Source organism: Erpetoichthys calabaricus, chromosome 13, assembly GCF_900747795.2.
Source record: "Erpetoichthys calabaricus chromosome 13, fErpCal1.3, whole genome shotgun sequence".
In the NCBI taxonomy this organism is placed as follows: Eukaryota; Metazoa; Chordata; class Cladistia; order Polypteriformes; family Polypteridae; genus Erpetoichthys; species Erpetoichthys calabaricus.
In genome coordinates, this window is record NC_041406.2 from 88,446,544 (window position 1) to 88,590,722 (window position 144,179).

Here is a 144,179-nt window from a genome sequence, read left to right on the forward strand (position 1 = left end):
CAGGTCCCAGAATCCCTTTCAGGAATTTCATACAGGGAAACTGGTGTCACTGCATCCTTGAACCTTCAGGTGCACCTTTTAACAGCTCACTCCCCGAAACTGGCCAAGTAACCCCAGTGTCCCCAACTAATTGCTACCACCCGTCAGCTACGTCTAGTGGGCTCACACCCCACCTACCTCTCTAGTCTCAATCCTTCTAAGAAAGGATCAGGCAGCTCTCCCAGCCACTGGTTCTGTTACCCTTTAGTGTCATAAGGGCACATTAGATACCTCTGCCCAGGACGCCTCTCCATCTCTCCTAACTGGTGTACCCTAGATGCCCCCAGCCTACATTTACTGGGATAATGCCCTCTAGCTCCCATGCATTCTCACACTGGCATACAAAGGACCCATGTTGCTACCAGTTTCTCTCAGCCCTGGAGGTAATGGGGGATTTTCCCCCTGTTCTATGCCATCCTTGCCAGCCAAGTGCCTAATTAAATACATGTTGAACATTGTATTTGGTATTGTATTATACAGAATTACATTATAATATAGAAATATTGTGCTGCATGTGTGAGGGTCCATTTACACAGGTAAGGTTTTGTTCTTGATAACAACCGACCGACCTTTCTCTCTCTTATGTGACTATCCCTGGATTGGGGCACCCAATTTGCTGATTTCTCTGCACACCAGGCAGAATCCCACCCCCCCCCCCTTTTTTCGCAACAGCTAGAAATGAGATCTTGACATCGATTGCCGGCTAATATTGCGGCGGTACCTTCTATTTGATGTCAGGAGTTTGACAGAGGATTAATCATATGGAAGTTTTCCAACATACTGTATACTTTGTAGGTGCTGCTGGCCTCATGCTGGAATAAATCAGGCCTTGCTGAGAATGTGGAGCATCATGTGGTGTGGGCCTAAGTGTGGTCCACAACTAGGGTGCTCAGCATGGCATGCACTTTTTTTTTTTCGTGCAGGAAATCTTTAAGATTTTTGAAAGCAAATCATTGGTACTGGAGGCAGAAGGAGAAATTAAGAATGTGACGGATTAGCATCCAGTCCCAGGCCATGTCGGTGCAGGCTGTGGCCCTTTGAGACCCAAGTTTTGATCAGATATTTTGGATATTTGAAGTGCACGTGAGAATCAAATATAATTTAATTCAATTCAATTTAGTTTATTTTTCTATAGCGCTCTTCACAGAGTGTTTGGTATTCTTGGCCTTGGTAGTTTGTTCTCAGATTCCCACAACTCTTTGTATGGATTCCCCTTAATTTCCACTGGTGTCCGTGAGAATGTGATTCACCCTTAAGTGGGAAGAACTCTGGTGTATCTACTGTGGCCACCAGGGGGTGCACCAGCTCCCCAAACACCCGACACAACAGACACAAAGCACAAGTCCAGCACCACACACGTTTATATTGAATGTGGGAAACGCTTCCCAAGTCTCCCACCTGCACAGCACAGTATAAAACACAACAACAGTCCGTAAAACAGCACTTTCTTTCTTCTCTCTCCTCCTTCTCTTCCTCCCGACTCTGGCTCCCCTAGTGAAGTGAGGCAGTCCTTTTTGTGCTGCACCAGGGACCACTTCAGGTGGACCATCAGGTGTGGTGGAAACCCAAAGTAGGGCTCTGCAGCTCCCTCTGGTGGACCCCACAGAACCCAGCAGGGCTGTGTCAAACTCCCGTGGAGTCCTGTGGGATTCTGAGGCGCCACTGCAACCCAGGGGGGCACTGCCATCTAGCGCTTTTGGGTGAGGCAGTGCCCTGTGCACATCTGCTTCCCCCGGTCTTTCCAGCATATCGGCCTCCCAGCCATCCATCACACTGCCACAATACCTTGGAGGATTTTGAAGAACTGGATGAGGTCCCCATGCCAATTTCCTCTACTCGAGACTAGACAGGCTGAATTCTCTGAGTCGGTCACAGTACTAAATGTCCTCAAGTCCTGGGATGTCCTCGGTTGCCTTCCTCTGCACAGCTTCAAGTGCTGCTATGTCTTTTTTGGAGCGTGTTATCCAGAGCTACTCCAGACGCGGCCTCACTAGTTCATGATAGAGTCTGACTATGACGTCGTTTGATTTATATTCGACATTTTATGTGACTTTATGATTGCTTCTGCGCATTCCTTACATGATAAAAATGTTGCATTAGCAGCCCTTCTACCTGAAGCCTTCCCATCTTGTATTAATAATTGACATTCCGTTTGCCTAGGAGTAGCACTTTACAACATTAAACTGCATTTTCAAAGTCTTTGCCAAGCTCTTTCTGAATTGCTGTCTCCTCAGTGTCTGCCATTTTAGTGTTATCTTCAGATTTCGCTAACTATAACTATACTATATAACTATACTTTATACTTTTCTCACACACATACAATTGGGAGGCAGCTAGAGGGCCTGAATAACAGTAGTACCACACCAGACCAGAGGGTGGCGAGCTGCACTAACTTTCTCTCTCTCTCTCTCTCTCTCTCTCTCTCAATCCCAGGCAGACCATTCACTGGAAATCCCGCTAGGTTCTGGCACCACTGATGACGTCACCTCTAGTAGTGGTGCCATCATGACATCCCTTCCGGTAACGGCACCATCGATGATGTCACTTCCGGGTCAAGCGCTATTAACGATGTTGATTCTGGCCCTGATGACATCACTTCCTGTACTGGCCTTTAAACCTGCCATCTTACCTCCACACCATCAGTTCTGTTCTGGACTCTAACCTATGAACAACTCACAACAATTTACCCATTTTGCAGACCAAGGCATATAGATAGATAGATAGATAGATAGATAGATAGATAGATAGATAGATAGATAGATAGATAGATAGATAGATAGATAGATAGATAGATAGATAGATAGATAGATAGATAGATAGATAGATGATACTTTATTAATCCCAAGGGGAAATTCACATACTCCAGCAGCAGCATACTGATAAAGAAAATATTAAATTAAAGAGTGATAACAATGCCAATAACAATGTAGGTATACAGACAGACAATAACTTTGTATAATTTTAACGTTTACCCCACCGGGTAGAATTGAAGATTCACATTCTGTGGGGGAGGAACGATCTCCTCAGTCTGTCAGTGGAGCAGGACGGTGACAGCAGTCTGTCGCTGAAGCTGCTCCTCTGTCTGGAGATGATCCTGTTTAGTGGATGCAGTGGATTCTCCATGATTGACAGGAGCCTGCTCAGCACCCGTCACTCTGCCACAGATGTCAGTCTGTCCAGCTCCATGCCTACAATAGAGCCTGCCTTCCTCACCAGTTTGTCCAGGAGCGAGGCGTCTCTCTTTATGCTGCCTCCCCAGCACACCACCGCGTAGAAGAGGGCGCTTGCCACAACCGTTTGGTAGAACATCTGCAGCATCTTATTGCAGATGTTGAAGGACGCCAGCCTTCTAAGGAAGTATAGTTGGCTCTGTCCTTTCTTACATAGAGCATCAGTATTGGCAGTCCAGTCCAATTTATTATCCAGCTGCACTCCCAGGTATTTATAGGTCTGCACCATCTGCACACAGTCACCTCTGATGATCACGGGGTCCATGAGGGGCCTGGTCCTCCTAAAATCCACCACCAACTCCTTGGTTTTGCTGGTGTTCAGTTGTAGGTGGTTGGAGCCGCACCATTTAACAAAGTCCTTGATTAAGTTCCTATACTCCTCCTCCTGCCCACTCCTGATGCAGCCCACGATAGCAGTGTCGTCAGCGACCTTTTACACATGGCAGGACTCCGAGATGTATTGGAAGTCCGATGTATACAGGCTGAACAGGACTGGAGAAAGTACAGTCCCCTGCGGTGCTCCTGTGTTGCTGACCACAATGTCAGACCTGCAGTTCCCGAGACGCACATACTGAGGTCTGTCTTTAAGATAGTCCACGATCCATGCCACCAGGTATGAATCTACTCCCATCTCTGTCAGCTTGTCCCTAAGGAGCATAGGTTGGATGTTATATGGGTGGCTGCCCCAAACCTTTATGATTTCTCTTGGTTGTTTTTGTGACACTATATACTATATCCACTGGTTTAAACGTAATAGGGGATACCCATGTAACACCTGGCTGTAAATGGGATGGCGTACAGTTTTCTGAACGTTTAGCAATGGTTCGACTGTTTGACCAAACTGGAGTAGTCCATGTCATTAATATAAAAAACAACGGTCCCAGGACGGACCCCTGAGGGACTCCACTGGTGACCCCATTTTCCTCTTATCTTTAAACATAAGCCAGGGAATTAGTCACAGGCTAAAACATAATGGTGGGGTAGGACCCCAGTACTTCCCAACTTGACTATACCCCAACCTTCTAGAAATAACCATAAGGTGTGCCATTTCCAGGCTTACAGCATTCAACCCGGAGCCTGCACAGTTTCACAAATACAATGAAATGTTTAAAAATCTACAGATGAAAAATGCCCATTTCTACGAGCCTCCCTTTCAAGCTCTCATTGCTCCGCGCTGGCTTAATTCATTTAGCTGCTTTATTAGCAGCCTGCAATGCCAGCTGTCAGGCTGCCATTCCGATGACTGGCACATGGCTTTGAATCATTTCCTACAGAGCTGTCACATTCCTTCATTTTTAAATCCCAGACATCCTGTATTAACTGTTAATGCCCTCCTTTCCACATGGACCCGCTCTACAGAATGGAGGGGCACGGAGCGGCCCGCTGGAGGGGAGTCATTGAGATACAAGACCAAGCAACACGATTGTTTTATTGGCAGGCTGAGGGGTCAGGCCGCTCTACATGTGTGTGTGTGTGTGTGAGTGTGCGCACGTGCGTGTTTTCTTCTTGCTTTAATTTATGTGTTAAGAAATAAACATATTTTAGGAACAAGAAAAATAGAAAGGCTCAATAGATTTTCTCTTTATTTGCATGTTTACTATGTTAATCTCTGCTTCCTTTGTCTGATATGGTATAAGAGGATAAGCCAAAAGATTCTTTGTGCTGTCTAAGCAAATGTAAGCCTTTTATTTTAAAATATAACAAAAAAAACCTTACTCTATTGAAATCTCTTTTATAGCAACCATTACAAATACACTGCTTATTTCCTCCTTGTCATTTTGATGCATTCCTCAAATGTTTTTATTTTTTATTTTTTTACATTATTTCAGGAATTGGGCCCTGTGAAAGACACTATATAATAATAAAAGCATGAGCGTTTTTTGTTTGAATGCTTTGAAGCCCTGACTCGTGTGAAAGGCGGAATATGCACATGAAAATGGTTGATGACTTTGTAGAGAAACTTTGAGGAAATCTACCGAAGGCTGATCGGTGGGATGTTTGGCATAACGTCACCTCAGAAATTAATGATTATAATAACGGTGGGGAGTAGAGACCTGTGTTACTCTCAGTTGATTTTGGGATCCGTCAGCGGTGTGTTCTGCTCCTGCTCTGTTTAACCAGCAAACCCGCGATTCTTGAAAGAATCACAAATCCAAGAATGGTAATCACTTTCTGTTCCCTCCGATATTTGGAGGGAGGGAAGAAAAATCATGGAGGGTGGGTGCATCCTGGGAAAGTTTTCATTTAATTAAATAAATATATTTGTACTAAAGCGGCTTCTTTTTGGAGCCGTGACTCATCTGGTTCTGGTGTTTCAGAAACGCGTTGTAGGTGCCTGCGTTCATTGTTTTTATCCATGCGGTCTCGTTTTTGTTTTTCTACGGCTGTGTCGTTAGCTAGAAGTTGTTTGGTGACGGTGGCGGATTCTCGTGCTGAAGTGACCCGGGCTTGGAGTGCAGTGGTGTGCGCGGTCGTGTTTGGGCAGCGGTTGTAATGTGTACGGCTTGCTTGTAGCCTCTGACATCTGTGCATATATACAACCTGGCGTGCACACTTTACCTCAAGTTTAGTTTACAGGTCGTGTTGTGTTGTTTGGGCGCCACCTATTGACTCTGGGAAGCCTCTGGGTTTGACTCTGGGGCGCTGAGGCGCAGTGCGCGTGTGCTTTCGGTGCGTCTTCCTTGCATATATACAAACATCACTAAATGAAGGTTTTATATGCGGTGGTGTGCACGTTTGCGTTCAGGCGACGGTTATATTGTGACGTGAAGTTTAGTTTACAGGTTGTGTTGTGTTGTTTGGGCGCCACCTACTGACTCTGGGAAGCCGCTGGGTTTGACTCTGGGGCACTGAGGCGTAGTGCGCGTGCGCTTTCAGTGCTTCTTCCTTGCATATATACAAGCATCACTAAATGAAGGTTATATATGCGGTGTAGTGCGCGTTTGCGTTCGGGCGGTGGTTGTATTGTGACGTGAAGTTTAGTTTACAGGTTGTGTTGTGTTGTTTGGGCGCCACCTACGGACTCTGGGAAGCCGCTGGGTTTGACTCTAGGGCGCTGAGGCGCAGTGCGCGTGCGCTTTCGGTGCGTCTGGCATCTGTGCATATATACAACCTGGCGTGCACGCTTTACCTCAAGTTTAGTTTACAAGTCGTGTTGTGTTGTTTGGGCGCCACCTATTGACTCTGGGAAACCGCTGAGTTTGACTCTGGGGCGCTGAGGCGCAGTTCGCGTGTGCTTTCAGTGCTTCTTCCTTGCATATATACAAACATCACTAAATGAAGGTTATATATGCGGTGGTGTGCGCGTTTGCGTTCGGGCGGTGGTTGTATTGTGACGTGAAGTTTAGTTTACAGGTTGTGTTGTGTTGTTTGGGCGCCACCTACTGACTCTGGGAAGCCGCTGGATTTGACTCTGGGGCGCTGAGGTGCAGTGCGCGTGCGCTTTCAGTGCTTCTTCCTTGCATATATACTGTGCAAACTTCACTAAATGAAGGTTATATATGCGGTGGTGTGCGCGTTTGCGTTCGGGCGGTGGTTGTATTGTGACGGGAAGTTTAGTTTACAGGTTGTGTTGTGTTGTTTGGGCGCCACCTACTGACTCTGGGAAGCCGCTGGATTTGACTCTGGGGTGCTGAGGTGCAGTGCGCGTGCGCTTTCAGTGCTTCTTCCTTGCATATATACTGTGCAAACTTCACTAAATGAAGGTTATATATGCGGTGGTGTGCGCGTTTGCGTTCGAGCGGTGGTTGTATTGTGACGGGAAGTTTAGTTTACAGGTTGTGTTGTGTTGTTTGGGCGCCACCTACTGACTCTGGGAAGCCGCTGGATTTGACTCTGGGGCGCTGAGGTGCAGTGCGCGTGCGCTTTCAGTGCTTCTTCCTTGCATATATACTGTGCAAACTTCACTAAATGAAGGTTATATATGCGGTGGTGTGCGCGTTTGCGTTTGGGCGGTGGTTGTATTGTGACGTGAAGTTTAGTTTACAGGTTGTGTTGTGTTGTTTGGGCGCCACCTACTGACTCTGGGAAGCCGCTGGATTTGACTCTGGGGCGCTGAGGTGCAGTGCGCGTGCGCTTTCAGTGCTTCTTCCTTGCATATATACTGTGCAAACTTCACTAAATGAAGGTTATATATGCGGTGGTGTGCGCGTTTGCGTTCGGGCGGTGGTTGTATTGTGACGTGAAGTTTAGTTTACAGGTTGTGTTGTGTTGTTTGGGCGCCACCTACTGACTCTGGGAAGCCGCTGGATTTGACTCTGGGGCGCTGAGGTGCAGTGCGCGTGCGCTTTCAGTGCTTCTTCCTTGCATATATACTGTGCAAACTTCACTAAATGAAGGTTATATATGCGGTGGTGTGCGCGTTTGCGTTTCGGGCGGTGGTTGTATTGTGACGTGAAGTTTAGTTTACAGGTTGTGTTGTGTTGTTTGGGCGCCACCTACTGACTCTGGGAAGCCGCTGGATTTGACTCTGGGGCGCTGAGGTGCAGTGCGCGTGCGCTTTCAGTGCTTCTTCCTTGCATATATACTGTGCAAACTTCACTAAATGAAGGTTATATATGCGGTGGTGTGCGCATTTGCGTTCGGGCGGTGGTTGTATTGTGACGTGAAGTTTAGTTTACAGGTTGTGTTGTGTTGTTTGGGCGCCACCTACTGACTCTGGGAAGCCGCTGAGTTTGACTCTGGGGCGCTGAGGCGCAGTGCGCGTACGCTTTCGGTGCGTCTGGTATCCGTGCATATATACAACGTTCGTTTAGTAATATAGATGCTTGCATGGACTCGGTGTTTGGGCAGGGGCAAGGGGTCCAGAGGCTGTGGGGTGTCTGTTAGTGAAGAGAGGTTCATTGATCTTGGCTTTGTTGGCGATGCTGTGAACTTCACGGAGTCAATGGAGGCTCTGATTGGGGCTCTCTCGAGAGACTGAGTGAGGAGTCTGAGTGTCCTGATAAAAACCCACATCCAGGCCTTAATCACCTCTTGGGCACGTCCATCAGCAGCGTGTCTGTGTGTGGAGAGAGTGACGACTACGTCGAGAGGTTTACTTACCTCGACAGTGACATTCGTATCTCTGGTGACTCTTCCTATGAGGTCAGTAGACGGATTGAGAGAGTATGGGGGGGTCATGAGGTCGCTGGAAAGGGGTGTGTGGCGCTCCCGATATCTCTACAAAAGGATGAAGGTCCAAGTCTTTAGAGTCCTGGTGTTTCCTGTCTTGCTATATGGTTGTGAGACATGGACGCTATCCAGTGACCTGAGACGAAGACTGGACTCGTTCAGTACTGTGTCTCTCCGGAGAATCCTTGGGTACCGCTGGTTTGACTTTGTGTTGCTCACGGAGTCCTGGTTGAGGCACATTACCTGCATTGTGAAGGAGCGTCAGTTACGGCACTGTGGACATGTGGTGCAATTCCCCGAGGGTGATCTGACTCACAGGACCCTCACTGTTGAGGACCCGAGTGGCTGGACCAGACCAAGGGGTCACCCATGTAACACCTGGCTGTGACAGACAGAGGGCCATGGCAAAGTCAAAACAAAAACAGAGCAAAAAGTTCAAAATTCCAAAAATCACAGAAAAAGTCGCAAAGAAGCACTCAGCAACTCCCAAGTGTATTCAAATGAACCGCAAGGGACTGTGGGTTGACGCCGCCCTTATTGGACTGAGGGCAGTCCCTCACGGTGATAGGCAGGTGGCTCCACCTCTTGGGGAACCACCCACAAAACACAAGGAATGTAACAGAGGCAGACATGCATAGAAAAATCCTTTACAAAGAATAATAAGTACATATTTTTTATTCTATTTACTTACTTACTTATTTCTTCTACTATTAAAGTTTCACTATGTTGGCCAAGCTCTCTTTCTCATGGGTGGGGGTAGACTTGACTTGAACCTAGTCTTGTAAAATTTGACTTGCTTGTATGGAATGTTGTTTGATTTTAATAAATTCAATAAAATGTAAAAATAAATAAATAACTCTTCCTGTCTTGCTATATGGTTGCGAGACATGGATGCTATCCAGTGACCTGAGACGAAGACTGGACTACTTTGGTACTGTGTCTCTTCGGAGAATCCTTGGGTACCGCTAGTTTGACTTTGCGTTGCTCATGGAGTCCTGAGTGAGGCACATAACCTGCATTGTGAGGGAGCGTCAGTTATGGCACTACGGCCATGTGGTGCGATTTCCTGAGGGTGATCCAGCTCACGGGGGCTGAACCAGGCCAAGGGGTCGCCCATGTAACACTTGACTGTGACAGACAGAAGGTTATTTCCAGGGCATGTGACTGGACCGCATGTCTGCCTAGGGTGGTTGGCAACTGGGATCCCGAGCCATTTCGTTGTGTGGTGGGCGCGGCAGCGTGCCGTACCAGTGCATGCTCCTCAACCTGACCTAACCTGACCTGCAGACACTGGGATCCTGTCCTGGTTTGTTTCCCTTCTCGTGTTTGGAGCCACATTGATAGGCTGTGGCTCTGCGATGCTAAGATTCATTAAAGGTGTGTAGAAAAGAATGGGTGGATGCTTCAGTTTGGTTACCCACTGCATTATACAAACAGATGTGCGTCTCAGGAACTGCAGGTCTGACATTGCGGTCAGCAACAGGAGCGCCGCAGGGGACTGTACTTTATGTGGTCCTGTTCAGCCTATATACATCGGACTTCCAATACAACCTGCCTGCCACGTGCAAAAGTTTGCTGACGACACTGCTATCGTGGGCAACATCAGGAGTGGGCAGGAGGAGGAGGAGTATAGGGACCTAATCAAGGACTTTGTTAAATGGTGCGACTCAAACCACCTACAACTGAACGCCAGCAATACCAAGGAGCTGGTGGTGGATTTTAGGAGGCCCAGGCCCCTCATGGACCCCGTGATCATCAGAGGTGACTGTGTGCAGAGGGTGCAGACCTATAAATACCTGGGAGTGCAGCTGGATGATAAATTGAACTGGACTGTCAATACTGATGGTCTGTGCAAGAAAGGAATATACTTCCTCAGAAGGCTGGCGTCCTTCATCATCTGCAATAAGATGATACAGATATTCTATCAGATGGTCATGGCTAGCGCCCTCTTCTACACGGTGGTGTGCTGGGGAGGCAGCATAAAGAAGAGGGACGCCTCACACCTGGACAAACTGGTGAGGAAGGCAGGCTCTATTGTAGGCACAGAGCTGGACAGTTTGACATCTGTGGCAGAGCGATGGGCGCTGAGCAGGTTCCTGTCAATCATGGAGAATCCACTGCATCCACTAAACAGGATCATCACCGTCCTGCTCTACTGACAGACTGAGGAGATCGTTCCTCCCCCAAACTATGCGACTCTTCAGTTCCACCCGGGGGGGTAAACTCTAACATTATACAAAGTTATTGTCTGTTATACCTGCCTCACACTCTCCACCTTGCACTTTTTAACTTGCACTGTGTTTTTATCACTCTTTAATTAATATTGTTTTTATTAGTATGCTGCTGCTGGAGTAGGTGAATTTCCCCTTGGGGATTAATAAAGTATCTATCTATCTAACTATCCTAAAATTAGGATCTATCTATCTATCTATCTATCTATCTATCTATCTATCTATCTATCTATCTATCTATCTATCTATCTATCTATCTATCTATCTATCTATCTATCTATCTATCTATCTATCTATCTATCTATCTATCTATCTATCTATCTATCTAATATCATGGATTCATCCTTTTTGAGAAGGTGTTCTTTGTGAAAAGCAATATACGTGTAGGAGCTGAACTTAGAAAGTTAATATTTTAAGTTAAAGTATTTAGTTAATTTGAATAGAATATACTTTTCTCTCATAGCTACAGATCATTCCCTGTGTAGTTAACGTGAAATAGAACCTTCTTGGCTCTACCTGTAACACAGCGTGTTCATTAAGCCAGTCAGTAATTAGTTGCATTGCCAGCATGGACCGTTAGACTCATTTGCAGTTTGTGAATGGGATGGCATACAGTTTTCTGACCATTTACAAACGGTTCGACTATATGACCAAACTTGGAGAAATGAAACAAGTTAAAAGTCTTAAACAGATATTTCTTTGAACAAGGACTTGTCTTTACTTTGCAATACCTGACTTTTACTCTATTTTTGTGCAAACTTGAACTTTCACTCAATTTTTAAAAATAAAGATATTTGGTCTGTGGAATTATTTCAACACGTGTCAGACTTTTGCTGTCTATCTATCTATCTATCTATCTATCTATCTATCTATCTATCTATCTATCTATCTATCTATCTATCTATCTATCTATCTATCTATCTATCTATCTATCTATCTATCTATCTATCTATCTATCTATCTATCTATCTATCTATCTATCTATATGTCTAATGTGGTGCAGTAACTTACTGTTGCATTCGATTTTTCTATGTTTAAATAAAAACACAGTGATGTGGACTTAGCCTAAGTCACAAGCGGTCGACTTTGAGACAAAGACTGTGAATTTGGTTGAAAGGGTTTGCTAATTTTATGTTTATGAAAAATCCACCCAAGGACCACTTCTCCAATATACCACACTCCACAAAATACTACAAGTAATAAACTATATTATTAAAATAAATATACACTGCCAGCAGTCATCATATAGTTACCTTCATAATGGATGGGTGTTCAATGTTGTTATACATCATCACATATCTGCTGTGCTGTCAAGCTTAATGGAGGTCAATTTGTTCTAAAAACACTGTGAGCCCATTGTTATTTACATGTAAGAAACACAGAATGAAGTGCTTAAGGAGTTTGTGCCAAACAATAACAACAATAATAATAATAACAATAATAATAATAATAATCATGCGGATTGCATTAGGACTCATATTTTCACTCTCTCAAGGTGCTCCACTTCACTAATAAGAAAAAACAATTGTTTGTCCAATTATCACTTGAGCAGTGTTACCTCCACCTGGTAATTAGTGTAAAATTCTTCTGAATTACACGTTGACTATGTTTTCCTGCACCTGTTTTACTCAGTGTTCAAATGTGCTTAAGGATTAGGAATACAAGTCAGCCATTGAATCAATCCAGTCATTATAGTTTTTGGTTAGATATACAGCTTATTACGTCAACGACCCTCACAGTGTACTCACAAGGCCAGGGACCCTCTGGGTGACTTCATTTCAGTTATTTTTTTATATAATGTATATAAAAGAGCCCAATTTTAAAAAAAAAAATGAAGAAAAAGATTTTTTTTGTTACAGTGTATTGAATTAAAAAAAGAATTTCAGCTTAAAAACTGCAATTAGCTTCATTAATAATAAATTAAAAAACATAATCCGTTGGGGGCGCTCCATGAGACTTTTTCTTCTGTCCACCTTTCCTCTTTTTTCTCCCTTACCTCACCTTATGCTCCTGCTTGGTGTGTGTGTGCGCGTGTGTGTGTGTCAGTTTACCCAACGACTCTTTTTTTTTTTTTTTTTTTTTTTTTTTATTCTTATTGTGTTTCTGTTGAAATAGCCGTCTCAGGTGGGGTGTGGTGGGAGGGTGTTTTGGTTTTTTTTTTGTTCTTGTACAGGGCTGGTTTAACCATTAAGTAAAATAAGCACCTGCTTAAGGCATTAAGGGAAGGGTGGGGGGGGCACCACAGAAATTTTCCATTGCTGGATTTACCATGGACCATATGGCGCAAAACTGCCAACGCTGCAGCTGAACCAGGTTACAAAAAATGAAGCTCCCACATTAAATGAAAAAAATACATTTCAAAATCAGAATCTTAGGACCTCACAGTAGACAATATTTGAACAATGCAATTGCAAAAAAAAATAAACTATTCCTTCACAGAAAAGCGTTATGGGAGTTTGTAACCAGTTCTCGTTGTCTCGTTTTTTTTTTTAAATCTTGTGAGAAAATGGAGCATCTAAAACTATTAATGAACCAAAGAGGCAGACTTGATTTACTTAAGATATATGAAATGACACAAATCAGGCACATAATTACATCATTAGAGATTTCAAGCACATAGAAATAAAACATACAAAGACAACAGGTCATTAAAAACATGCAAATTATAATAACACCTCTATCTATCTATCTATCTATCTATCTATCTATCTATCTATCTATCTATCTATCTATCTATCTATCTATCTATCTATCTATCTATCTATCTATCTATCTATCTATCTATCTATCTATCCTGCCTACTACACTAAAAATAGTATCTATCTATCTATCTATCTATCTATCTATCTATCTATCTATCTATCTATCTATCTATCTATCTATCTACTCTATCTATCTATCTATCTATCTATCTATCTATCTATCTATCTATCCTGCCTACTACACTAAAAATAGTATCTATCTATCTATCTATCTATCTATCTATCTATCTATCTATCTATCTATCTATCTATCTATCTATCTATCTATCTAATCTATCTATCTATCTATCTATCCATCCTGCCTACTACACTAAAAATAGTATCTATCTATCTATCTATCTATCTATCTATCTATCTATCTATCTATCTATCTATCTATCTATCTATCTATCTATCTATCTATCTATCTATCTATCTATCTATCTATCTATCCTGTCTACTACACTAAAATTTCTATCTATCTGTCTATCTATCTATCTATTTTCTCCTTTTACGCTCAATTTCATAGCTTCATTTTAATGTAACCCTGATATTCTGCATATGTATTTATGATGCCTCTCTGCCCATAGGACCTTACTGTTTATTCTATGTTAATTAGTATTGCCTAATTTTATTTTTATGTTTTGTCTTTTTTTCTTTTTCTTCATCCTGTAAAGCACTTTCAGAGACATTATTTGTATGAAAATGTGCTATATAAATAAATATTGTTGTTGTTGTTGTTATTTTCCAGTGAGACTTCTCTTCACATTATGTGGCCAAAATATTAAAGCTTTAGTTTCAGGATGAGTCCTTCCAAGGAATGATCTGGGTGTATTTCTTTAAGTATTGCAGTCCAGGGAACTCTCAATAATTTTCTTCAACACCACAATTCAAATAGTCAGTCAGTCATTCTCCAACCTGCAATATCCTAACACAGGGTCACGGGGGTCTACTAGAGCCAATCCCAGGGCACAAGGCAAGAACAAACTGGGCACCACCGCAGGGCACACACCCACACACCAGGGACAATTCAGGATCGCCAATGCACCTAACCTGCATGTCTTTGGACTGTGGGAGGAAACCGGAGCACCCGGAGGAAACCCACGCAGACACGGGGAGAACACGCAAACTCCAGGCAGGGAGGACCCGGGAAGTGAACCAGGGTCTCTTAACTGCGAGACAGCAGCTCTACCACTGCGCCACCGTGCTGCCCGCAATTCAAATAATCACATTAATTATAATTAATTAATAATTAACACAATTAATTAATAATAAACACAATACTTTTCTCCAACACCAAAATTCCCAATTGCATCATTATTAGGTAAATTTACCTCCAACCAGATGGTGATTGTCTTCTGCTCACTCCCACACATGCGTTTGCTTTCCACCCACAGCTCTGAGTGGATGCCTAGTGAGGTCAACAGACTCCGCCCCTTCCAGTTCACTGGCTATAAAAGCTGGGTGTGCCCGGTAGGAGGAGATTAGCAACCCAGAAGGCGGAGCTCCAATCCTAAAGTCTGACTGCTGTACACAGCATCCTTAGTTCTATTTGTGTTTGTCCCTGCGTCATTGAGCCCCTGTTATTTTTGTTTCAAATATTTCTGAGTAATTTCGTTTGAGCTCCTGTCTTATTACCAGTCGACGACACCACAAAAGCCAACCTTAAAAATGCCATACAGTTGAAAACGGATTATACCAAATAGTATAAATAACACATCATATAGCTTCCCCAATTTATATGGAGATAGTCATGGATGTAGGGTGTGTAACTGGCTTGGTAAATATTTGAAGACGTAGAAACTTAAACCCAACTTCATAACAGTACAAATATTTAAAAGCGAAAACACCATTTTGATCTTTATTTGACATTGAACAAGTGAGTGGAGATCCTCAAAACTCTTTGGACTATCTTTACAAAATAGGTGGTCTCCATGCAAATTTACCCAGGGTATTTTTGACAAGGAAAATAACTGAAAAGCTGCACAAATATTCCAGAAATTTCCCCCATTAAAAAAAATGCATTTTGTCAAAGCTCCACTTTTATCAATTGAGGAAAAAAAAAACACACGTAATTGGGGGAGCCTGTCCCCTTGGTGAGACGATTTCATGTGAATTTGCCTAAGACATTTGTTTGCTTTCTTTAAACATGCTGTAAATGAACAAAGTTTTTATGAAATCCAACAAAATTACATCAAATGTATTAGAAACAGACTTGTAGAGCCTGCTGATGCACTCATTTTCACTGGAATCAACTTGAAGGTGAGTTTAATGGCACGTTTTTTCCCATTAATAGTAAAAAAAAAATGGCAATTTTAGGTAAAGTCAACATAAGGCAACCGGGTAATGGCAGTACACCCAAGACCGGGGTCTCCTGGAGTGCTACTGTGGCTGGAGGTTTCCATTCTAACCCTCTTCTTAATTAGTAACCCGTTTGTACTGCCAATTAACTCCTTTTCCATTCATTTTAAGTCAAGTCAAGTTGGGGAGCATGCACTGGTACAGACACGTGGTCCAGTCCCACTCTCTGGAAATGACCATCTGCTGCAGCTAGGTGTTACATGGGCGACCCCTTGGCCTGGTCCAGCCACTTGGGTCCCCGACAATGAGGATCTTACGAGCCGGATCAGCCTCGGGTAATCGCGCCACATGGCCGTAGTGCCGTAACTGACGCTCCCTCACAATGCAGGTAATGTGCCTCATTCGGGACTCCATGAGGAACACAAAGTCAAACCAGCGGTACCCAAGGATTTTCCGGAGAGACACAGTACCAAAGGAGTCCAGTCTTCGTCTCTGGTCACTGGATAGCGTCCATGTCTCGCAACCATATAGCAAGACAGGAAGCACCAGGACAATAAAGACTTGGACCTTCGTCCTTTTGCATAGATATCGGGAGCACCACACACCCCTTTCCAGAGACCTCATTACCCCCCATGCTCTCCCAATCCGTCTACTGACTTCATAGGAAGAGTCACCAGAGACATGACTGTCACTGCCGAGGTAAGTAAACCTCTTGACAAGGTCAACACTCTCTCTGCAAACAGACACACTGCTGATGGCCGTGCACAAGAGGTCATTAAAGGCCTGGCTCTTTGTTTTTTATCAGGACACTCACAAGCCCAGACACTCAGACTCCTCACTCAAGTCTCTCGAGTGCCCCAATCAGAGCCTTCATTGACTACACGAAGATCACAGCATCGTCAGCAAAGTCAAGATCCATGAATCTTTCTTCACCAACAGATGCCCCACAGCCGCTGGACCCCATGACCTTGCCCAACACCCAGTCCATGCCAGCACTGAACAGAGTAGGAGCAGAACACACCACTGACGAACACCAGAATCAACTGGGAAAAATGCAGAGGTTCTGCCTCCACTCTGCACAGCACTCCCAGTACCAGTGTACAGGCTGACCATGATATCCAGCAACCTCGAGGGGATCCAGTTAACCCTCAGGATGTCCCACAGGGCAGCTCGATCAACTGAGTCAAACGCTCTACGAAAATCGACAAAGGCTGATTTGCTTTTTTTTTAAGATTCAGTCCCACTTTCTGTCCCCTTGGCAACATTACTGTGTGACGTTTGTGACATTGTAATGTGAATGACCATCATTTGAGACCCTATGAGATTTGTTTACTTTCTTTAAAAATAAATGAACCGAGTTATTATGAAATCCAACAAAATTAACTCAATTATATTAGAGATACCTGCTGACACACTCATGGAGTTCCCTGTGTTCATATAGACACCAGGGACAGAGACAACATTGGAAAACCTTTACGTGGGTCATCTTCAGTGTGAAAAATTAGCAGACTTCTCCACTTTCTGTATTACAATCTGCCTAAAGATGGGGCCTGAGCTGCCCCGAAAGAAATCGGTAATCGGTTCACTTAGCCAATAAAAGCTGTCATTGTGCTTGACTTCTCATTGCATCCATAATGGCTAACATGGTACAGTAACCTACTACTGCAAATTCTTATGAAAAGAATGAAGGAAACGGTACTTGGTTAAGCAATGGCTCAATGAGGAACCACATAACCCAGTAAAGAACCATAAAGTGCCATTAAAGAACCAGAGTGTAGCTAATATTTATTAAAGATGATGTAGATGTCCTGCTTCTTCCACCTAAAATTATATATATATATATATATATATATATATATATATATATATATATATATATATATATATATATATTACAGTGCATTCGGAAAGTATTGACAGCGCATCACTTTTTCCACATTTTCTTATGTTACAGCCTTATTCCAAAATGGATTAAATTCATTTCTTTCTCAGAATTCTACACACAACACCCCATAATGACAACGTGAAAAAAGTTTACTTGAGGTTTTTGCAAATTTATTAAAAATAAAAAAACTGAGAAGTCCCATGTCCATAAGTATTCACAGCCTTTGCTCAATACTTTGTCGATGCACCTTTGGCAGCAATTCCAGCCTCAAGTCTTTTTGAATATGATGCCACAAGCTTGGCACACCTATTCTTGGCCAGTTTCACCCATTCCTCTTTGCAGCACCTCTCAAGCTCCATCAGGTTGGATGGGAAGCGTCGGTGCACAGCCATTTTAAGATCTCTCCAGAGATGTTCAATCGGATTCAAGTCTGGGCTCTGGCTGGGCCACTCAAGGACATTCACAGAGTTGTCCTGAAGCCACTCCTTTGATATCTTGGCTGTGTGCTTAGGGTCGTTGTCCTGCTGAAAGATGAACCGTCGCCCCAGTCTGAGGTCAAGAGCGCTCTGGAGCAGGTTTTCATCCAGGATGTCTCTGTACATTGCTGCAGTCATCTTTCCCTTTATCCTGACTAGTCTCCCAGTTCCTGCCGCTGAAAAACATCCCCACAGCATGATGCTGCCACCACCATGCTTCACTGTAGGGATGGTATTGGCCTGGTGATGAGCGGTGCCTGGTTTCCTCCAAACGTGACGCCTGGCATTCACACCAAAGAGTTCAATCTTTGTCTCATCAGACCAGAGAACTTTCTTTCTCATGGTCTGAGAGTCCTTCAGGTGCCTTTTGGCAAACTCCAGGCAGGCTGCCATGTGCCTTTTACTAAGGAGTGGCTTCCGTCTGGCCACTCTACCATACAGGCCTGATTGGTGGATTGCTGCAGAGATGGTTGTCCTTCTGGAAGGTTCTCCTCTCTCCACAGAGGACCTCTGGAGCTCTGACAGAGTGAACATCGGGTTCTTGGTCATCTCCCTGACTAAGGCCCTTCTCCCCCGATCTCTCAGTTTAGATGGCCGGCCAGCTCTAGGAAGAGTCCTGGTGGTTTCGAACTTCTTCCACTTACGGATGATGGAGGCCACTGTGCTCATTGGGACCTTCAAAGCAGCAGACATTTTTCTGTAACCTTCCCCAGATTTGTGCCTCGAGACAATCCTGTCTCGAAGGTCTACAGACAATTCCTTGGACTTCATGCTTGGTTTGTGCTCTGACATGAACTGTCAACTGTGGGACCTTATATAGACAGGTGTGTGCCTTTCCAAATCAGGTCCAGTCAACTGAATTTACCACAGGTGGACTCCAATGAAGCTGCAGAAACATCTCAAGGATGATCAGGGGAAACAGGATGCACCGGAGCTCAATTTTGAGCTTCATGGCAAAGGCTGAGAATACTTATGTACATGTGCTTTCTCAGTTTTTTTATTTTTAATAAATTTGCAAAAACCTCAAGTAAACTTTTTCCATGTTGTCATTATGGGGTGTTGTGTGTAGAATTCTGAGGAAAAAAATGAATTTAATCCATTTTGGAATAAGGCTGTAAAATAACAAAATGTGGAAAAAGTGATGCGCTGTGAATACTTTCCGGATGCACTGTATGTATATATATAATATATAATGTAATTTCAGATTATGTGATCCATCTTAATTGCTTGTGTTTTAATTCATGTATAGCGATAGCAGCAATAATACTTTAATGGAGAAAAGATGAAGGGTCACGCACCTTGCAGCTGGCATCTTAAAGGAAGCGTGTACGGTATATAAGAGATAGAATATAATCCCTCCTCCGATTCAGTTAAAAAAAAAGAAAAAAATGTCAGATATAGAAAAAAAAATATTGCAAAATGGCTTTGCAAGTAGTTTTCAGCATTCTGCAGGTCTCAGATTGCAGCATATAATCAAGGATTAAAATCCATTTTTTATCAAAGCTGTTGCCTCTGGCAAGCTGGAGAGCCGTGGAACCCGAAATGTTTTCTTTTATCAGAGTTCCATTTCTGGCACCTGAAATTGTTTCTTTCATGTCTGATAGTAAAGTACGAGGCGCCCGGGCTCCCAGGAGACGCGCGATTGTTACTGAAGTCTCCGAACATATTGGCAGCTGATGTGCCATCTATGTACACCTGTCACTCAAAGCAAGTGGAAGGCAGAGGTGGCGCGCGAGCCGGTCTTTGGAAGCGCGTGCCCCATCGCGCGCGCGCGTGCGTGCGTGCGTGTGTGTGTACGCGTGTCATCCCGATGTAATCAGTTTCCATTTGTAAAATACAATGAACTTCACATTAGCATATCTGCGGGGCAAAAGGGAGAAAAAAAAAATAGTCATGGCAAACATATCACATAAATCCCCGTTTTATATTCCGACACAAAGACAACAAATCTGCGTTCAGTTGTCTGAAAGATTGTTTGCTCTTTCAGACATTAGCGGATAGATTTTCTAGTTACGTGCATTTTCCCATCATTGAAGCCTGATATGGGAATCTCAATAAAAATGAGCCTTGATGCCTCCCTGAGGATCAATATTATTTGAGAAGAAATGGGAAAAAACAGTTTGTCACTCTTATTATCAATTTTAAGAGGAACAAATGCATAAACAGGTGACAGGCTTAATAGAAAAAGATGGAGAAGCTTGGGAGTAAGCAGGTGACTACTAGTATAACGGGACTAGAAGGGGAAGAGGGGCATTTTAAACTTATTATTCTTATTATTATTATCCTTGAAAGTTTTCATATTTTATTAGTATACAATATTGAATCACAGTGGATGTAATTTTTTTTTTTTGTTTTTTTTTTACACTAATTAACGGAAAATGACTCTTTAGTGGGGCGGCACGGTGGCGCAGTGGTAGCGCTGCTGCCTCACAGTAAGGAGTCCTGAGTTTGCTCCCTGCATGGAGTTTGCATGTTCTCCCGTGTCTGCATGGGTTTCCTCCCACAGTCCAAAGACATGCAGGTTAGGAGTATTGGCGATCCTAAATTGTCCTTGGTGTGTGTGTGTGTGTGTGTGCCCTGCAGTGGGCTGGCGCCCTGCCCGGGGTTTGTTTCCTGCCTTGCGCCCATTGTTGGCTGGGATTGGTTCTAGCAGACCCTTGTGACCCTGTGTTAGGATATAGCAGGTTGGATAATGGATGGATGGATGGACTCTTTAGCGTCAAAGTGAAAACAGAGTGGTCTAAATGAAATACAAATTTAAAACACAAAATAATTCACCTCCCTTGATTTGATACCTCCAAATCATCACTGGTGTTGCCAACTGGTTTTAGGAGGCCCAGAATTAGTTCAATGGATGCCACCTGTCTGGGGTTTGAAATATGTGGAAGGGCCTACTTGTGGTGGAGTTAGCGTGGTGGGCTAATCTCTGCAAAGTGGTCTATGCTAATTACATTTATAAAACCCTAAATAATTGATCTCATAAGTATTCACCATCTTTAATTTGACACCTCTAAATTATCACTGGTGATGCCATCTGGTTTTAGAAGGATGGAGGCCATCTGTCTAGGGTTTCAATTAATATATAAAAAGAGACTCGGAAAAGACCTGGTATCACAAACAGAAGCCATATCGGTGTTTTCAAGGTTTTATACGGTCTGGAGACCAAAAGAGGTGTAGCAGGACCAGGAGACTACCCGGCTCATTTGGAATCTGTTCTTTGAAATATAACTGAGAAATATGGCAGAGACAGCACAATAAAACTAATTCTATAACACACACAGCTTGAGAAAATCGTAACAGTAATCTGAAAAGGGTAAGAAAAAATCGGGAGTGCTTTCCCTTCGACTTTCTCATATACTCTGATATAGGGATGGATATTTGAGGAGTAAACCGCAAGACAATGATTATATTTTTACTAAGGGGGCCAAGCCCCCTGGTGCCTTTGGTGACCAAACCCCAGTTGAGGCTAGAAAATTAGTAAAATCTGTAAATGTACAAAAGGAAAATGATTATTTATTGGAGTCAAAATCACAGAATTCTATACATATGTAAAAGAAAAATTAATTATTATTTAACAGAGTAAAAATCGTGAAATGAGAATAAAATATTTACTCTCTTACCGATTGGAGTATTCCTGTTAAACTGAGGTCCACTATGCTCAATGAGTATTTATAAGAGACTAAATAAACGATCCATTCATTTTAACTGTCAATTCTTATAGATAAATATATAGATAAAGTAGGCGGTGGTGGCTCTGAGGCTGGGGATCTGCACTGGCAATTGGAAGGTTGCTGGTTCAAATCCCGTAAATGCCAATAGGGACTCTGCTCTGTTGGGCCCTTGAGCAAGGCCCTTAACCTGCAATTGCTGAGCACTGTGAGTAGTGAGAAAAGTGCTATATAAATGCAAAGAATTATTATAAATAAACTTTTTTTAAAAAATGACTCATTTAAATAACAGGAAAAAATCACATGAAAACTAAAGTGGTATCTTCAGCTAACTAAATCACCTAAATACAAACATTGGTGATATGAATAGATAATTTCTTTTAATAGTTTGTTCCAGTGAAAGAAAGTTTACTCGATCAAAAATAAAAACCACGACTTCCTTGATATTAAAAACCACAACTTTCTTGATTTTTAGTTTATAATTTAAAAACGGAATAAGAATCTGAAAATCTAACAACATCACATTAACATTCTGTAAATTCTGAAAAGAATGGTACAAGACATACATACAGTGCATCCGGAAAGTATTCACAGCGCATCACTTTTTCCACATTTTGTTATGTTACAGCCTTACTCCAAAATGGATTAAATTCATTTTTTTCCTCAGAATTCTACACACAACACCCCATAATGACAACATGGAAAAAGTTTACTTGAGGTTTTTGCAAATTTATTAAAAATAAAAAAATTAAGAAAGCACATGTACATAAGTATTCACAGCCTTTGCCATGAAGCTCAAAATTGAGCTCCGGTGCATCCTGTTTCCCCTGATCATCCTTGAGATGTTTCTGCAGCTTCATTGGAGTCCACCTGTGGTAAATTCAGTTGACTGGACCTGATTTGGAAAGGCACACACCTGTCTATATAAGGTCCCACAGTTGACAGTTCATGTCAGAGCACAAACCAAGCATGAAGTCCAAGGAATTGTCTGTAGACCTCCGAGACAGGATTGTCTCGAGGCACAAATCTGGGGAAGGTTACAGAAAAATTTCTGCTGCTTTGAAGGTCCCAATGAGCACAGTGGCCTCCATCATCCGTAAGTGGAAGAAGTTCGAAACCACCAGGACTCTTCCTAGAGCTGGCCGGCCACCGCTCATCACCAGGCTAATACCATCCCTACAGTGAAGCATGGAGGTGGCAGCATCATGCTGTGGGGATGTTTTTCAGCAGCAGGGACTGGGAGACTAGTCAGGATAAAGGGAAAGATGACTGCAGCAATGTACAGAGACATCCTGGATGAAAACCTGCTCCAGAGCGCTCTTGACCTCGGACTGGGGCGACGGCTCATCTTTCAGCAGGACAACGACCCTAAGCACACAGCCAAGATATCAAAGGAGTGGCTTCAGGACAACTCTGTGAATGTCCTTGAGTGGCCCAGCCAGAGCCCAGACTTGAATCCGATTGAACATCTCTGGAGAGATCTTAAAATGGCTGTGCACCGACGCTTCCCATCCAACCTGATGGAGCTTGAGAGGTACTGCAAAGAGGAATGGGCGAAACTGGCCAAGGATAGGTGTGCCAAGCTTGTGGCATCATATTCAAAAAGACTTGAGGCTGTAATTGCTGCCAAAGGTGCATCGACAAAGTATTGAGCAAAGGCTGTGAATACTTATGGACGTGGGATTTCTCAGTTTTTTTATTTTTAATAAATTTGCAAAAACCTCAAGTAAACTTTTTTTCACGTTGTCATTATGGGGTGTTGTGTGTAGAATTCTGAGGGAAAAAAAATGAATTTTTTCCATTTTTGGAATAAGACTGTAACATAACAAAATGTGGAAAAAGTGATGCGCTGTGAATACTTTCTGGATGCACTGTATGTAGGTTTTAAAATAAGCCCAATTTAAAGCGTGACAAAAAACGTGACATAAAATCGTTGCGGAAAATCGTTGCACTTTTAGGCTTAGGATTTTATATATAGAGAGTAAATATCATGTACATTAAAGAACCATCAACAACAAATTAAATCAAATTAATAATATATTGAACAATTATTATCAAAGTAAAGTTGAATAAATCGGACTCTACAGGTGTATGAATAAATGGTAACGTACCACTTCCGGTTAAGGGAAATGGGCCAAAGTTGATAGAAATCTACATTTTGTACCTAAGACTTGTATACAAAATCTGGTTGACCGAAGTGAAAGTGTACTCAGGTTATCATGTTCACACGCACTCACACAGACACACAGACAATTCCAAAAATGGTATTTTCAGAACCAGGAAAGTCTAAAACGTCGAGATTCATCAAAATCTCGAAATGGAATTTTTGGATGATTCCCAATACTTTGTATACGAGAAAGTAAAAATGCTAAACACAATATGGATCCATGAACCACCAGAGTCATGAAATTGCTTTTGCCTCATTTGATACAACTATGAAGTCCAACCAGAGTGAAGTCGGATACAGTAATCCCTCACCTATCGCGGGGGTTACGTTCCAGAGCCCCCCCGCGATAGGTGAAATCCGCGAAGTAGCGACCTATATTTATTTTATTATTTATACATATTTTAAGGCTTTATAAACCCTTCCCACACTCTTATAAACCTTTCTCACTCTCTTGTTAACCTTTCCCACACTCTTATAAACACTTCCTATGCTCTTAAACACTTTCTACATTCTTAAACACCGCAGACCAACACTGCACACTGCACGCAGCGATCAGACGTCAATGTGTCTGCACTCGCTTTGTGAAGGAGGGCAGCTGAACTCACGCTGAGCAGAAATGGACTTTGTGCTGCTTCTGCCAAAATGCCTGCTTGTCGCTCTGCTCGAGGAGTGTGTGTGTGTGTGTGTGGGTGTGTGAGAGCTGAACGCACCTTCGCTCAAACCCCCCCTCCCCGGAAGCGCAGTTCGCATTGTCAAGGGGGTGGGGAGCTGAATGAACGCTAAGGAGAAGTGGACTTTGTGCTGGGTTTGTGCTGCTTGTCGCTCTGCGTGTCAATAATTTAAAAGCCTGTACATCACCAATTTTCCTGTCTCACTGTCTTGTCTTGCGTGAAGTTAAAATGTTTTATAATAGTGAGATGTTATTCATATCCTTAGCCCGACATCCACATATCATATGTGTTAACAAAGTGTGTTTTATAAGTTTACATGTGTTTAAAGCATGTGGGATGGGTATTTTAAGGCTTAAACTAAAAAAATGTTTATTTATATGGTCTTTCTATATCACGGATTTTCTCCTGTTGCTGATGGGTCTGGAACATAACTTCCGCGATAGGCGGGCAGTCACTTGTATTTAAAAATCCGCGAAGTCGTGAATCCGCGAAAAGTGAACCGCGAAGTAGCGAGGGATTACTGTATACAAATTTCCCAGTTCTGTATGTCTTGAGCCACCTTCATGTCTCTTCTCAGTCAGTGCTTCTTGAATAAGGTCATGAACGTGCCCTGGCCAACCATTACGTAAGTAGTAATGGCAGACTGCGGCTTTATAAGCCCTCTGTTTCTGTTTTGTATATGGAGAAGAACGCAGACTCAGGACATGCTGGAGAGATTACCGTATATAACCGTGGATGAGTCGGGTCTTGATTTTACCGTATAATTTCTGGTATTTTATTATGTCGGTCGTATAACTGACGCTATTGGTCTCAGAGATTATGATCTGTTAACGTCCCCCTGAGAGAGTAATCACGGAGCACACGGCCTTTTTTTATCTATGTATTGTGCCTACGTGACCACACGGTAATACCCGAACTATTCCAAAGTGACATTTGTCCTGATTTGTATCTCACACCCTCATACACCTTTTATCGTAAGAGCATCCCTTATCTACGATGGAGCGTTCGATCAGAAGAAATTATGAAGCTGGTTTTAAATTAAACATCGTTGAAGTAGCGAAAGAAATTGGTAACTACGCTGCTGCAACAAAATTCGATGCACCTGAGAAACTGATATGAGACTGCAGGAGGCAAGAAGATGTAAAAAAAGAAATAAATTAATTGTCGTATTTTCGAACGGGCGGATAAGTCTGGGTCTGAGCTACATATAAATGTAAAGAATTATTATTATTATTATGATGTAGGTGTCTATATGTTCGCTGTACTTTTCATGGGTGTTTTTATTCTCCTAAATATTAGTCTCATGGAGCTAGATGGGATTCTCAAATGAGAATATACAATCTGGGAACCACCTGTTAAAAAGTGTGTAGTGAATAGCGGTGAAATCCTGCACTGCAAAGGCTCCGCCCATGGGACTTCTTCCTAAAACACCCACCCCCAATTCCCCCGGTCCGTGCATTTTAAACCACCACCAGGGGGTGTTAAAGAAAGCGAGTAAAAGATACTGAAGGAAAGACTTGAGGCTGATGGAAAATAAAAAGCTCAAGTAGCTGTTATCCATTCAGGAGCTCAGTAGCACAAAGTAACTGAAGCTTAATAATTAATTTGCATGTTGTAATGAGCTCTGCAACAGATGAGACATGACAGACACACACACATAAACCACCACAGCTACTGGGCTCCACACGTTTGAGAAGTGCCTCTGTGTGTTCCGATTTCTTTTCTTTCATTTTAACTATTGCATCACTATATGACATAACAGTAGCTAAGAGAGTTTAGATAAGCATTGTGGTCTACAGATATACGACGTGTTAAAGCACTACGGATATTTTGTCAATGCAAATCTTACCTGCTTTGGTGGTCATGGACCCCAAACAGCCATAGAAGTTTGGATCTAATGGTCAGGCCCATCACTCAGTGGTTTCACGTGCAGATAATATGTAAGCATGATGAACTTGTTAAAACTGTACGTCCATTTCATACACTGGCAAAGCTTACCTGCTTTGCTGGTCAGGGACCCCCAAACAGACATAGAAGGTTGGACCCAATGTTCAGGCCCATCATTTGGTGGTTTCATACACTGTATAATATTTAGGCATTATGAACTTGTTAATACCGTACATCCATTTCACACACTGGCAAAGCTTACCTGCTCTGGTGGTCATGGACCTCAAAACAGCTGTAGAAGGTTGGACCCAATGGTCAGGCCCATCACTTGGTGGTTTTATATGCTGTATAATATGTACGCATTATGAACTGATTAATATCGTACGTCCATTTCATACACTGGCAAAGCTTACCTGCTTTGGTCAGGGACCCCCAAACAGCTGTATAAGTTTGGATCCAATAGTCAGGCCCATTAATCGGTGGTTTCATATGCTGTATAATATGTACACATGATGAACTTGTTAATATTGTATGTCCATTTCATAAACTGGCAAAGCATACCTGCTCTGGTAGTTATGGACCCCAAAACAGCCGTAGAAGTTTGGATCCAGTGGACAGGCCCATCACTCGGTGGTTTCATACTCTGTATAATATGTACGCATGATGAACTTGTTAATATCGTACGTCCATTTCATACACTGGCAAATCATACCTGATCTGGTGGTCATGGACCCCAAAACAGCTGTAGAAGTTTGGATCCAGTGGTCAGGCCCATCACTCGGTGGTTTCATACGCTGTATAATATGTACGCATGATGAACTTGTTAATATCGTACGTCCATGTCATACACTGGCAAATCTTACCTGCTTTGGTGGTCAGGGTCCCCCAAACAGACATAGAAGTTTGGATCCAGTGGTCAGGCCCATCACTCGGTGGTGTAGCCATTGCAGTGCCCACACTTGGGCCGGTGCTACTTTTACAACAGTAGACAAGAGGGATCGTAGCTCATTTTTTTAACCCAAATCATGAACGCTGTTCTTTTTATCCTGTGTAATGACTGATCCAATATGAATTCCATTTTCTGCTTTATAACCATTTTTATTTTTTAATTTAATATCTCTATAGGAATGGGTAGTGGGTCTCACTTTAGTCTGGCCCCTTCCCCTCAGCCTTAGCAGCCTGGGTAGCCTTACCAGAAGCATAAAAGTTCCCACTGCCATTGCTTTAAGGATCATAAGGACTTGATAGCCTTCCTGACATGACAAAGTCGTAGACCTTAGGGGTATTATTATTATTATTATTATTATTATTATTATTATTATTATTATTATTATTATTATTATTATTGCTGCCATTGTGGCTGTTGCAGATATTTCAGTAGTCAGAGAATAACAAATCCCATCTTTGCAGCAGTCTACAAATGAGCACAATAGGCTTTACAATTACCAGCACTTAATCAAAGTTAGTCAGTGCTTGTTAAGTTTGTCCTTTTTGCATTAAAATTGCAATTTAAATAGGAAAGGAAATAACTCATTTGCAAGGTAAATGTGATGCAACACGCAAGATGTTGATTAATACCTAGTGGTGTGATTAATACCCACACCGAGCTCGCTTGCCTCTCGGGGTGTTAACATGGTGCTGTGGAATGTATTTCACTATTGTTTAAAAGGTGCCAACTCTGTGTCCTGTTGGATGAAGATGTGGCCACCGGGCAAAACGGTGGTCTGCTAGAACTTCAGACGATTCATTGTTGAAGTTAAAATTTTGCCATCATTTATTCACAATGAAGAGATAAAATGATTTGCGTTTTATAATGAATGACTAAATTAGCGTGTGTCGGTGTTAAAAAAATTAATAAAAATAGACAACACTCATCACCCTTTATATCAAATTATAACATTTTCCTCACTTCCCTATACAGTAGATCATCAAGTTGAAATTATCACAGCAGCTCTAGAAGAAATAAACATAATTGCAATTAATTAAAGAATGAAATCAATAAACTAATTGCATTATTCATGGTTTCGAATTTCCTGTGCTTACTCATACCACAATTATCACATATTGCAAGACGTTTACTGTATACGTGTTTTTATGTAACAAACAAATGGGATAAAATGATTGCTGGGTAAATGTGCATAACTAGATTATGGTTGACTTTTTTTTTCTCCTACGATAAGGGCTGCACCTTTTCATTCATATCTTAAGAGCGAGAATATTTTTTTAAGCATTTAAAGTAGTTTTAATATTAGAAAAAGGAAATTTTTTTGGATCACGGGACATATCGATTCCTATTCACTTTGTATTTCCAAAACGATATTGCAGCAGCATTTAAGAGTTCCTAATATACTGTTCTTAACCAAACTATGAGGTTAGAATTTTTATACATTTACAATTTTCTAACAATTCTGTTCAATTTTGTTATGAGGCGGAGCGGTGGCTCTGAGGTTAGGGATCTGTGCCAGCAATCAGAAGGCTGCCAGTTTGAATCCCGTAAATGCCAGAAGTGACTCTCCTCCATTGGGCCCTTAACCAGCGATTGCTCCGTCTTGGGTGTGACGTTAATCTGCCTTCATCCCTGTAAGCAGGTCCTCCAATTTACAATGAAAACTTGAAGGTTGGCGGGAGGATTGGCAGTCCAGCCACCATAATAAACCTGTTCCAGTGTGGTGCTGAGGTGTCACCCGTTGCACTCGGGTCCCAATCTGGGTGGGTTTGTCCTGAGGTGGGTGCAGCAATACACTGTATTAGCGCATGCTCCCAACCTCCTCCTTGTAATTACTGCTCACTCTATCACATCTCATGACCTTCAGGAGTGTCATTATGTCCGTCCTACCTCATACTGTTCCAGTGTGGTGCTGAGGTGTCACCCGTTGCACTCGGTTCCCTATCCAGGTGGCTCTGCGTGTGTGGCACTGTGCTATCAGCACATGCACCCGACCTCCTGTCTCTCTCTCGGCTGAATTCACTCTTTTTCAGCTTACAGTTGTGACTGCCCACCTTCTTTAATGAACAATAGTTTACGTAACACCTGGCGTTGTTATCATTTTTAACGCTGCCAGCTGGTCTGCCCCTAGTGTCGGTGAGCCCCTTAAGCCAGTGGTTCTTAACCTGTGGGACGGGCCCCCCTAGGGGGGCGCGATGTAACAAAAAGGGGGGCGCGAAGATGTGAAAAAAAGAAAACAAGAATCGAAAATATGAACAATACATCTATTGAAATCAAAACAAATTAACTTAAACTACATTCTGATACTAGAAAAATAACTATAGAGTTAGATAAAGGTCGATAAAAGTTAAGTAGGTATAATAAAATATGCATCTATGATATATCATTAATTAAAAAAGAACAAATTGGTATTAGTGGGCTCCTTTCAAAAAAACGTTAGGGGGTGGGGCGCGATTAAAACTGTTATGAAAACTCGGGTCGCAAATACTTAAAGGTTGAGAAATGCTGTCTTAAGCAGATCTTCTGTCTTTCAGTCTTTTCTTATGGCACAGTGGTGGCTCTGAGGTTAGGGATCTGTGCCAGCACTCGGAAGGCTGCCAGTTTGAATCCCATAAATGCCAGAAGTGACTCTCCTCCATTGGGCCCTTAACCAGCGATTGCTCCGTCTTGGGTGTGACGTTAATCTGCCTTCATCCCTGTAAGCAGGTCCTCCAATTTACAATGAAAATGTGAGGGTTGGTGGGAGGATTGGCAGTCCAGCCACCATAAAAAAACCTCATACTGTTCCAGTGTGGTGCTGTGGTGTCACCCGTTGCACTCGGGTCCTCATCCAGGTGGCACGGCGTGTGTGGCACTGTGCTATCAGCGCATGCTCCTGATCCCCTGTCTCTCTCTCTGTTGAATTCACTCTTTTTCAGCTTGCAGTTGTGACTGCCCACCTTCTTTAATGAACAATAGTTCAGGTAACACCTGGCATTGTTATCATTTTTAACGCTGCCAGCTGGTCTGCCCCTAGTGTCGGTGAGCCGCTTAAGCAGATCTTCTGCCTTTCAGTCTTTTCTTATGGCACAGTGGTGGCTCTGAGATTAGGGATCTGTGCCAGCAATCGGAAGGCTGCCAGTTTGAATCCCGTAAATGCCAGAAGTGACTCTACTCCATTGGGCCCTTAACCAGCGATTGCTCCGTCTTGGGTGTGACGTTAATCTGCCTTCATCCCTGTAAGCAGGTCCTCCAATTTACAATGAAAACGTGAGGGCTGGTGGGAGGATTGGCAGTCCAGCCACCATAATAAACCTCGCGCTGTTCCAGTGTGGTGCTGAGGTGTCACCCGTTGCACTCGGGTCTCAATCTGGGTGGGTTTGTCCTGAGGTGGGTGCAGCAACACACTGTATTAGCGCATGCTCCCAACCTCCTCCTTGTAATTACTGCCCACTCTATCACATCTCATGACCTTCAGGAGTGTCATTATGTCCGTCCTACCTCATACTGTTCCAGTGTGGTGCTGAGGTGTCACCCGTTGCACTCGGTTCCCCATTCAGGTGGCTCTGTGTGTGTGGCACTGTGCTATCAACGCATGCTCCTGACCCCCCGTCTCTCTCTCTGGGTTGAATTTATTCTCTTTCAGCTTACAGTTGTGACTGCCCACCTTCTTTAATGAACAATAGTTTACGTAACACCTGGAATTGTTATCATTTTTAACGCTGCCAGCTGGTCTGACCCTAGTGTCGGTGAGTCCCTTAAGCAGATCTTCTGTCTTTCAGTGTTTCCTTATGGCACAGTGGTGGCTCTGAGGTTAGGGATCTGTGCCAGCAATCGGAAGGTTGCCAGTTTGAATCCTGCAAACGCCAGAAGTGACTCCACTCCATTGGGCCCTTGAGCAAGACCCCTCAACCTGTGATTGCTCCGTCTTGGGTGTGATGTTAATCTGCATCCAGCCCTGCAAGCAGGTCCTCCAACTTACAGGGAAAACTTGGGGGTTTGTGGCAGGATTGGCAGTCCAGCCACCACAAAAAAAAACCTCACACTGTTCCAGTGTGGTGCTGAGGTGTTACTTGTTGCACTCAGGGTCCCAATCTGGGTGGGTTTGTCCTGAGGTGGGTGTAGCAACACATTGTAGTAGCGCATGCTCCCAACCTCCTCCTTGTAACTACTGCCCACTCTCTATCACATATCTGGACCTTCAGGAGTGTCATTATGTCCATCCTACCTGTGACATAGAGGTGAAATTTGAATTTCGGTTTCACTTATCCTGGATAGAAACATGGAGGCCATATGCTGGGCCAGAAGGTGAATGTCACATTTTACCCATCAAATACCTCCAGCTCTTCCAGAGGAATTCTCAAATGAGCTCAGTTGTGAGATATTACCCCTTCAATGTGTGGTGGGTCTGCCCTGGCATCTTATCTCATTGGGCAGCACTAAATGGTACAACTCCTGTGTGTCATTCCTTGGCCGGAGTTCAAATGCTATTTTTATGTAAGTTTTGTTCCTTTTTGATTCCTTAGTTTATGTTAATATTTTTGATTGTTTAGATTCTATGTGATTTAGTGATTTTTAATCCTTTATTTGCCACATACAATTTCTTGTATTAGGAATTTGACGCCCAAAAGATGGAAGGACACTGCCTCCCCCAAAACGCTAGATGGCAGCTCCCCTGGAGTGTAGCGGTGCCCCGGATTCCCACAGGTCATCCTGGGACTTGGAGTCCGGTTTCTCTGCCCCATTGTGTGCCACCAGGGGGGACCGTGTGCTTCTATGACCTGCTTCTCACAACTGAGAGGGCATGGCGGATGTTTGCTGACTTGCAGACCAACCACATGCGTTACCTGGTAGGTAACCACCCATACAATCAGATTGTGTTCCAGACTATGAATGCTATGAATGTATATCAGACTGCAGTTCTCTATATGATATGATATGAATCCTTGTATTGAAGACGTTTCACATGCCCTACATAGACTACTTATTTGCCCCTCTTTACTGTCCGTTTAAAAGGGTTTGCCGGCTATAAACATCAATGAGGAAGCAGGCCTAACAGGGGACTTTAAAATCAAATCTCAGATCTTCCTCACTCTTCTCTCCAAGCTGCTTACACAGCCTCAATGGGTTTATAATGCTAACAGTGCCAACATCCTTTCCAACACGGATATCGATGCCAAAAGGCTAACTGGTGGTATCCATGGCAATTTGAGTTGTGATCCATTGGAGTAAGTACCTCCTTTAGAGTAGGTGGGAAGCACTCGTCACAAGTCCCCACAAATTTCACCTCCATCTTTTGATTCTGTCAGGCAGGAGATTTGTTGTTACTTGTTAAAATGCATTCATTACTCGCCCACATATCCCCCCTATTCTTCATCTCATTTACCTACTCAACTGCTGACTGTGTGTGCTTTCTGAAGTTGGGCCTTGAACCTGCTCCAAGTCTGCCTCTCAAAGGTTGACAGAGCACTTTATTCTCCACGCTCTTCAAATTCTTGGACCCCGTTTTATGAGAAGTGCCTGCAGATATGCTGAGTGACTCTAACGCTGAACTGTGTGACAGATTTTGTCTTACTGGTTATAAGCGAGGAGAAGGCAAACTTATTCAAGTCAAGATTCGTTCAGTGACTAAGTCTGCTTTAAATAACAATCAGCATCTGCTCTGCTGTTCGAATATTTATGTACAGCACATTACACTGCAATGAAAAGATTGCTTTAATGGAAGTAGCAATAGTTTCAAGTGAGTCAAACCTAGGGAATCAAGTTGTTCAACATGCCAGTATATGTATACTGTATATAAAGTGATGGTGTTCCTTAAGACCCTTGTAGGGCGGAAGTCAACTTTTGTCGACACAAGTAGTTGAGGGTGGATGCAGGGGCAAAAGGCGATAAAAGCTGTAAATATCGATAAAACTCACTGTTACGTTGTAGGTAGACCCACTGTGCTAGGAGGACCATTAGACTCGTTGACTTGACGTCGAATCCCTGCGTGTGCCTGAGTAGCGTAGAGAAAACAATGTCTACAGAGGCAAGAGAGCAAAGCGAATGCGCAAAGCAAAATACTCCACGTGTTTTATATATTTAACTAGCAAAATACCCGCGCTTCACAGCGGAGAAGTAGAGTGTTAAAGAGGTTATGAAAAAGAAAAGGAAACATTTTAAAAATAACACAACATGATTGTCAATGTAATTGTGTTGTCATTGTTATGAGTTTTTCTGTCATATATATATATATATATATATATATTTATATACATACACAGATACACATAAACATATATATACATATACATATATATACATATCTATACTAATAAAAGGCAAAGCCCTCACTGACTGACTCATCACTAATTCTCCAACCTCCCGTGTAGGTAGAAGGCTGAAATTTGGCAGGCTCATTCCTTACAGCTTACTTACAAAAGTTAGGCAGGTTTCATTTCGAAATTCAACACGTAATGGTCATAACTGGAACCTCTTTTTTGACAATATACTGTAATGGACGGCAGCTCGATGGCCATGGGAGGCGGAGTTGAGTGTCACGTCATCACGCCTCCCACGTAATCACGTGAAAAGACTGTGAACTCAGTAGGGAGAAATGAAGGAAGAGCCGCAAACAGCGAAAAACAAAAAATTCATTAAACAATTGAGAAGAGAGCGAAACAATAAGAAGCGAGCGAGTGAAGCATACAAGCATCTTCATAAGGGAAACAAAGCACGGTGTAAAACGTAAGTTTAAATTAAGTTTATAGAAACGCTCCCGCTGCGGATTGCAATAACATATTCGCGAGATAAAAGTTTAATGAGAAGACACGAGGTATAAATGAACCACACGCCGTAGCGCAATGTTAGGGGCTTCACCTCTGGCGCTGACGTTCGAGATTCGATTCCGGAGAGGGGATGCAGTGAGTGTGTATGCATGAAGAGCACAGAATTAGGGCGAAACACGTGTCGCGTACTCTTTGCATAATTTGAAAGTAAACAATTTCAACCATTCTATGATCTGCTTCTGGGAAAAGAAAGAGGGCACGTGGTGGACGTAAGGCGACTTGCTGACCAACCACAAGCGTAACCTGGCAGGTAACCACCCATACAGTCAGATTGTGATTCAGAAAACGAATGCCATGAATGTAATTACCACGATCTACATACTGTCAAATAAACGAAACACACGCCGTAGCGCGACAGCTGTGAAAAGGGAGCTTCACAAAAAAACAGATCCTTAACAAATTGTTATTGGTATATTTTCGATCCGTTTAAAAAGGTTTTCTTTTCTTCTTAATAAAAAATTAAAAGCAGTACTTCGCCACAACGAAGCGCGAGAATTTGGCTATATATATCTGCTTCTCGCAATTAAAAGAGGGCACGTGCCGGATGTTAGACGACTTGATGACCAAGCATAAGCGTTACCTGCCAGGTAACCACCCATACAATCAGACTGTGATTCAGACTAGGAATGTAATGAATGTAATTACCCCGATCTACATACAAGGCGAAAGTCTTGCAACATTCAAAGATGATGGTTTGGGATAAGTACACCATGGCACATAAAAGAGCTTATGAAGCCTTGAACCGAAAAAAGCAAGATCTCAGAGATCGTAAAAAAAAAATTAGGAGGTAATGTCGTTTTACTCACTGTAGATTTTAGTCAAACATTACCAGTTATTCCACGAAGGAGACCAGCAGATGAACTCAACGCGTGTTTAAAATCCATGCTTCTCCCACGGTCGGTTATATGTTGCGTGTTCTCGGGTAGGTACACCAAAAAATGTATACATTTAAGCATGTAATGGGCAAAGAAAAAATGAGGTATACCCGAAGGCACTGCAGTAGTATTCAATGTAACTTTACTTCTTAAATGTTAATGTTTTACTGTTTAATAATTTATACGCTTCTTATATGTTGTTCAAATTCTTTTATCAAAATACCAGTGACAGCGCAATGCACGATAACATGGAGTGAATACACCATACGCATCCGCCCACGGCCGCCCTGGTGTGCTCAGATAGGAGTTGATTCTACAATAAAATAAAATAAAGATAAAAAGAGTAATACAATCATCACCCATAAAGCGGATAGCAGACGTGACGTACTATATGTGTACCAGATTTCAAGTCAATAGGTGAAACGGTTTGCGAGCTACAGGTGATTTAAAATCCTGGACAGACAAACGAATAGCCACGGTAGCAAATTATAGAAGAAGATTTTACTGTTTAATAATTTATATTTATATGAAATGTGCTTCTTATATATTACTTCATATTCTCATATGATAATGATGTTAATGTTGTTTATATTGATTTCTATGTTATTGAAAGTGCATTTATGTGTGTATATGTATGTGTATATATATATATATATATATATATATAATATGTGTATATATATATATATGTGTATGTGTATATATGTGTATATATATGTGTATGTGTATATATATATATATATATATATATATATATATATATATATATATAATATATGTGTGTATGTGTATATGTGTGTATATGTATATATATATATAATATATGTGTGTATGTGTATATGTGTGTATATGTATATATAATATATGTGTATATGTGTATATATGTGTGTATATATAATATATGTGTATATATGTATATATATATATGACAGCAACACTCATAACAATGACAACACAATTACTTTGACAATCATGTTACGTTATTTTTAAAATGTTTCCTTTACTTTTTCATAACCTCTTTAACACACTACTTCTCCGCTGCGAAGCACGGGTATTTTGCTAGTCTACATATACACATATATACACATATATATATATATACAGATACACATACACATATATATACATATATATATACACATATCTATATATATATATATATATATACACATACATATATACACATACACACACATACACATATACATATATACATACATACATACACATACATATATATATACACACATACATACATACATACATATATATATATATACAGTATATATATATATATATACACACACACACAGACACATATATATACATATCTACATATATATACACATATATATACACATCTATATATATATATATATATATATATTGTAGCAGATAGACGTGTTGTCCACCTCTCGAACCCTCAGGTACCACTCTTCGGACCAGGTGAAAGTATAATAATACTTTATTTTAATATTACAAGGTGCACCAAGCACTCTCCTCCAAACACTCATTAACCACAATTCTCTCTCTATAATAACAATCCTCCACTCCCAGACACGTCGCCACCCTACCTCCCAGCTCAGTTCAATGTCTGGGCTCACCCAGAGTCCTTTTATAGACCCTGACCCGGAAGTGGCTCCAAGCCAAACCCACAAGTCCGTTTTCCTTCCGGGTCAGGGCAAAGTCCTTTTCTTCATCCCGGGAGCACATCGCTTCTTCCAGTCACGTGACTGGGATGCACTCCCGGGTTATAGGGCACACAAGAGCTTACTAGCCCCCCTACAGCGACTCCTGGCGGCCCCCAAGGTATCCAGCAGGGCTGTGTCAAAACACTACAAAGTCCATGAGGCCCTGCTGGAACTCGGGGCGCAAATATGCTGTCCGGAGGGCTCCTCCTAGCGGCCTGGGGGGTGACGACCGGAGTCCATAGGCGGTCGTCTGTCACAGTCCCTCCCCCTTAGCGACGACCAGTGGGGCGGAGCGTTGATTCCCGCGAGGGACGTCTTCCTCCAGGAGAACGCGAGATCCGGGCCGTGGTTCTGCTGTCTAGATCCCCCAGCGAACCTTGGGGGAACGGTGTATCTGGTGTCTCTTCGCTCCCCTGTCCTCTGGGGACAACTCCTCCACACGTGGCCCGGTTGCCGGCAGTTATAGCACCGCCGACGTCCTCCTGGTGGCCTCTCTTCCCGAGACCTGAAGCACCTCGGGAATTCTGTCAGCTCCACCCTGTCCTCCGCCAAGGAGGGGTTAACAGCCACTTTGCTGCTCTTTGCCCTTGTCTTTTCCATGTTAGGAGACCCGCATTTCTGTGTGGGGATCTCCTGCTTTCTCTGGGGCTTGTGCACAACGTGAGGCTCTCTATGGAAGAGAGAGAGCCTCTTTGCTGTTTGCACGCCCGTTGTCCTATATAAACTCGGAGGCGGCGTCATTAGTACCGTATCGCTCCGGGTAACAGCACTATTCAGCTGCCCCGGGACGATCGGTGCTTCCCCCGCCTCTTCATTAACCAACGGCAACCCCTTTCTCACGCGGGTCGGGCTTTTAACGTCCGCCTTAGTCCCGAGCAGCGTCTGATACCGCTGCTCCGGTTCTAACGGACAATTTCCCAACCACTCCGTCATCGTGCCATATTCGATTGTCGGGCACACAGCGCTTTGGCAACCGCAACTAATTAAACGCGGTGCCGATTCACACTGCGTCCCCTTATTATATACGGTACAGAGGGCACCTACCTGCACCGCCGCATTAATCGAGGCCGGGGCTTCACGGCCTAACCGCCGAAGGTATTCATGAAGTCTCCTCAGCGGCGCTTCGACCGTGGCTCCCAGTTCCTCCAGACGTTTTCTCAAGTCCGCGATTCCCTGTAAGAAAGGCAGTACGGGCTCGAGTACCTCTTCGAGATCCCGTACCATATATTCAGTTAATTCGGCCGGAGGGACATACATTTCCTTATTTTCGTCACCTGCCGACCGGGAACCAATGAGCACGTCCACTCCTGGCACGTGCTCTGCTGATGAGCGCAAGGGCTCCTGGGATATGGAGTCTTTAGAGGAACGGGTAGCCTCCTGCGGCTGGCTGCGGTCTGCCTTTTTACTTTTGCCGGCAGACACTACAGTCACGTCCCGTCCCTCTTTACCTTCATTTGATGGTGGCGCTGCTTCGCTCGCCGCCCCCCTTCCCTTTCAGGGAGCTCTGAACCGTCAGGGGAAGACTGACCTCACCGAAGGACCGCTGTTGACCTTCTCTATCCCAGACTCCATCGCGCGAGGTCACGTGGTTGTTGTCCTCGAATGGGCTGGTAGATTGTCGACTCCTAGCCTGGCCTGCCTTCTGTGTACCGCGGCCATCTTGGGGAGGGATGCGACAGGCATCTAACGCGCCGTGCTCTCTCTGGAGGTAGGTTTCTGCAAAATATGAAGAATAACAGCCCGAAACTTCGGGCTTTTTCCCAGCACATACCTCCAGATTCGTCAGCGATGTCCCCATTTTATTCAGGGTTTTCGGCGCGGCCCCTGGCTGGCTGCGTTCCTGCTGTTGCGCCCTTCGGGCTTCTTCAGCCTTTACCAGCTCCCTGTCGCCGGCACACCCAGTCAGGCGAGTCCAGGCCAACTCGTCGTTGGTCATGTCTTTTACCCAGTCGGTGTTATCCTTCTTTTTTCCAGACTTCTTCCCCATCTCGACCAGGTACGAGGCGAGATTCATCAGCGTCACCACCTTCTCTGTAATGGGGGGTGTTTGCACCTCCGCGGTTTCAAGCGGGACCTTCTCAGGGTTCTCTGCCACAACAAATTTATTATTAAATGCAGATCCTCTGCCTCCAGACGGCCAGAGAATCCTGCCGACTACGCCAGTGTAGCAGATAGACGTGTTGTCCACCTCTCGAACCCTCAGGTACCACTCTTCGGACCAGGTGAAAGTATAATAATACTTTATTTTAATATTACAAGGTGCACCAAGCACTCTCCTCCAAACACTCATTAACCACAATTCTCTCTCTATAATAACAATCCTCCACTCCCAGACACGTCGCCACCCTACCTCCCAGCTCAGTTCAATGTCTGGGCTCACCCAGAGTCCTTTTATAGACCCTGACCCGGAAGTGGCTCCAAGCCAAACCCACAAGTCCGTTTTCCTTCCGGGTCAGGGCAAAGTCCTTTTCTTCATCCCGGGAGCACATCGCTTCTTCCAGTCACGTGACTGGGATGCACTCCCGGGTTATAGGGCACACAAGAGCTTACTAGCCCCCCTACAGCGACTCCTGGCGGCCCCCAAGGTATCCAGCAGGGCTGTGTCAAAACACTACAAAGTCCATGAGGCCCTGCTGGAACTCGGGGCGCAAATATGCTGTCCGGAGGGCTCCTCCTAGCGGCCTGGGGGTGACGACCGGAGTCCATAGGCGGTCGTCTGTCACAATATATATATATATATATATATATATATATATATATATATATATATATATAGACATACATATATACATACATACATACATTCATATATATATATATATATATATATATATATATATATATATATATATATATATATATATATATATATACATATCTCCATATATATATATATATATATATATATATATATATATATATATATATATATCTCAAAATCCCCGCGCTTTGCAGCGGCAAAGTACTGCTTTTAAATTTTTATTAAGAAGAAAAGTAAACCTTTTTAAACTGAGGGACAATATACCAATAACAATTTGTTAAGGATCTGTTTTTTTTGTGAAGCTGTCTTTACACAGCTTCTCCGCTGTTTTATAAACGAACGCCATATAAGGCCGTCCTTTCTGCTTGCTTCGCGGTTCTGTAGTTGTTTATTGTTCGTCTATTACGATTGTTTTTATAAACGAATGCCATATAAGGCCATCCTTTTTCCTTGCTCTGCCAAGGAAGCAGCCTTTTTATTTAATGCACGGGTTCTCCGTTGTTTCATTGTTCGTTTATTACGATTGTTATAGTTGTCTTTGTATACCACGTTGTCAGTTGAGCACTCCAGTTGGAATATGACCAAGCCGTGGAAGCTTACTGTTGAGAATGCAACGTTTATTTATACCTCGTGTCTTCTCATTAAACTTGTGTCTCGCAAATATGGTATTGCAAACGGCAGGGGGAGCGTTTCTATAAACTTAATTTAAACTTACGGTATACATATGCGTCACTCGCTCGCTTCTTATTGTTTCGCTGCCTTCTCAATTGTGTAATGAATGTTTTCTTCAGCGCTCTTTGGGGCTCTTCCTTGTTTTCAGTTCACGTGATTACGTAGGAGGCGTGATGACGCGATACGCGACTCACTCTGCCTCCGACGGCCATCGAGCTGCACTCCATTACAGTATATGGACAAAAAAGAGGTTCCAGTTATGACCATTACGTGTACAATTTCGAAATGAAACCTGCCTAACTTTTGTAAGTAAACTGTAAGGAATGAGCCTGCCAAATTTCAGCCTTCCACCTACACGGGAAGTTGGAGAATTAGTGATGAGTGAGTGAGTGAGTGAGTGAGTGAGTGAGTGAGTGAGTGAGTGAGTGAGTGAGTGAGTGAGTGAGTGAGTGAGTGAGTGAGTGAGTGAGTGAGTGAGTGAGTGAGTGAGTGAGTGAGTGAGTGAGGGCTTTGCCTTTTATTAGTATAGATCATTTTTTGCAAATTATTGCTGAATCACACTCTGATTTATCGAACTCCAATTTTGATGCAAACGATCTGTAAACCGAAAACGAAAGACAGTTACCTGCATCAGCTGATCGTATCGCTGAACACGCTCATTTAGCTGACGCACCTACGCCAATGAATGTACAACCTGGGAGGACTACACAGACACTTAATCAACTCCGATTTGATCTGGAAACAGAAAACGAAAGACAGTCACCTGCATCAGCTGATCATAGCGCTGAACTCGCTCGTGTAGCTGACGTGCCTAGGCCAATGAATGTACAACCTGGGAGGACTACACAGACACTTAATCAACTCCGATTCAATCTGGAAATCGAGAACAAAAGACAGTCACCTGCATCAGCTGATCGTATCGCTGAACACACTCATTTAGCTGACGCACCTACGCCAATGAATGTACAACCTGGGAGGACTAATCAGACACTTAATCAACTCCGATTTGATCTGGAAACAAAAAACAAAAGACAGTCACCTGCATCAGCTGATCATAGCGCTGAACTCGCTCGTGTAGCTGACGTGCCTACGCCAATGAATGTACAACCTGGGAGGACTACACAGACACTTAATCAACTCCGATTCGATCTGGAAATCGAGAACAAAAGACAGTCACCTGCATCAGCTGATCGTATCGCTGAACACACTCATTTAGCTGACGCACCTACGCCAATGAATGTACAACCTGGGAGGACTAATCAGACACTTAATCAACTCCGATTTGATCTGGAAATCAAAAACGAAAGACAGTCACCTGCATCAGCTGATCATATCGCTGAACACGCTCATGTAGCTGACGCGTCTACGCCAATGAATGTACAACCTGGGAGGACTACTCAGACACTTAATCAACTCCGATTCAATCTGGAAATTGAGAACGAAAGACAGTCACCTGCATCAGCTGATCATATCGCTGAACACGCTTGTGTAGTTGACGCACCTACGCCAATGAATGTACAACCTGGGAGGACTACACAGACACTTAATCAACTCCGATTCGATCTGGAAATCGAGAACGAAAGACAGTCACCTGCATCAGCTGATCGTATCGCTGAACACGCTGGTGTAGCTGACGCGCCTACGCCAATGAATGTACAACCTGGGAGGACTACTCAGACACTTAATCAACTCTGATTCGATCCTGGAGTTGAGAACTAAAGTCAGGTACCTGCATGAGCTAATTGTTCCCCAGCCAGTCGAGCAGCTGACACGTCCAAGCCGATGTTCTCCTAGGTGGACTACACAGACGTAGATCCGTGGGAGGCAAGCTGGCTACTTGACTTCACCAAACGACACAATGTACCAGCGAACATTCAACTCTCTCAAGTTGTTTTTTTCCAGAAATTTCGTTTGAGCTTATTACAAGTATGTAATAAGTACATGAATTTACATACTTTAGAGGCTCATGGAACATACAGCAGAGCGACATTTGTCATAAATAACTCTTTTATGTTGATTTATGTGTGAAACCCTTGCTTTGCGTGAGTTTTTTGGAAAAATATTCAGCACTGGGACCAAAGAAAAAAAAAAATAATTAGCCCTAAAAGGATTAAACTATGGGTGGTGGACATGTTTGTGGTGGGTCGCCACATAATTATGCAGTAAAATTAGCTGCAAGAGTGAATTATGTGGCAAGTAATATATCTCCACTTATTTTCCGTACTGTTTATGTGATCTCAGACATATCCTATACACAACACGGTTGGCGTATCACTAGAGAGCATTTCTGTCTAAGGTGTGAAAATGTATTTAATATTGTCCACGACACCAACCTGTGAAACACTCAAATTGAGATGACTGACCAGCAATGACACCAATTTGAAGGTGGGAGAGAAGAGAGAATGACACTGAGGGACTCATGAGGTGAAAGGACCACCACACTATTTTGAAATGTCGAAATGAAAAGAACTAGCAAACGCATGCTCATGGCAGATGGCTTATAAGCAGGGGTCTCCAACACGTCGCAACCCCTTTCCAAGTAGCTCGCCAAAGGCTTAATGAATCCTACATAAGTTTGAAAACTTGATTAGTCAAATTAGGGGTGGGCGATGTTTACAAAAAATCAAAATCACGATCCACAGTCTTAATTGCAATCTATCTTTTCAATGTGGCATACACTTAAAAGAGAATATCCGGACTCAAACTCATCAAGAACTAAGTAACATCCATCCATTTTCCAACCCGCTGAATCCGAACACAGGGTCACGGAGGTCTGCTGGAGCCAATCCCAGCCAACACAGGGCACAAGGCAGGAACCAATCCCGGGCAGGGTGCCAACCCACCGCAGGACACACACAAACACACCCACACACCAAGGCCAATTTAGAATCGCCAATCCACTTAACCTGCATGTCTTTGGACTGTTGGAGGAAACCGGAGCGCCCGGAGGAAACCCATGCAGACACGGGGAGAACATGCAAACTCCACGCAGGGAGGACTCGGGAAGTGAACCCAGGTCCCCAGGTCTCCCAACTGCGAGGCAGCAGTGCTACTCACTGCGCCACCGTGCTGCCCGAACTAAGTAACACTTTATTTTAAATATCAAACAAAGTTGAATTCAATTGTTCTCTCGTTCACTAGCTAAGCGGAGTTAAGGAACACGGCCCGAAGCTGGCGAGTGAGTGAGGAAGGCCCCTCCTCTCGGCCCGTTGCATGGATCTCGGATTCGCTCAAATAAATCGGTACCGCAAGTGAACTATGACACATAGCGAAATGAGAGAAGTCGCAAAATCAACCGGAATGTTCAAGCAAATTATAGCAAAGAACCCGATATCTAAATCCGTTAAGTAGTTCTCTCGTGAAAAGCGGACAGACATGCAGACAGACAGACATTGGATTTTATATATTATAGATTAGTAAACCTTCAAAATAATTTGCAGTTAAAGGCTCAACAGCTGTAGCGTGCGGCCGGGGCTCTTGCCCGGCTGGGACGCCTCCACACTGAGAAGACCAGGGGAGCAAGTGTGGCCAGAATGTTACCTCCCCAGGGACGCTAGATGGCAACCCCCCTGGGTTGCAATGGTGCCTCGGACTCCTGCAGGGCTGCACGGGAGTTGGAGTTTGGTGCAGCCCTGTTGGGATCCATAGGTGCTGCCAGGGGGTGTTGCAGCAGGAGCTGCTGAGCCCTTATGGGCAGTTCTTCAGCCACACCCGGAGGTGCTACCGGAAACGAGTAATAAAGCACCTGGAGCACTTCTGGGTGCGTTATATAAGGAGCCAGCAGCCTCTACTCGGGGAGCCAGAGTCGGGAGGAGGAGCGCCGAAGCTTGACTTGAGGAGTGAAGGTGGAGAAAGATACAGATAAGAGACGTATCGTATTGTGCTGTGCTTGTGCTGGGACTGTGTGAGGACTGTGTTATTCTTGTGGGGAATGAGGTAGGCGCTTCCAACAAGGGATGAAAGGAAAAATAAAACCTGTGTGCCGTGAACTTGTGTCCCATGCGTGTCTGTGTCAGGTTCAGCTGGCAGTGCCAGCCTGGTGGACCACACGGCATTCTCAGCATTTCTGGAGCTTAGTAGAGCCAGATAACTATAAGAATCTTCACTAAGCAGATCTGAAAACGTCTGGTTTGTTTGGGTTTCCATACCTCTGTGAGTCTGACATGAATGTCATGAAATCAAAGTTCAGAATAAGACTGACAGTCGTACATTTAAATGACTCCAGAAGAGTGAACCTGAGTGGCTCCACTCACCATACACCTCAGTGCCAGTCATCTGACTGACTAAACAACACATCACACATGTAACTGGATGTGTGAATAAAGTGACACAGTGACATGGAACAAAATGACAAATGAATAAGTCATATCTGTGGGTTTGGAAATACATTGTTTTGTTTTGACGGCATTCATGTTTTAATTCAATAGTGTGAGATACACTAGACATTCAAAATGCACTTGCAGGTGAACTCAATATTGTTTGTGATGTTTTAATGCAAAATGTGAGTTGTGGACACCAACATTTTGTAAATGTTCAGGTAAAACAAGCTTATTCAGTTTGTTTGGGTTGAAATAAGCTATGAGAATAAACGTTAGAAAACAGGAGTAGCTCTCGGTCATTTTCATTTTGTAAAAGTAGCTCTCATGGGAGAAAAGGTTGGAGACCCCTGGCTTAAGGGTTCTGGTGATGGTAATTACCTGCCTAACCAGGAGTCGTGACTGAAAATGGCTCCTGGGTTGCCACAGTTGGGTCACGATTTACGGTTGAATTTAATGTTAAAGGGCTGCGGATGGTTTGCAAAGTTGGCCGGGATGGGTTGCCACTGGTTAATTAAGCAATTACCATTGCTCCAATGATCAACCTCAATTATCCCTCCTCTGACAATCATCTACAATTCTCCACCATCCCAATCTGAGGATCAACCAGGCTTTCAACAAGGAATCGGTCTTAAAGGCACTAAAAAGTGCAAGAGTGGGTTGCAACAAAATTGTTTAAGCTTTAGTGTAAGCATTTCCCCTGGCAGTGATATGCCTCAGAAATCTATTCCCTGCTTTGAATGATGATTTTTGTTTTATTAACAATATGTTTATTTTCTACTTTAAGTTGAGTCAACCCAGAGGATGGAGCTCCATGTGAAGTCAAGACTTGCTCAACCAAGCAATACTTTTAAAAAAGAGAAGGTATCTGGGGATGCCCGGCTTTATAGGACATGGTCTAGAATGGTCAGACCTTTCACTCGGCGTCTTCTCAGAGCTGTGGAGGCAGAAACGGGTGACAAGGTAAGTGACAGCATCCCCTCTCTCTTTGGGGTGGTACTACATGACTCAGCTGAGCTTGAAAGGCAACTCACTGACACGAATGTGTGACAATAGTTATGCTGTTATTATGGTAATAATCTTCTTGGGTCCCAGTATAGTACTGAGATTCTTATTTGGGTCCTTGGAACCCCTGATCTAAAATTTATAACTTATCTAATCTTTTTCTTAAATCTAATTTCTTGGTCAAAAGTCTTCGAAAAAGGTGCAAGATACCACTCTGGCCGTGATGTTAGCCTACTGTAGGGAGCTTTCACTCAAATCTGCCCAATTCAAACTTACTTATTAACCTCTTTTTACAGGAGGGTGAGAACCCAAGTGGAAAATGTGCAAACTCCGTAATAACAAGTTGCTTGATTCCAGGCTTCCAACACATAAATGAGTGTTTATGCTATACTGTAAAGCCTGGTTCTTATTCAGCAGGATAAGTGAGGCAGAAGGCTCAACAGCGGCTGTACTTTCTGAGAAGGCTGAGGAAGTTTGGTATGTTGACTAAGATCCTCGCCAACTTTTACAGTTTCATTGTTGAGAGCATCTTGACCAGCTGCATCACCATGTGGTACGGCAACACTACTGCTATGGACCGCAAACGCCTGCAGAGAGTGGTCAAGACTGCTGAGAAGATCACCGGGACTCCACTGCACTCTCTGCAGAGCATCTACAACTGCAGAGTCTGAAGGAGAACTGCCTCGATCCTCAGGGACCCCAACCACCCCGAACACGAACTGTTCACACTTCTACTCTCAGGCAGGAGGTAGAGAAGTATGAAATGCAGGACTTCCAGGCTAAAGAACTGTTTCTTCCCAAGGCCATTAGACTCCTAATTAACTGAATGGAGTTTATAACCGTGGGCCACCTCATTCTATCTACCTCACATAACTGTATTGGACTTGTCCATCACACACCTACCTGCACATTACACTTTATACTTCTATTCTGTTTTTATACTTTATGCTGCCTCTGTTACTTATTATCTATCTGCTACTTATTATTTATGTTTATCTTTATATGTTGGAGGCAGCACGGTGGTGCAGTGGATAGCGCTGCTGCCTCGCAGTTAGGAGACCTGGGTTCACTTCTCGGGTCCTCCCTGCGTGGAGTTTGCATGTTCTTCCCGTGTCTGCGTGGGTTTCCTCCCACAGTCCAAAGACATGCAGGTTAGGTGCATTGGCAATCCTAAATTGTCCTGGTGTCTGGGTATGTGTGTGTGTACCCTGCGGTGGGCTGGCACCTTGCCTGGGGTTTGTTTCCTGCCTTGCGCCCTGTGTTGGCTGGGATTGGCTCCAGCAGACCCCCATGACCCTGCAGTTAGGATATAGCGGGTTGGATGATGGATGGATGGATGGATTTATACGTTGGTTTGTTAACCATTGGCATTTGGTGTGGACAGCAAAGAAAGAATTTCATTGTACAGGGAAACGTGTGTGCTTGCAGAATAGTGAACATATAGAGTGTGTTTCAAAATGCTTTGGCAGAGCAGCTATTCAAAAGCTAAATGTGTTAAAAGTAACTTTGCTTAGTCAAATTTTGCCAATATTTATTTTTTTTTTTTTGCTGATATACTTTGTTAACTGATTTCTCACAAGACCTTTAGGGATCAGAGCGCAGGGTCAGGCATTGTACATTGCCCCCCGGAGCAATTCTCAAGCTCAAGTGCCCAGCGGAGTAGTTTGCCATCTGGCAGTAACGGTCAACATTCTAAACACCAGTGCAGATCCTTAGCCACAGAGTCACCACTCCAATGCAACACTAAAAGAAAGGCAGGCTGGGAACAAATTCTAAATTTGGATAAGCCTGAGCAGCAATAGTGCAAGTGTAAAAGATGTTATATGCAATGCAGGACTTCCAGTGTGGAATTTGAACATTGCTCTGTGTGGATTTTGTCATCACAAAGACATGCTCATTAAGTTAACCGAAGATCCAAAATTGGGCTGGTAGGAGAGAGTGTGGCGTGAATAAAAGCATTGACAGAATATCCAGTGTTGGTTCTTATCTTTTACTCAAACGCTGCTGGAGCGGACCCCATGATCCTATACTGACTTAGGTGGGTTTGATGTGGGATGCATGTTACAGTTTTAAGTCTAAATCCCCATTCCTGTATGATCTGCTGTCTTCCGCATGTTCCTTTTAAACTCACCCTAACGTTCCGTGCCACTAACGTGTGATGCTTATGGTCGATTACTACTAAATGACATGTCTGCCAAGCTTTTCACTTGAAATGTAAGCTTTGAATGTCATTAATATTCCCCTGTTATAAGAAGCATTTTTTTTCGTTATATCCAGACTGCTTTGTGATTTTCAGTAGCGTTGATTTTTAAAATTTATGACTCAATGCCATATAGCAGGTTAGAGAAACAGTGTTTTCTAGAATTTTTACTTTCCTTTTTTGTTATGTCTACAGGCATACTGATCTTGACTCTGCTTAACTGGCATAGAATTAGTATGTTTCATCTGTGATGTTTTGCAGCAGCGGTTTTGGCAGAGATTTTAACGGTGAATGACACTGCCTGGCTGAGTGGCTTTAGGTAAGTAACAGCACTGGCTAACAACCTAATCTGCGGCGCATTTGCTCTGTCTACCTTGATCTTGTGCCGGTTTATTCCTTTGTTGTTTATGTCCTCCAGGCAGCAATGTTAATGGCACCAGGAAAAGGCCGTTATCATCAATTTGGAATAACCCAATGCAGGGATACTGTGTAAATTTAAGCAATTTTTAAAAGATTGTTCTCTCAGTTGGTTGGTTTACTACTAGCAAGACTCTGCAATCCAATGTCTTCCATTTTATATACATATATATATGTATATTTTATATATATATATAAAAGTTTTAGGATGATGATTAAATTATTATTGTGAAGTTATAAGTCTATCATGTCCACCATTTTGCACCTTGTACTCTTTGATGTTTCTGCATTGCATATTTATTCCTGTCAACACTGCCAGTGGTGGAGGTGGAGATTAATTTTTTGAAAGCAAAATTGGTCTGAAATGACTTTATATATATTTTTTTATATAAAATTCTGATAAAGACCTGTAAATTTTGCTTAACATGGAGAATTCCTGCCCACAGAAGAAAAATGACGTATCCTTTATTTATAGCACACATACATGGTGCGACAGATGTCCCGGACACAGACAGACACCGAGACAGCCAGATGTCCAAAACAAATGCTTTTATTTTAGTTCTGCACAGCACAACTACCCTCCGGTGGGCTGGCGCTCTGCCCGGGGTTTGTTCCTGCCTTGCACCCTGTGCTGGCTTCGATTGGCTCCAGCAGACCCCCGTGATCCTGTGTTAGGATATAGCGGGTTGGAAAATGACTGACTGACTGACAACACAACCACAATAAACTCACAATTACTCAGTCCTTTACTTTCCTTCTGCCGCCTCCACTCCTCTCTCGCAAGCTCTGTCCTCTCCCACCCAACTCCAGCTTCCCGAGTGGAGTGAGGCGGCCTCCTTTATACTGCACCCGGGTGTGGCGGCATGTGAATTCAGCTCCTCTTCACCCAATAGTGCTGTATACCAAGGCTTCGGAGCTGTCCAGACACCCCCTGGTGGTGGCCACGGACCCCCACAAAGTTGAGCTTCCCAGCTCCTTATCCGTGGCCCTGATGCTATCCAGGTGTGCTGCCCTGTTGTGTGCTTGGTGTGTGTGCCCTGTGGTGGGCTGGTGCCCTGCCCGGGGATTTGTTCCTGCCTTGCACCCTGTGCTGGCTTCGATTGGCTCCAGCAGACCCCCGTGATCCTGTGTTAGGATATAGCAGGTTGGAAAATGACTGACTGACTAAATGATATGATAATGATAATATGATAATATAAATGATATTACTATTATTCTGTTTCTTAAAATGAGCGTACTTCAGTTACCTTGATATAAGTCTAAAGGTCAGAAACCAGCAACCAGGAACAGAGAATAAAGTAATAGCCTTGCGGAATTATTTAATTAATTACCAATATTGACAAATGCAAAACTCATAAATGATTAACCAAGTTAAAATTAATCTTTCCAGTTCCCACATTTATTGGCATCCCCTTGGTGGGCACGATAAAATCACACTTTCTTCTACATAACAAACATGTGGGTTATGTGACACAAGTCACGTGACATTTTTAATTTCCCCCAATGGACGTTTTCACATTGTTGGTCATTGGACAGAACTGGTCACCATTACTGTCTGTTATATCCTAAACTGTTTTACATTCCATTTACATTTGCTTGCTTAGCAAACACTTTTATCCAAAGCGACTTACAAAAGGGGTAAACATAATCGAGTAACATTAGGCCTGGGCCAGTTTGATCAGCAAGTGTAATAGAACGGGCAGTAAAAGTTGATTGTTATAAGTGAAAAGATGTAATAACTCATACATTTACAATCCTAGATTACAATCACTAAAGCAATTAAACTTAAAAGAACCAAGGATATAAAAATATTGCAGAGCAAAGTTTCTATTTATTTATTTATTTATTTTCATCAATTTGACATATCAATTCTATGGTGATGATGCTCAACTGTACTTGTCATTCCTTCCAGAAGCTCACACGGCTTTTAAAACCATAACTAATGTCTTACTCAGGTTTCCTTTAAATCCTAGGATGCACATATGGCTTGATAAAACTACCACCATGTCCTCATCATGTCAGATCTTCTTCCAACACAACTCGGAGTTCTGCCACGTGCAAAAGTTCGCTGACGACACTGTTATCGTGGGCTGCATCAGGAGTGGGCAGGAGGAGGAGTATAGGGACCTAATCAATGACTTTGTTAAATGGTGCGATTCAAACCACCTACACCTGAACACCAGCAAAACCAAGGAGCTGGTGGTGGATTTTAGGAGGCCCAGACCCCTCATGGACCCCATGATCATCAGAGGTGACTGTGTGCAGATGGTACAGACCTATAAATACCTGGGAGTGCAGCTGGATGATAAATTAGACTGGACTGTCAATACTGATGCTCTGTGCAAGAGAGGACAGAGCCGACTATACTTCCTTAGAAAGCTGGCATCCTTCACCATCTGTAATAAGATGCTGCAGATGTTCTATCAGACGGTTGTGGCGAGCGCCCTCTTCTACGCAGTGGTGTGCTGGGGAGGCAGCATAAAGAAGAGGGACGCTTCACGCCTGGACAAACTGGTGAGGAAGGCAGGATCTATTGTTGGCATGGAGCTGGACAGTTTAACATCTGTGGCAGAGCGAAGGGCGCTCAGCAGGCTCCTATCAATTATGGAAAATCCACTGCATCCACTAAACAGTGTCATCTCTAGACAGAGGAGCAACTACCAACTAGGAACCACATAAGTAAAGAGTCTGTATTGAGACTTGATGCCACTTAGAGATGGCATCACCAGACGCTGTTCCCTGGAAGACCTGAGTGGAGGCGAGCAGGTGTATAACACGTCACAAGTGTCTAAATATACTCAGGTGCCGACCCATTGACAGCTCTGCAGGCAGACATCAGGGATTTGAACTTAATGTGTGCTGCTATAGGGAGCCAATGTAGCAAACTGAAAAGAGGAGTGACATGTGCCCGTATTATCTCTGTTCTACCTGAAAATATGAAATTAAAAATTGGCTAACTCTACAAACTACATTGGGTAAGTGACCTATATTTTCTAGGTGGAGTATTCCTTTAAGACTTGTAATGAGTAAATAAAATTTGCACCCACTAACCCTTGCTTGATTGCTGTGCACTCGGTTTGCCGTTTCTGAGCAAGCTAATGATAAGTGACATGTGCGGCCACTTCTGGTTTGGTCAGTCTGTGATGGGTAGAAGATCAACTGGGGATATTATAGGTGAAGGGGGTCCGTCTGTGACACCCCCATGACATAACAAACACAAAGCCATTGATGTATTGCATTCAACTGATCTGCTACAGTAAGCGCCAGACCTCGATGACCGTGAATTGTATTTAATGGGTTTGAGAATATTACGTTAGCTAAAATAACAACATCAACAGCAACAACATTTGTTTCTATAGCAGGTTTTCATATCAATGATGGAGCTCAAAGTGCTTTTCAAGATGAAGAAAGAAAAAAGAAAAAATATAAAAATGAAATTAGGCACTACTAAGTAATAAAGAATAAAGTAAGGTCGGATGGCCAGGAGGACAGAAAAAACAAAAAATAAAATAAAATTCTGCAGGGGTTCTGATGCCACAAGACCACCCACTGGGCACTCTACCTAACATCAATGATCTCAATCAGTCCTCATGGTTTTCAGGCTTCACGTGTAAGAATTAGATGATGATGATGGTCATGTGGACCTCTGGCCTTCAATCCATCAATGTAGGGACTGCATGGTGCCCTGATCAGGTGGTGGTGGCGCAGATGGGCATCACAGAAAAAACGGAAAAAGAACAGCAGAGAAAGTAGGGGTTAGTAAGGATTGCGGAGCCATGAAAAAAACAATAATTAAAAGCATATGCAGAATACCAGAGTTAGGCTAAAATAAAGCTATGAGAAAGACAAGTTAAAGTAATGAGTTTTTAGCAGTTTTTTAAAGTGCTCCACTGTATTAGCCTGGCAAATTTCTATCAGTAAGCTATTCCATATTTTAGGTGCATTACAGCAGCAGGCCGCCTCACCACTTCTTTTAAGTTTAGCTCTTGGAATAATAAGCAGACACTCATTTGAAGATCTAAGGTTACGATTTGGAGTGTAAGGTGTCAGACATTCTGAAATATAAGATGGAGCGAGATGATTGCAGGCTTTGTAAACCATAAGCAGTATTTTAAGGTCAATTCTAAATGACACAGGTAACCAGTGTAATGACGCTAAGACTGGGGTGATGTGCTCGGATTTTCTTTTCCTAGTTAAGATTCTAGCAGCTGCATTCTGGACTTGTTGCAACTGATTGATGTCTTTTTTGGGTGGTCCTGAGAGGATTGCGTTACAGTAATCTAGTCGACCGAAAACAGAAGTGTGAACTCATTTTTCAGCATCTTACAGTTATAAGGGATCTAACTTTTGTCATATTTCTTAAGTGAAAAAATGCTGTCCTAGTATATATAGTACAGTATAGTATAGTATAAATAATCTAAAATAAAGTTGCACAAAAGAAGAATAATTAAATGCATTATGGCTGTCCATATAAAAACTTTTCATTGATCTAACTAAACAAAATGAAATCAAACCGGCCAAATTATACTAGGGTGGAAATCAGCATTGTAAGAATGATCCATCCAGCAGCGGCTTGTAAGGTTGTTTTTTTTTTTTTTTTTTTACTTAGTTGACCCGATGCTCGTCTGCTTCCTTTGGAACAAAATGAAATGCTTATGCAAATGAGGAGTGGAAACAAATGAGAGTTATCATTCTTCCACTTTGACTGATCTCCTCCCAAGGTGTAAAGCATCTGTAATGTATTAGCCGAGCTCCTCCTCCGTTGTCCTACCTATCACACATGCGGCACATAACTCTTGATTGTTCTGCCTGCCCTTTTGCCCACCCTTCTGCTTATGACTCCCATCCTCTTTCTACGTGGCACATGTCCTTGGAGCAATTAGAAAATCAACTTGCTTCCACCCAATTTATAAAAGCTGGAGAGACAGAAAGAGAAGGAGCGAGAGAGAGAGATTTAAAATAACAGATCACTGATTTAGCCATGCCATTTTTTTCTTAATGGTAATGGTAATTATATATTTCCAATGGGATGATTTTTAACTGAGAATATAAAAAAAAAAATAATTAAGGTAAGCATGAATGATTTTATGCTAAACATTTTCCTACCTAGATCTCAATGCAACTGCTTTGCAATTCCGTATTAGGGTCGCATGTCCTCTCTGATAGGTTTGTAACTTGTGGCTCTGTCCTCATTCAATTTATGATTGTACGTAGGGGGACTAAAATCATTATTTATATATATATAGTGTGGCAAGCGGCTGGGGGTGGCACCCAGCCGGGATGCCCAGAAGGACCAGAGGATGGATTACCTCCAGACCACGAGGGGGCGACTGCCCTGGTGGCTTTGGGGACCACGGGAACAGAGCTTAGAAGCTCAACCCTATAGGGGCCCGTGGTCACCGCCAGGGGGCGCCCCAATGCCTGAGGAGCCCTGGCCCTCAGCAATTCTGCCACACCCGGAAGTGCTGGAGGAAAGAAGACCAGGGACACCCGGAGTGCTTCCGGGTGCGCAGCCGGTACTTCCGCCACACTGGGGAGTGCCGGCAGAAGCTAATTGGGAGGCACCTGGAGCACGTCCGGGTGTGCATAAAAGGGGCCGCCTCCCTCCATTCGATGGCTGGAGTCGGGAGGAAGAGAGATAGAGTCTTGGAGGAGAGGAGTGGAGGCAGACCTGAGGAGGCATTGAAAAGAAGGCTTGGACTTTGGGGGAGTACTGGAGCTGTGTGTGTCACTTATTTGTAAATAGAATATATAATACACATGTGCTGGGTGAACCATCGGTGTCCGCCTGTCTGTGTCCGGGCCGAGCTCCACACTGTATATATATATATATATCCATCCATTTTCCAACCCACTGAATCCGAACACAGGGTCACGGGGGTCTGCTGGAGCCAATCCCACCCAGCACAGGGCGCAAGGCAGGGAAACAATCCTGGGCAGGGCGTCAACACACACACACACACACCAAGCACACATTAGGACCAATTTGGAATCGCCATTGCACCCAACCTGCATGTCTTTGGACCGGAGGAAACCCACGCAGACACAGGGAGAACACGCAAACTTCACGCAGGGAGGACCCGGGATGCGAACCCGGGTCTCATATATATATATATATATATATATATATATATATATATATATATATATATATATATATATATATATATATATATATATATATATATATATATATATATTTCAGGTGAAACATCACCACTAGTCAAAGGCAGCGTGCGTGTTTGTGCATTTTTCAGCAATTCTATTGAAACTTTGCCTTTGATGTACACGATGTTGAGGTTCAAAATTCTGGCGTCTTCTGCTGGCTATGGCCACGTCGTTTCCGTCTTTCTAATTCCCTGTTAATTTCGGGAATAACATTTGCCACACATATTGTTTCGTCTTGAGCTCTGCTTACAACATAATCTTGGATTTTGTTGGCTTCTTAAACTGACCCTTGGCTTTGTTTCCTGATAACGATTTTGGTTCTGTCCTTGTCACTCTTATTCTTTACCTGACAGTTAATCGAATGTATCTGTCTGACCACAATTACTTCAAATCCCACATCAGTCTGTTTTGATCCAGGAAATCCCAATCTGCAAGGAGCTGTATAATTTCATGTAATATATATATATATTTATAATATATAATATATAATGTAATATATGTATGTATATATGTATATATATATATATATATATATATATATATATATATATATATATATATATATATATATATATATATATATTTAATTTTAAACTGGATGATCAATTAGAGTCAGAAAAAGACTTTTAAAACCATAACAAATGTCTTACTCTAGTTTCCTTTTAATCTTAGGATGCACATATGGTTTGATAAAACTACCACCATGTCCCCATCTTGTTACATCTCTCCTCTGCTTCCTCCTTCTTTCTATACACTAGGCCCAATCATCCTGCTCTCATGCTTTTTCATATTAATTCTATGGTGATGATGCTCAGCTGTACTTGTTGATCCTTCTAGAAGATCACACAGTGTCAACTGGAATCATCAGGTCACCTTCTCTGACCTTGGCATCAGTGGGACTGCCCTCAGGTGGTTTGAGTCCTATCTCTTGGGTAGATTCTACAATGTGTTGTGGTGTGAAGAGATGTCAAGGGTGCTGCAACAAGCACTGGGGTGCCCCATGGATCGGTGCTGTGCCTTTATGTCTTCATCAGATATTCACAGAACAGATGGGCCTTCAATCGCTTCTTAAATACATTGAGGGAGTCAGCAGTGTGGATGGAGGTGGGCAACCCATTCCACCAACTACGAGCTACACAGGAATAGAGTCTAGATTAAGACTTAATACCACTTGTGGCAGGCAGCACGGTGGCACAGTGGTAGCGCTGCTGCCTCGCAGTAAGGAGACCTGGGTTTGCTTCCTGGGTCCTCCCTGCGTGGAGTTTGCATGTTCTCCCCGTGTTTGCATGGGTTTCCTCCGGGTGCTCCGGTTTCCTCCCACAGTCCAAAGACATGCAGGTTAGGTGCACTGGCGATCCTAAATTGTCCCTAGTGTAATAATTCTTTACAATTGCATAGCGCTTTTCTCACTTCCTTAAAGTAGTGTGTGCTGACTGACTGACTGACCATTTGAGGCGGCATCACTAGACTCTGTTCCCTGGCAGACCTGACTGGGTAAGTAGGAGCACAGCACCTCAGCAGTGTCTCCATATACTCAAGAATCGGTGCTGGGCTCTTATCTCTTTTTTCTATGCACTTGCTCACTAGACTCCATCATCCTGCCATATTAATGCTATGCCAGTGATACTCAGCTGTATTTGTCGTTCTCTCCAGAAGATCACACAGTATCAGCTAGAATCATCAGGTCATCCTTTCCACCCTCTCTGACCTTGGCATCAGTGGGACTGCCCTCAAGTGGTTTGAGACCTACCACTTGGGTAGATTCTACCATGTGTCCTGGTAGAGATGTCAAGGGTGCACCAACAAGCAATGGGGTCCCCCAAGGATTGGTTCTGGGCCCTCAACTCTTCTTTCTATACACCTCCTCATTAGATCCCATCCTCCTGCCATATTAATGCTATGCCAATGATATTCCGCTATACTTGTTGTTCTCTCCAGAGTACCACACAGTATCGACTAGAATCATCAGATCATACTTACGCTGCCACCTGCCGCATGGGGGATGGAACTGCTCCCACTGCTTCCACTGTCCCATCCATTATTTTAGGGAGCGTATCTGCCGACAGCACCCACTTGTGGCACCCACGGTGCCCAGCAAGGCTGGATTGCTGGACTACATCTCCCAGCATTCCCTACTGGTTCCCAAATGGGTGTTGACACAGAGGGCTGCTTTCTTCTCCTGTTCTGGGGCAATAAAGAGTCCCCAGCAATAACTTCCACTTCCGGTGGGATGTCTGTCCTTCTCCTCCAACTGTCATTTCTGGGTCTGGCTCCTTCTTTTCTCTTGGTTGGGATGCCCATCTGTTTGCTCGGAGGACCCATCTGGGTAAGGAGTCATCCCCTTCTCTGGTCGGAGGATGCCCGTCCAGCTTATGTGGCATTTACAATATTTACACTGTATACTGTATAGAGCACAGTCTGTTTAGCAATTTTGGGTTGAGGGTTGCTGTTTTTGGGTACACATAGAGGCACAAAATGTTTGCCGATGGTTTGCCATAGGTTGCCATAAGGTTGGCAGTGATTCTCCATGGTGGGGGGTGGGGGGGGGGGGGGTGGGGGTGGGGGATGGTCACCTCCTGCTATGCCGCCAGTGATTCCCCATGAGGAAAACTATGACTTTCGTTGCAAATTCCACAGTCTGATGGTCATCATGGACTCTGCCTTGTAGACATTAGAAAGAGCAAGATTGGGTTGTGAGAAAGAAAGTTTTAAAAAACCCTGGTACAGAAGAAGAATGTATATTTTAAGGTATTGGCACTGTATTTTTGGAGTTACATTTAAAGTATGAAATATGCTCTAAATTTATAATGATAACAACAACAATAGAGAATCTTAATGTGATGACGTAAAAGGCCAGAGTCCCATCCTGGAGAAGTTTGCAGTGGCAGGTTTGCTCCATTATTTTGGCATCTGCAGTGGTTAAAACTCTGAAAATAAATCAGGAATTCCAAGTACTATATAGAAGTTCTCCCGTGGATAAGTGTTCAACACAAATATTTGCGAAATTTCTTTGCAGAGAATTGAGTTGAAGTGACGTTAACATATACGCTTTTACGTTATGTAGTGGGTGAGATCCACACACTGCCACAAACTCGACAAAGTGCCATAGCAAGGTTTGGGGCAGTCACCCGTATATTATTTCCTGACTGCAAAATTGAATAAAGTGATAGCTGATGTGCACAAATCAGAGTCCAAAACAGAACTGAGGGAATAGGGGAAAGATGGCGGCTTTTAAAGGCCAGTATGGGAAGTGACCTCAAAGGGGCCGGAACCGAAAGGGTCTTCATCCATAGGCTCGGAGCCCGGAAATTACATCAGAGGTGCCGGAACTACCATATTTTTCGCACCATAAGACGCACTTTTTTTTCCCCAAAAGAAGGTTGGAAATGTCTGTGCGTCTTATGGAGCGAATATTGCGTCACAGACCATGATGTGTATTACCTGACAAAAGTCGACATCCAGGGGTAGAGGGCGACAAAACTCACAGAACTCACTGATACGTTACAGGCATTCCCTCTGTGCTTGGAGGAATGTTAGACTCATTGACTCGGCATCTAATCCTTGCGTGTGCATGAGTTGCGAAATGTAAACAAATGTACACAAAGGCAAGATGGCATCGACATCTCACGCGGGAGCAAAGCGAGTGCAGAAAACAAATGTTTTGCGCATTATCACTGAGTCGGACTCTGATTTTCAGAATCTGATTTTATTGAGAGTGATCAGGAGATCGAACGAGAGAGTGAGGAACTGGCATCAGCTTATCGGGACACCATTCGTACAGCCGATGCACCTATGGCAAGGTTCGTGTGGGAGGAATGCCTAGACATTGATCCATGGGAGCCAAACTGGCTACCGGACTTCACAAGACAGTATGGTTTGCTGTTGGACATGACAGATTACCAGCCGCTGGACTACTTCAGGCTGTTCTTTCCTGAAGCTGCCTTTCAGCTACAATCAGACGAGACAAACAGGTATGCAGAGCAATTTTTTGAATCGAGGGCTGTGCTTGCACCGCATTCTCGTTTTTCAAACTGGAAACCCGCAACAAAACACAAGATGAAGGGCTTTGTGGCATTACAAATATAGATGGGACTAGACTGGCGATTAAATTCAGGGAGCATTGGTCCAAACGTGTGTGATGATAGGTACGTGCTCCTGCAAAGTGATTGTGAGCAACTGAGCTTCATAAATTCTGACACTAGTGATGAGGAGTTCTTGGGGTTTCCATAAGAGGAAAGATGCCTCACGCCTGGACAAACTGGTGAGGAAGGCAGGCTCTATTGTTGGCATGGAGCTGGACAGTTTAACATCTGTGGCAGAGCGAAGGGCGCTCAGCAGGCTCCTATCAATTACGGAGAATCCACTGCATCCACTGAACAGGATCATCTCGTTCCTCCCCCAAACTATGCGACTCTTCAATTCCACCCGGGGGGGGGGGTAAACGTTAACATTTAACATTATACAAAGTTATTGTCTGTTTTTCACCTGCATTATTATCATTCTTTAATTTAATATTATTTATTGTATCAGTATGCTGCTGCTGAAGAATGTGAATTTCCCATTGGGATTAATAAAATATCTATCTATCTATCTATCTATCTATCTATCTATCTATCTATCTATCTATCTATCTATCTATCTATCTATCTATCTATCTATCTATCTATCTATCTATCTATCTATCTATCTATCTATCTATCTATAAAACTAGAAGAGTGCTTGAACCTTAAAGTCTCTCCTTATTTGTTAATAACAGTGATGATGTTTCTTAATACCGCTGTTGAATTTACATGGTTGAAATATTATTCTGCTATATTTTATTAAACATATTAGTACACTGTTTGGTTCAGAATATTTTTTTTCTTGTTTTCCTCCTCTAAACCTAGGTGCGTCTAATGATCAGGTGCGTCTTACGGTAGAAGGGTTGTCATCCATAGGCTCGGATCCGGAAATGACGTCAAAGGAGTGGGAACCAGAATTGACGTCATCAGGGTCAGGGTCAGGTGGAATTTCCCATGAACGGACTGCAGAACAGCGAGAAAAAGTCAGTGCACTCTGCCACATCCCAGTCTGCCTCAGAATTATCCTCATTCAAGTCCTTTGGCTGCCTTCCATGTGGACATGTGTGACAACACATACCTTATATACTCGCGGATAAGTACTGCAGCGGATAAGTCAGGACCGTATAATTTCTGGTATTTTGTAATGTCGGTCGTATAAGTTGAATGCGGAAAAGTCATGCTATTGCCCCAAGGGATTATGATATGCTAACACCCGCCTAAGAGATGAACCATGGAGCACACGGCCTTTTTCTTTTATGTGCTCCTAACTTCTCTCTCTCTCTATTGTGCCCAAAGGGGGGACCCAAAAATAACCGGAATTTTGTTGTTGTTAGGTTGGTACTTGTAGTACGTGGTTGGGCCGCTAGGGCGATCTAGTTTCACTCCTCACAAGTCAGTCTGCCAAGTGCCATCAGTCTGGAAGGTTGTGCTTGTGTTCAGTGATTTTTTTTGTAAAAGTAGTTTTGTGCAAGCGTCGTTTTTTTACGATGGCCGATTATCGTGAGCAACGCGCGGCAGTGAAATTTTGTTTTCTTCTTGAAAAAAGTGTTGCAGAAACTATTGTTATTGAAACGGTATGACAACTCTGAACCACCCACCCTACTCACCGGATTTAGCTCCGTGTGATTTCTTTTTGTTCCCTCGGATGAAAAAAGACTTGAAAGGAAGGCGTTTTGCTGACGTTGAAGAGGTAAAACAAGAAACGACCAGAGCATTAATGGGCATTACTTCAGACAAATTTAAAAAATGTTTCGAACAATGGAACAAATGGTTAGATAAGTGTACAGTAATCCCTTCTCCATTCTTTTTTGTATCTCACACCCTCATACACCTTAATCGTAAGAGCATCCCTTATCTACAATGGAGCGTTCAATCAGAAGAAAATATGAAGCTGGTTTTAAATGAAACGTCGTTGAAGTAGTTAAAGAAATTGGTAACTGTGCTACTGCAACAAAATTCGATGAGTTTGAGAAACTGGAGGAGGCAAAAAGATGTAAAAAAACTAAAAAAATGAAGTGTCGTATAAGTCGGGGTCTGCTTTTATGATCGATTTTTCGGGTTTCATGACCCGACTATACGCGAGTATATACAGTAATAAAGTATAACCTAAAATGTGCATGAGGTCTTAGTATGTCATTCTAATTTAAGGTGGTGTGCTGTCCATCAATATAGGAGATAAATCAAAGTGGGCTGAGAAGGAGCCATCACTCTGATTCTAATGGAATTTCCATTCTGCTTTATTCTGACACTTCATTTAAACAATGATCTGTAGGTCATTTTAATTGTATGTTACTTTAGATTAAGCTCCTATAAAACATTAAAAAGCTTCACTCCTTCCCGGTCTGAAAGAAACAACAGCACAGGCGTGACTGGCACACGTTTAATGTTTCATATTGGTTTTAATAGAAAAGGGACACCCACAAAGCTGGCCAACTCGCTTGCTCTCATGTTTCTCTGTGCCATCTGCCAGCACATCATCCTATAAAAAATGACAGCCGTATCAAAAAGGGGGTCTGAGTCGCTGCGGGTAAATCAATCCATCAAATAAAAAATTAAAAAAAAAAAAAAAAAAAAAAAGCTGCCATGAAACTTAATCAAAAAAGGTCATGTCGGGGAGTGAGGAACAGATTAAATTAGCATAGTATTAGATATGGAAAATGATTTCTGTCAAAATCATCTTTACCACAATTATAATATGTTAATTACGTATTTCATTAAGGAAGTTGATTATGGTTCACGGATGAAATCATGCGGACGAAGACACCTGGAAGGAAGCACTGGAGCCTAAAGCTGTTCTCTTTCTCTCTCTTTCTCTCGCGCCGTGTCTTTCTCACTTTTTTGCAAGTTGATTGCTTATCATGTAGTGGAGCTGCCACATCTTTTGGTGCAGCTTAGTTTCCAGATGCACCGTTTGCTTTACTGGCTCCTTTGTGCTCTCTCTGAAAGCAGCTATAAGAAAACAGGGACGCGGCTTTTGCTATTTTAATAATTGTATATAAAGGTACTACAATACAATACAATACAATACAATTTATTTTTGTATAGCCCAAAATCAGACAAGAAGTGCTGCAATGGGCTTTAACAGGCCCTGCCTCTTGACAGCCCACCAGCCTTGACTCTCTAAGAAGACAAGGAAAAACTCCCAAAAAAAGCCCTTGTAGGGATAAAATGGAAGAAACCTCAGGAAAGGCAGTTCAAAGAGAGACCCCTTTCTAGGTAGGTTGGGCGTGCAGTGGGTGTCAAAAAAAAGGGGTCAATACAATACAATACACTACACAGAACAGAACAAATCCTCAAAACAGTATAAAAATAAAAATTTTACAAGTACGGAGCAGAACTGAACAGTAGATGATATCACTTAATAGGATTTGGATTTGTGTAGAGTCCTGGAGACCTCAATCATCAAGCTGCCTCCCCCATTTGGCCATTCAACAGCTGAAACAGCACTAGGCCAGCCAATCCAATGAAAGGACCCCTCTACCCCACGATTCCTGCGATCCTCCATCAGGGATGACTTTACCTTAGGCAGGCAAAACAACTTGACAGGTGGGCCGTGGCACCAAGTGCCACATTTGAGTACAGAGAAGACAAACAGAATAGGTGAGGGTTAGTATCCAATTTTAACTATCATGTTACTTATGTTTTAGTGCTAATGACTGACAACAGAGCTGCAGTCTGTACAGTTAATCAGCAGCTCTAGTCAGGGTGTGCTAAACTGAAGTAGTGAGTCTTCAGCTGGGATTTAAAAGCTGAGACCGAAGGGGCATCCCTTATAGTAGCAGGCAGACCATTCCACAGTTTAGGGGCCCTGTAACTAAAAGCTCGACCTCCCATTGTTATTTTATTAATTCTTGGAATCATAAGCAGACCAGCATCTTGAGATCTTAATGTGCGCTCAGGTTTGTAAGTCATGATAAGTTCAGACAAGTAAGCCAGACCTCGGCCATTTAATGCTTTATATGTTAAAAGGAGGATTTTGAAATCGGCCCTAAACTTAACCGGGAGCCAGTGTAAGGATTTAAGATCTGGAGTTATGTGTTCGTATTTTCTTGTTCTTGTAATAATTCTTGCAGCAGCATTTTGGATTAACTGGAGGCTGTAGAGAGAACAGTTTGAACATCCAGTGAACACCACATTGCAGTAGTCAATCCTACTAGAAATAAATGCATGAATTAATTTCTCAGAATCCTGTTTATTTAGAAAGCACCTTAATTTCCTAACATTTTTAAGATGGAAGAAACTTGTTTGGGACAACTTTGTAATATGCACTTTAAATGACATGCTAGAGTCAAAGATAACTCCTAGATTGCGGGCTGATTCAGTCAAATTAATGGGGATTCCAACTGAGTTAAATGATGACAAAATAGTGTTATGATCAACGTCATTCCCTCCAACAATTAACATCTCTGTTTTATCTGTTTAAAGACAAGTAGTTCTCATTCATCCACTTCTTTAATTCACTAACACAACTAATTAAAGACAACATTAGAGAAACTTCATTTGATTTAAATGAAAAGTATAAGTGGGTATCATCTGCATACAAGTGAAAACTAACATGATGTTTCCTAATGAGAGATCCCAGTGGAAGCATGTAAAGTGAAAACAGTAAAGGTCCCAGCACTGAGTCCTGTGGGACACCATTTTGAACTTCTGTGTATAATGATGGACTCCTGTCAGCACATTTCTGTACATATTGGAATTGATATGTACTACCATCTTATATCGCTTCATCTTCCCCTTCACTTCAATGCACTGCAGAGTCTTTTTTGCAAACTGGTGGGCTTGAGAGTGCGCTGCACCCCGACGTGTAGTCTGTCTCCCGTAAGGCATCGTCCTAACCTGAGCCCCAATCCAGGACTACAGCAAGACACAAATGTCCACATCTGGCTCCTGGTCCACTCACGTCTGCCTTGTTTCATTTACATTTAGAGGAAGTGCCGACGTTTTTGATAAGCTCAAAGTAACATTTTCCAGATTTTAAAATTCATATATTTATAGCTTTTGGATCAAGTGTTATCCTTTAGCACTTATTGGTTGCTGCTTTCACCAGGCACCCTACAAAAGGTTTGTGGCGTTAAAAGTGCAACTCTCACCACAACACCAACAGTTGGGAGCGGCAGGCAGCTCCAAATCACGGCTGCCTCATTGCATTTTCTCCATCTCTTCTGATTATGGCATATTTTCGGCATAAGAATTTCTGTGACTACAATGATAGAGAACAGCAGAAACAGTTTATTTTGTACAACACATAATCCAGGGCTTTAACTGGCCCTTTGTAATTGACAGCCCCCCAGCCTTTGACAGCCCCCCAGCCTTCACTCCCTGAGAAAACAGAGATGGGAGTAGATTCATACCTGGTGGCATGGATCATGGACTGTCTTACAAACAGACCTCAGTATGTACGTCTCGGGAACTGTAGGTCTGACATTGTGGTCAGCAGCACAAGAGCGCCGCAGGGGACTGTACTTTCTCCGATTCTGTTCAGCCTATATACACCAGACTTCCAATACAACTCGGAGTCCTGCCACATGCAAAAGTTCGCTGACGACACTTCTATCGTGGGCTGCATCAGGAGTGGGCAGGAGGAGGAGTATAGGAACCTAATCAAGGACTTTGTTAAATGGTGTGACTTAAACCAACTACAACTGAACACCAACAAAACCAAGGAGCTGGTGGTGGATTTTAGGAGGACCAGATCCCTCATGGACCCCGTGATCATCAGAGGTGACTGTGTGCAGAGGGTACAGACCTATAAATACCTGGGAGTGCAGCTGGATGATAAACTGGACTGGACTGCCAATACTGATGCTCTGTGCAAGAGAGGACAGAGCCAGTTATACTTCATTAGAAGGCTGGCGTCCTTCAACATCTGCAATAAGATACTGCAGATGTTCTACCAGACGGTTGTGGTGAGCACCCTCTTCTACGCAGTGGTGTTCTGGGGAGGCAGCATAAAGAGAGGGACACCTCACGCCTGGAAAAACTGGTGAGGAAAGCAGGCTCTATTGTAGGCACACAGCTGGACAGTTTGACATCCGTGACAGAGCGACGGGCGCTGAGCAGGCTCCTATCAATCATGGAGAATCCACTGCATCCACTGAACAGGATCATCTCCAGACAGAGGAGCAGCTTCAGTGACAGACTGCTGTCACCGTCCTGCTCCACTGACAGACTGAGGAGATCGTTCCTCCCCCAAACTATGCGACTCTTCAATTCCACCGGGGGGGGTAAACGTTAACATTATACAAAGTTATTGTCTGTCTGTATACCTGCATTGTTATCACTCTTTAATTTAATATTGCCTTTATCAGTATGCTGCTGCTGGAGTATGTGAATTTCCCCTTGGGGATTAATAAAGTATCTATCTATCTATCTATCTATCTATCTATCTATCTATCTATCTATCTATCTATCTATCTATCTATCTATCTATCTATCTATCTATCTATCTATCTATCTATCTATCTATCTATCTATCTATCTATCTATCTATCTATCTATCTATCTTTCAAGTAGCTTTAGCAAGTTTTCAGTTACTATGTACCAAGTCCATTTCTTATGTTGGTACTTTATTGTTTTAATCTTTATATGTGTACTAGGGGGTTTACCCCCTGCTCGCTTCGCTTGCCAACCCCCCCAGCCTGCGCTACACGGCAGCCATTTTGCATCTGTGCTGCTCGTGTTGTGAAGAGGGGGGCTGAACGCACCCCAAGGAGATGCGGTCACTCCTCTGAATACCCTAAATGGGAAACAAATCCAGTTTTTTTTACCTCTTCTTTACTCGATCAGCTGCTGGCTTGCTGCTGGCTTGCCACGTGATCTGCATCTTGTGCGGAGCTTCGAACATTTAAAAGCCTGGACAGCAGTTGTCCATCTCTTAGTCTTTTATTTCCAGCCCCGGGTGTGTTTAAATCTTTTGACACAAAGTCTCGTCTCACGGGACGTAAGTTCTTGATATTTTTTAGTTTATAATTTAAAATAAGAATCTGAAAATCTAACAACATCACATTAAAGTTCGATAAATTCTGAAAAGAATGAAACCAAACATATATACTGTATGTAGGTTTTAAAATAAGCCCGATTTAAAGTGTGACAAATAACGTCACATAAAATCGTTGCACTTTTAGGCTTAGGATTTTATATACTGTATAGAGAGTAGATAGATAGTGGCCTGCAGGGGGTGCTCCTGCCACCCAAACCTGACACAGACAGATGCAGGACACAAGTTCAGCACACACTTTTTATTTTATTTTCCCCCCCCCTTTCCCACCTGTACAGCATTATTCACCACAGCTAAAACACAGCACCACAAAACACTCTTTTCTTCTTTTCTTTCTCTTTCTCTTCCTCTCTGTCTGCCTCCACTCCTGCTGGCAAGCATCGTCTCCCTTCCTCCCGACTCTGGTTCCTGGAGTAGTGGCACCCAGATGTGCTCCAGGTGTCCAGCGATCTTCTTCCAGCAGCACTTAGGGGTGTGGTGTTAGAGCTGCACCAAAGAGCTCTGCTGTTTTGGCAACGCCCCCTGGCAGTGCCCACGTAACCCAGCAGGGCTGCTGCAAACTCCAACTCCAAAGAAGCCCTGTGGGAGTCCAGGGGGTGCTGCCGTCTAGTGTTCTGGGGCAGGTAATGCCCTGAAAATGCTCTCTCCCCCAGTCCTTCCATTATATAGGTGTCCTGGCCTATAATTGTAATTGACAGCCCCCCAGCCTTGACTCCCGAAGAAAACAAGATCCCCCCCCAATTGCTTTAGCAAATTTTTAGTTACTATGTACCAAGTCGGGTGGCACGGTGGCGCAGTGGTAGCGCTGCTGCCTTGCAGTAAGAAGATCTGGGTTCGCTTCCCGGGTCCTCCCTGCGTGGAGTTTGCATGTTCTCCGCGTGTCTGTTTGGGTTTCCTCCCACAGCCCAAAGACATGCAGGTTAGGTGCATTGGTGATCCTAAATTGTCGCTTGGTGTGTGTGTGTGGGTGAGTGGGTGCACCCTGCGGTGGGCTGGCGCCCTACCCGGGGTTTGTTTCCTGCCTTGTGCCCTGTGTTGACTGGGATTGGCTCCAGCAGACCCCCGGGACCCTGTAGTTAGGATATAGCGGGTTGGATACTGGATGGATGGATGTACCAAGTCAATTTTTTATGTTGCCACTTTACTGTTTTAACCTTTATATGTGTTTATATAGTGGCCAGCAGGGGGCACTACTGCCTCCCAAACCTGACACAGTCAGACGCAGAACATGAGTTCAGGGCACACATTATAATTTTTATTTTTTTCCTGTGGGAAATGACTTCCCCCATTTCCCATTTGTACAGCACAATTAATCACACCAAACACTTTTCTTTTTCTTTTCCTTCCTCTCTCTTTCTTTCTTTGTCTCCACTCCTCCTCCAGCAAGATGGAGCTTCGTCCTCTTCCACCTGACTCTGGCTCCCTGAACGGAGTGAGGCGGCTCCTTTAATTCTGCTCCTGAGAATGCTCCAGGTGGCTCATCAGGATTACCTGGAATCACTCCCAAGTGTGGTTGAAGTCCACTGTAGGGCTCTGCAGCTGCCCCTGGAGGCCCCCACTGAACCCAACAGGGCTGTGCCAAACTCCAAGTTCCAGCGGCTATGCAGGAATCTGTGGTGCCACAGCCACCCAGGAGGGCTTCCCTCTAGCGTCCCAGGGGAGGTAGTGCCTTGGAGATGCTCTCTCACCTGGTCCTTCCATCCAGTTGGTGTCCTGGCCGGGTAATGGCCGAGGCCGCTCGTCCCAATATAGGAACACACTATATGAAATGGATAGATACATTATTAAATATTTATTCAGTCATTTTCCACTGCTTATACAAGACCAGATTGTGGTGGCTGTGAAGACTCATACACACTTATTGATCTATGATAGATAGTTATGAAAAGCACTGTCTGAAATAGATAGATAGATAGATAGATAGATAGATAGATAGATAGATAGATAGATAGATAGATAGATAGATAGATAGATAGATAGATAGATAGATAGATAGATAGATAGATAGATAGATAGATAGATAGATAGATAGATAGATAGATGGCTGGCAGTTTATCCCAGCCAGCACCCCCAGACCGCTAGATGGAGTCCTCCCTGGAACATGGAGATGCCCCGGATCCCCACAGGGCATCATAGAAAATGGAGTTTGGCTTCACAGCCCTGCTGGATACGGTGGGTGCCACCAGGGGATGCTGCAGGGAGGCACAGGGATTGTTATGTTCCCTATAGCCTGGAAGTACTCCCTAATCACGGGAACAGAAGAACTGAAGTACTTCCGGGCTGAAGAAAATAAAAGTTTCCATCTGACCCAGAAGTGCTATGGAATCAAATGGACTGAAGGACAAAAGCACTTCCAGGTCACAGGGAGAGCTGGATTTAGGAAGAAGAGTGACAGAGCTGTTGGGTGGAGAGGACGATTATTGTTGATTATTATTGTATTATTATTGTGTATTGCAGAGGTGGAGGTGCTTTGTGCACATTATTGTAATAATTAAAAGTATTATTGGGACTTTTACCTGGTGTTTGGACGTGTTGTCTGTGGGTTTTACAACCCCTAGTGTCACAACAGATAGATAGATAGATAGATAGATAGATAGATAGATAGATAGATAGATAGATAGATAGATAGATAGATAGATAGATAGATAGATAGATAGATAGATAGATAGATAGATAGATAGATAGATAGATAGATAGATAGATAGATAGATAGATAGATAGATACTTTATTAATCCCCAAGGGGAAATTCACATACTCCAGCAGCAGCATACTGATAAAGGCAATATTAAATTAAAGAGTGATAACAATGCAAGTATACAGACAGACAATATCTTTGTATAATGTTAACGTTTACCCCCCCGGTGGAATTGAAGAGTCGCATAGTTTGGGGGAGGAACGATCTCCTCAGTCTGTCAGTGGAGCAGGACGGTGACAGCAGTCTGTCGCTGAAGCTGCTCTTCTGTCTGGAGATGATCCTGTTCAGTGGATGCAGTGGATTCTCCATGATTGATAGGAGCCTGCTCAGCACCCGTCGCTCTGTCACGGATGTCAAACTGTCCAGCTCCATGCCAACAACAGAGCTTGCCTTCCTCACCAGTTTGTCCAGGCATGAGGCGTCCTTCTTCTTTATGCTGCCTCCCCAGCACACCACCGCGTAGAAGAGGGCGCTCGCCACAACCGTCTGATAGAACATCTGCAGCATCTTATTACAGATGGTGAAGGACGCCAGCCTTCTAAGGAAGTATAACCGGCTCTGTCCTTTCTTACACACAGCATCAGTATTGGCAGTCCAGTCTAATTTATCATCCAGCTGCACTCCCAGGTATTTATAGGTCTGCACCCTCTGCACACAGTCACCTCCGATGATCACGGGGTCCATGAGGGGTCTGGGCCTCCTAAAATCCACCACCAGTTACTTGGTTTTGCTGGTGTTCAGTAAGAGAGTATGGCAAGGAGCAGTTCATCTCCCACTATACTAGGTGGCAGTATCCCTCATATATAGTCCCAGTTTGGACACCCAAAGAGCTGCATGGGAGTTGGAATCTAGAGGTGTAGCCCTGTAAGGATCCCTGGGGGATGATATAGGACACTGCCGGGAGAGGACCTCCTGGCTTTCTTATCTCCCAGAAGTAATTTCAATTGGTCACGTCACGTCACCAGAAGTGCTCCCGGGTCCAGCATGAAAGGAGCCTGTTACAATACATGGACAAATCAGAATCAGGAGGCAACGGGCGACACTCATTGGAGGAGAGAAGGAGAGGGAACTTAAAAATCTGTATATTGGCTGTAATTGTAATTGTATTGGCAGAGTGGATTAAAAGTCCTTTATTTTTGACCCAGAATTGTGTTGGGTCATGAGGGGTTTGGAAGCTCAGTGGCACCCCCTACTGTTCACAAGGTACAATTTATGACAAATATCTATGCAGATTGTGCATGCATTTAGAAAAAAGTTCTTTACTTAAGGTACTTAGATGAAATTCTCAAATCTGCTTTTTAACAACATGTTCTCCATAGTAAAGATAATGCAAAATATATCATTAGGATTTTCATGAAAATAATTTTAGGGTACTTTTACATTTTTTTTCTTCATTCCCATGTTTCTTTAATTAAAAGCATTACCATTTTCACTTGCTTACGCTGCAGTTCTTTCAAAACAGCTTTTAGTAAAACTGAAAATAATTAGCGCTCATTCTAATCAAAGGCTACATTTTATTTCACTCATTCTTATCCCTGGTCTGTTTTATAGGGTTTGCAGAGAAATAGGGAACATTTTTCCCAATTATGCTTTAATAAAATGCATCATTTCATTTTTAGAGTGACAGTATTAGTCAATGTTAAAATATAGTGGGCTGCTGAATTTTACTAGGAGTCGGTCCACCGGGCAGCATTGCCATGCATTTCATTGTGCTTTTGTAATCAGCTAATTTTTCAAACTTTTTTTTTTTTTAACTTAATTGCTAATAAAAAGTTTACTAGGTTAGAAAAACGTTGAAACAGCTAGCTTTATTTAAACGCTCTTGAATATTTGGCTAGACTGACCATAACCAATAGAAACACAATGAAAAGCAGGAAGTGAGTCATGAAATCGAGTGAAGTAGGCGAATACATCAGGAACTGAACAAGGGAGGCTTTACCTCCTGCACCAGGAGCTGCACTGGATTCAGAAAGTCTTCAGACCCTTTCACTTTCTGCACACTTTATGATGTTGTAAGGCTCATTTTCAATGGATACATTTGCCATTTCCTGCCCATCAAGTGCTGTGTCTGAGTGGGAGTAGGTTCTGTGGAGCGTGGAGATCAGTGCCTCCTCACATCTGTATGTTATGTAGAATATTGCAGAGCGACTGCCTATTGATACCCACCACTCAAGAGTTTTTGACTTTCAAGGCAACTTAGGCCTCTTCTTTGGGCAGGATGGCCTGAGTTGCCTCGAAAGCTTGCATATTGTAATCTTTCTAGTCCATATTACTAACCGAGAATGGTAAACCGGATGGCATGGACCCAGGTACACGGCGATGGACACAGGAGACGTACTGTGCAGGCGCCGACAGTGCGCGTCTCATAAACCGCCAGTGAAGTGTGATCCACCGCGCACGAAGGAGTCACCGCTCAAAAACGAAAGAGCTCTTGACGTGAATGAGAAATGAAGCAACAACGCGCCCATAGCTAACGACTACCGACATGGACACACAAAAAAGAGGATTCTGCGCTGCAGCCCAGATTCAAACGGAAGAGGCTACGGAGGCCCCACAGGTCCACAAAGATAGTACGGAAGGCGCGGGAAAGTACAAAAGGCAAAGGTGCCTACACAGCATAGTGAAACCCGACATAGTACGGACGGCGCAGGCGTCATCGCCATATTGTGAGTGCCACTACTGCGGAGTGAAGGAGCAGGCGTCACCGCCATATTGTGAGTGGCACTACTGCGGAGTGAAGTTAGGAATAATGTGCTGCTTGGGATTGTACAAACCAGGTCGACTAACGGAGCTACAAACACGAGCCCGCATGGCTACAGAAAATAAACGTGGGCACCTACTACGCGCGTCTGACACCGCGGAAGCAAAACTGTCTCGGCTCCAGAACCAAACAGCTCGACTAACAGAGCTACAAAAATGCGCCAGCATGGACAAATACAATGAACATAGGCGCCTACAACGCGCATCTGAAACTGCGGAAGCAAAGCAGGCACGGGGGGTTGGCGAGCGAAGCGAGCAGGGGGCGAAGCCCCCTAGTTAGCCAATAAAAGGGGTCATTTTGCTTGACATCTCACTACAACAGTACCGTGGTAAAAGAATCTCGGGAAGCAGGCAGACTTTCTTTAGCCTCCGCAGAAAATAAAGTCTCTGCTGCACCTTTTTTAACCAGACTGGAAGTGTTTATTGTCCAAGAAAGGTCCTCAGAGAGGTGAACGGTCAGGAATTTAAAGCTGGAAACACACTCCACCTCAGTTCCATTTATATGGATGGGAACGTGCCTGCTGCCTTTAGTTTTCACGGTAATCCACAATGAGCTCCTTGGTCTTTTTGGTGTCGAGGGCGAGCACACCATATCGCCAGGTGCTGAACTTCCTCTCATTGCCACTGATTAGTCCTGTTCATTTATTTATTTATTTTTTTCGCTTTTATACAATTTCTTGTATTATGAATCTGTTATTTTCCGCATACCCCTTGGGGTCAGTGGGCAGGGTCAGCCATTGTATAGTTCCCCTGGAGCAACTGCAGGTTAAGAGCCTGGCTCAAGGGTCCAGCAGAGTAGGATCTCTTTTTGGCAGTGAGGGTTAGGGTTAGAGGTAGGGGTTGGGGTAGGGGATTAAAGTCCGAAGGCAAACACATGGGTACACTGCTCTACCCATAATAAAATTATTTTAAAGGAAAAACCCATCCTGGGCGGCGCGGTGGCGCAGTGGTAGCGCTGCTGCCTCGCAGTTAGGAGACCCGGGTTCGCTTCCCAGGTCCACCCTGCGTGGAGTTTGCATGTTCTCCCTGTGTCTGCGTGGGTTTCCTCCGGGCACTCCGGTTTCCTCCCACTGTCCAAAGACATGCAGATTAGGTGGATTGGTGATTCTAAATTGGCCCTAGTGTGTGCTTGGTGTGTGGGTGTGTTTGTGTGTGTCCTGCGGTGGGTTGGCACCCTGCCCAGGATTGGTTCCCTGCCTTGTGCCCTGTGTTGGCTGGGATTGGCTCCAGCAGACCCCCGTGACCCTGTGTTCGGATTCAGCGGGTTGGAAAATGGATGGATGGATGGAAAAACCCATCCTATTAATTTTAAATATAACCCACATCTCCTTTAAATCTGTCCTAAATCCATTCAATTTATTAGGTTTTCAAATATCTACAATATTTTTAAATCATGTGTTGCACATTTTTGATACCATGTAAGGGGTGCAAAATATAGCACCCCCTACTGGTCAAATATTAACAACACTTTAAATTATAATCTAATTAGATATTACACACCCTCTTCACAATAAATGTTGAGAGGACACTACAAACAGATCACAAGGTTATCAATAAGGTGATAAGATTTTATTCTACAAGTCCAATACAGTGAACCCTCATTTATCACGGTTAATCCGTTCCAGACTCTACCTCAATAAAATAATTTTCGCGAAGTAAGATTCTTTATTTATAAATCAAATATTTTCGCAGAGTATAGAAAACCTGTTTACGACCTTCTAAATACGTTTTTTAACATTATTAGAGCCCTCCAGACATGAAATAACACCCTTTAGTCACCATTACACTCGTATTACCCAATATATTAGACAAAATAAGAGAAAATAAGACATATTAGACGTTACAAATATCATATTATTATTATTGTACTGTACATTTAATTACACACACACACACAGTTCTTACACACAACCACTAACCTATGAAGGCACGAGCTCAGCAGGAGAGTCTTCAGGTGGTGCAGTATCTTCAGCAGGTGCGTCGTTGTCTTCTTCCGCTGAAAGAGTACTAGGAGTAGGCAGTGGGTGTCTGGGTGCGCGGCTGAAGAACATCTTGATAGGCAGTTGCTGGAACTGTCTTTTCATATGCGTGATGACGCTTTTGTAGGGTATTGCCATCTTTGATCATATCCAAGAGTTTCACCTTCTCCTGGATGGTAAGCATCTTCCTCCGGCGTTTAGTTTCATTGTCAGAAGGCTTAGAAAAAGCAGTACGTTTAGGAGCCATCGTGAGGCTTAGATAAAAGTTCTCAGAAGGCGCATGCGTAGTGACGTAAGCGTGTATGAGAAACAATCGCGATAGAGTGAAGCCGTGAAAGTCGAAGCGTGATATAGCGAGGGATCACTCTACTATTATATACTCTTATTAAAAAGGGAACATATTTAAATTCTCCTAACCCCATACTTCATTAACGCTGGAGCTATCTATCATGATTTCAATACACCAAACAATAACAATACCAACACACATAGAACAAGGTCTTAACATCAGGGACCTGGGTAATATAACTATTTTAACCTCAGGGCCCTGTTTTTGTAAAAGTTAAGATAAGGGTAGGGCAGCTCCATAGCCTCAGAGCCAATGTGGTGCCATCAGCAAACTTTATGATGGAGCCAACTAAAGGGACGTAGTCATCAATGAAGATGGAGAAGAGGAGTGGGCTGAGCACACAGCCCTGTGGAACACCAGTATTCAGGATCAGGATAGAGGACGTATGGTCGTTTAACCTGACAGGCTAGGGGTCTGATGGTTAGAAAATCCAAAGCCCAATTACATAGAAAGGCACTGATGCCGAGTTTGCTGAGCTTATTTACCAGATCGGAGGGGATGATGGTGTTAAATGCGGACCTGAAATCAACAAATAACATCCTGACGTAGGAGTTGTTGTTGTTATCCAGATGTGTCAGGTTCAAAGTGAAGAGCCGAGGGTATGGCATCCTCCATTGACCTACTGATGACAGGAAAAGCTGGTAGGGATCTAGTATGGGAGGTAGACTGGATAGACTGGTGGGCCAGAACCAGTCTCTCAAAGCACTAAAAATATTGTTTAGAAGCCAGGACTACAGTTTTGTAATCAGAGTAGTCTTTTATTCCCATAATCAGCTGTGCATACATTTTACTATATACGAGGTGAGACACAAAAATAACCGGACTGGGCTTGGGGCTTTCCTGGAAAACCATCTAGAGGTTGGCCGAACGTGAATCATAGAACTATATCCCCTCCTACACGCCCTCTCAAACCGCCGACCTGCTGTGAAGAACCCAGTCATTATTTGCACAACAATTGCTACACGAGTTGCCACTATAATGTTGGGTGGAAAAATTGAACATCAAATTTCTCGTGAAATTGAACATAATGGCCCCAGGAACTTATGAAATGATAAAAACAGTGTACAGTGTTAACAGTTTGTCTCGCACACAAGTTTTTGAGTGGCACAAACGTTTCAAGGAAGGACAAGAAAAAGTGGAAGATGTTCAACGCCCAGGTCACCCACGCTCGCCTCGGACGGATGAAAACATCAAAACGGTGAATCTGATTGTTCGAAATGATCGTACGGCTTTTTCCGTAAAGCAGTTTTTGACTGACAAATCATCCTCCCTATTTTTGATCATCCTCCCTATTCGCCCGATTTAGCTCCCTGTTATTTTTACTTGTTCCCGAAAATCAAAAGTGACCTGAAGGGAACACATTTTTCTTCAGTGGATGAAGTGAAGACAGAAACAGCAAGCCTGTTGAAGAGCCTCAAGCAAGAAGACTTCCAGCACTGTTTCAATCAATTGAAGATACGTATAGAGCGTGTAGAGATCGGGAGAGGCGAGTATATAGAAGGTGACAATGTTTAGAATGCAGTAACTCATCAATAAATATTGTGGCGTGTGGCTGGGTGTGGTACCCAGCCGGGACGCCCAGCAGGACTGGAGGAGGTCTTACGCCTCCTCCAGACCACGAGGGGGAGACTGTCCTGGTGGCTTTAGGGACCACGGGAACCGAGCTTGGAAGCTCAACCCTAGTAGGGCCCGTGATCACCGCCAGGGGGCGCCCGATGCCTGGAGAGCCCTGGTCCTCAGCATTTCCGCCACAACCGGAAGTGCTGGGGGGAAGACAACCAGGGACACCCGGAGTGCTTCCGGGTGCGCCGACTGGTACTCCCGCCGCACTGGGGAGTGCTGGCGGAGGTTAATCGGGAGGCACCTCGAGCACATCTGGGTGATTATAAAAGGGGCCGCCTCCCTCCATTTGTTGGCTTGAGTCGGGAGCAGAGAAGGACGGAGCTCGGGAGGAGAGGAAAAGAGGCGGCCTGAAGAGAGAGGCACCATTGGGTATAGAGGCCTGGACTTTGGGGAAGTATCGGTGTTGTGTGTGCACCTTGTAAATAGTAATATATTATAACCAACAATGTCTGCCTGTCTGTGTCTGGGCTCCCCAATATATCTTTTTATAAATTCAGTTATTTTTTCGTATTACTGAGCAGACAATGCAGATACTTTCAAACAAAAAAAATTGTCAAGAAACTACTTGAAAGTTCTGAACCCATCATGTGACTCTGCTGAGATCTCTGGTGAAGTTCAAGAGGGGACACTTGTGAGAATATCGGGGCATTTTTTTTTCTCAGGAGAAAATTCGGAGAAGCAGGAGACCCAAAAAAAAAACGTCTCCGTTTTACTTCTTCCTGATCTCATTGTTGTCCAGGAGAAACCAAAAATATATTAAGAAGATCTCTTTTTTGGATTTTTCATTCTTATGGGAGAATCTGATCATACTGAAGTTCTGCTAAATCTCGCTAAGTCCGCAGCAGATCTGAAACGGATGAAGAGGCCTCTGGTGGAGCGCAGGCCAAATCCTGACAGAGCCGCTCAGTCCCTTTCTTGGAATCATTTCAAGCATGTCCAAGATTGCTCTTGGTGTTTTAGCTTTACTGCTTTAAAATGGACATAGCAGGCCTACTAAGCAATTAAAGACGGCGAATTTGACGGATTAGATCCAAAATCGGTGCATAAACCCCTGAGTGAGCGGAGGAAAGCAAATCTGTAGGAAGCTGTTAACTGCTAGTTAGCCTGCTGTCTTCTGGGTGTGTTCTTTAAGAACTGAGCTTTGAGAGGCTAATAGATTTTTTTTTCCAGTTGGCATCTTAAACCCTAAGGCAACCATTTGTGAATAGAGGAGAAAAGCTTAGAGAGCAATCCTAACTAGTAGGTAGACAGCTTATTGTACCTTTTAATGTCAGTTATGGGATTTGGGCTTCCGTTTGTCAGTATGCTTGAAGGCTCAGTGATCACAGTTTTCTTTATTGCTTTCCTGCTGTAGTTTTCCATGGGACTTTGTGTGACATTTCATTGCTTCTACAATCTGACAATAATTAACAGATGCGCTTTTGAATGCTTGACTTAAGAATCTATTTAAATGTATTTATGAGTTATAATTCAAACAGGTTTCCAGTCAGATTTAGGAGTGGAATTATATACATTGGTTTGCTTTAAATAGTGTTGCTTCTGAAGTACCATTCAATTTCATCGCCCTATGGCGGATGAGCCCACCATCCAGATTGGCTTCTGCCTTGAACCCGGTGCTATCAAACCAGGCACGACCGTAATCCAAGTGAATTCCAAAATTGATGTGCTAATGCTGATAGTGTAGGATCTGACCCTGAAATGGACAAAATGGACCCTATTTAGGGTTTATAGTCAACCTAGCTTACATATATTTTGAGATATGGGAGCCCGACACAATGCATAAAGGAAAACCCACCAGGCTGTAATAACTGATATGAACAACAACATCAACATTTATTTCTATAGCACGTTTTCATACCAATGATGTAGCTCAAAGTGCTTTACAAGATAATAATATAAAAATTAGATTAGGCTATACTAAGTAACAAAGAAAAAAGTAAGGTCACATAGCTGGGGGGCTGGAGAAAAAAAAAATCTGCAGGGGTTCCGAGGCCACAAGAACACCCAGCCCACCTAACATCAATGATCTCAATCAGTCTTCATGGTTTTCAGGCCTCACGTGAAAGAATTAGATGATGACGGTCATGTGGACATCTGGCCTTCAATCCATCAATGTAGGGACATCACGGTGCCCTGATCAAGTGGTGGTGGTGCAGATTGGCACCACAGAAAAAGAATAGCAGAGAAGGTAGGGGTTAGTATGGATTGCGGAGATATGATAAAAATGATAATTCAATGCATATATCAGGGTTATACTAACATGAAGCTATGAGAAAACCATGTTAAAATAATGGGTTTTTAGCAGAGACGTGCTCCACCGTATTAGCCTGTCTATCGGTAAGCTATTCCAGATTTTAGGTGCACAACAGCAGCAGGCCGCCTCACCACTTCTTTTAATTTTAGCTCTTGGAATTATAAGCAGACACTCGTTTGAAGATCTAAGGTTATGAATTGGAGTGTAAGGTGACAGGCATTCCGAAATATAAGACGGAGCGAGATGATTTAAGGCTTTGTAAACCATAAGCAGTATTTTAAAGTCAATTCTAAATGGCACGGGCAAATAATGTAATGACGCTAAGACTGGTGTGATGTGCTCGGATTTTCTTTTCCTATTTAAGATTCTGGCAGCTGAATTCTGAGACTAGAGAAATTCAAGGCACACAAAGCCCCAAAAACGCTCAATATGCCCACTAGATGTGGAATGATCATCAAAGGGCAATGAGGAATACAGTGCATTCGGAAAGTATTCACAGTGCATCACTTTTTCCACATTTTGTTATTTTACAGCTTTATTCCAAAATGGATTAAATTTATTTTTTTCCTCAGAATTCTACACCCAACACCCCATAATGACAACGTGAAAAAAGTTTACTTAAGGTTTTTGCAAATTTATTAAAAATAAAAACATTGAGAAAGCACATGTACATAAGTATTCACAGCCTTTGCCATGAAGCTCAAAATTGAGCTCAGGTGCATTCTGTTTCCCCTGATCATCCTTGAGATGTTTCTGCAGCTTCATTGGAGTCCACCTGTGGTCAATTCAGTTGACTGGACATGATTTGGAAAGGCACACACCTATCTATATAAGGTCCCACAGTTGACAGTTCATGTCAGAGCACAAACCAAGCATGAAGTCAAAGGTATTGCCTGTACACCTTCGAAACAGGATTGTCTCGAGGCACAAATCTGGGGAAGGTTACAGAAAAATTTCTGCTGCTTTGAAGGTCCCAATGAGCACAGTGGCCTCCATCATCCGTAAGTGGAAGAAGTTCGAAACCACCAGGACTCTTCCTAGAGCTGGCCGGCCATCTAAACTGAGCGATCAGGGGAGAAGGGCCTTAGTCAGGGAGGTGACCAAGAACCCAATGGTCACTCTGTCAGAGCTCCAGAGGTTCTCTGTGGAGAGAGGAGAACCTTCCAGAAGGACAACCATCTCTGCAGCAATCCACCAATCAGGCCTGTAAGGTAGAGTGGCCAGACGGAAGACACTCCTTAGTAAAAGGCACATGGCAGCCCGCCTGGAGTTTGCCAAAAGGCACCTGAAGGACTCTCAGACCATGAGAAAGAAAATTCTCTGATCTGATAAGACAAAGATTGAACTCTTTGGTGTGAATGCCAGGCGTCACGTTTGGAGGAAACCAGGCACCGCTCATCACCGGGCCAATACCATCCCTACAGTGAAGCTTGGTGGTGGCAGCATCATGCTGTGGGGATGTTTTTCAGCGGCAGGAACTGGGAGACTAGTCAGGATAAAGGGAAAGATGACTGCAGCAATGCACAGAGACATCCTGGATGAAAACCTGCTCCAGAGCGCTCTTGACCTCAGACTGGGGCGACAGTTCATCTTTCAGTAGGACAACGACCCTAAGCACACAGCCAAGATATCAAAGGAGTGTACAACTCTGTGAATGTCCTTGAGTGGCCCAGCCAGAGCCCAGACTTGAATCCGATTGAACATCTCTGGAGAGATCTTAAAATGGCTGTGCACCGACGCTTCCCATCCAACCTGATGGAGCTTGAGAGGTGCTGGAAAGAGGAATGGGCGAAACTGGCCAAGGATAGGTGTGCCAAGCTTGTGGCATCATATTCAACAAGACTTGAGGCTGGAATTACTGCCAAAGGTGCATCGACAAAGTATTGAGCAAAGGCTGTGAATACTTATAGACATGGGATTTCTCAGTTTTTTTATTTTTAATAAATTTGCAAAAACCTCAAGTAAACTTTTTTCACGTTGTCATTATGGGGTGTTGTGTGTAGAATTCTGAGGAAAAAAATGAATTTAATCCATTTTGGAATAAGGCTGTAACATAAGAAAATGTGGAAAAAGTGATGTGCTGTGAATACTTTCTGGATGCACTGTATTTATAATACAGAGATTTATTTTAGAAAATGTTAAGCTCTTTTTTTATTTCTTTTTTTTTCTCTATTTTATGCTCTGTAACAAGAAGCTCAGAAGAGTACAAAGGCAAAGCCTTCAAAATAAGCAATCACAATAGCGGACTCAGTCCCAATACGAAATCAGAACGAAAGGTGACAAAAATGACAACAATCAGGAAATCACAGTACAAACTCACCAACTCCACGAGCTTATTCGCAATGAACTGCAAGGGACTGTGAGTTTTTCACTGGCATTGTAGGGTTGAGGGATGTCTCTTGACGAAGACGGGCAGGTGACCACTGACAAAACACATTGTAAAAGATGTTTAAATTTGACAAAACTAAAGAATCAACGATGTTAAACTAATCCCTTAAACTTTAATGCCATTGAGAACTTGTGGTCAATCCTCCAATTCTGACAAGCTCTAAGCATTGATCAAGTAAGAATGGGCTGCCGTCAGTCAGGATTGGGCCCAGAAGTTGATGGACAGACAGCCTACCAGGGCGAACGGCAGAAGTCTTGAAAAAGAAAGAAGGGCCAACACTGAAAGTATTAACTCTTTGCATAAACTTCACGTAACTGTCAATAAAAGCCTTTGAAACTTCTGAAATGATTCAGCATACCATAGAAACATCTGACAAAAAGATCTAAAAACACAGAAGCAGCAAACTTTATGAGAATTAATATTTGTGTCATTCTCAAAACTTTTGGTCACGGCTGTGTATTATAATAATAAAGATGTGAAAACGTCCTAAGGGGTGAACACTTTCTACATCCACTGTCAATCACTGTGATGGAGGCATTTTGTAAAGCTGGGCTTTTCTTTTCTTTCTCTTCTTTTCTTTTCAAGTACAATGTCAAACATGTGATCTCAATGATTCCAAGACTCATCATAACAAGTACAAAATATGTAGTGTAAATCAAAGCCTGCCACTTACCTTCTCTCTTTCCCACCTCATCTCCTACCAAATCTTTATCCACAGATACTTTGCCAGGGACACATAAGGCGCTAAAAAATCACAGTGACGAATGCCGAAGTTCTGTTAAAGCCAGCACCTAATATTTTATGAGATAGCAAAACAAATACAGTGTAAAAGGAGCTATATCCGTGCCCGACCCGACACAGACTGACACGGGGGCATGTGTAAAATCAACAAAAAAATTTATTTTTTCTTCAGCTGAGGTCCACGTCTTCCCCGTGTTCCTCAGCCCTAACACAATCCCAAGCACACTAAAATAAAGCACACCACACTCTTCTTCCTCCACCACTCCTCCCAGGCAACCTTATCCTCCTCCTCCCGCTGTCTCCTTTTATTAAGCACCCAGAAGTGCTCTAGGTGCTTGATTGCCCAGTCCCGGCTTCTGAGTGTGGCAAAAAATACTGCCCACAAGGGCCCAGCAGTTCCCTCTGCACCACCCCCTGGCGGCGCCTGCAGAACCCAACAGGGCTGCACCAAACTCCCAACTGCCATGAAGCCCTGCGGGAGACCGAGGCACCGCTGCAACCCAGGGAGGCTGCCATCTAGTGTCCAGGGGGAGGTATTGGGTCTCCCATGCTTGTTCCCCTGGAACATATGCTGAAGGGGTGTCCCACAACAGGAATTATAAATAAATAAATAAATAAATAAATAAATAAATAAATAAAAGGATTCATAATTTTTATGGACAGAATTTCTAGGCGCAGCCAGGGCGTTGAGGGGTCTGGTTTGGTGGACTCAGGATTGGGTCACTGCTTTTTGCAGATGATGTTGTCCTGTTTGCTTCATCGGGCTGTGATCTTCAGCTCTCTCGGGATCGGTTCGCAGCCGAGTGTGAAGCGGCTGGGATGAGAATCAGCACCTCCAAATCTGAGACCATGGTCCTCAGCCGAAAAAGGGTGGAGTGCCCTCTCAGGGTTGGTAGCGAGATCCTGCCCCAAGTGGAGGAGTTCAAGTATCTCGGGGTCTTGTTCATGAGTGAGGGAAGAATGGAGCGTGAGATCGACAGGCGGATCGGTGCGGCATCCGCAGTAATGCGGGCTCTGCATCAGTCCGTCGTGGTGAAAAAGGAGCTGAGCCATAAAGCAAAGCTCTCAATTTACCAGTCAATCTATGTTCCTACCCTCACCTATGGTCATGAGCTATGGGTAGTGACCGAAAGAACGAGATCACGAATACAAGCGGCTGAAATGAGTTTCCTCCGTAGGGTGTCTGGTCTCTCCCTTAAAGATAGGGTGAGAAGCTCAGTCATCCGGGAGGGGCTCAGAGTAGAGCCGCTGCTCCTCTGCATCGAGAGGAGTCAGATGAGGTGGCTCGGGCATCTGATCAGGATGCCTCCTGGACGCCTCCCTGGTGAGGTGTTCCAGGCACATCCAACCGGGAGGAGGCCCCGGGGAAGACCCAGGACACAATGGAGGGACTATGTCTCTTGGCTGGCCTGGGAACACCTTGGGATTCTCCCAGAAGAGCTAGAAGAAGTGGCCAGGGAGAGGGAAGTCTGGGCATCTCTGCTCAAGCTGCTGCCCCTGTGACCCGACCTCGGATAAGCGGAAGAGGATGGATGGATGGATGGATAAATAAAAGGAGAGTTCAGGTTACAAGAATAGCAGACTGGAAATCCATCAAGTAGTTGCTGGAATGAAGTGAATAAACATGCAGAAGTCCTGGGCCTCCAATGAACTTTGGGGATTCATTTTTCTTAGTTAAAGGTCTTGTCACATGACGTGACTTTTCAGTGATTTACATAATTTAATAAGCCAGAGGCAGCCAGCTGTGTGCTCCTGTGACGCCAGTTGCACGATGTGATATCTCCAGTGACTCACTTTAACTACCCCTCGACAAAAGCTTTTGTTTTTGTCTTTAGTCGCAGAAGTGAGCTCTGTGCATTAGAGCTAACAACCAGTGAATGCTCATCTGGAAGAGGAATAAGGAACATGGGAGACCTGAACCTTAGAAATGGAAGAGAAGCTTGTCTGTCTGATATCTCTTGTTTTACATGTCATAACAGAATGGAAAAAAGAAAAATAAAGAAAGTGGGGGGCCAAGATTGCGGCTAAACTCACCATACCTGTTAACCCTTCATTCAGCACCAGCTCCATTAGGCATCACACTATTGGCTGTCACAAAACTGGGTGATCAAGTCTTCATGTATTGGCTAAGTTTGACATCCCCCAATGTAAATCGATGTGGTCCAGCGACAAGATCTGCAACTGCAGTTGTCAAGTCTGATGTAATCTCCAGCTAGAATTTGCATTATGTAAAATTGACTTTAGGTAGCAGGGTTACCAGCACTTTCCACAGCAGTTTGACCTGCTGGATGTGTAACATAATAATTTGATACGATTATTGGGCTCAGTCCTCATTTCCTTCTTATTCTCATCATCTGTATATAAAACACTATTTTATGCAAGCGTTTCTCTACCTTTAAGTATTTGCAACCCGAGTTTTCATAACAGTTTTAATCGCGCCCCCCTACCGTTTTTTTGAAACCCTAATAAAATTTATTCCTGTATTTTTTGCTGCCGATACACCACTACATGTTTAAAATTTCCCTACGAATAGTGAAATCACGCCACATATGGCAACACTGTCCACCTCTTCTTATTTCTCACGCTTTCACGGAAACTTTCAGAATGTAGTTTAAGTTAATTTGTTTTGGTTTCAATAGATGTATTTTTCATATTTTCGATTCTTGTTTTCTTTTTTTCACATCTTCGTTCCCCCTTTTTTATTACGAGCCCCACAGGTTGAGAACCGCCATTTTATGCAGTGCTTTAGAGGAGAGTATGGTTCTTTATACAGCTTTCAGTTCATTCAAAATGCTGCTGCGAAGAAAAGCATGATCAAATAACACCAGTCCTTGCGTCCTTACACTAGCTCTCAGTTAAGTTTAGGGCAGATTTCAAAATCCTCCTTTTGACATATGAGTGTCGTTCAAAAAGTTTTTGCACTTTGTTTTTTAACTCTATTTATTAAGAATTTCAAAAACAAATGACATCACTTTTCTACCTAGTTACCTTCCTTGGTGATGCAATGTTCTCAACATCGTACCAACTTTTTAATGCCATCAGCAAAAAATGTTTTTGGTTGAGTGCGTAGCCACTGATGCACTGCTGCTTTCACATCATAATCTCATGAAAATCTTCTACCTGTCCGGAGCACTCTGCATCTGTCACACTAGTATGGCCATTTTTGAACATTTCAATCCACTCAGAGATGACTCTACCAGAGAGAACTTTATCCCCATACTGAGCACACATGCGGAGATGAATTTGTGCTCCCGGCACGCCTTCTGCTCACAAAATGCATATGACAGGACGTTGTTCCTCTTTGGTGCAATTTAGAAGATTCACAGCCATCTTCACCACAGGGTGACATCTCTTATACTAAACTGCAAGGGCAGCCAACTTGCCAGATAGAACTAGTCACATGACACTCTCAGACAGGACCAATTACTACTCCTCCTGCCTTCACTATTTCCAATGAAAATATAAAAGTATGGAAACTTTTTGAACATCCCTTGTATAAAGCCTTAAATGGCCAAGGCCCTGCTTACTTAGCTGAACTTATCATTAATGACAAACCTGAGCGCACATTAAGATCTCAAGATGCCAGCCTGCTTTATGATTCCAAGGATTAATAAAATGGTAATGAGAAGTCAAGCTTTTAGTTACAGGGCCCTTTTTGCGTTTTTGTTGTTAGCCATTAGATACTAAAATATAAGTATTACAATATTTATAAACTGTGGCTAACACTCCCTTATTCTGTATCTTTCCTCGATATCTTCATGTGAAACATGATACAAGACTGCACATAAAGATCTGAAGATGTCTGCCTGCTTATGATTCTTAATATTAATAAAATAACAGTGGGAGCTTGAGCTTTTAGTTACAGGGCCTTGAAGCCTGGAATGGTCTGCCTGCTACTATAAGAGATGCCCCTTCAGTCTCGGGTTTGAAATCCAGGCTGGACTCACAATTTCAGTTTAGCACACCATGACTAGAGCTGCTGATTAGCTGGGAAAACTGCATCTCTGCTGCTAGTTATTAGTAGTAAAGTATAAGTAATATGATATTTATAAACTGTTACAAACTCTCCCCTACTCTCTTTTTCTTCATGGTATTCTCATACGGCTCTTGGTGCCACTCCACTACTACCAGGTTGTTTGTCTGCCGATGGAAAAGTCATCTCAGATAAAGGAGCACTGGAATCATCGCGTAAAAGGGTCCTTTCCCCTGATTGGCTGGCGTAGCACTGAGTCAGCCCTAGAATGGACGGTAGGGGGAGGCGGCTTGTTGGCCGAGGCCTCCAGGTCTCTGACTGTGTCTGACTTGTCTCTGATTGCTTTTCTGCAATGTGGCTGTGGTTCTAAAATGATCTGATGGACAAATGTTTTTGATTTTCATTCATGTTCATTAGTTACTACTTTGTTTTTGATGAATTTGAACAAGTCCGTATCCTTACATGTGATAGTTCTGGGTTTAGTGAGTGGTGTAATCCACTCTAATATTGTGCCTTGAGAGTTGCCATGTTGTTGCTCCTACACTTGGTGAGGAGTGCCATGCAAGTATCAAGTGGTTTGTACTGTTGTATTGTGTTGATGGATTGGCCATCAAGTTCTGTGAAGAGGATTACTATTCTGTTTTGTGTATCGTATTTACCCCATGGGCGGCACAGTGGCGCAGTGGGTAGCGCTGCTGCCTCGCAGTTGGGAGACCTGGGGACCTGGGTTCGCTTCCTGGGTCCTCCCTGCGTGAAGTTTGCATGTTTTCCCTATGTCTGCGTGGGTTTCCTCCCACAGTCCAAAGAAATGCAGGTTAGGTGGATTGGCAATTCTAAATTGGCCCTAGTGTGTGTTTGTGTGTGTCCTGCAGTGGGTTGGCACCCTGCCTGGGATTGGTTCCTGCCTTGTGCCCTGTGTTGGCTGGGACTGGCTCCAGTAGACCCCCGTGACCCTGTGTTTGGATAATGGGTGGATCTAAATTGGCCCTAGTGTGTGCTTGATGTGTGGGTGTGTTTGTGTGTGTCCTGCGGTGGGTTGGCACCCTGCCCAGGATTGGTTCCTGCCTTGTGCCCTGTGTTGGCTGGGACTGGCTCCAGCAGACCCCCGTGACCCTGTGTTCGGATTCAGCGGGTTGGAAAATGGATGGATGGATGGATATTTATCCCATTATTTGACACCTTTGTACATCCAACCTAACTGGAAGAGGGTCTCTTCCTGGATTGCCCTTCCCAAGATTTATACCATTTTCTTCTTACATGTTTTTTTTTGTCTTCTTAGGGATTCAAGGCTGGATGCTTCTTGCAAAGCCCATTGAGGCACGAGGCTTCACAAGGAATAAATTATTGCTGTTGCTTCAACTTCTGTGCTCCAAAGACTTGATTTCTACACCCAGGCTGTTCATTATCTGGAGCTTGCGCCCTCTTTGCATTTCAAAAACCTGTTCTGCTCCTTCTTTGTGCTTAAGACTCGTCCGACCATTTTTGAACTTCTTATTCCATTCGTTGAACGTTCGCTGTGGTAAAACACTATCTCTATGTTCTTCAGTAAGCCTTCTATGGATTTTAGCCCCTAATACAATTTCAGCTCATAAAAAGTGGCTAAAATCCATAGAGTGCTTTTTGAAGGACACAGAGACAGTGTTTGACCACGGAGGACCTTCAAGAAATTGAATAAGAAGTTCAAAAACGTTCTGTTTTGTCTTCGTTGGTGTACGCGGCGAGTGGAGCGGCCATTTTTACTACTAGGAAACAACTAGAGAAACTGACCGATCAGGAACGAAAGTTTACCACTGTGAACACAGACACACCGTGTTTCCATTTGTACACACGGAGAGATGTACAGCCAAGCCAAACAAGGCGATCACAAAAGTGCAGATAATTATTGGCTTATCCTCACAATCACTGTCTTTAACTTGATACACCTTAGTCCTCACTGGGGCAGCCAGTTGGTTCCAGTAGTCACAGAAGTAGTTGAACGGAGATGACCTGTCTTAGGCTTCAGGGATACACAACCTGATGCAGTCTGCAAGAAACCAGCACTTTTGGAGAAGACAACAACCTCAAGCATGTATGAAACCAAGGCTACACAGGCCAAATGCTGTTATTCCTCTCAAATTATTAATCTTATTAAATCCTGTTATTCCAAAAAACAGTTTTAATGTCCTGGAGTGGCCAAGTCAGAGTTGACAATATGTGGCTGTTCACTCACAATCAACGTGTACCCTGACAGAGCTGGAACAGTTTACCAAAGAAAGAGACCTGTGCATACAGACTGTCATGGCTACCATCTACTAATCCTGATTTGAAGGCTGTGATTACTTAAGCAATCGTGTATCATGTATTTTATATCTGCAATTAATTTCGAGCAGAGATCTGTTTTCATTTTGACATTAAGGGGTCTTTTTTTTGTTGATCGGTGTCAAGAGAAGCCAATTTAAATCCACTGCGATCCAATAAAATGTAAAAACATCCAACGGAGTGACTCTGTTTTATAGGCACCGCACTTGGTCACTTTTTTAGGAGCAGTTTGAAACAAGGTTAAAAGATTCGCCCTGAACGCCTAAACCTTGCTCACCTCAGCAAATTTTCTTTTTTTGAAAAATTGAATTTACACTGTCATTTCCTGTTGAATGAAAGAGCAGTTAAATAAGGAATCTAATTAAGTATGGAGTTCATTTAAAGGCATGAATTAATGCCTGATTAATGGAAAGCTTCAGCCTGCAGCCATTGTGGTCCTTCAGGACTGAACACAATACCACCCCCCCCACCCCCCACCCCCCGTCCCCATCACCTCTCCTCATCCCCAACACTTCAAAGCTGCTCTCCAGTTCAAACAGAATTATTTCCATGTATTCATTATAACATTTATTTTCCTTCTTGTTTCTCTGCAGGTTCTTTCAGAACTAATGAAGTTTTGCAGGTTCTGTTTGCAAAGTCATGTGGCTTTTCCAAGTAAACACTCAGGTGTGAACAAAGCTAGCAACATTGACGTTTGTTAACATTCAGTGCTTGCAGATTTGTCTGCAAAGGCCTCCTATGGCATCATAAATATGGATTTAATTTATTGTGTAAATGAAAAGTTCTCCATTGGTGGCTCGTGTTTCAGTTGCATGTAAGACGTGGCTCCTTCAGTCCAATGCTGTTATGAACTTGAGAGTTCACAAGCACAAAAGTCCCAAACAAGGACTCACAAAGCCCACTAGAGAGGGTAATTACTGGCATACTCCAGCTAGTCACACAAAAAGGACAACAAAGAATAAGGTTTATTTTAACATAAAGCTCTTTGGTCAAAAAATAATCTCTGAGAAGTGCAAGGCAAAAGGCACAGAAAGTAATGCCTTCAAAAAGCAGTCCTAAAAGTGAACAAAATCCCAATCCGAAATCCACGTCTGAAAAACAGAGCACTGGTTAAAAAAACAGTAAATCACAAAACAAACCCCACCAAAATAACTGAAGAGAACTCAACACACCATGAGCGAATTAACAATGAACAGCAAAGGACTGTGAGTTACCCCTGTCTTTATAGGGCTGAGGGCAGTCCACTGACGGTGACGGAACGGTTGGCCCTGTCTCTTAGAGGAAGACCCACAAACACATGGCACATTATTAAAGCTGCTTAAACATAAAGAAACTAAATAACTAAAAATGTGTACATGAACAATGAACAAAGTAAACATAACAATGGCATATGAACCTCAAATAGGGGAAGAACTCTGCAGAAATACAGCTTTAATTTTTTGTATCAGTATACTGCTGCTGGAGTATGTGAATTTCCCCTTGGGATTAATAAAGTATCTATCTATCTATCTATCTATCTATCTATCTATCTATCTATCTATCTATCTATCTATCTATCTATCTATCTATCTATCTATCTATCTATCTATCTATCTATCTATCATATAGTGCCTTTCACGTATCTATTGTAGAAAAGGCGCTATATAGCGCCCGACCTGGCACAGACTGAGGCAGAGGCACGTACTTAAATAAATCAAGTTTTTATTTCTCTTCAGCCGTGGGGCACGCCTTCCCCGTGTCCCACAGGCCCAACACAGTCCCAAAACACTCACAAATACTCCAATAGTCCAACACTCCTTCAGGCACCACCACTCCTCCTCAGGCTTAGTCCTCCTCCTCCCGACTCTGGCACTCTCGAGTGGTGGTGGCTGGCCCTTTTTATATTCTACCCGGAAGCATTCCAGGTGTTTAATCACTTGACCCTAATTGCCCTTCCGGGTGGGGCTGAAGATCTGACCAGCCGGGCTGCTGACTCCATGCAGCTCCCCCTGGCGGCCATCCAAGCCCCCAACCAGGCTGCGGATGACTCCATCTCCCATGGAGCCCCGCGCCAGGTTGGGGAATCAATGGCCGCCAGGGAGGCTGCCACTAAGCGTCCCTGGGGAGGTATTGAACAGTCCATGGCTGCTCCCCCGGAACATACATAGTATCTATCTATCTATCTATCTATCTATCTATCTATCTATCTATCTATCTATCTATCTATCTATCTATCTATCTATCTATCTATCTATCTATCTATCTATCTATCTATCTATCTATCTATCTATCTATCTATCTATCTATCATATAGTGCCTTTCATGTATCTATCTATCTATCTATCTATCTATCTATCTATCTATCTATCTATCTATCTATCTATCTATCTATCTATCTATCTATCTATCTATCTATCTATCTATCTATCTATCTATCTATCTATCTATCATATAGTGCCATTCACGTATCTATCTATCTATCTATCTATCTATCTATCTATCTATCTATCTATCTATCTATCTATCTATCTATCTATCTATCTATCTATCTATCTATCTATCTATCTATCTATCCGATGACACTTATGGTATGGAAAATCTTGAGCGTAAAATCACAGTAAAATTCAGTAAAAGTCAGCATTAATATTTAATGAGTAGTGCTGATCGGCGAAGTCTGCCAAAGTGTTTCTCGCAGCGGATATGCTGTGATCGACGGCGACCTTGTTTGTTGAATATTTTTTTAGAAATTCGACATGCAGGTGGCTTTGGCAAACCAGCGTGACATCACAGAGCTGTTGTAATCACATGCCGAACTTTCACCTATGCCTACTGCAAGGTCATTGCCGATGTGGCATACGAGGAAAACAAAAAGTGCCATTTCAGCTAATGAGATGTGCTGAGACCATGCAAAATTAGCCATGTGCCCAGCATCAATCTCAAATTCTGCTCTCATAAAAGAAACATTCCACAAACAAATAACTTTAGTAAATATTTTCAACTTTAACAAATGTTTGTTTAGAGAGTGCAAATTCCACTTTACCCCTTGAATTAGTTTCCTCATCTCTAATCAAATTGTATTTTAAGGTTTTATTGCCATTTCTTACAAGATTTTTGATTTAACATGCTTTATTTTACCGTCCTTATATATTTCACATTGGAGGGCGAGCTCACAGCATTGTTATTTTGTTGATTGATTTTGACAACTAAGATTTTACTATGAATCCATCCATTATCCAACCTGCTATATCATAACTACAGGGTCACAGGGGTCTGCTGGAGCCAATCCCAGCCAACACAGGGCGCAAGGCAGGAAACAAATCCCGGGCAGGGCGCCAACCCACCGCAGGACACACACCAAGCACACACTGGGGACAATTTAGAATTGCCAATGCACCTAACCTGTGTGTCTTTGGAATGTGGGAGGAAAGCCACGCAGAAATGGGCAGAACATGCAGACTCCATACAGGGAGGACACGGGAAGCAAACCCGGGTCTCCTAACTGCGAGGCAGCAGCGCTATTACTATGAATGGGTTTATTATTAATTTTTTGCACATTTTTTCTTCATCAGTTTATAAGGTTGAACACTCATTTAGGAATTTATAGAACCTAATTTTGAATGTATTTTTTTTTTAATTAAATCATACTTTTGCTATTCTGAATTATTTTCCATCCATCCATTTTCCAACCTGCTGAATCTGAACACAGGGTCACGGGGGTCTGCTGGAGCCAATCCCAGCCAACACAGGGCACAAGGCAGGAACCAATCCCGGGCAGGGTGCCAACCCACCACAGTGAATTATTTTGTGTTTGTCTATTATTTCTGCCATTTTTTTTGTTAGGAAAGCTTGACGTTGTTATGTTTGTGAGGGTAAAAGTGCATTGGGTTTAGCAGTCTTCATTTCAGGATCTTCCTCATCATTCATATTACCAGGCTGAAGTGACTCAAATCCGATTTTTCTCTTAATGTGACACAAATCTGTGTCGACACGGTCACGTGCATGTACATGGGATGCAGCTTAAGGGCTCTGGTGATGCTAATTACCTGCCAAACCAGGGGTTGCCGCTGTTTTCTGATTCCTTCTTTCTTCCTCCCTCTGCAGAACGAAAGACTGACGGCTGTTCCACCACTGAAGTCATTTTCATTACCCACCTTCCCAGACCCGTCTTTTCCTGCCTGGAACCCATATGACCGGAAGTTCGGCCATTTTTAAGTTATTTCTAAAAAGACACATCCGCAGCTTGTTGTGTGTATTTCGTGCTTACAGCTTATACCTGTAATTATACGGGTCGTCAGGGTGGTGCCCCAACTCTCAGATGTTGCTTTGTCTCTTCTTCACAGCGCAGCAATCCAGTCTTTTTGAATCAGATTTGAGTCACTTTCATATGTGGTCCTAGATTAGATATGTATCCGATTTGTGATCATGTAACCTGAATGAGAACGGTCAGCTTGGAATTCACTTTCTTTTTTTTGCCTAAACGTCATCAGCCAGCACTGGTAGCATGGAAGAACAACAATGGAGGAGAGCTTCAGAAGTGACAACAGCCGCGGCCCTACCATTGCTGGCTAATTTCTCATAGCCACACGTTTCTTGGTGCAGCGTTGCTAGCAATAGCTGCGAAAACAGCAAAAGCTAGGCTTCTGGCTTTTTTCGCCTTCTTGACCTAATCATGCGCAAATGATGAACTGCTTGCTGTCCTCCAGAGCAAAATGCAATGCACAGACTAGCAACTAGAGTGTCCATTTTGTTGATTTTAATACCATACATATGACGTTTTTTGTTGTTGGTGACACAGATGATTCATGCACAATGTGTGGATACATGCCATTTCGGAAAAGAGATGTGTTCACAATACAACTCGAAACAGCAGGTCACTGGTACTTATGAATGTGAACCGTCAAGATAGGCAAATCTGATCGGAAATTGAGCAATGAAGTTTGTAATGTGAACGTAGCCATTGTCATTATGGGCGATTGAATGTCGATTAATGAGCAAAAACAGCAGACATATCCATTGCAAATTAAATCTACAACACAATAAAGTGTGCAGAAAGTGAAGGAGTCTAAACACTTTCTGAATCCTCTAAAGACAGACACATATTGTAGATAGATAGATAGGTGAAATTAACTATATAATCTATCTTATATATAAACATCTACGCGTGGAAATATGTGTGTCTGTGTGTCCAGCCCGGAAGTGCAAGGCTACAGACATGAAGCTCAAAGAAAAAGACTCTGTCGCCAAAGTGAAACCACCAAGAAAAGAGAGAAACTCGCTTAGCCACTGATACACAAGCGAGGCGAGCACATCGGCAAAACGAAACCTCCGACGAGAGAGAAACTCGCTTAGCCGCTAATATAAAAGCGAGGCGAGCACATCGGCAAAACGAAACCTCCGACGAGAGAGAAACTCGCTTAGCCACTGATACACAAGCCAGGTGAGCACATCGGCAAAACGAAACCTCCGACAAGAGAGAAACTCGCTTAGCCACTGATACACAAGCCAGGTGAGCACATCGGCAAAACTAAACCTCTGACGAGAGGGAAACTCGCTTAGCTGCTAATACACAAGTGAGGCGAGCACATCGGCAAAACGAAACCTCAGATGAGATAGAAACTCGCTTAGCCGCTGATACACAAGCGAGGCGAGCACATCTCGCTTAGCCGCTGATACACAAACGAGGCGAGCACTCGGCAAAATGAAACCTCCGACGAAAGAGAAACTCGCTTAGCCGCTAATACAAAAGCGAGGCGAGCACATCGGCAAAACGAAACCTCCGACGAGAGAGAAACTCGCTTAGCCACTGATACACAAGCCAGGTGAGCACATCGGCAAAACTAAACCTCTGACGAGAGAGAAACTTGCTTAGCTGCTAATACACAAGTGAGGCGAGCTAATCGGCAAAACGAAACCTCAGATGAGACAGAAACTCGCTTAGCCGCTGATACACAAGCGAGGCGAGCACATCGGCAAAACGAAACTCCTAGGAGAGAGACGCCCAGAGTAGTTCCTTTCAATTACCTGACATCTCTACATTTCAGTTTTTTTTCTAACTATTTCAATAGTTTCTAGGACCCCAGACTTTTTACAGCATGGGCTTACCCATCTAATATATAAATAAAATTCAATATCTTTATGTCTGTCCACTTTTCACGAGAGAACTACTTAACAGATTTAGATATCGGGTTTTTTTCTGTAATTTGCTTGAACATTCCGATTGATTTTGCAACTTCTCTCATCGCGCTAAGTATCATAGTTTGCTTGCGGTACCGATTTGTTTGCGTGATACCGAGTGAGAGGCTGCGGGCTGAGGGGAGGGGGAAGCGGAAACTCAAGAGTGGGGAGCGTCACTCATGGCACCAGCCTCTGTTCGAGTCGCTCTACCTCTCGCCACGTGTTGGAGCGCACCTTGCCTCTGCTTAGCTAGCGATACCTGTTTGTTCAGCAGACATTATCATCTCCAGATTGTTAAGGAGTAACGTTTGCCATTTTCGAGAGAGAGATCAGAGCTATGTGTGTTTTAGAGAGTAGCTGCTGATTGCCATAGATATCACAGCCACGTGTTTTTCTCCCCACGCGTGGGACGCTCTCCTGTCAGAGCTGAAAATGATCAGATACAGAGCTAACGTTTGACGTCAGAGTTTACCTACCTTCCACTTGTCCAGAATAATTTTTTTTTTTTTATCGATGTTTAAAGTTTGTCCCGTTTCATCCCGTGGAGGCGCAGGGGACAGGTGGTTCATCGATAAATAGTACTTCACTTGTCCCAAGTGCAAATATCGCTTTTACAGTAGCCCGAAATATAAGTATTGTAACATATAACAAGAACCCCCCACAAACGCACACAAGAATTACAAGAAAACTTAAAACCTTCTGACTTGGCTAATGACAACAGAGCTGTGACTCCTGGATAGTGACTAGGTGTGGAGGCTCTTCAGACCATAACCAGCTCCGTGGTTTTACCGATGCTGAGTTGGGCGCTGAATTGGGAGCTAATCTAAACAGTCTTTTACAGGGAAGGCTATGAAACGTGCAGTGTATCCTTTTAATTAGTTTTAAAAACTTCAGGAAATCAACCGGTGGCTGTGATTTTAGTTTTACGCTTACTGTTTTGACAAAGGATAATTGCTAACTTCCTTTTTGGCCTGTGTCTGATTTCTGATGACAGCTTTGTGTAGCATCTTAACATTAATCTCAGCTTCTCCCCAATAAAATGAACAGCATGCAAAGATGCTTTTGTTTCCACAAACAACTCCAAATTATTAGGACAAACAGGTGCCAATATGACCCATAAAGGCTGGTCAGCGAAAATGAATTTTTCTGTATGTGTGCCTATACACCTCTGTGTATTTCATGGTACAATTTTTTATATGCTAGCTACCATATTATTAATACTACAGTAGGTATGTAATTTTCCCAAGAAACTGATGTTATAATTAATGTTGTTATTATTCACTAGCCAGCTCCTATATCACCTTTCAGAACTTCTCAAGAGGAATAAAGGAAATTTAGAAAGCATTCTGAACAGAAGAACGTAAGACATTTGAAGAGTAAGATCAGACCACTCAGCACATTAAGCTCGTCTGGTTCGCTAATAGCTAAGCTGTCCCAATATCTCATCCAGATACTTTTTAAAACTTGTCGACGTTTTCCGCTTCAACTACATAACGTGGTAATTTGTTCGGATTCCCACATCTTTTTTTTGTTTTGAAGAAGTGCTTCCTGGCTTCAGCCTCAAATACTCTTCCTTTCTTTCCACTTTTGTCTTCAAGTTTGTGATCCACTTTTTAATCGTAAGAATTCCTACTGGATTGAACTCATTAATGCCTTTGAGAATGTTGAAGATCAGACTTACTGTAGGTCCTCATGCAGCCCTGTGTTGCTCGAGATTCAAGTCCTAAGCAGTCACAGTTGGACTGGGAGTTCAGTCCATTTTTTGTGAATTTCCCCTTGGGGATTAATAAAATATCTATCTATCTATTAGATAGATAGATAGATAGATAGATAGATAGATAGATAGATAGATAGATAGATAGATAGATAGATAGATAGATAGATAGATAGATAGATAGATAGATAGATAGATAGATAGATAGATAGATAGATAGATAGATAGATAGATAGATAGATAGGAAAGGCTCTATCTATCTATTCCTACCTACTACACTAAAATTAGGATCTATCTATCTATCTATCTATCTATCTATCTATCTATCTATCTATCTATCTATCTATCTATCTATCTATCTATCTATCTATCTATCTATCTATCTATCTATCTATCTATCTATCTATCTAGTCCCAGGATGCCCTTGGCTTCTCCTTTCTGACCAGCTGCTTGTGCTGTTATGTCTTTTTGCAGTGTAAGGACTAGAACTGCTAGGATACGGGTAACGGTTCCTAGGCCATGCCCTCTGAAATTCACGTCACCTGACATAATCAGTGTGAGGCTTTAAAAGCCGGCACTGCACTCTGGTTGTTAGGCATTTCCAGAATGTTTGCTTCTTCTAGTGATCTTTGCTTTAATAATTATAACAGTATTTTTTTGCCATTTTGGTACAAGTCAAGTCAAGTTGGGGAGTATGCACTGGTACAGTGCACTACACAATGAAACAACTCGGGATCCCGGTTGGCAACCCTCCAGGCAGACACGCTGCCCAGTACCACTGTCCGGAAATGATCCTCTATCTGCCGCAGCCAGGTGTTATGTGGGCGACCCCTTGGCCTGGTCCAGCCACTCGGGTCCCCAACAATGAAGATCTTACGAGTCAGATCACCCTCAGGGAAACGAGCCACATGGCCGTAGTGCCGTAACTGACGCTCCCTCACAGTGCAGGTCATGTGCCTTATTTGGGACTCCATGAGCAACACAAAGTCAAACCAATGGTACCCAAGGATTCTCCGGAGAGACACAGTACCAAAGGAGTCCAGTCTTCATCTCAGGTCACTGGTTAGTGTCCATGTCTCGCAACCATATAGAAAGACAGGAAGCACCAGGACTCTAAAGAGTAGGAACTTTGTCCTTTTGCATAGTTATCGGGAGCACCACACACCCCTTTCCAGCAACCTCATGACCCCCCATGCTTTCTCAATCCGTCTACTGACTTCATAGGAGAGTCACCAGAGACATGAATGTCACTGCCGAGGTAAGTAAACCTCTCAACAAGGTCGACACTCTCTCCGCAGACAGACACCCTGCTGATGGCCGTGCCCAAGAGGTCATTAAAGGCCTGGATGTTGGTTTTTATCCAGGACAATCACAAGCCCAGACACTCAGACTCCTCACTCTGTCTCTTGAGCGCCTGATCAGAGCCTCCATTGAAGATCACAGCATCGTCAGCAAAGTCAAGATCCGTGAATCATTCTTCACCAACAGATGCTCCACAGCCGCTGGACCCCACGACTTTGCTCAACACTCCACCCCACCCAATCCATGCAAGCATTGAACAGAGTAGGAGCATTTTGGTACCTGCGCCTGATTTTGCTCATTTTCTAGTTTGGACTTTTTTCCACTGTCAGAGTTCTGATGCGTCTCCTAATCCCCTTTTTGCCAGCTTCTTTTTGTAGCAGGGAAGTTTTTTTTAGGGGCGATGTTTTTTAATAAACTTTAGCACAGGACTTTTTTGGCAACTTTATTTGATTGGGCTTTGGCAAGCTAATGTGTGTCATCCATGTCAAAATTACACCATTTTTAATGTTTACAAAACTGTTACAAATACATATGTTTCAAAATTATATTTTACAAATGCGAATCTTGACCAGTTCACCGACTTATTCCAACCGAAAGGGACGAACCCTCCAGTCTCATTATTAATATTTTATTATTCTCTCAATGTCAAGATGAAGCGAACAAAAGAGAGCAGTGCTGCATTTAGGAAAAAGGAGCATTATTGAATTACCTCATTCATACTGTAAGTCATAATTAAAAACTTAGTTAAAATTTTCATCATTTTCATTTTTTGGATAATATGTATTATGTTTTATTTTGTAAGTTTGGCACAAAACTCAAAGACCGCCCCCTGGTGTGACAAAAACTGGTGTCATCAGTCCAGGCTGGTGGTGGTGTTGGTGTAATGGTGGCACACTATAGCACTGCCACATAAATGTATGTTCTGGTTTTGTCTTTTGTCTCTCTTTGTGAATCCCGTCTCCATCTGAGCACAACTATAGCATGAGATGGGCGGGTTGGATTATGTAAATAGGTAGGACCTTTGTGAGGTATGGGCTGTTGTTGCCATTTCCGGGAGTGCCATGGAAACGGACACACAATTGAAAAGGAGCACGAAAAGGCAGGAAGTGGGAGGAAAAACAACCCGAGCTTTATGGCAGAGGGGACAGACTTGACCTGTCTAAGGCCAGGAAAAGGATTGTTTCTTGTGGAGAACCAAAGGTCTGATACAGTTTGGGGGTGGCCACCTCGAAGAATCCCGATACGCTGAGGGAAGTGGACTAGACAGTGGATGGGATCAGGATCAGAGTGGGCAATAAATAACCTTTTATTCTAGGATTGGCACGTCTGAAGAATTGAAATATTAGGAGATGTGATTATCTGATAAAGAGAATAATTTGAGAGGTCCTTGTGGGATATTTTAGGGTACATGATTTTATGGTATTTGTTTACTGTATATGCTGGGAGAGGATGGGCGGTTTCGAAACCAGCTTATGTCCAGGGAGTTTGTGGAATTGCATATAAATCATTAATTTCCTTTATTCTCTGCATGTTTTCTCTGGGTCATTTTTGTAAAATACTCTTTTATTAGTGGATGCAATTTTCGGCGCTGTTTGGGGTTGACAGCCAATCCGTAGTTAATTCATCACTATAAACGTATTGAAGTGTAGCGTACACTTTGGACCTGTTAACACTAATAATAATTCTTTGCATTTATATTGCGCTTTTCTCACTACTCAAAGTGCTGAGCAATTGCAGGTTAAGGGTCTTGCTTAAGGGCCCAACAGCGCAGAGTCTCTTTTGGCATTTATGGGATTCAAACTGGCAACCTTCCGATTGCCTGTGCAGATCCTTAGCCTCAGAGCCGCCATTCTGCCGATTCATCAATTGATTTCCACAGTCTATTGGGTATTGTAGCCGACCACATGCATCCCTTCACGGCCATAATTGACCCATCTTGTTGTAGCTACATCCAACATGATAATTCGCCAGGTTACAAAGCAAACATCATCTCAAACTGCTTTCACGAACATGCCAATGAGTTCCGTGTTCTTCACTGGCCTTCCCAGTCACCAGAACTGAATCCAGTAGAACACCATTTGGGATGTGGTAGGATGGGAGACTGGCAGCATGATGAATGTGCAGCTGACAAATCTACCGAAACTGTGTGATGCAATCATGTCAACGTGGACCAGAATCTCAAAGACACATCTTGTGCAATACACGCAACAAAGAAATGAGTCTGGTTTGGGAGTAAAAGGTGGTTCTACCCAGTATTAGTATAGTGGTCCTAAGGATAAAAATCAAGGTGCTATAGAAATGGAAATTTAGCAGCATATCAATATCTTGGATTGGCTATAAACAGTAGACACCCATTTGCCCAACAACATATTTGGCAAAAGCATCTGTCCAGGCCTTCCTTAATGAAGGTGACACGGTTGCCATGAAAGAGACTCTGCAGTCAGCCTTTACACAGAGGTCTGTTAGGACTGCCCTCCTAAGTGTTATTGCTTTCTTAATTGAACTTCTTTGTTCCCTTCCCAATGCTATCACTTCAACTAATTACACCAATCATGGACTGACAGACCAACAATTAGGAAGGCTGACCATCTCCAAAGTAGTGCTGACAGTGTGTTAGTCATGTCTTTTCATCTGCTACAGCCCCATGTTCTTCAGGGCTGCTGCATGTAAATCACAATTTTGTCTAAATGGTGATAGCTGAAGAGAGTTTAAAGGAGCTATTTCCTCACAGCACTGGAAGTAATTTTTCAATTAGCTTTACACCATTACACACAAAAGAAAATACAGGCAGATTTGCCAAGTTTCATCCAATTTCCACTTGGAAGGCACACTAGATGGAGCTTTAAGAAAGTCTTTGTAGCTCAAACTGTTTTTTCCTAACGTCTCTCTTTGAGGACTGGGTGGAGATTGAGTGCTTTTTTTTGGTTTACCTATTGTTCTTCCAAAGTTAGTCATACATAGGATAGGAGATATATAAATAAAATGTATTATTATTATTATTATTATTATTAGCAGTAGTAGTAGTAGTAATTGTGTAATTCTTTCTTGCTAACTGAATAACATTCGCTCATTCAAATTCAAGGAATATTTAAGGATGCAAGACATTTCCTTAAGACCACTTCAATAAACTGCCTAAACTACAACCTTCAGAAAGCATCCAGACCCCTTCAGTTTCTTCACATTTTGTTATGTTGCAAGCTTTGTGCTAAAATCGCTTCTATTCTTCTTTTTCCTCATCAAGGAACACTCAATACCACAAAATGACAAAGCACAAACAGGATTTTGGGAATTATTTTCAAAGTTTATTGAAAATAAAAATGTATCTGAAGGGATTGGCCTACATTACCTCAGATAGATAGATAGATAGATAGATAGATAGATAGATAGATAGATAGATAGATAGATAGATAGATAGATAGATAGATAGATAGATAGATAGATAGATAGATAGATAGATAGATAGATAGATAGATAGATAGATAGATAGATAGATATAGTGTGATATGTGGCCGGCTTGTCATTCCGGCCAATACCCCCAGGCCACCAGGTGGAGCTTTCCCTGCAGCATGGACATGCCCCGAGTTCCAGCAGGGACTCATGGACTATGTAGTTTTTATGCACAGCCCTGCTGGATGCCTTGGGGACCACCAGGAGTCGCTGTAGGGAAACCCGGGGACTCTTATATGCCCTATGATCCGGAAGTACATCATAATCCCAGGACAGGAGGAAACGGTGTACTTCCGGGTTAAAGAAAAGGACTGTTTACCCTGACCCGGAAGGAATACGGACTTGTGGGTTGTGCCAGGAACCCCTTCCGGGTCAGGGAGTATAAAGGACTATGGGAAAGCCCAGTACGCCGAGCTGAGCTGGGAGGTAGGGTGGCGACGTGTCTGGGAGTGGTGGTTATTGTATTGATTATTGATTTGTTATATATGAGTGTTGTAGAGTATAGGGTGCTTGGTGCACATATTGGTCTAAATAAAAGTTATATTTGGACTTTTATATGGTGTCTGACGTCTGCTCAGAGGGTTCAAGGGGTCACGGAGACCGTAATCTTTCACAATAGATAGATAGATAGACTTTAATTTTAGAATAGATAGATAGATAGATAGATAGATAGATAGATAGATAGATAGATAGATAGATAGATAGATAGATAGATAGATAGATAGATAGATAGATAGATAGATAGATAGATAGATAGATAGATAGATAGATACTTTATTAATCCCAAGGGGAAATTCACATACTCCAGCAGCAGCATACTGATAAAGAACAATATTAAATTAAAGAGTGATAACAATGCAGGTATACAGACAGACAATAACTTTGTATAATGTTAACGCGTTTACCTCTCCGGGTGGAACTGAAGAGTTGCATAGTGTGGTGTATGAATGATCTCCTCAGTCTGTCAGTGGAGCAGGACGGTGACAGCAGTCTGTCGCTGAAGCTGCTCCTCTGTCTGGAGATGATCCTGTTCAGTGGATGCAGTGGATTCTCCATGATTGACAGGAGTCTGCTCAGCGCCTGTCGCTCTGCCATGGATGTCAAACTGTCCAGCTCCGTGCCTACAATAGAGCCTGCCTTCCTCACCAGTTTGTCCAGGCGTGAGGCGTCCCTCTTCTTAATGCTGCCTCCCCAGCACACCACTGCGTAGAAGAGGGCGCTCTCCACAACTGTCTGATAGAACATCTGCAGCATCTTATTACAGATGTTGAAGGACGCCAGTCTTCTAAGGAAGTATAGTCGGCTCTGTCCTCTCTTGCACAGAGCATCAGTATTGGCAGTCCAGTCCAATTTATCATCCAGCTGCACTCCCAGGTATTTATAGGTCTGCACCCTCTGCACACAGTCACCTCTGATGATCACGGGGTCCATGAGGGGCCTGGGCCTCCTAAAATCCACCACCAGCTCCTTGGTTTTGCCGGTGTTCAGGTGTAGGTGGTTTGAGTCGCACCATTTAACAAAGTCCTTGATGAGGTTTCTATACTCCTCCTCCTTCCCACTCCTGATGCAGACTTTTGCACGTGGCAGGACTCCGAGTTGTATTGGAAGTCCGATGTATATAGGCTGAACAGGACCGGAGAGAGTATAGTCCCTTGCGGCGTTCCTGTGCTGCTGACCACAATGTCAGACGTGCAGTTGCCAAGACACACATACTGAGGTCTGTCTGTAAGATAGTCCATGATCCATGCCACTAGGTATGAATCTACTCCCATCTCTGTCCGCTTGTCCCTAAGGAGCAGAGGTTGGATGGTGTTGAAGGCGCTAGAGAAGTCTAGAAACATAATTCTTACAGCACCACTGCCTCTGTCCAAGTGGGAGAGGGATCAGTGTAGCATAGAGATGCTGGCATCCTCCGCTCCCACCTTCTCCTGGTATGCGAACTGCAGAGGGTCGAGGGCATGCTGGACCTGTGGCCTCAGGTTGTGAAGCAGCAGCCGCTCCATGGTCTTAGAGTTAAGTTTAAGGTTTAGGGTTAGGATTCTACATTAAGAGTTTGCCCACTACCTTCATTTCCCTGTGGAAGCCATTGCATGACTAGAGAAAAGTGAAGACGACTATCGATCAATTAGTTACTGTTGCCTCTGCCTGGTTTGCCACCCTGACCAGTAGCGCATTAGGACAAGGGGAGGCCTGCCCACCTCATTAGCATAGAGAGAGAGAGAGTTAGGAGGATACACTGATTACAGCACGTTGCCACACCCACCACACAACAAACCACCTCAGGACACCAAATTAGGACCCAAGAGCAGCCGTACAACAGGTGACACCTCAGCACCACACTAGTTCGAATACAGCGGAACACTGTGAGGTTTCTGACAGTGGCTGGAGTGCCAATCCTGCCACCAAACCCTGAAGTTTCCCTGCTAGTTGAAGGACCCACTTGTAGACCTGGATGCAGGTTAACATCACACCCAGCACAGAGAGTTTGCATGTTAAGGGCCTTGCTTAAAGGTGAAGAAAAACTCAAATCAATAAATCTGGAAAAACAAAAATCTGGAAATAAATAAATCAATACATCTTTGGTGTGAGTAAACAAATAAATAAATAATACATGGGTGGCACGGTGGCGCAGTGGCAGCGCTGCTACCTCGCAGTAAGGAGACCTGGGTTTGCTCCCCGGGTCCTCCCTGCGTGGAGTTTGCATGTTCTCCCCGTGTTTGTGTGGGTTTCCTCCCACAGTCCGAAGACATGCAGGTTAGGTGCATTGGCGATCCTATATTGTCCCTAGTGTGTGCTTGGTGTGTGTGTGTGTGTGTGCCCTGCGGCGGGCTGGTGCCCTGCCCGGGAATTGTTCCTGCCTTGCATCCTGTGTTGGCTGGGATTGGCTCCAGCAGACCCCCATGACCCTGTAGTTAGGATATAACGGGTTGGATAATGGATGGATGGATAAATACATCTTATTAGGTTGTGGGTTCAAATCCCACTACTGACACCATTTGACCATGAACCTGCCTAGACTCCAGTTGTCACCTTGGTGTTTTACCCAAATAATGTAATGTAAAATGTAATCTAATTTTCTTTCTTTCTTTCTTTCTTTCTTTCTTTCTTTCTTTCTTTCTTTCTTTCTTTCTTTCTTTATGTACGTGTGTATGTATGGCAATAATTTATTTATTGATTTATTTCTAGCAATAATTTCTTTATTTATTTATGCCAAAGATGTATCTATCCATCCATCCATCCATTTTCCAACCCGCTGAATCCGAACACAGGGTCACAAGGATCTGCTGGAGCCAATCCCAGCCAACACAGGGCACAAGGCAGGAACCAATCCCTGGCAGGGTGCCAACCCACCACAGGTCACACACAAACACACCCACACACCAAGCACACACTAGGGCCAATGTAGAATCACCAATCCACCTAACCTGCATGTCTTTGGACTGTGGGAGGAAACCGGAGCACCCGGAGGAAAACCAGGCAAACACAGGGAGAACATGCAAACTCCATGCAGGGAGAACCCAGGAAGTGAACCCAGGTCCCCAGGCAAAGATGTATCTATTATAATTTATTTACATTTAAGTCACGTTTCCTTCTCCATATTGTATGGGCACTGTAGTTGTGTAAATTGGTACAAGTTATACAGATACTACTGGGATATTCTTATTTTCTTCATGGAAATTGTAGAGAATATTTGTTTTATTTTCACATCAGAAGGAGGAAGAAGAAAACCAGAACAATCAGAGATAGCACAGCAATACAGCAATACAATACAATAAAATCAAACACACAATAAAATTCCGGGCGTAGCCAGGAATTAACTTCAGGGAGATGAGAATGTATGAATTATAATTTCATGTTTGAGAGGTTCAAAACTGAATACCAACTGTACCTATGGATAACATTTCAAATTTTAAAATGAAGTGAGGAAAAAAAATAAAGCTCATTAATCATTTTCCAACAGCTTTTGTCAAATAAGTATGAAAAAAATAAAGAGCACTATGAGCAGGTTAACCGATCGTGTATTTGTTAGTAGTGAGTATGGAAGCCTAATATATTTGGATGAATGAAGGTCAACTCAGAAAATAGCGGCTGTCAAGTGTGCTAAAGATGAAATTCTAATCTGCCAGTTGCTACAAGAAAGGAGAGCTGAAGAGGAAGAAACTTTTACTAGCGGCAGAGAAAAAAAAAATCTGTCTGTGACAAGAAGGACTTGCGTTAGACAGTAAGATCCCTGGAGTGAATGTGTCATGTTGTTGCATAATGTTTCACAGGCTGCTCACTCCACAGGAAAACAATGTTTACATGATTGAGAACATGCAGACTTTACACAGAGTGTAGCCCACCTTAGAATTAAGATAAGTAACCAAGCACTGGGAAGAAATAACACTGTCCTCTGTGCAACTGCACTGTATTCTCATACATACTGTACACACACACACAGTTTTAAAGTTGTTTTCATACCCATAGTCCATTTCCTTTGTGCCGAATCAGGATATAGTAATTGTGCACCACTAGGGGGCATTAAACATTAGAACATTAGAACAGTCAACACAAGAACAGGCCATTCAGCCCAAAAAAACTCAACAGTCCCGTCCACTTAATTCTTCTAAAATAACATCAAGTCAAGTTCTGAAGATCTCTAAAGTCCTGCTGTCTACCATACTACTTGGTCACTTATTCTAAATGTCTGTGGTTTTTTGTGTGAAGAAAAACTTCCGAATGTTTGTGCAAAATTTACCCTTAACAAGTTCTCAAGGTGACCCCGTGTTCTTTATGAGCTCATTTTAAAATCACAGTCTCGATCCACTGGACTAATTCCCTTCATAATTTTAAACACTTTAGACATGTCTCCTTTTATTCTCATTTTTCTTAAACTGTAAAGGCTCAGCTCTTTTAATCTTTCCTCATAACTCTGTACTCCTAGAATCAGTCTAGTTGCTCTTCTCTGGACTTTTTCTAGTGCTGCTATGTCCTTTTTTGTAGCCTGGAGACTAAAACTGCACACAGAACTCCAGACGAGGCCTCACTAGTGTTTTATAAAGACTGAGCAGAACCTACTTGGACTTGTACTCCACACGTCAAAAGCGTTACATAGTTCTTTATTCTTTCTTCATAATTCATCCCCTGTAGTTCTGGAATCATCCAAGTTGCTCTTCTATGGACTTCTTCTAGTGCTGCTATGTCATTTTTAGTAATCTGGAGACCAAAACTGCACACAGAACTCCAGATGAGGCCTCACCAGTGCGTTATAAAGCTTGAAGACACAACAGCACAGACACAGTTCCAGATGCCAATAGTTTTATTGCCACAAATACCTTATACACACCCTGCAACTCCATCCATATGGCTCTTCCCTTTTCCACTCCTCCCAGGTGAATTTTGTCTGTCTGCTCTCCTGACACTCTGGGTGAAGTGGAGCAGCTTTCTTTATATCGGACCCAGGAGTATTTCCGGTTCTATCACGTTGCATCCAGGAAACACAGGAGGGCTTGCCTCCAGCAGCTCCCCACTAGCGGTACTTACTAAAACTACAACTCCCATGTAGCCTTGCGGGTGTCTGAATGGGATAGGCATGCCACCCAGGGTAGTGCAGAAGAATGTGGCCTTAGGAAGCACACTCTCCCCCGTCCAACCATTATAATGGAAAAGTTACGACTAATAACCAACCTGGTTGGGATGCTCGTTCCACACTCATCCTTCCATTAAAAAGGCCTCCCAGCCAGATAAGAAACCATCCCTCTGGCCCGGGATGCCAGCCAACCCAGGTTGTCTATTACATTATTTACTTTTGTTTCAATCTCAAGTTAGTTTGGTTTTGTTTCCAACACAAAGTTTCAAGCAGACGTGAAGTAACGCAGGTGTGCCATGGGAGAAACCGTTTTTTTTCTTCCTGGAAAACTCATTCTGAAGAATAGAGAAGAGTTTTGCACTGGGACGTTTGCGATAGTTCTGGGGTTTGTTGACCAAGCAGAGCTCTTTGAGCAGGATGTCTTGTCTGATAATTAGAAGAGGACATGAAAATATGTTACTTTGAATGCCACAGAGGGGACACATTTCGTGTAGGTGACTGTATGGCAAGCTCTTCTGAGGACACGGAGTGAGGAGTCTCAGTGGCATTCAGGTGGTAGATGTATCAGGTGTATTTACTTTCACCGTATGATGATGTGTACAGTTTACTAATGCCAGCAACGTCTGCACCTCCCTGTAGTATGTTTACCAGTCTTACACTAAATATAATTTAGTCCCTTATGGCCGAGTCTGAGCCTTGATATTATGACTTCCTCCTCCTGTTTCTTCCTCCAAGCCAATTAGATGTGATCTTCTACCATGAGGGACTGCAATTCCCATGAGCCTTTACAGGATGGGGAAGCAGTCCCTCAACAGTGATTGACAGGTGGCCCCGCCTCTTAGGGCCCCATCCACAAAACACAAGGAGCAAAGCTAAACATTGTCTCATACAAACTAAACAGTAATTAAAAGTGACAAAAAAATGAAGAATTATACAAATAATAAGCATAAATAAAAATATAAACATAAACAATAATATTTAAAGGATAAAACATAAACAAAAAAAGACAAACAAAAATTTAAATGTTAAACATAACACATACAACAAGAAGAACTATTTTTCCTGATACGTAATTACATTGAGCATGTGATAATAAAACTGCTTAAGAAGATAAAACCGAAGGTTGTTACTGTCAGTTCTCGTTATCCATAGGGGTTACTTTCTGAAATACGCCGCAGAAGTAGAAACCACAGATACTGAAGCAGTGATCCCATGGAAAAAATGGGGTTACTTTTGCTACCCATCACCACATCATTTTGTGCACTGAAAACCAACTAATATCATCACAATGCATCCTGTCCCATGTACCCCACTGGCCTCCACTACAGGGGGAAATGAGCCAGGTCGGGACAAGTAGATGGAGAACAAGGTCAGGCGGACATGCAGGCCTCCTTCACTCTCATCCCTTGAGGCTCATTAATGATCCTTCTGTAGGTTCACCAATGGAAACTTAGTTCCGACTTTTGCTTCCTCTAGATAGTCATGTTTGATTATCTTCACGTCGCTCCGCCAGAAGCCATGAGCAACAGCAGCAGGGTGGATCCAAGGGTCTCACTAAACCATCCAATAGGTAGTAGCGATGGGTGGTGTGCACAAATGGCAGGGACTTAATCAGCATGCACCTTACTGGGAATTTCCCGTTCATGGCGAAAAATTGCAAGTCCCGTTACCCATCTTAAATAGGCTTCAACCCATGCCTCTCAGCACTGGTTAGACGCTCGTTGATCCAGACAGTGTAGTGCATGTGGAGTCTCATGCATCAAAGTGCATCACAGATCAGGGGTATTGCTAGCTTCAGCACTTATGGGGTCCACCTTGGGGTTTTTCACAATGTTGACAAGTATTGTCAGACTGAAATGGGAGGAACAAGGCCTGGGCTTGTGAACATGTTTGGGGAGGGTGGGGTTAGAAGCCTAATTGTATTGGACTAGTGATCAGGGGCTGAATTCCTAACATCAGAAGATAAATAACCAGAAGCCCCCCTAACGACGCCACTGTTATTGTTCAATCCTTGTGTGTTGCTGCTGTGCAATGGACACTTTTACAATTTTTTCTTTATTCCACACGGCCGTGAATAGCTGCGATTAGACTGTGGGTGTTGCGTAATGAGTTACACATTTATAATAGAGGATAGGCGAATCCATGGAAATGGGCAGAGCTGCTCAATCCATTATGATATGCGAGCAGCTTCCTAGGGAACTGTTGCCTGAGGGGCACCATTAATGCACACTCTCAACACCATGGTGCACCTTTTACGTAACTCAAATAGTGCACCCTCTGGAATCTAACTTTGCTGCGTTATGGACACCAAGGTGTACCATTTTGTTAATTCAAGGGGCACGTGTGACAGAAGCCAAGGGGTCCTCAAATGTGTGTAATAATACTGGATGTGCACTACGGACCACAAAGGGCTCTGTTGATGTAACTCTAGTGATACGTGCATCGGACTTTTCTGCCCCCACCACCCCTTGTCTACATTTTGAACACCAAGGGGTCTTAAATATCTAGTAAAACTGAATGTGCGCTATAGACCACAAGGGGCACTGTTTATGTAACTTCAGTGGTATGTGCTCAGGATCTTTCAGCCCCCATCACTACCTGTCTATGCTCTGGACACAGAGAGGTCTTCAAATGTCTAATAATACTGAATAAGCACTATGGACGACAAGGGGTGCCATTTATGTAACACCAGTGATGCAGTCTTGGAACCTTTCATTGACCACCACCCCTTGTCTATGTTTTGAACACCAAAGGGTCTTAAATATCTAATAGATAGATAGATAGATAGATAGATAGATAGATAGATAGATAGATAGATAGATAGATAGATAGATAGATAGATAGATAGATAGATAGATAGATAGATAGATAGATAGATAGATAGATACTTTATTAATCCCAAGAAAAATTCACAATTGAACATGCACTATAGACCACCAGGGACGCTGTTTATATAACTCCTGTGGTGCATGCACGGGACCTTTCATCCCCCATCATCTCCTGTCTACACTCCGGACACAGAGGTGTCCTGAAATGTCTAATAATACTGATAGCATATTATGAACGACAAGGGGTGCCATTTACTTAAGTCCAATGATGCGTACTTGGGACCTTTCAGTCCCCACCACCCCTTGTCTATGCTCCAGATGCAGAGGGCTCCTCAAATGAGTAATAATACTGAATGTGCGGTTATAGACCACGAGGGGCACTGTTTAAGTAACTCCAGTGGTGCATGCTCAGGACCTTTCATCCCCTATCATCCCCTGTCTATGCTCTGGACAGAGGGGGTCCTCAAATGTCTAATAATACTGATAGCATACTGTGAATGACAAAGGGTGCCATTTATGTAAATCCAATGATGCGTGCTTGGGACCTTTCATTCCCCATCACCTACTCACTACGCTCCGGACATAGAGGGGTCCTCAAATGTCTAATAATACTGAATGAGCACTATGAATGACAAGGGGTGCCATTTATGTAACTCCAGTGATGTCTGCTTTGAACCTTTCATCTCCCCCCACCAATGTCTACGTTTTGAACACCAAGGGGTCTTAAATATCTAATAAAACTGAATGTGTGCTATAGACCACAAGGGGCGCTGTTTATGTAACTCCAGTGGTGCATGCTCGGGACCTTTCATCCCCCATCATCTCCTGTCTATGCTCTGGACATAGAGGGGTCCTCAAATGTCTAATAATCCTGATAGCATATTATGAACGACAAGGGGTGCCATTTATGTAACTCCAATGATGCTCCAATGCTCCAATGCTTGGGACCTTTCAGCCCCCATCACCTCCTGTCTACGCTCCAGACATAGAGGGGTCCTCAAATGTTTAATAATACTGAATGAGCACTATAGACGACAAGGGGTGCCATTTATAGAACTCTAGTGATGCGTGCTTGGGACTTTTTATCTCCCACCATCCCTTGTCTACGTTTTGAACACCAAGGGGTCTTAAATATCTAATAAAACTGAATGTGAGGTTATAGACCACAAGGGGCACTGTTTATGTAACTTCAGTGGTACGTGCTTGGAATCTTTCAGCCCCTCCATCACCCCCTGTCTACCCTCCAGACAGAGAGGGGTCCTCAAATGTCTAATAATACTGAATGCGCACCACGGATGACAAGGGGTGCTGTGTACATTACATAACTCCAATGATTTGTGCTTGGGACCTTTCAGCCCACACTGCCCCCTGTCTATGCTCCAGACACCAAGGGGGGCTCTCCCCAACACCTAGGGCTCCATGTGTGTTTTAACCAGCACTGGGAATGAGATCTGTAAATAGCAACAATTTACTGTATACCATAAGTTAAATTACTGAAGGAAGCTTATTACTTATTTGGCACAACATCTGGTGGGGCTGTGCAGAAATACCACTGAAGAATAAATCACAATTTTGAAGGGCTGACGAGCGCTGGCAGAGCAAACAAATGCAAACACGGACTTTGGAGCAGGCCAGAAACTGAACCCGGGTCCCCGAATGTATACGTCAGCAGTGCTAAGCGTTGTGCCTCCATTGCTGCCCCTTTCCAAAAGCGACATTTTAGAAAGACGTGGTGGGAATATGAAACGATGCATAAAGAAAAATGAGGAAGGATAATATTGATGTGTCACTTTAATCAAAATGAAGCTAAAGAGAGGAAGGCAGGCCAAGATGGGAAGCCTAGAGTAGTGGCTCTTATGCTAAAAACATTAAGCAGCTGATTCGCTTCAATCGTCTGACACTCCAAGCCGAACGCCTAATACGCCAGAGCTCTCGTGAGCAATTTACAAGGGGACAATGGAGGGAAACCCAAAGCAAACCCATCGCCGTTAAGCTTGTTTCCCTGTCCTCTCCACTCTGTCACACTGAGAGAAGTACGGGAGCCCCTACCACCAATATCACAGATCAAAGACTGAATTTGTAAAGCAAATGGTAGGAGAGCTGCAGTCGGGTTTGATGAAAACCCACTCGAGGCCCCTTGGGAGATATTATTGTCCTCATTATTCCACTGATTGGCCTTATTTCATCCAAGGATTACTGCACATTCTCCTGACGGCTGATGAGTAGCTTCATGAATATACAAAATAATCCGGCGGCACTGGGCCAGCACTGATTAGAACAGGGAACTTGAAGAAGAACTGACTCCAATATGAGCTGAGAGGCCAGACGAAAGTGAACGAGTTATTATCTTTCCTGTATTCCGCACTGTAGCATCGTTTATTAAGCTATTTTTCATTACACACATGCTTTATACCAAATAGTAATTTGTGGGAATATGACTAGTTAATTCTGTTTACCAGAGGTTAATAGTTCAGTTTATCATAATACGGACCCAGCACAACATTAAAAGCTGAACGACTTGCCTTCATACACTGATGAGAAAGAAAGAAAGAAAGAAAGAAAGAAAGAAAGAAAGAAAGAAAGAAAGAAAGAAAGAAAGAAAGAAAGAAAGAAAGAAAGAAAGAAAGAAAGAAAATCTTCAGTTTAGGATCGAATGGGTTGACGTTATAGAAGATGGGGCGGGGGGGGGGGGGGGGGGGGGGTGGGGGGTCCATCAATCAGCTCTGGAATTAGGATTCATTAGGCGGCTGTTATTTGTACAGCTGTTCTTATCCCGTTGTGAGGCATGCTTCATTTTCAGTAAGAATGCTCTAAACATTTTCTGCAAGAAAATTAACAAAAATAATTGATGCCAGGTTGGCACGATGGCACATCGTTTAGATGCCTTCATTTAAATCCCGATCAGTGTGTGTGTGTGTGGAGTTTGCATGTCCTCCATTTCTTTTCCAGAGACTCAGGGTTTCCTTCCACCACCCTAAAGTTGTGTTTTAGGTTCGGTTAGATAGATAGATAGATAGATAGATAGATAGATAGATAGATAGATAGATAGATAGATAGATAGATAGATAGATAGATAGATAGATAGATAGATAGATAGATAGATAGATATTAATTTTGGTGTTGTTGGAAGGATAGATAGATAGATAGATAGATAGATAGATAGATAGATAGATAGATAGATAGATAGATAGATAGATAGATAGATAGATAGATAGATAGATAGATAGATAGATAGATAGATAGATACTTTATTAATCCCAAAGGGAAATTCACATACTCCAGCAGCAGCATACTGATACAAAAAACAATATTAAATTAAAGAGTGATAACAATGCAGATATACAGACAGACAATAACTTTGTATAATGTTACCGTTTACCCCCCCCGGATGGAATTGAAGAGTCGCATAGTGTGGGGGAGGAACGATCTCCTCAGTCTGTCACTGAAGCTGCTCCTCTGTCTGGAGATGATCCTGTTCAGTGGATGCAGTGGATTCTCCTTGATTGACAGGAGTCTGCTCAGCGCCCGTCGCTCTGCCACAGATGTCAAACTGTCCAGCTCTGTGCCTACAATAGAGCCTGCCTTCCTCACCAGTTTGTCTAGGCGTGAGGCGTCCTTCTTCTTAATGCTGCCTCCCCAGCGCACCACCACGTAGAAGAGGGCGCTCGCCACAAACGTCTAATAGAACATCTGCAGCATCTTATTGCAGATGTTGAAGGACGCCAGCCTTCTGAGGAAGTATAGTCGGCTTATAGTCTCTTGCACAGAGAATCAGTATTGGCAGTCCAGTCCAATTTATCATCCAGCTGCACTCCCAGGTATTTATAGGTCTGCACCCTCTGCACACAGTCACCTCTGACGATCACGGGGTCCATGAGGGGTCTGGGCCTCCTAAAATCCACCATCAGGTTAGCGGGGAGCTTTAAAATACCCGCCTTATTTGTGAATACAGGAGCGTATTTCATTTTTTTTCTTTTTGGATTTTATTGATTATATTTAAATCAAATAACATTCCATACAAATAAGTGCGTATTTAAGTGTAATCTGAAATGGGCACCGCATCTAGATGTTATGTTTAAGCTAGGCCTCCTCCCTAAACTTATACCGTATATGCTCACGTAAAAATCGATCATAAAATCTGACCCCGACTTATACGTACGTTCAAAAATACAACCCTTAATTTCTTTTTTTACATCTTCTTGCCTCCTCCAATCTCACACCGGTTTCTCAAACGCATCGAATTTTGTTGCAGCAGCGCAGTTACCAATTTCTTTTGCTACTTCAACGAGCGTTTAATTCAAAACCATCTTGCCTGATGAAGGGGCCTTAGCTGCCTTGAAAGCTTGCATTTGTATTCTATTTAGTTAGGCAATAAAAGGTGTCATTTCACCCTACTTTCTCCAATAAAAATGTGTGAGGGTGTGAGACACAAAAAACACAAATCAGTGCAAACGTCGCTTCAGAATAGCTTGGGTATTACCGTGTGGTCACGTAGGCACAATACATGGAGATGAAAAGGCCGTGTGCTCCATGTTTCCTCTCTCAGGTGGGTATTAACATATCATAATCCCTTGGACCAATAGCGTGAGTTTTCTGCATTCGACTTATACAATACCAGAAATTATACGGTAAAATCAAGTCCCGACTTATCCGCGGGAGAACTTATCCGCGAGTATATACGATATCTAAATTACTTTTCTCTGTCTTTTTTATTCATTTTTCAGTGCTGCTCACTTGTTGCGATAAATTCTGTTAATATGCACTCACCAGCCATTTATTAGGTACACCTGTTCAACTGCTTGTGAACACAAATATCTAATCAGCCAATCACATGGCAGTGACTCAATGCATTATGACCTGTAGACTTTCTCAAGACGACCTGCTGAAGTTCAAACCGAGCATCAGAATGAGGAAGAAAGGGAATTGAAGTGACTTTGAACCTGGCATGGTTGTTGATGCCCGTTGGGCTGGTCTGAGTATTTCAAAAACTGCTGATCTACTGGGATTTTCTTACACCCACAACCATCTCAAGGGATTGCAGTGCATTTTCTGAAAAAGGGAAACTATCCAGTGAGTGTCAGTTCTCTGGGTGAAAATGCCTTGTTAATGCCAGAGGTCAGAGGAGAATGGCCAGACTGGTTCGAGCTGATAGAAAGGCAACAGTAACTCAAATAAGAACTTTATTACAACCGAGGTGTGCAGAAGAGCATCTCTGAACACACAACATGTCAAACCTTGAAGCTGATGAGCTACAGCAGTAGGAGACCACACCAGGTGTCAGTCCTGTCAGCTAAGAACAGGCAACTGAGGCTACAATTCACATGGGCTCACCAAAATTAGACAACAGAAGATTTAAAAAATGTGGCCTGGTCTGATGATTCTCAATTTCAGATGTTAGGGTCAGAGTTTGGTGTCCACAACATGAAAGCAGTGGATCCATCCTGTCTTGTATCAGCGGTTTAGGCTGGTACTACTGGTGGTGTAATGGTGTGGGTAATATTTTCTTGGTGCACTTTGGGCCCCTTAGTACCAATGCTACAGCCTACCGGAGTATTGTTGCTGGCCATGTCCATCCCTTCATGACCACAGGTGTACCCATCTTCTGATGGCTACTTCCAGCAGGATAATGCACCATGTCACAAAGCTCAGATCATCTCAAACTGGTTTCTTAAACATGACAAGGAGTTCATTCTACTCAAATGACCTCCACAGTCACCAGATCTCAATCCAACAGAACACCTTTAGGATGTGGTGGAATGGGAGATTTGCATCATGGACACGCAACCAGCAAAGCAACTGTGTGATGCTGTCATGTCAATATGACTCAGCACTTTGTTGAATCTATGCCAAGAAGAATTACGGCAGGTCTGAAGGCAAAAGGGTGTCCAAACTGGTACTAGCAAGGTGTATCTAATAAAGGCTGGTGAATGTCCAGTTATTATTAAATAATAATAATAATAATAATAATAAAGCTTCTGTGTTATTTGAGACTGAAGTGCACTTTCAGGTCACAATTTAATTCAAATATTTTTAACTTGTTACACCATTTCTATGGATTGTATATCAATTCCTGAAAGTAAAGTATTCAGAGAAGTTACACACTATCAGTATCTAGAATATTTTCTTAGAGAATTCTGTCCAGCACTGCGTCTGACACACTTTACTGTGTTCTAAGAATGCAAATTATGGTTATGTCATAAAAACTGTTGAATTTAAGTCAAGGGACTTTATGCTCAGACTATAAAATGCACTGGTGAGACCTCATCTGGAGTATGGTGTGTGTAGTTCTGGTCACCACACTACAAGAAAGACATAGCAGCACTTGAAGCTGTGCATCATGTGACTTAAGGACATGTCCTACTGTGACAGACTCAGAATTAAACCTGTTTAGTCTTGAGCAGAGGAGACTGGGTGGGACCTCATCCAGGTCTTCAGAATTCTCAAATGCATTGATAAAGATGATCCAGAGACATTCTTTCAGCTTAATGGTGAATCACGTACTTGAGGACATCAGTGGAAATTAAGGGGAAGTGCCTGTACGACTGAGGACAGGAAGGACTTCTTTACACTGGCTCCCGGTTAAGTTTAGGGCATTTTTCAAAATCCTCCTTTTAACATATAAAGCATTAAATGGCCAAGGTCTGGCTTACTTGTCTGAACTTATCATGACTTACAAACCAGAACGTACATTGAGATCTCAAGATGCCGGTTTGCTTAGTATTCCAAGGATTAATAAAATAACAGCTTTTAGTTACAGTGCCCCTAAACTGTGGAATGGTCTGCCTGCTACTATAAGAGATTCCCCTTCGGTCTCAGCTTTCAAATCCTTATGACTTCAGTTTAGCACACCCTGACTAGAGCTGCTGATTAACTGTACAGACTGCATCTCTGTTGTTAGTCATTAGCACTAAAACATAAGTAACATGATAGTTATAATTTGTTACTAACCCTCACCTATTCTGTTTCTCTTCTCGGTACTCAAATGTGGCACTTGGTGACTTACTGTTCTGAACGCATCATTACTTAAACACCGGAGTGCACATGAAGATCTCAAGATGCCTGCCTACTTATGATTCCAAGAATTAATAAAATAAATATAGGAGGATGAGCTTTTAGTTAAAGGGCCTCAAAGCCTAGAATGGTCTGCCGGCTACTATAAGAGATGCCCCTTCAGTCTCAGGTTTGAAATCCAGGCTGAAGACTCACAATTTCAGTTTAGCACACCATGACTAGAGCTGCTGATTAGCTGGGCAAACTACATCTCTGCTGTTAGTTATTAGTAGTAAAGTATAAGAAATATGATATTTAAACTGTTACAAACTCTTCCCTACTCTCTTTCTCTTTATGGTATCCTCATGTGGCGCTTGGTGCCACTGCTTTGCTGACAAGTTGTTCTGCCTGCCTAAGGTAAAGTCATCCCTGATGGAGGATCACAGGAATCATGGGGTAGAGGGGTCCTTTCATCAGATTGGCAAGCCCAACACTGACTCAGCTGTAGAATGGCCAAATGAGGGAGGCAGCTTGATGGCTGAAGTCTCCAGGACTCTGAACAAATAAAAGTCATATTATGTGGTATCATCTACAGTTAAATTCTGCTCTGTACTTTTAAAATTTTTATTTTTATACTGTATTAAGGATTTGTTCTGTTCTGTGTATTGTATTGTATTGACTCCCTTCTTTTTGACACCCACTGCACACCCAAACTACCTGGAGAGGGGTCTCTCTTTGAACTGCCTTTCCTGAGGTTTCGTCCATTTTTTTCCCTACTAGGTTTTTTTTTTGGGAGATTTTCCTTGTCAAGGCTGGGGGGCTGTCAAGAGGCAGGGCCTGTTAAAGCCCGTTGTGACACTTCTTGTGTGATTTTGGGCTATATAAAAAAAAAATTGTATTGTATTGTATTGTACACAAAGAGTTTTGGGACTTGGGAACAAACTACCGAGGCATGGAGTTGAAACAGAAACCTTGATAACATTTAAGAAAAATCTGGATGAGATATTGAGACATCAAGCTATAGGTTTGATGGTTTCCTCTTGTTTGACACATTTCTCATGTTTTCTTATGTCACTTTAAGTAGTAACAACAACAAGAACAACAATTTATTTCTTGTATGGCCCAGAGTCACACAAAGAATGCTGCAATGGGCTTTAACAGGCCCTGTTGTTTTGACAGCACCCTCTTGCCCCCAAACCTTCACTCTCTAAGAAGGTAAGAACAAAAGACCCTTGTAGGACAAAAAAAAATATAAGAAATCTTGGGAAAGGCAAATCAGGGAGAGAGAAAGAGAGAAAGGGAGAGTAGGTTGGTAGGTTGGGCATGCAGGTAGGTATCAAAAAAACAAAACAAAACAAAACAATGGGGTAAATACACAAATACACAAAACAGAACACAAGTAATTCTCTTCACAGAGTTAGGTGGTCAATCTATCACGACCACCTCAGAAATATAAACTACAAGGCAAAATGCAACAATAGATAACACCACTCACTAAACACAGAACTAGCATAATATAAGGATACAGGTTTGTTCAAATAACATCAAAAAAGTAAAAACTAATCTAATGATCGGCTGCCAGACTGTAGAAAAGGAATCAGGGACAAGCCAGACACAGTCAGGGTCCTGGAGGCCCCTCCCAACAAGTCACCTCCCTTTCACCCTATTGGCCATTTTGCAACTGAGTCAGTCCTAGGCTGGCCAATCAGATGAAAGGACCTTCCAACCCGATGACTCCAGTGCTTCATTATCTGAGATGACTTTCCCATAGGCAGGCAAACAACTTGGCAGCAGAGCAGTGGCACCAAGTGCCACATGAGGATACCGAGAAGAGAGATAGAATAGGTGAAGGATAGTAGCAGTTTATAAACAGTTTATAAAACTTTAATAGTCTAATGACTAACAACAGAGATGCGGTATGCACAGCTAACCAGAAGCTCTAGTCAGGGTATGCTAAACTGAAATCATGACTCTTCAGCCTGGATTTCAAATCTGAGACTGAAGGGGCATCTCTTATAGCAGCCGGTATACCATTCTAGGCTTTGAGTTCGTTTAACTAAAAGCTCAACCTCCTATTGTTATTTTATTAATGCTTGGAATCATATGTAGGCAGGCATCTTGAAATCTTCATGTGTACTCTGGTGTTTAAGTAATGATGCGTTCAGAGCAGTAAGCGCAGCCTTGGCCATTTAAGGCTTTATATGTTAAAATGAGAATTTTGAAATCTGCCCTTTGTCTGAGATGACATTACCATAAGCAGGCAAAAAACTTGGCAGCAGAGCAGTGGCACCAAGCGCCACATGAGGATACCATGAAAAGAAAGAGTAGGGGAGAGTTTGTAACAGTTTAAATATCATATTTCTTATACTTTACTACTAATAACTAACAGCAGAGATGTAGTTTGCCCAGCTAATCAGCAGCTCTAGTCATGGTGTGCTAAACTGAAATTGTGAGTCTTCAGCCTGGATTTCATACCTGAGACTGAAGGGGTATATCTTATAGTAGCCGGCAGACCATTCTAGGCTTTGAGGCCCTTTAACTAAAAGCTCAACCTCCTATATTTATTTTGTTAATGCTTGGAATCATAAGTAGGCAGGCATCTTGAGATCTTCATGTGCACTCTGGTGTTTAAGTAATGATGTGTTCAGAACACTAAGCGCAGTCTTGGAAATTTAAGGCTTTATATGTTAAAAGGAGGATTTGGAAATCTGCCCTTTATCTGAGATGACATTACCATAGGCAGACAAACAACTTGGCAGCACAGCAGTGGCACCAAGAGCCGTATGAGAATACCATGAAGAAAAAGAGAGATGGGGAGAGTTTGTAACAGTTTATAAATATCATACTACTTATACTTTACTACTAATGACTAACAGCAGAGATGTGGCATGTACAGCTAATCAGCAGCTCTAGTCATGGTGTGCTAAACTGAAATTGTGAGTCTTCAGCCTGGATTTCAAACCTGAGACTGAAGGGGCATTTCCTATAGTAGCAGTCAGACCATTCCAGGCTTCAAGGCCCTGTAACTAAAAGCTCAAGCTCACACTGTTATTTTATTAATACTTAGAATCATAAGCAGGCAGACATCTTGAGATCGTCATGTGCAGTCTGGTATTTAAATAATGATAAGTTCAGATAAGTAAGGGGAGCCTTGGCCATTTAAGTCTTTATATGTTAAAAGGAGGATTTTGAAATCTGCACTTTATCTGAGTTGACATTTCTATAGGCTGCGGTGGGCTGGCACCCTGCCCGGGGTTTGTTTCCTGCCTTGCGCCCTGTGTTGGCTGGGATTGCATCCAACAGACCCCCATGACCCTGTAGTTAGGATATAGCGGGTTGGATGATGGATGGATGGATGGATGGACATTTCCATAGGCAGGCAAACAACTTGGCAGTAGAGCAGTGGCACCAAGGGCCACATGAGGATACAGTGAAGAGAAAGAGAGTAGGGGAGAGTTTGTAACAGTTAATAATATTATTAATATTATATATATATATATATATATATATATATATATATATAAAATAATATTTAAGCACTAATGACTAACAGCAGAGACGCTGTATGCACAGCTCATCAGCAGCTCTAGTCAGGGTATACTGAGTATTCAAATGCTGAGCCTGAAGGGGCACCTCTTATAGTAGCAGGCAGACCATTCCAGTGCTTTGGGGACCACTATGAAGTAATATGTCGACCCATTTTTGTCTCTGCATTTCATTATTGTGAAGGCCTATTAATTGCAGAGCAGAGACTGCTTTGGAGTAGAGCCAGTTAACCGGCTGAGGAAATAGAAGTCGAGTTCTGCTTTTACATATAAGAAATTGATATAAGGGATTTATGTTTAAGCAACATATTTTCTCACATAGACTATTAGCTTGGGATTTGACAATATATTACAGCAAGAAATAGCTGTGCTTTCTATAAAGTAGAATGCATATTCAGCACTCAGTTTATAGGCTCTTTAGAGAATGTAAATAGTATGTTATAAATTAAGACATATTGGTAATAAATTCAGGGCCAAGGAGAGAGGGCCTTTCCTTGTTCTGCCCACAATTCACATTTTTTGTGTCCCTGCTGTGAGTGATGATTCACAGCAGTCACAAATTCTCGTTTTTAGAATGCTATTGTATACTCTGGGGCTTTCATTAAGTTTTACACTAGCAAGGGGAATTTGAAACAGCAGAGAGCTCGGGCGACATGCAATTAACATTCTGTGAGCTGCTAGATGAGGCTTTGACTGCACAGCACATGGCGTTACATGAAAATAAAATTAAAATGAAGGCAAAATCTTGAATATGCAGTTTATGTGGTGTTGAAGCACTAGTTTTGGCCTCCATAATTAAAAGCTTCAAATGTCAGGCTCCAACTTCCTCACTAATGGCCTGATGCAGGCTTGCAAGCTGCTAAGTGAAGTTACGCATTTGGGGAAGTTCAAACAATGCGGAAAGAAGACATTTTTGCCTAAAAAGGGCCGTTTATGGCACCTGTATATGAAAGATGCATGAGAACAATATGAATAAAATAATGTTAAACTGGCGCTTTGGTGTGAATAGCTGGCAAATGAGAAAGATTAGCAAAAATGGGCCTTATTGAGGGTGGCATGGTGGCACAGTAAGGAGACGGGCATTCACATTCTTAGGGTTACCCCTGTGGAGTTTGTATTTTCTCCATGTGTCTTTGTGGGTTTCAGGCTAGGTGGATAGGCCACGTTGAATTGTTCCTTGATGTGTGTTCTCCCTGTGATGGACTGGCATCTTCTCCAGGGATTATTCCTGCCTTAGACCGTATGCTTGCTGGGACAGGCACCAGCTCCCCTGTGACCCTGCTCAGTATAAAGCAGGCAATGGATGGATGGGTCTGATTCATTGTGTTTATCTAATTCTTATAGTCTTTGCTCGTAATCAGTACTGGACAAACCAGGCCGAGTCCCGACATTTCATGTTCTCCCTGTATCCGTGTGGCACTCCAGTTTTCCTCAGCCTAATTTTTCCAGTACTCACCTGTCCTTTCAAAATGCGGTTCTATCTGTGGTTGGCGTCAGAGAAAGATACCGCAGTCTGACTCGTGACTACCAGATAAAGGAGAAAAATATTAAATATGGAATATCATAGATGAAGTGGGGTCCTTCTGAGACACCTCCACAATGAAACAGAAGCAAACCCTAATGGTTAAGGAAGTCATATTTTGGACTAAATGGTCCCTGTCTTTTTATATTTGTTTCAACTCTTTAATTTTTTTGTCAAATTAAACATGACATCCGTGTTGTGACCACAATACTTTAACTGATAGATAATAATAATAACAATAATAATAATTCTCTACATTTATATAGCTCTTTCCTCACTACTCAAAGTGCTTTACATAGTGAGTGAGGAGCCACTTCAACCACCACTACTGTGTAGTATCCACCAGGATGATGTGATGGCAGCCATTTTTACACCAGTATGCTCACCACACATTAGATGTTGAAGTGGTGAAGTGGTGAGAGATGATTAGCTAGTTAGAGACAGGGGATGATTAGGGGGCCAGAATGACAAAGCCAGCGTTTCTCAAACTTTAAGTATTTGCAACCCGAGTTTTCATAACAGTTTTAATCGCACCCCGCTAATGTTTTTTTGAAAGGAGCCCACTAATACCAATTTGTTCTTTTTTAATTAATGATATATCATAGACGCATATTTTATTATACCTACTTAACTTTTATCAACATTTATCTAACTCTATATTTATTTTTCTAGTATCAGAATGTAGTTTAAGTTAATTTGTTTTGGTTTCAATGGATGTATCTTTCATATTTTCGATTCTTGTTTTCTTTTCTTCACATCTTTGCGCCCCCTTTTTTGTTACATTCGCGCCCCCCTAGCGGGGCCCACCCCACAGTTTGAGAACCACTGGACTAAGCTGTGGTGGGCAGTTTAGCCAGGAAATCGGGATACCCCCTGCTCTTTAAGAAGGATGCCCGGGGATCTTTTATGTCCACAGACAGTCAGGACCTCAATTTTACATTTCCTCTGCAGGACGACACCATTTTTAGAACACAGGGTCCCTGGTTGCTACCAAGTACTGGCTGAGCCTGAGCAGGCTTAGCTTCAGGTGGAGGACCTCTTCTGAAGTGCAAGTGGTATGGTGGCTGGAATAGATAGATAGATAGATAGATAGATAGATAGATAGATAGATAGATAGATAGATAGATAGATAGATAGATAGATAGATAGATAGATAGATAGATAGATAGATAGATAGATAGATAGATAGATAGATAGATAGATAGATAGATAGATAGATAGATAGATACTTTATTAATCCCAAGGGGAAATTCACAATAAGGGCACATAAAAGTCTTTGAGCCTCCCTACAGCGTCCTCTGGTGGGCCCCACGGTGTCCAACAGGGTCGGGAATAAAAACTCCATTGTCCATGATTCCCTGCTGGTCTTCGGGGCACTCCCATGCTACAGGGAGGGCTCCATCTAGCGGCCTGGGGGTATTGGCCGGGACGAACAGCTGGCCATCTCCCACACATGCAAAATCATACAACCCTCATTGCAAATTAGGTTTATTGGCAAAATGTATAAACTTTGCCAATAAACAAATCAAATAAGAACAATTTAAATAGTTCAACACAGCATATATTACAAGTAGTTTCTTTCCACATTCAACATAAAATGGCACTCTAAACATGCCCAGTGTAAGTGGCAAGCAGTCTATGTGTGTGTGTGTGCCATGGTGCCCAACAACAAACCGGGGCCTCATTCAGGGTTCATTCATTCAACCCTTGCACTAGAAAACTGACCTAAGCAGAGATGAATTTCCCCATATAGACCACCTTTTTGGAGCTCTCTTTTGACGAGTGGACGCTAATATGAGTACTCAACTGAATAAATTGATGTCTGCAGCAGTCGCCATCACCCCGGCATTTTATGAAATCTGCTGACAGATCGACTCTGTTGGCTGAAGCAGGGAAAGCAAATTTGTGATTTCCTAAATGTTCGTGCAGAAGGTGCAGTGGTTGCTCAGTAAATTAAAATCTATTGTGCCTATGCAAATGAAACCCACTGGCATGCCGAAGTATGAACAGCTGAGTCTTTCAACACGGAGGCACACAAGAGGGAATCGGCACCTGCACTGCCAGAATTGTGCATTGCGCAGACATCCAATTCCCTCTTTCCGTATGAAACAGGTGCTCGTTCCCCCTTACTCTTCCACGCTGTTCCCAAAAGGTGTTGACAAATCCAGGCCTCCTTTTATGGAAATCAAGTTTTTAATTTCCTCCAATGCCTTTGGACCCAAAAATGAAGGTTCTCCGGCCACTGGCTTTCCCAATATGGCTTCTTTCAGTGCCTCACAGTTTGTTAGCTCCTGTCTCTGGACCCCCTGCTCCTAATATGATAGCTTTTACGTTAGCCATGGTTTTTTTTAGAAGTAAAGGACTTCAGACCTTTTTTTCCAATATTTTGTTTTACTCCATGAGCAATACGATTGTAACTTTCCTAACTAAACCTTCCTCTGTAGGTTCGGCATTTGTGACGTATCAGTTGATGGTGAAACTCACCCAACAATTGTGTCACTGATTAAAACTGTTGCAGCCCTTCACACTCAGCCTCAATTCTTTTAACCATTCTGCTACTACCTGGCTTTAACTGTAACATCATCATACTTCACGGGATACTCATGTTCTACCTCTCAAAAATAAAGGTCAGACATTATTCTCTGTTTATACTGATACTATGTGGCCCTCTGTGCTACTAGCTGGGGTTTGTGATTGTGTTTTCCCCCTCTAGTGAGCAGTGTTGGGACACTTGAGTGCATAACACTGTGCAATGTCATTCCAACAGGAGTAGAGCATATAGGGCTTGTGTGGCTTTGGACTCCCATCACATGCGGTCCAGTTTAAGAGTTAATGATTGCGTTTCCTCAAAAGAAATTAATGTCAGAGGTAAACAAATACTTTCCTGGTATTGACCAACTTGTCTCCTCTCAGAGCGGAGTTTTAACTGTGAAGCCGATTACATGAGCTGAGCGTTCCTAGACATTTTAAAGAGATGAGTGCTGTGTGACTTGAAATGCACATCTCCATCGTTCTTTTACGGATGCTGGAGGAACCTACGAAACACCTGGGATGACCAGTTTGGTTTCATTTTGATGGCAGTCATGTCTGCATTAAAGGGCACCTAAAGATTTGTGTCTGGCTGTTTCCTTGCACCAGCAGGAGTAGAGTATGTAGGGCTTGTGTGGCTTTGGACTCCTATCACATGAGGTCCAGTTTAAGAGTTAATGATCACGTTTCCTCAAAAGAGATTAATGTCAGAGGTAAACAAATACTTTCCTGGTGTTGACCAACGTGTCTCCTCTCAATTAAGAGTGGAGTTGTAACTGTGAAGCTGATTACAGAAGCTAAGCGTTCCTAGACATTTTAAAGAGATGAGTGCTGTGTGACTTGAAATGCGCGTCTCCATCGCTTGTTTACGGATGTTGGAAGAACCTACGAAACACCAGGGGTGACCAGTTTGGTTTCATTTTGAAGTCAGTCATGCCTGCATTAAAGGGAACCTTAATATTCGTGTCTGGCTGTTTTCTTGCACCAGCAGGAGTAGAGTATATAGGGCTTGTGTGGCTTTGGAGTGAAGTCATATACAGTCCAGTTTAAGAGTTAATGGTCGAAAGAGCTTAAAGCTAGAAGTAAACGAACACATTCCTGGTGTTGACCAATGTGTCTCCTCTCAATTAAGTGTGGAGTTTTAACTGTGAACCCAATTACAGAAGCTGAGTGTTCCTAGACATTTTAAAGAGATAAATGCTGTGAGACTTGAAACACGTGTCATATTGCTGTTTAACGGATACAGGATCAGCGGACGAAACACCGGGGGTGACCAGTTTGGTTTCTTTTTGATGCCAGTCATGCATGCATTAAATGGCACCTAAAGATTTGTGTCTAGCTGTTTTGTTGCACCAGCAGGAGTAGACCATACTGGGGTTGTGTGGCTTTGGACTCCCGTCACATGTAGTCCAGTTTAAGAGTTAATGATCGCATTTCCTCAAAAAGTCAGAGGTAAACGAACACTTTCCTGGTGTTGTACAGTGAAGTACGGTGGTGGACGCATTGTGTTGTGGAGATAGAAACTGGGAGACTACTAGTCAATGTCGAGGGAAAGCTGAAACGAAGCAACGTACAGAGATATCCTTAATGAGAACCTCCTCCAGGGCACCCAGGACCTCAGACTGAACCAAAGAGTCACCTTACAACATGAAAATGACCCTAAGCATCGTCACACATGCACTCATGGGAGGCAGTCTAAGGCCTTCATTGAGGGTAAGACGCAGAGTTGATGAACTGCACTAAGGCCTTTTCTCTCTCTCTTCCATAGACCATCAGAAGGGAATCCCAAGTAGAGCTCCACCCACTTCCATTGCCAGACCACGCCCTCCCACAGACCTCACTTCTGACTAGAACCCACCTCTTCCTGCCTAGCACCTGTAAGACCCGCCCACTCCACTCTCCAGTTTAGTGACTGTTTGACTCAGTCCTTTACGATTAATTAGTATACAGTTCATTATTTACTGCATTGTTGCAATATAGGTGGGGGAGGGGGGGGGGGGTTTGGATCCCCCAGACCTTTCTATTTGTTTTTTGTCTTCTTTACAGCAGTCTTTATGGGCAATTTTTGGAATGCCTTTGGTTTGCCTAGCCAGACGAAGGACTGAAACTCAAGCAAGAGAGAGAGACCTGAAAATAGCTCTCCACCAATGGTCTCCATCCAACCTATCTGAACTTGAGAGGATCTACATGCCAGAAAATCCCCTAATCCAGTTTTGCAGCTTGTAGCATCAAATCCAAGACGTCTCCATAATGGAACCATTGGTCGACTCCAAGCAAGATGTGAAAACTCCTGAGCAATGTTTGGAATGTCTGTGGGTTGCCTACCCAGACACAGGACTGAAACCTGAACAAACATCTCTGGTGAGACCTGAAAACAGATGTGCACTGGTGGTCTCCATCCAACCTAAAAGAACTTGAGAGGATCTGCAGAGGGGAATGGCAGAAAAATCCACTAATCCAGGTGTGCAAAGCTTGTTGTGCCAAATCCAAGACTGATGGACTCCAAGCAAGGTGTGAAAACACCTGACCAATGTTTGGAATGTCTTTGGGTTGCATGGTCAGATCCAGGACTGAAACCCAAATACATACCTCTGGAGAGACCTGCAAATAACTGTCCACCAATGGTCTCCATCCAACCTAACAGAACTTGAGAGGATCTACATGTCAGAAAATCCCCTAATTCAGGGATGCAAATATAGTGGCATCAAATCCAAGACGTCTCCATAATGGAACCATGGACTCCAACCAAGATGTGAAAACTCCTCAGCAATATTTATAATGTCTTTGGGTTGCCTACCCCGACAAAGGACGGAAACCTGAATTAACATTTCTGGAGAGACCTGAAAATAGCTGTCCACTGGTGGTCTCCATTCAACCTAACAGAACTTGAGAGGATCTGCAGAGAGGAATGGCAGAAAAATGCACTAATCCAGCTGTGCAAAGCTTGTTGTGCCAAATACAAGACGTCTCCATGATGGAATCGTTGATGGACTCCAAGCAAGGTGTGAAAACATCTGAGCAATGTTTGGAATGTCTTTGGGTTGCATGGTCAGATCCAGGAGTGAAACCCAAATAAATATCTCTGGAGAGATTTGCAAAAAACTGTCCATCAATGGTCTCCATCCAACCAAACAGAACTTGAAAGGATCTGCAGAGAAGAATGGCAGAAAATCTGGTAATCTAGTTGTGCAAAGTTTGTTGCATCAAATGCCAGACGTCTCCATAATGGAATCATTGGTGGACTCCAATCAATGTGTGAAAACTCCTGAGCAATATTTGTAATGTCTTTGGGTTGCCTACCCAGACGCAGGACCGAAACTCGAACAAATATCTCTGGAGAGACCTGAAAATCGCTCTGCACTGGTGGTCTCCACCCAACCTAACAGAACTTGAGAGGATCTGGAGAGAAGCATGTCAGAAAATCCACTCATCCAGGTGTTGCGTCAAATCCAAGACGTCTCCATGATGGAATCATTGATGGATGTCAAGCAACGTGTGAAAACATCTGAGCAATGTTTGGAATGTCTTTGGGTTGCCTATTCAAACACAGGACCAAAACCCAAACAAACGTCTCTGGAGTGACCTGAAAATAGCCATGCACTGATGGTCTCCATCCAACCTATGTGAAGTTGACAGGATCTGCAGAGAGGAATGGTAGAAAATCCATTAATCCAGATGTGCAAAGCTTGTTGTGTCGAATCCAAGATGTCTCCATGATGGAATCATTGATGGACATCCAAGCAAGGTGTAGAAACACCTGAGCAATGACCAGTAGAACTGGATGTACCATTTCAGCTTCTTGGTTACAATAAATTTGAAAAGAAATTCTAAACTCCTGCTTTCGCTTTGTCCTTCTGTAGTATTGACTTCTGTTTGGTGAGGGAAAAAATGAATTTAAATGATTGTAGTTCAAGGCTGCAACAAAAGAAAATGTGAAAAGATGAGGGGGTCCGAATACTGTCTGAGTCCACAGTAAAGAAAAAAATACCAAGAGTTTGACTTTGGCCTGTGGACCTCGAGTCTGACACCCTGAATCAAACATTTTATTTAGAAGTTTCCTTACTTCCTTAATTTATCGGGATGAGGGATGTCACAAGGCGAGACTCAAAAAATAGTTTGGGCAAAACCCCGTTTTAGTTAAAAAAAAAAGCACAAATCTTTAACAAAAATAAGAGAAAAGGCCGGCAAGTTGCTGTCATTTCAAAATGTGTGAGGCGTCTGTGCGACCTTCCTCTGGGATCATCGGGTCCAAACTGAGACGCCACTTCTCTCCTTTACACCTGCCCGGACCGGAAGGGGCGGGGCTTGTTTGGCTCCATTGCCCTCAAGGGGGCGGTTTCATGAGTCTATGAGGGAAATGGGAGACAAGGCCATTAGCCACAGTGCCCCCTGTCATCCCGGGGTGGTCCCCCACATGTCTTAGGTGAGCCCCGAAGGTGATGCTCAGGCACGCATGTGTGACACGTTGTATGGAAAGAATATACTGTAATAGAAAATGTGCTAAATGCTCTGTGTGTACTGAGTTAAGATTGCTTTGCTGTTTTCCCCCACATGGTGAGGGCCATCCTAACATATTGAAAGCCTTTCAGTTTCTTTTCCTCTTCTCCTGATTTCCAAGGTCATATTAAAGACCTCACTCTGAGGTCTTTAATCCTTGATGGAGTTCGGTTGTTCTTTCCTGGTGGGGTTTGTTGTCAGGTGGTATGGTGTCCATCAAAGAGTGATACGCTAATCCTCTCGAGCTAATAGTGGTAATTATCACATCAAGGGAAATTCACTTTATTGAGCTTTGCTGTTGCTATATCCTCTTCCTCCTTTGTTGACTGAATTTTGACAGCGATAATTCACTTTTAAAGGCCTGATTTCCTAGGATTATTGAGTTTAGGGCAGGTGTTTTAATTTGATGTTGAAGAAAGTTGTGCTAATCTAAATTAAAGACAGCAGAGAAAGAATGGAGCTTTTTTTTCCTGAATCCCTGCTTATTTATTCATTTCAGCTGCTAGCTGTAGTGGATGTTTCACAAGATTTGATTGCAAAGCCAACCATGGATTTTCAAATAAATTCATTTTTCCTAATCAGACCAGATATGCATACATCCATCTGTTTACTGAAATCACTTAATTCTAAGGACTCTTTGTAAGAAAACCTAACCTGGCAGTGTCAGGGAACGGCTGAATCCAGCATGAAGGTGAGACGCTGGCACATTTCAGGGGTTTGTTTGTTAATAAACCCAAAGGGGGTCCATGTGAATCTGCCTAAACAAAAGGAAGAGGAGACTGAATTACACAGACAGAACCTCGCTTGAACGGTGGTATTATACACTCTAGGGTCCCAAAGCACGGAAAAAAAAATTGAACAGTTCCAAAATTGCCCACTAGAGGGGGAAACACCTTCAAAAACCCTGGCTCAAGGGCCGCACAGGATCCTTATGGTAAATAAAAGATTTATTAATATAAAAAGGCTCTGTAATGACGCTTGAAAAATGATTGAAATAAAAACAAACAAATGCTCAAGTGTGAATGGGCTCTGAATTCTAAAACCATTTCAAGTGAATGCTTATGCAATCAATTATTTTGTATTTTATATTTTTAAAGTATTTAGATCACTTTGCAGAAAACCGTTTTCACTTTGACATTAAAGAGTCCTATTCTTTCAATCAGTTTCAAAAAAGCCATATTAAATACACTGTGCTTCAATATTGTCCTCCTCGATAAAAGGATAAGAGTCTGTATGCACGTCTGTGTGTCTGACCGGTTGATATGTGTCTGTCATTCCAAATGGTGGTGCATTACAAACATTTGTAGTCATAAAATGCACTGCATTTGTCATTCACAAATATTAACACTGCTTTTATGACTTCCACACAAAATAGCATACAACAGAGAGATATACATTGCATTTGCCATTCCAACAGAAGGCACATCACAAATATTAACACTGCTTTCACGAATCCCAAACCAAGTGGCATATAATAGAGAAATATACTGTACATTGAATTGATCATGCCAACAGATGGAACATCACAAAAATTAACAATGCTTTTATAAATCCCAGACAAAATAGCATACAACAGAGAGATATTCATTGCATTTGCCATTCCAACAGATGGCACATCACAAACATTAACACTGCTTTTACTAATCCCAAACCAAGTGGCATATAATAGAGAAATATACATTGAATTGGTCATTCCAACAGATGGTACATCACAAAAATTAACAATGCTTTTATAAATCTCAGACAAAATAGCATACAACAGAGAGATATTCATTGCATTTGCTATTCCAACAGATGGCACAGTGGGTTTCCTCCGGGCACTCCGGTTTCCTCCCACATTCCAAAGACATGCTGGTTAGGTGGATTGGCGATTCTAAATTGGCCCTAGTGTGTGTTTGGTGTGTGGGTGTGTTTGTGTGTGTCCTGCGGTGGGTTGGCACCCTGCCCGGGATTGGTTCGTGCCCTGTGTTGGCTGGGATTGGCTCCAGCAGACCCCCGTGACCCTGTGTTTGGATTCAGTGGGTTGGAAAATGGATGGATGGATGGACAGATGGCACATCACAAACATTAACACTGCTTTTACTAATCCCAAACCAAGTGGCATATAATAGAGAAATCTACATTATATTTGTCATTTCAAAAGATGCCTCATCAAAAACATTAACACTGCTTTCACAAATCCAAAACCTAGTGGCATGTAACTAAGATATATACATTGAATTGGTCATTCCAACAGATGGCACATCTCAAACATTAGCACTGCTTTTACGAATCCCAAACCAAGTGGCATATAATAGAGAAATATACATTATATTTGTCATTCCAACAGATGCCTCATCAAAAACAACACTGCTTTCACGAATCCCAGACCTAATGGCTAATGGAGAGATATACATTCCATTGATCATTCCAACAGATGGCACATCACACACATTAACAATGCCTTTATTAATCCCATACAAAATAGCATACAACAGAGAGATAGTAATTACATTTATCATTCCAACAGATGGCAGATTACAAACATTCAAACTGCTTTTATGAATCCCATACCAAACAGCAGATAACAGAGATATATAAATTGCATTTTCTATTTCAACAGATCGTGAATAACAATCATTAGCACTGCTCTTACGAATCCCATACAAAATAGCACACAACAGAGAGATATACATTGCATTGGTCATTCCAACAGATGGCACATCACAAACATTAACACTGCTTTTATGAATTCCAAACCAAGAGGTATATAATAGAGAACTATACATTATATATCTCATTCCAACAGATGGTGTATCACAAACATTAACACTGCTTTTATGAATCCCTAACCTAGTGCCATGTAACAGAGAGATATACATTATATTTGTCATTCCAACAGATGGCACATCATAAACATTCACACTGCTTTTATGAATCCCATACCAAATGGCATAAAATAATACACTGCAAATGTTAACTCTGAGGTCTACGTTGATTACTGATATTTTAAGCTGTCTTAGGAGGGTAGCACAGCTATTATAATAATAAAATGTGAAAACTTCCATGAAGGTGAATGCTATTTTTTTAGACATTGTTCCTCAACCTTCTGTGGCGGTCTCCCCAGGGAGATGCCTGGACTGAAGAATGTGCCCACAGACAGCTTAGCTGAATGTCCTTCTTGGACTGCTTTCGATAGGGATGTGGCCAGACTTGAGCTTCCCACTGCTGCTTTTTAATCTGCCGGTATTATCCTTCACATCAGATGCGATGTTTTCCGTAGGCAGGTGTGCTGTAAATCTTTAACAAGTGCATTGTCTCCCATAAAAAAAAAGTATATGAAGGTTTAAACAAGTCATGAAAGCAAAAACAGAAAGTGACTACTGTAAATATGCTGGAGATACACAGCAGCAAAGTGCTCCGAAATGATTGAGACGCATACATTCGAGGGGTCCTCTGACAGTTGCATACAATGGATACTTAACTTAGAAATCAGTAGAGAATTGTGTCATTTATACGCCTTGATGTGGTTTAAATACCAAGGGAAAATAGTCTCTTAATTGTGTCTTTAGAAAAATCTTAATGGAAAAGGATTCATTCTTTCTGTAGAATAAGTCGGGTACTAAATTGCCACTTGTGTCAACTCCTTTGTTATTTGCGTCTGATTTAAATAAGCATTTAAAAAATAACAGTTGAGCGTCTAGAAGCAGAACCAAGATTCCCTGTGGCACTCACTGTGCAGAACTTCATTCTGAAGTAACAATGAAGCAGGGTTTTGGTTTATTTTTGGGGTCACTTGAAGTTCTTCGACTGACCACCAAAGGAGGCTTAACTGGAAAGAGGCGAAGTGGTTGAAGGTCCTTTAATTGATCCTTAGTGAAATGAAGGACTGGGAAACATCAGGAGCAGAGCGAAGCCTTGGAAATGAAACAAGCAGATGAGAATGTTTTGTGATGGCGACCAGGCATGGGCTGGCATTATGGCCAGAATGGTTCAAGGTTCCTTATCAGACCGGGTGGCCAATTTAATGGAATGGCAGTTGGAGACCAATTGTATGGACTAATTCCTCCCCCGTCACAATAGGTGACAGTCCCCCTGGACTATGGTGCCACCATGGACACCTGCGGCAGGCTGGGAAGTGTAGTCTACTACAGTACTACAGTACACTACACTACTAAGTTTAGTACACTGCAGTGCCAGCAGGGGGAGCTGCAGGTCACTTAACCTCCTACTTGTGGTAGCATCACACTGGAAGTGCCTCTGGGTCTGGCGTAACAGAAGCTGCTCAAACTCATCCAGGCGAACCAGAGTCAGGTCTAAGAAAAAGGAACAAAATAAAAATTAAATAAGAATAAAAATAAATAAATAGCATACAAAAAATACATCAATAAGTATTTACTTAAAATAGATATGTAAATAGTAGAAAAGTATTGTATTGTAAATCTATGAAGATGTCAGGTCAGGTCAGGTTGAGGAGCACGCACTGGTACAGTGCATTACTGCACCCACAACATGACAAAACAGCTTAGGATCCCGGCTGGCAACCCCCCCAGTGCAGACACGCTGTCCAGTCCTACCCTCTGGAAATGACCCGCTATCTGTCATAGCCAGGTGTTACATGGGCGTCCCCTTGACATGGTCCAGCCGTTCGGGTTCTCAACAATGCCCTCAGGGAATTGCTCCACATGGCCGTAGTGCCGTAATTGACGCTCCCTCACAATGCAGGTAATGTGCCTCACTCAGGACTCCATGAGCAGCCACTCATTTGACACAAACTCAAATCAGTGGTACCCAAGGATTATCAGAAGAGACACAGTAGGCCTACCAAAGGATATAAAGATGAATCTGATGATAAGGGCAGATGGAAAGATAAAAAAAACACTCACACCAATCTCTCCATCCCCTCCAGGGGGTGCTCTCTCTGAGAACTTTCAGTGACAAGCTCATTCCAACATGGTATGCTAAGAAGTGCCTCTGGGGGTCTTTTCTGTCTGCTGCTATCAGGCAATTCAGTGCTTCCTTCTGATCTTCAGAGGAGAGAAGAGAAAGAGAAGAAGACAAAGACAGAGTTAAAGAGAATTGTTGCCATGCTTTGTGCTTATACTGTGCTTGTGTGGGAAATGATTTATGGAAGAGTTTCCCACAGCCACAAAAAAAGCCATTGTGCTCCCGAACTTCTGTCTGGGTCTGTCTGTGTTGGATTTGGGGAGCTGGAGCACCCCCACCAGGCCACAATATATATTGTGGATTCAGAAAGCATTCAGACCCCTTTACTTTCTGCACTTTTTCTGCAGGCCACACTATCTATCTATCTATCTATCTATCTATCTATCTATCTATCTATCTATCTATCTATCTATCTATCTATCTATCTATCTATCTATCTATCTATCTATCTATCTATCTATCTATCTATCTATCTATCTATCTATCTATCTATCCTGCCTACTATATTAAAATTAGTATCTATCTATCTATCTATCTATCTATCTATCTATCTATCTATCTATCTATCTATCTATCTATCTATCTATCTATCTATCTATCTATCTATCTATCCTGCCTACTATATTAAAATTAGGATCTATCTATCTATCTATCTATCTATCTATCTATCTATTGATTGATTGATTGCATTATTTCTCCCCCAATTGTGCATCGTTGTTTTCCAAAGCATATAAATTTCCCCTTGGGACTGACAAATTTTATCTAATCTGATTTAATTAGCCACCCACCCTGAGTGTCCCCCTAAACAGTGTCCTCCCAGGGCTGTTGGTAGCAGTGCACTCATAAAACGGATGTAAGACACATGTTCAGGTGAAAAAAAACTACGCAATACTCATCTCCAGAAGGAAATGCCAAGTGAGGGCATGGTGGCATAGAGTTTAGCTCTATACTCTTGTACAACCCCATAATGGAATAACCAGGTTCATAAACGGAATGGATGGATCGTTGACCTTACATAAAAATGAAAACTACATGTATTATGGCACATACAGTACAAAGTGGAAGAACTGGAGATGACAATGAAATGGGGTATTTTAAATAAATCACACTGGTGAGTATCTTAGACTCACATTGACCTTGGGTTTACATTAAAATGGCAAGAACTTTCTGCTTCAGGCTTGTTATAAAGCACTCCTAAAGCTGGTGTTAAACTCCAGTTTAATGTAGTGCACATATATTACTGGACCATATAAATACTTAAACTGTCAAAACAGTAAAATACAGTAGAAATCATAAAGCACACAGTTTCGCCCGAAGCACACCAGCAGTGCATGATATGGCTACATGCCACCCTGATGGAAAGGCTGTCTTAAGTCCAGCCTGCCAGCTGTCAGTAAGACTTTTAGCAAAATGGCTACAACTGTGAAGCGTAGGCCAGAACTGACCCCGGGACACTTCATTCACAGTCTTAAGATGGAAGCCAATAATAATAATAACATTAAAAATAATGATTTTTCTGGTACTACAATGTGTTATAGTTTTGCCAAGATCTCATCTCTGGCTCAAGTATGTGTTCTTCTATTTTACAGTTTTTGCTGTTTTCTGATATTAACATTTGTGAAGGACGCCACCTGGAGACTGGCACCACTGCTGGAAATGTGCTGGGATTCCTTGCCAGGATGCCAATGATGTGGACAGACAGTGGAAGGCAGCTTGCTTAAAGCATCGTCTTCCCTGTGGTACTAGATGCCAGCCTCCCTGGATTACAGCACCTCTACGGATTCCCACAGAGCACATTGGGAATTGTAGTTCGTTGGCTCAGCCCTGTTGGGCTCTGTGGGTGCGTCCAGGGGGAGCAAAAGGGACTAGCAAGCACTGCCCTTTCGGGATACAGCCTCTCCCAGAAATACTCCCAACTCACGGTCTCGGGACACCGGAGGTACCAGAATCGGGAGAAGGAGAACGAAGCTTGATTGGGGAGCAGAGAAGAGCTAACAGAGTTACTGCGTGTTGAATTTAGAGTGTGGTTGTGGTGTGGGAAACACTTCTTTGTAAGCATTTCATATTCTTAAACTTTCATTTATTGTCAAACTTCTGTCCGAGCCTTTGTGTCTGTAGTTTGGGGAGCTGCAGCTCCCCTTGGAGACCACATATTATTGTGTAAATTTTGTTTTGGCCTCTTAGTATGGTATGTTTTGAATATTTTGTGTATTTGTATATTGTGTGTATTTTGTTATATTTTGTGCATTAACCTTCCTGGTGCTGACCCCAACTTGGACTCGGAATTTTATGTAATTATGGTTAAGCCTGAGTCGGGGTGACGTGTGATGATCTGCTTTACTGTATAGTGGACAGTATTGTTCTGCCATCTAGTAGATAAAATAATATTATGCTGCATAAAATCATGAATATTTCTATGCATCTTGTCACGCTAAGCTTACTCATCAATATTCATGAGTGGGGCGGAGCCTTCAACCAAAACACAATGGCATGTAAATGAGAAGCTGTAAAGCCAGTTTTAGAGCAAGCTGAAGCGGAACCATTAGTTGAATCAAGCGATAGTCAAGACAATGTGAACTGCTCATCAGACGTTGACATGGATAGCGAGACAGACGCATACAGCACTATACAATTGATGAATTTGTGATCAAGTGGAAGTACAAGAAAGACGTTAGTCCCCAAGCACTGTTCACAAAACAGTCCTTGTCAAGGTTCATGTCAAAGGAAAAACATGGAACTCACTAAGCCCTGTGCTGTGGTAGCCTATGATAGCACAACGGCTACCATGGCATCAATGTGTTTAGGAAGCGTTTGAAGACCCTCTTATTTAGTGAACTTCTGTCTTTGACACTGATCAATTGTGCTAAATAAAGAAATGAAAGTCGTGGCATTTTATTCAGAGCTCTTTACTTTGTAGAGCTCAAACCGCTATGATTCACCACCTTTTTAGGAATGTGTTAGATACGAAGGGCATGTCAACCCTAAAGTGCCTTCAGACTTCTTTCTGCGGCACAGACAGATTACATAGAATTAAGAGAAACGGAGTAGAGAATCAAAATGTAATAAATCAACTATATACATATCAGGCAAACTCAACAATATTCAGATTCTGATCCGCACACCCCTTTCCCAACATATACAGTACACAAATAACGCAAAAAAAGTAACCCAAATTATCTCACGATGTACACCTCATTTTTTCTCTTCTGTATCTATATCTATATCGATATCTCTCTCTCTCTCTCTCTCTTTCTATATATATATATAAATATATATATATTTAAAATAGTTTTACTGTCAAATAATGCAAAGAGTACGCGACACGTGTTTTGCCCTAATTCTTCGCTCATCAGGCGTACACACTCTACTGCACTCCCTCTCGGGAATCGATCCTCAGACGTCAGCGCCAGAGGCGAAGCCCCTAACGTTGCGCCACGGCGTGTGGTTCGTTTATTTGACAGTATGTAGATCGGGGTAATTACATTCACGGCATTCGTAGTCTGTGTCACAATCTGATTGTATGGGTGGTTACCTACCAGGTAACGATTGTGGTTGGCCAGCAAGTCTGCTAACATCCCTCTGGCGCTGACGTCCGAGGTTCGATTCCCGAGAGGGAGTGCAGTGGAGTGTGTACACCTGATGAGCCCAGAATTAGGGCGAAACACGTGTTGCATACTCTTTGCATTATTTGACAGTAAAACTATTTCAACCATTCTATGATCTGCTTCTCACAACTGAGGGCACCGTGGCGGATGTTAGCAGACTTGCTGGCCAACCACAAGCGTTACCTGGTAGGTAACCACCCATACAATCAGATTGTGACACAGACTACGAATGCCATGAATATATTTATATATATATATATTGTGAAATAATGAGTCTCAAAGCACTAAAGAAGGTTTGGGGCAGCCACCCGTATATTGTTCCTAGCTGCAAAAGGATTATAAGTTCACAACTGATGTTGCTTGTTTGAGTTCCCAACATGAACTGACTTGGTTTGGCAATATGGAGAATTTATAGTCTGTAACCCGGAAGTGACTTCAGTCTGGGAGCCGGTACTGGAAGTGACGTCAACTCAGGCAGGTTTTCCCGTATTTGATCTGCAGAATTAACAGAAACAAGTTTAGAGCACCCCGCCACCCCCTGTCCAGGTGGGTAATCACCTCCACTTGGTCCACTTGGTCCATTCAGCTCGCTCCTACACACGTGCGACAATATATATAAAGTGGCAGGAGGCTGGGGACCAGACCCAGCCGGGACACATGGAAGGACTGGGAGGCAGTCTGTACGTCCTCCGGGCCACCACCCTAGATAAGTAAGGGACCACGGGGACGGAGCAAGGAGGCACAAACCCATGGGGGCCCATTGCTACCGCCAGCACCCCAAGTCTCATAAAGCCTGGGAGATCTGCACTTCCGCCACACCTGGGAAGGTGGGGGAAGATCCTTCCAGCGACACCCGGAGTGCTTCCAGGTGCTCATGCGGCACTTACGCCACACCAGGAAGTGCCGCCAGAAGAACGTCATCAAGCACCTGGAGCACATCCGGGTGAATATAAAAGGGGCCGTCTTCCTACAGTTGGAGAGCTGGAGTCGAGACCTGGAGCAGGATGAAGCTCCAGTGACAGGTGGAAGAGGGGTGGCCCACGGACATTGAAAGGCCCGAGGAAAGGTGTTGTGGTGTTGGGAACACTTTGTGTGTGCGGGATTTGGACTTGTGGGGCCAATTCTAATAAACGTGTGTGTTTTTTAAGAGCTGTCCATTTGGTTGTGGTTATCTCACAATCTCTTATATATATATTTCTCTTCTGGTTCATCCTGCTTCCACTGTGCCCACACGCAGCCGACACGGCATTTCTCGATTCCTATTCGTCGTCTTACATGTCAAGCACTATACTGAGCATAATACAGCCAACAAGTAATCGAGGTGCTGCCACAACGGTAAAGTAGCTTTACCACCCTTGCGGGAGCCACCTATGTCTTTACAACAGCTTCTTACACAGCAAACATCACAAGCTAAAAATTATCGTGAACACATTCGAGAATACAACTCTTCTCTAGCGTTTGCTTCCATGGGTGCACAGATAACTCAACCTCCTGGCCACGGACCATACTGTTTTAAAATACACGGACAAATTTATCACCAAATCTCTCCACTATACGCTAACACTTCTACCTCTCCAGGATATGGACAGTTGTATGTTTTTGACACAGCACAAGCTACTGAAGTACGCTTACAAAATAAAGTAAACTCTGCATGCAGCGAAAATGTACTTCTCCAGCTAGATTCCATGCTCAGAACCATCAACCCCTTCACTAAATCATACAAACACATGCATGAAATCTCTCAGTCCAATCCAACAGCATCTGTACGAATGGTATTCAAGGAAACCCCTAGGCAGGATTTACGACGATACAATGTCCCAACATTGCAGCGATTTTGGTTGGAGAAGATGGCGAACCGCCAGCCGAAAAGGACATTTGCATCTATCCCATACTCAACTCCTGTAAACAGATTTCCACTCTCAATATGAATTGTGATCCTATGGTTTACCCACTTTTATTCCCTTATGGAGACATTGGCTGGCACAAAGGTTTACAACATGTTCCCGATAAGAGAACCGCCAAGCGAATAAGGCTTACTCAATGCCAATTTTACGCGTACAGATTAGCAATGAGGAATAAGTTTTGTATTTTGCACTCCAGTGGCAAACTATTCCAACAGTACGTCGTAGATGCGTATGTTAAAACAGAGGGCGCGCGTCTCAGCTATCTCAGATTAGATCAACAAGATCTGCGCGTGGAACTATACAATGTTTGAATACAGACGCACTGCAAGCAAACGCTGAAAATAACAACGTACATGTAGGCAAAATGATCATATTACCATCATATTTCCAGGAAGTCCAAGATACATGCAACAAAACTATCAGTATGCCATGGCCATAGTATGTAAATTCAGAAAGCCTGATTTATTTATCACTTTCACATGTAATCCTACTTGGCCGGAAATTCTACATGCACACTGCGTCTTTCAAGAACTATCTAATTCTTCTTGATTTCTGAATTCCTTTCTCACCGTTTTCCGTTCCTATTCTTACACTGTCGTATGCTACAGCGGGCGTCGGCTAGTATATATATATATATATATATATATATATATATATATATATATATATATATATATTGTGATGGATGGCCGGCTACATATTCCGGCCCTCAACCCCAGGCCGCCAGGAGGAGCTCTCCCGACAGCATGATCATGCCCCGAGTTCCAACAGGGCCTCATGGACTCTGTAGTTTTTATGCACAGCCCTGCTGGACACCTTGGGGGCCACCGGGAGTCGCTGTAGGGGAGCTCGTGGACTCTTATGTGCCCTATAACCCAGGAGTACGTCATGGTCACATGACAGGAAGAAAGGACTTTTATCCGGTGTTTGGAATGGTACCTGAGGGTTGAAGAGGTGGATCCAAGCCTCTACTGCTATAATATATATATATATATATATTGTCACACACGTGCGCATGGGAGGCAGCTAAAGGGCTTGAGTGACGGCAGTTCTGAGACATACCGGGAGGTGGCAGAGTGCACTGACTCTTTTTCTCTCTTGCCTACAGACCATTCCGGGGAGATTCCACCTGGCTCTCGTGACATCATTTCCGGGACCGAGCCAATGGAAGGAGACCTTACTGGCTCCGGCCCCTCTGACGTCATGTCCGGGCCCAAACCAATGGAGAACGAACACGACCCGGATCCTTATGACCTCACTTCCTGTCTTCCCCTTTAAAACCCTGCCCTTTGTCCTAATTCCTCAGTCTTGTCTTGGACTCAATTGTATGCACATCAGTGCTGTTTATTTGCATAAAAACGACTTTTGCAGCCAGCATACCAGATTATACGGGTGGCTGCCCCAAACCTTTATCTGAGTATGTCTCGTTTTTGTGACAATATATATATATATATATATATATATATAATCCAACGTCTGTCTCTCTGTATGTCAGTCTGCTTTTCACGAGACAACTACTTAACGGAGTTAGATCAGGTTTTTTTCTAGAATTTGCTTGAACATTCCAGTTGATTTTGCAACTTCTCTCATCACGCTAAGTATCAGAGTTCGGTTGTGGTACCGATTTATTCACATGAATCTGAGAGAGAGGATGCAGGCTGAGGGAGGGCGGAGTGGGGAGCCGGGCAGGGTCCTTCTCACTCACGTGCCAGCCTCCGCTCGAGTCACTCTGCCTCTCACCACATGTTGGAGTGTACCCTGCCTCCACTTAGCTAGCGATACCTGTTTGTTCCGCAGACATTATCATCTACAGATCGTTAAGGAGTAACGTTTGACATTTTTGAGAAAGAGATCAGAGCTACATGTGTTTTCGAGGGTAACTGCTGATTGCCAGAGATATCACGGCCAAGTGCTTTTCTCCCAACACTGGGAACGCCCTCTCGTCAGTGCCAGCGTTTGACACTGGAGCATACCTACCTTCCGCTTCATTTTTAAAGGTTGTTGTGTTTCAGTACTATGTTGGTGGAGCTGTGGGGTACAGCTAGTTGTAAAATAAAGTATCCCATGGTGTTTCCAAGTCTTCAGATGTGTTATCCCAGAATTAAAGATTATCATTTGCCCCCTCAGTCTCGATCGTCTTAATTGTCCCGTCCATTACTTTTGGTATACCCGGAGCTCTGTGTACGGTTTCTGCACTCTACTGAGGCTCTGAATAGCTCATGACTGTAACCGCCGCCATAAAGCTTGGGCTCTGGTTTCCTCTTCTTTTCCTGCCTTGTCCTGCCTTTTTGCACTGTTTTTTTTTTTTTTTGATGGTTAATTTTGCCACCTTGTCCTGTCACACTTGTTCTCGACTCTTTGCGAAATGCTGACTCCCTCAGTGTGTTTGAAGACCCTCTTGTTCAATGCATTTCTGTCTAACTGATGTTGGCCCGTTAGGTCTTTACAACTCGATTGTATTTTGTTCTGAGCTCTTCACTAGTCTTGTAACACGTCTTCCCAAATGGTCCCCCGGACTGATGTGTACGCAATTATGTTGCCCTCTTTTGTAAGTCGCTTTGGATAAAATCATCTGCTAATCGAATCCATGTAAGTGTAATTTTCTCAGTGAGTGTATATTTTGTGTATATTGTTCAATGTTTTTATGTTTAGTCTTCAACTTTATGCTTTGTGTTTATGATGCATTTCTTTTTCATGCTATAGATATAATTATGTAGCACTGTGTGTGGAATTGCATTTAATAAGATTTAAATGAAATTGAAATGTACAGATGGATTCCTGTATAAAAGGCAAGAGACTAAAAAAAGGAGGAGCTTCCATTCTCTGTGTGCGTGAGAGGCGCTAATGTGTACATACAGCAGTGGATTGTTAAGGCTGTTTTCTCTTTTCAGTATCAATTTGTAAAAGTGTCTTAAGAGTGGAGAAGATTCTGCACCAAGAAGGCAGAGACCAATGACATTATGACATAGAAGGATTCTATAAAAGGGGGCAATACTTGTACAGTAGGTAGCCCTCTTTGAGGGCTGAATATGTTTTCCAAAAAACTCAGTTTTCTGAAAAGCACACAAAGCAATGGTTTCACACATAAATCAACATAAAACGTCTGTTGCTATGTGCCATGGCTGCTGTTGGTGCATGTTCGGCATCTCTGGTGGCAGTAGTTGCGTGGGGGCACCTCGATTGTCAGCAGGAACTCACGGTGGGCCGGATGCCTGGCTGTCTTCACACAGTAAGTGGGTGGCGGTCACAATGTGATGCAATATGGTTTGTACCTCTTGTCATCATAAGTGGTGGTCCTCTGAGGTGAAAGCTGCTGTAGGCGCATCAGCTACATGAAAGTGTTCAGCACCACGATCAGCTGTGGACCTATCAGATGATGCTGGTACCTCACTTTTGTTTTTGATATCCATCTCCAAATCACTTGCATCAAACTTCGAGTCCGACAAGTCAGAGTTCTATTCAAAGAAATTACGTAAAATGTCCATGGAGTATTTTGCTTTGCACATCTGCTTTGGTCTCTCGCCAGATGTCGGTGCCAATTTAGAGGTTGTTTGCTCTTCACTACTCATGCACGCACAGGGAATCGAGGTTAAATCAACAAAGCTATGTAACTTTCCTTCTAGCAAAGAGAGTCAAACTAAAACGTAACGGTGAGTTTTGTTGCAGTTTACAGCTGATTACCGTCCTATACCCCTGAATTTTGACAAAAGTCGACATCAGCCCTGAAAGAGTTAAGCAAAATAAGCATGTGCTTAGGGCATCAAAGGAAAGGGGGCACCAACAGAGTTTCACTACCACGCTCGGCTTTAACAGAGTTTTCTGTCATTTTCCTTACCTGCTGTGTTCGACTTTACTCTGCACTACTAAAATAAAAAATTGCGACTTTCTTGTATACTTAGATACGGGGATGGAAATTTGAGGAGTAAATCACAAGACAATGATTATATTTTTATATTATGTACATTAAAGAACTATCAACAACAGATCAAAACAAATTAATAATAAATTGAACAATTAGTGTAAAAGTAAAGTTGAATAAATCGGACTCTGTAGCTGCATGAATAAAAAAAGTTCCACTTCCAGTTAGCGGAAATAGCTCAAAAGTTGATAGAAATCTATGTTTTGTACCTAATGGTTGTATGCAAAATTTGATTGACCGAAGTGAAAGTGTATTTATGTTGTTGTGTTTACACACACACACACACATACACAAACATAATTCCAAAAATTCCACTCAGGGAGGTCTAAAATGTTGAGATTCATCCAAATCTCGAAATCGAATTTTTGGACGATTACAATACTTTCCCTATGAGAAAGTAAATCGGACTCAGGGAGGTCTAAAACATAGAGATTCTTCAAAATTTTCGAGGACAAATTTCACTGCACAACAATTTTTTTGAAAAGTCTCGTTTCCTGAAAATTTTTGCCGATTGTGACAGGTACCTACTGGGTATGCACAAATATAGTTTTGGTTTTACTGCATCACGCAGGAACTCTGAGAAATAGATATTTATATGTTTACTGACAATAACGTATTTAGCCACGTTTATGTTTCGCATAAGCTATTAAATTCAACAGAATTGAAAGTGTTTTGCTCCTGATTTTCTTTTGTATTCAGTGTCTGGTGAATCACGTTGCAGTGTCCAACAGTAGTCAGCAAGCATTGACGGATTCCAGTTGCCCAGGTATCATATCTCCATCGTAGCAATGTCCTGGTGAAACCTTTCACCGTGTTCATCACTGATAGCACCGAGATTTGCAGGGAAGAAGTCTAAGTGTGAGTGGAGGAAATGAATCTTGAGTGACATGTTGCACTTCATTGTCTTGTATGCTTTGAGAAGTTTGTCTACCAGCTGAATGTAGTTTGGGGCTCTTTAATTGCCCAGAAAATTGTCAACAACGTCTTTGAAGGCTTTCCAGGCAATTTTTTCTGGCTCAATTAACAGATCTTCAAACTGCTTGTCAGTCATAACATGTCTGATTTGGGGGCCAACAAAAATCCCCTCCTTTGATCTTGGCGTCAGAACATCTGTTTAAATAACGCAAACCTTCACCTTCCTTGTTCAGTGCTTTCACGAAATTGTTCATGAGTCCCAGTTTTATGTGAAGAGGAGGCAAAAATATCTTTGCCGGGTCAACAAGCAATTCATGTGCCACATTTTTCTGTCCCGGAACTAACTTTTTACGGAGTGGCCAGTTCTGTCAAGAATAATGCAACTCTATGGCATGGCTGTCCCATTCATAGATGAAACAACAGTACTTTGTATAGCCGAGTTGCAGTCCTAGTAACAGAGCAACGACTTTAAGATCTCCATATTCCAGTTGTACCTGCTATACTGGGCGTGCTTCAGCCACAGTTCCATATTCTCATATGTTTCTTTCATGTGTGCTGCATAGCCAACAGGTACTGAAGGATAACTGTTGCCATTGTGTAGCAGAACAGCTTTCAGGCTTAACATTGATGAATCAATGAAGAGCCACAATTCTTCCGGGTTGTGATCACAGCCCAAGGCCGAGAACAATCCTTCAATGTCACAACAGAAACAGAGACTGTCAACTTGTGCAAAAAATTTGGTTATATCATGATGTCGGCCTCGGACCACAGAAATGTTCGTACCTGGTGACAACAAACGCCATTCCTGTAGTCTCGAACCCAGCAGCTCGGCTTTTGCTTTTGACAGACCCAAATTACTGACCAAATCATTCAATTCGGACTGTGTTATCAGATATGGATCGCCTGATGAGCACGGTTCAAAATCTGGGTCAATGTTACTGTCCGTACCCTGCATTGCAGTTTCTTCATCTGGTTCATCTAAGGTCCAATCCTCTGAAGGTTTCGGAATTGGAAGACTGTTGTGATGTGGCACGGGTCTCAATGCTGAAGGCAGATTAGGATATTCAATTGACTTCTTGTTTTTTGCAGAGAAGCCAGACACATTAGTCAAACAGAAATAACAGTCCATCACATGGTCTTTCTGCTCTTGCCATATCATCAGAACAGCAAACGGCATCGTCTTTCGAGTGCCTCTGAGCCAGGCTCTCATACTGACAGCACATGTCGCACAGCAAATGTGAGGCGCCCATTCCTTGTCTTGATCACAAATTTTGCAGTCGAAATACAGATGATAAGCTTTCTTCAAAAGAGCAGTCATCCAATGTCTCTGAGGCGCAAGTGTATATTCGGCACAGATATAGCAGAATGTATTGCGGCTGTTAAAACAATGACGAGACACCAGAACATCTGTAGCATCAAGATAACTTACTTTTATATTGATACAGATATTATACTTTACTATACCGATACTATACATACACAACTATCTATGTTAACCAAATGAGCAGGATTGGTGTATGCAAGCCATTGTTACAGGCCTCACGGTCTAGGGGAACCTGGGCCAGGTACCAGCCACTGTTGCTACATGGTGTAGCCACAGCAATATGGTGTAAAGCATAAAAGAAACAGGCAGGAGTCCCGAGTCTCAGACCATACTTCTCTGTTCTCTTCTTCTTTTATTCTCCTTTTCCCAGAAATATATACAAATGCTTCAATTTCTGCATAGATCAACATGGTAATCAGTGAAAACAATGGTGCAAGCCAATTTACTCTGTATAACAAATAGTGTAAACACATTTACTTTGAGTACTTGATTAGACACCAATGTCCGCAGAACTCGTTAATTTTCCAAGGAAGCAGACAGTTCTGTCTCCCCACATTGTTAGATAGATAGATAGATAGATAGATAGATAGATAGATAGATAGATAGATAGATAGATAGATAGATAGATAGATAGATAGATAGATAGATAGATAGATAGATAGATAGATAGATAGATAGATAGATAGATAGATAGATAGATAGATAGATAGATACTTTATTAATCCCAAGGGGAAATTCACATACTCCAGCAGCAGCTTACTGATACAAAAAACAATATTAAATTAAAGATTGATAACAATGCAGGAAAAAACAGACAATAACTTTGTATAATGTTAACGTTTACCCCCCCGGGGTGGAATTGAAAAGTCGCATAGATTGGGGGAGGAACGATCTCCTCAATCTGTCAGTGGAGCAGGATGGTGACAGCAGTCTGTCGCTGAAGCTGCTCTTCTGTCTGGAGATGATCCTGTTTAGTGGATGCAGTGGATTTTCCATAATTGATAGGAGCCTTCTGAGCTCCCGTCGCTCTGCCACAGATGTCAAACTGTCCAGCTCCATGCCAACAATAGAGCCTGCCTTCCTCACCAGTTTGTCAAGGTGT